The sequence below is a fragment of the Salvelinus namaycush genome, chromosome 5 (assembly GCF_016432855.1).
Source record: "Salvelinus namaycush isolate Seneca chromosome 5, SaNama_1.0, whole genome shotgun sequence".
Classification (NCBI taxonomy): Eukaryota; Metazoa; Chordata; class Actinopteri; order Salmoniformes; family Salmonidae; genus Salvelinus; species Salvelinus namaycush.
In genome coordinates, this window is record NC_052311.1 from 479,859 (window position 1) to 610,931 (window position 131,073).

Below are 131,073 nucleotides of genomic sequence, written 5' to 3' on the forward strand. Positions count from 1 at the left end.
AACAGCTGTACGTGAACCCAGCAAGAACTAACAGCTGTACCCGAACCCGAGAACTAACACTGTACCTGAACCCAGCAGAACTAACAGTCTGTAACGTGAACCCAGCAGAACTAACAGCTGTACATGAACCCAGCAGAACAACAGCTGTACCGAACCCAGCAGAACTAACAGCTGTACCCGAACCAGCAGAACTAAAGAGCTGTACCTGAACCCAGCGAACTAAACAGCTGTACCCGAACCGCAGAACTACAGCTGTACCCGAACCCAGCAGAACTACAGCTGTACCACCCGCAGAACGAACAGCTGTACCTGAACCCAGCAGACTAACAGCTTACCGAACCCAGCATAACTAACAGCTGTAGCGTGACCCAGCAGAACTAACATCTGTACCCGAACCAGCAGAAAATAACAGCGTACCCGACCCAGCAGAACTAACAGCTGTAGCCAGAACCACAGAACTAACAGCTTTACCGACCCAGCCGAACTAACAGCTTACCTGAACCCCAGCAGAACTAAGAGCTGTTACCTGAACCCAGCAAGAACTAACCAGCTGTACCTGAACCCAGCGACTAACAGCTGTAGCCTGAACCCACAGAACTAACAGCTTGTACCTGAACCCACAGAACTAACAGCTGTACCTGAACCCAGCAGAACTAACAGCTGTACCAGAACCCAGCAGAACTAAGAGCTGTACCTGACCCAGGCAGAAACTAACAGCTGGTACCAGAACCCATCAGATACTAAGAGCTTGTACCTGACCCAGGCAATACTAACGCGGCTGTACCTGAACCCAGCAGAACTAACAGCTGTACCTGAACCCCTCTCTCCTTCCAACTGATTCATCCATATATCCTTCCAACTGATTCATCCATATATCCTTCCAACTGATTCATCCATGTCTCCTTCCAACTGATTCATCCATCTCTCCTTCCAACTGATTCATCCATCTCTCCTTCCAACTGATTCATCCATCTCTCCTCTCCAACTGATTCATCCATCTATCCTTCCAACTGATTCATCCATCTCTCCTTCCAAATGATTCATCTATCTATCATCTCTCCTTCCAACTGATTCATCCATCTCTCCTTCCAACTGATTCATCCATCTCTCCTCTCCAACTGATTCATCCATCTCTCCTCTCCAACTGATTCATCCATCTTCTCCTTCCAACTGATTCATCCATCTTCTCCTTCCAACTGATTCATCCATCTCTCCTCTCTCCTCTCCAACTGATTCATCCATCTATCCTTCCAACTGATTCATCCATCTCTCCTTCCAAATGATTCATCTATCTATCATCTCCTCCTTCCCACGATTCATCCATCTCTCCTTCCCAACTGATTCATCATTCCTTCCTCTCCACTGATTCATACATCTCTCCTCTCCAACTGATCCTCCATCTTCTCCTTCCACTGTCTTCATCCACTTCTCTTCCAATGATTCATCCATCTCTCCTCTCCCACTGGGATTCATCGATCCTCTCCATCCACTGATTCATCCTCTCTCTTCCAACTGATTCATCCCAATCTCTCCTCTTCCAACTGATTTCATCACTCTCCTCTTCCAACTGATTCATCATCTCTCCTCTCCAACTGATTCATCCATCTTCCTCTCCAACTGATTCATCCATCTTCTCCTTCAACTGATTCATCCATCGTCTCTCTTCCAACTGATTCATCCATCTCTCCTCTCTCAACTGATTCTCCATCTCTCCTCCACTGGATTCATTCTCTCTCTTTCCACTGATTCATCATCTCTCCTCTCCAACTGATTCATCATCTCTCCTCTCCAACTGATTCAGCCATCTCTCCTCTCCAACTGATTCATCCATCTCTCCTCCTCAACTTATTCTCATCTCTCCTTCCAACTGATTCATCCATCTCTCCTCTCCAACTGATTCATCCATCTCTCCATCCAAGCTGATTCATTCCATCTCTCTTTCCAACTGATTCATCACATCTCTCCTCTACAACTGATTCATCCATCTCTCCTGTCCAACCTGATTCATCCTCTCTCCTCTCCACCTTGATTGCATCCATCTCTCTTCTCCAACTGATTCAATCCATCTCCCTTTCCTTTCCAACTTATTCATCCATCTCTCCCTCTCCTTTCCAACTGATTGATCCATCCTCTCATCTCCTTCCAACTGCTTGATCCATTCTCTCCTCTCCTTCCAACTGATTCATCCATTCTCTCCTCTCCTTCCACTGATTCATCATCTCTCCTCTCCAAACTGCTTCATCCATCTACTCCTCTCCAACTGTTCATCCATCTCTCCTCTCCAACTGATTCATCCATCCTCATCTCCAACTGATTCATCCATCTCTCCTTCCACTGTTCATCCATAATCTCCTCTCCAACTGAATCATCCATCTCTCCATCCAACTGATTCATTCATCTCTCTTCCACTGATTCATCATCTTCCTCTCCAACTGAGTCATCATCTCTCTTCCACTGATTCATCATCTCTCCTCTCCAACTGAATTCATCCCTCTCTCCTCTCCAACTGGATTCATCCATCTTCTCCTTCCAACTGATTCATCCATCTCTCCTCTCCAACTGTTCTCCATCTCTCCATCCCAACTTGATTCTTCATCTTCTCTTTCCAACTGATTCATCATCTCTCCTCTCCAACTATCGTTATCCATCTCTCCTCTCCAACTGATTCAATCCTCTCTCCTCTCCAACTGATTCATCCATCTCTCCTCTCTCCTTCAACTGATTTCTCCATCTCTCCCTCTCCTTCCAGATTGATCCATCTCTCCTCTCCTTCCAACTGATTGATCCATCTCTCCTCTCCTTCCAACTGATTGATCCATCTCTCCTCTCCTTCCAACTGATTGATCCATCTCTCCTCTCCTTCCAACTGATTCATCCATCTCTCCTCTCCTTCCAACTGATTCATCCATCTCTCCTCTCCTTCCAACTGATTTCAGCATCTCTCCTCTCCAACTGATTTCATCCATCTCTCCTCTCCAACTCATCATCCATCGCTCCTCTCCACGTGATTCATCCATCTCTCCTCCCAACTGATTCATCCATCTCTCCTCTCCAACTGAAATTCATCCATCTCTCCTCTCCAACTGATTCATCCATCTCTCCTCTCCAACTGATTCATCCTCTCTCCTCTCCAACTGATTCATCCATCTCTCCGCTGCCAACTGATTTCATCCATCTATCCTCTCCAACTGATTCCATCCTATCTCCTCTCCTCCAAATGATTCATCCATCTCTCCTCTCCAAATGATTCATCCATCTATCCTCTCCTCTCCAAATGATTCATCCATCTCTCCTCTCCAAATGATTCATCCATCTACTTGGTAAAAGGCAGTAAACAGAGTAATGACGGTGCAGCTGTGCTGTTAGATAGCCTCTCTAAGGCTGTGCTGAGATCATTAAACGGCATGGGGGGGGGGGGGGGGGGCTCAGGGGCCAAACAGCCTTTCACACAGCACCTGCAACCATTGGGAGGAAACAATGGACGAGAGAGAGAAGGAGCGGAGGGGGACGCAGGCCGGCACAGACCGAGGAGGGTAAACACACGGTTTTTTTATGACAGCTCCTACAGTTTCAAAGGCAGCTGCTGCACACTAACCTTTTATACACACACACCACACACACACACACACACACACACTAATGTTAGTCCAGCGTTCATATGCCACGGAGGGAGTCAGGTTAACAGAGAGCATCTTGCAATTTAAGTTATTGGTTCATCGTTGTGCAGTGAAGGATATTGGCGGTGTGTCTATATGAGAGGGTTTAAAACACAGTAACGATGGTTGACCGTTTCCTCTGCAGGGGCTCAGTGAGCAGGGGCCACTTGGCCCACATGTTCCCTCCTAGCGTCCAGGTCAGGTGCACACACAAAACCGCGATGTCTCCAAATAACCAGTGACATAATTGTTCCTCGTTAATAGTCACATCCCACATCGTCCTGGGACAGAAGTGACATACATCTATGTTACCTAGAGAGATTATACCCCCCCAGCCATCCCATCCAGCCTCGGTACCTTTGGCAGCATAGGAGTGGTCCTCTTGCTCTTCTTGCCAATTGGTATCTCCGAAGGTCGGTATCAAGGCGTAGAGCTCGTCCAGCTCATTCATGGTGAAATTCCTCTCGATTCTCTGTTGATCACCACTCGGAGGACAGAGACTGTTTTAGCCACCTGGCGGTCTAGATCGTCTCTTCCATATACCCTGAGAGGAGCAGAGGACAGGTTTATATCTATAGTACCGAGAGGAGAAGAGGACAGTTTCTATCTATAAGTACCCTGAGAGGAGAAGAGGACGAGGACGGTTTATATCTATAGTACCCTGAGAGGAGACGAGGTCAGGTTTATATCTATAGTACCCTGAGAGGAGAAGAGGACCAGAGGACAGGTGAATATCTTATAGTACCCCTGGTAGGAGAAGAGACAAGGACAGGGGTATATTTCTATAGTACCCTGAGAGGAAGAGGACAGAGGACAGGTTTATATCTATAGTACCCTGAGAGGAGAAGAGGACAGAGGACAGTTTACATCTATAGTACCGCTGAGGGAGAGAGGACAGAGGACAGTTTTAATGTCTATAGGTACCTGAGAGGAGAAGGGACAGAGGACAGGGTTTTATTTCCTATAGTACCCTGAAGAAGAGGACAGTCCAGAGGCCATGTTTATTCTATAGTACCCTGGAGCGGAGAAGAGGAACAGGTTTTACTTTTAAATTTCTATAGTACCCTGAGGGGGGAGAAGAGGACAGGTTTTATTTCTATAGTATCCCTGAGAGGAGACGAGACAGAGAAGGTTTATATCTATATACCCTGAAGGAGAGAGGTCAGGTTATATCTATAGTACCCTGAGAGGAGAAAGGACAGGTTTTAATCTATAGTACCTGAGAGGAGAAGAAACAGGTTTTATATCTATCGTCCCTGAAGGAAGAAGAGGTCAGGTTTATATCTATAGTACTCCAGCTGAGAGAGAAGAGGACAGGTTTATATCTATAGTACCCTGAGAGGAGAAGAGTACAGAGTACAGTTTATATCTATATACCCTGAGAGGGGGAAGAGTCAGGTTTATATCTCAGTAACCCTGAGAGAAGAGGTCGGTTTATAGTCTATAGTACCCTGAGTAGAGAATAGTACAGTTTATATCTATAGTACCCTGAGAGGAGAATAGGACAGGTTTATATCTAAGTACCCTGAGAGGAAGAAGAGGACAGAGGAAGGGTTTATATCTATAGTACCCTGAGAGAGAAAGGTCAGGTTTATATCTATAGTACCCTGCGAGAGAAGAGGACAGGTTTATATCTTAGTACCCCGAAGAGGATAAGAGGTCAGGTTTATATTATAGTACCCTGAGAGGAAGAGGACAGGTTTATATCTATAGTAAACCCTGAGAGAGAAAAGAGACGGGACAGGTTTATATCTATAGTTACCCTGAGAGGAAAGAGGACAGTTTATATCTATAGTACCCTGAGAGGAGTAAAGAGGACAGGTTTTAAAATCTAAGTACCCTGAGAGGAGAGAGGACAGAGGACAGTTTATATCTATAGTACCATGAGAGGGAAAGTCAGGTTTATATCTATAGTACCCCTGAGAGAAGAGGTCAGGTTTATATCTATAGTAACCCTGAGATGAGAATAGGGACAGGTTTATATCTATAGTACCTGAGAGGGGAAGAGGACAGGTTAATATCTATGAGTACCCTGAGAGGCGAAGAGGACAGGTTAATATCTAAGTACCTCTGAGAGTAGAAGGACGGTTTATATCTATAATACCCTGAGAGTGAAAGGACAGGTTTTTCTATCTATAGTACCCGGAGAAGGAGAAGAGGACAGGTTTTATATCTATAGTACCCTGAGAGAGAAGAGGACAGGTTATATCTATAGTACCCTGAGAGGAGAAATGGACAGGTTTCTACTATAGACCCTGAGAGAGAAGAGGTCAGGTTTTATCTATAGTACCCTGAGAGAGAAGAGGACAGAGGACAGGTTTATATCTATAATACCCTGAGAGGAGAAGAGGACGGTTTATATCTATAGTACCCTGAGAGGAGAAGAGGACAGAGGACAGGTTTTATCTATAGTACCCTGAGAGGAGAGAGGACAGGTTTTTATATCTATAGTACCCTGGAGGAGAGAGGACAGAGGACATTTTATATTCTATAGTACCCTGAGAGAGAAGAGGACAGGTTTATATCTATAGTACCCTGAAGGAGGAGATGACAGGTTTTATATATACTACCCCTGAGAGGAGAAGAGGACAGGTTTAATATCTATCGTACCCTGAAGGAGAAGAGGACAGAGTACAGTTATATCTATAGTACCCGGAGAGGAGAAAGAGGACAGGTTATATCTATATTACCCTGAGGGAGAGAACAGGTTTATATCTAAAGTACCCTAGAGGAGAAGACGTCAGGGTTTTATATCTATAGTACCCTTGAGAGAAGAGAGGACAGAGTACGTTTATATCTATATCCCTGAGAGGAGAAGAGCAGAGGACAGGTTTATATCTATAGTACCCTGAGGGGAGAGGTCAGGTTTATATCTATTAGTCCCCTGAGAGGAGAAGAGGACAGAGGAACAGGTTTTATATCTATAGTACCCTGAAGGGGAGAAGAGGACAGGTTTATATCTATGTACCCTGAGAGACAAGAGGACAGGTTTATATCTATAGTACCCTGAGAGGAGAAGAGACAGGTCAGAGGACAGGTTTATATCTAAGTAACCCTGAGAGGGTAAGAGGACAGGTTTTATATCTATGATATACCCTGAGAGGAAGAAGAGGACAGGTCGAGGACAGGTCAGCGGAAGGTTTTATATCCTATAGTACCCTGAGAGGATAAGAGGACAGGTTAACATCTATAGTAACCCTGAGAGAGAAGAGGTCCACGCCAGCCCCTGACATAGCCTCCCCATCACCGCAGAACAGTGATCGATTGAGTTGCTGACTGTTGCCTGACCTGGTTGCTGACTGACTGGTTGGCTGGCTGGCTAACTGACTGACTGACTGGCTGGCTAGCTAGCTGACTGACTGGCTGGCTGGCTGGCTAACTGACTGGCTAACTGACTGACTGGCTGGCTGGCTAACTGACTGGCTGGCTGGCTAACTGACTGACTGACTGGCTAACTGACTGACTGACTGACTGACTGGCTAACTGACTGACTGCCTGGCTAACTGACTGGCTAACTGAATTGATCACCTGGGCTGGTTACCTGAGCCAGGAATCGGTAGACGTAGCAGGTCTTGAGCTGCCCGAAGCGGTAGAGTCTGAAGATACTCTGGATGTCGTACGACGGGTTCCAGGACGCGTCTAAAAGATGATGACCCGTAGCTCCTATCAGGTTGATGCCCAGAGAACCAGCCCTGTCGATATCCGGAACACCGACCTCTACAAAGAGAGGGGGAGGAGAGGAGAGGAGGTGGAGAGGTAGAGGGAGGAGTAGAGAGGTAGGAGGAGAGGAGGAGAGGTATAGAGGGAGAGGTAGGAGAGGTAAGATGGAGGAGAGGTAGAGATGGAGGAGAGGTAGAGATGGAGGAGAGGTAGAGATGGAGGAGAGCGAGGAGGTAGAGATGGAGGAGAGGAGAGGTAGAGATGGAGGAGAGGAGAGGTAGAGATTGGAGGAGAGGATGTAGAGGATGGAGAGAGGAGAGTAGAGATGGAGGTGAGATGAGGAGAGGTGATATGGAGAGAGGAGAGGTAGAGATGGGAGGAGAGGAGAGGTGATAGATGGAGGAGAAAGTACGAGGGGGCATAGACCCGACTTCTCTCATGGAAGATGTCCTACTTACACTATCACTATGAAGGTACAGGACTATCAAAGTAACTTGTTTCTACTTACCATGGTATGGTGTCCTTTGTAGAGTATAGGGATATTGTTTATCCGACGTTTCCTCCTCACATTTGGGGGGGGATTGTTTTCCTCCTCATTTAGGGGGGGGGGGGGGAGTGTTTTCCTACTCACATTTAGGGGGGGGGGGAGGGTTTTCACTACTCACATTTAGGTGGGGGGGAGTGTTTCCTACCTCACATTAGGGGGGGGAGTGTTTTTTTCCGCCTCAACATTAGGGGGGGATTGGGTTTCCTCCTCACATTTAGGGGGGGATTGTTTCCTCTCTCACATTTCGGGGGGGGAGTGTTTCCTCCTCACATTTAGGGTGGGGAGTGTTTCTCCTCACATTTAGGGGGGGGAGTGTTTCCCCTCCTCACATTTAGGGTGGGAGTGTTTCCTCCTCACTTTAGGGGGGGGGAGTGTTTCCTCCTCACATTTAGGGGGGGGGGGGGGTGTTTTCCTCCTCACATTTTAGGGGGGTGGGGAGTGTTTTTCCTCTCACATTTAGGGGGGGGAGTGTTTCCTCCTCACATTTAGGGGGGAGTGTTCCTCCTCACATTTAGGGGGGGGGGGAGTGTTTCCTCTCACATTTAGGGGGGGGGGAGTGTTTCCTCCCTTCACATTTAGGGGGGGGAGTGTTTTCCTCCTCACATTTAGGGGGGAGTGTTTTCCTCCGCACATTTAGGGGGGGGCGTGTTTCCTCCTCGACATTTATGGGGGGGAGTGTTTCCTCTCACATTTAGGGGGGGGAGTGTTCTCGACTCACTTTAGGGGGGGGGAGTGTTTCCTCCTCAATTTAGGGGGGGAGTGTTTCCTCCCCACATTTAGGGGGGGAGATGTTTCCTCCTCCTCACATTTAGGGGGGTAGTGTTTCCTTCTCTCACATTAGGGGGGGAGTGTTGCCTCCTCACCATTTAGGGGGGTGGAGTGTTTTCCTATCCTCAACATTTAGGGAGAATGGAGTGTTTCCTCCTCACATTTAGGGGGGGGAGTGTTTCCTCCTCACATTTAGGGGGGGAGTGTTTCCCTCCTCACATTTAGGGGGGGAGTGTTTCCTCCTCACATTTAGGGGGGGGAGTGTTCCGCCCACATTTTAGGGGGGGAAGTGTTTCCTCCTCACAATTTAGGGGGGGGAGTGTTTGCCTCCTCACATTTAGGGGGGGAGTGTTTCTCCCTCACATTTAGGGGGGGGAGTGTTTCCTCCCTCACATTTAGGGGGGGGGGAGCTGTTTTTTTCCTCCCCACATTTAGTGGTAGTGTTTCCTCCCCACATCTAGGGGGGGGAGTGTTTCCCTCCCGCACATTTAGGGGGGGTGTTTCCTCCTGCACATTTAGGGGGGGAGTGTTTCCTCCTCACATTTAGGGGGGGAGTGGTTTCCTCCTCACTTTAGGGGGGGAGTGTTTTCCTCCTCACATTTTAGGGGGGGGAGTGTTTCCTCCCCACATTTAGGGGGGGGGGAGTGTTTCCTCACCCAACATTTTGGTGGGGAGTGTTTTTCCTCCCCACATTTAGGTGGGGGGGTGGAGTGTTTTTCCCTCCCCACATTTAGGGGGGGGGAGAAGTGGTTTTTCCCTCCCCACATTTAGGGGGGGAGGTTTCCTCCCACTTTAGGGGGGAGTGTTTCTCACATTTAGGGGGGGAGGGTTTCCTCACCACAACTTTAGGGGGGGGGGAGTGTTTCCTCCCCGCATTTAGGGGGGATGTTTCCTCCCCACATTATAGAGGGGGGGAATGTTTCCTCCCCAACATTTAGGGGGGGGGAGTTGTTCCTCCTCACAATTTAGGGGGGGGGGGTGTTTCCTCCTCACGTATTTAGGGGGGGAGTGTTTCCTCCTCACATTTAGGAGGGGGAGTGTTTTTCCTCCTCACATTTAGGGGGGTAGTGTTTCCTCTCCTCACATTTAGGGGGGGTGTTTTTCCTCCTCACATTTAGGGGGGAGTGTTTCCCCTCACATTAGGGGGGAGTGTTTCCTCTCACATTTAGGGGGGGTGATTGTTTTCCTCCTCACATTTAGGGGGGGAGTGTTATTTCCTCCATCACATTTATGGGTGGGAGTGTTTTCCATCTCCACATTTAGGGGAGGGAGTGTTTCCTCCCCATTTAGGGGGGAGTGTTTCCCTCCCACATTTAGGGGGGGATGTTTCCTCCTCACTTTAGGGGGGGGGGAGTGTTTCTCCCCACTTTTAGGGGGGGGGGGAGTGTTTCCTCCCCACATTTAGGGGGGGGGGGGAGTGTTATCTCCCCAACATTTAGGGGGGGGGGGAGTGTTTCCTCCCCACAAATGAAAGCAACCTCCATCCTCTCCCTCTGTGTGAGGTAATCAAACAGTCCTTGACCTCCACCCTAGTGTAGCCTACGTACTCTCTCAAGTCTGTTCGTTAGGTTATCCTCCCCTAAAACTCTGTAGTCTGTTCTAATTTCTGTTCGTTAGTTTATTCTCCCCTAAAACTCTGTAGTCTGTTCTAATTTCTGTTCGTTAGGTAAACCACCAGCACCTCAGAGTTCAGCAGCCTCCCCTCCCCAGTCTGTGTTTAACACAGTTACATCCACCACTACCAACTGACAGTCAAGTCCCTTCCCCCCGTCTCTCCACTGCAGCTGTGTAGTCAACGCAGCAGTCTGAGGCGATAGTGAACCTGCAGAACAGCAGAAGCAAGTGGTCTAGCTTCCCTTCCTTCCCCTCTACAAACACGTCATTTACCAGAGAAAGATACTATTTTTCTCTCCCCATCTGACTTTAAAAAAATTATGTTTACATGTATCACCAGAAAAGACATGCGAAAAATAAACAAGTAATATATTTAATAAATGAAAACAGATCGTAACAGAGTTGTAGTGCGATGATTAAACTCATTCTTAGTTATAATCTAAAAATTCTTATCGTGTTCACCATGGTTACGGAAGACACTTCCCTTTCTGAAGGTAATTCTATCGAAGACCGCGGTATTTCAACACACATTTCTACAGTCCGAAGTTACTAAATCGTTCCACTGTCCATTAAAATAAGCACAGTGGAAAGTCTGATGTGGTTCGTAAAATTGATTTATTAACGTTGCAGTGAAATTTTATTTAATTTTTAATACAAAACAGAAAATAATAAAACAGATAAGAGAAATAGAGAGTTGCAGAAAAATAGTTAAACCTTTTATACATACAGAGCGATTCTGTCTTTATCTTATCAGCCCCGGGGGACAATGTTGGGCAACAATAAAAAATACATGTTACTTCCTCTATTCCACGAATGCTCTGAGAAGCAAGGGCATCCCAAACATGTCAGTCTCACAGAGCCATGTATATCAAGCGGACCTGCTGGGTCAAAATCCTATCTCAAATACTATTTGACGTGCACTTGGAACAATCCTTTTGGGACAATCCCAATTTGTCCCCATTGTACCTGGCAAAACAAACCAGGCACAGCATTAAGTAGGTGACAGTATTTTGAGTATTCCGTGAAGTAAACTCAGAAGTCCATGGAGCTGTGTGCCAGGTAGTCTTTGCGTCCGATATTGGTGACCTGTTTGGTCTGCATGGCCTCCAGTTTGGGACAGTCTGTGATACGATGACCCAGACCACCACAGAACGTACAGCCTCTCTCTCCTGGGAAACAGTAACAAGAAAAACAACCGGTAGGTTAGAATGGGGGAGGAACCAGGCCAAGACATGGCAGACATCTGGGCTACTAAATCATAGTTACAGAAATAAACTATTTAAAAAAATAATAACTTCTGTGAATAGAAAAGGAGAAATGAGTGACAGAAAAGCAGCAGAAGCTGAGCGATAGGAATATATCAACAGAGACAGAGACATATATATCAACAGAGAAAGAGACATATATATCAACAGAGACAGAGACATATATATCAACAGAGACAGAGACATATATATCAACAGAGACAGAGACAGATATATCAACAGAGACATATATATCAACAGAGACAGAGACATATATATCAACAGAGAAAGAGACATATATATCAACAGAGACAGAGACATATATATCAACAGAGACAGAGACAGATATATCAACAGAGACATATATATCAACAGAGACAGAGACATATATATCAACAGAGAGAGAGACATATATATCAACAGAGAAAGAGACATATATATCAACAGAGACAGAGACATATATATCAACAGAGAAAGAGACATATATATCAACAGAGACAGAGACATATATATCAACAGAGACAGAGACAGATATATCAACAGAGACATATATATCAACAGAGACAGAGACATATATATCAACAGAGAAAGAGACATATATATCAACAGAGACAGAGACATATATATCAACAGAGAAAGAGACATATATATCAACAGAGACAGAGACATATATATCAACAGAGACAGAGACATATATATCAACAGAGAAAGAGACATATATATCAACAGAGACAGAGACATATATATCAACAGAGACAGAGACATATATATCAACAGAGAAAGAGACATATATATCAACAGAGACAGAGACATATATATCAACAGAGACAGAGACATATATATCAACAGAGACAGATATATCAACAGAGACATATATATCGACAGAGACATATATATCAACAGAGACAGATATATCAACAGAGACAGAGACATATATATCAACAGAGACATATATATCAACAGAGAGAGAGACATATATATCAACAGAGACATATATATCAACAGAGACAGAGACATATATATCAACAGAGACATATATATCAACAGAGACAGAGACATATATATCAACAGAGACAGAGAGATATATATCAACAGAGACAGAGACATATATATCAACAGAGACATATATATCAACAGAGACATATATATCAACAGAGACAGAGACATATATATCAACAGAGACATATATATCAACAGAGACATATATATCAACAGAGACAGAGACATATATATCAACAGAGACATATATATCAACAGAGACATATATATCAACAGAGACATATATATCAACAGAGACATATATATCAACAGAGACATATATATCAACAGAGACATATATATCAACAGAGCCAGAGAGATATATATCAACAGAGACAGAGACATATGTATCAACAGAGACATATGTATCAACAGAGACATATGTATCAACAGAGACATATATATCAACAGAGAGAGAGACATATATATCAACAGAGAGAGAGACATATATATCAACAGAGAGAGAGACATATATATCAACAGAGAGAGAGACATATATATCAACAGAGACAGAGACATATATATCAACAGAGACAGAGACATATATATCAACAGAGAGAGAGACATATATATCAACAGAGAGAGAGACATATATATCAACAGAGACAGAGACATATATATCAACAGAGACAGAGACATATATATCAACAGAGACATATATATCAACAGAGACATATATATCAACAGAGACATATATATCAACAGAGACAGAGACATATATATCAACAGAGACAGAGACATATATATCAACAGAGACAGAGACATATATATCAAGAGACAGAGACATATATATCAAGAGACAGAGACATATATATCAAGAGACAGAGACATATATATCAAGAGACAGAGACATATATATCAACAGAGACATATATATCAACAGAGACATATATATCAACAGAGACAGAGACATATATATCAACAGAGACATATATATCAACAGAGACAGAGACATATATATCAACAGAGAGAGAGACATATATATCAACAGAGACAGAGACATATATATCAACAGAGACAGAGACATATATATCAGAGACATATATATCAACAGAGACATATATATCAACAGAGACAGAGACATATATATCAACAGAGACAGAGACATATATATCAACAGAGACAGAGACATATATATCAACAGAGACAGAGACATATATATCAAGAGACAGAGACATATATATCAAGAGACAGAGACATATATATCAAGAGACAGAGACATATATATCAAGAGACAGAGACATATATATCAACAGAGACATATATATCAACAGAGACATATATATCAACAGAGACAGAGACATATATATCAACAGAGACATATATATCAACAGAGACATATATATCAACAGAGAGAGAGACATATATATCAACAGAGAGAGAGACATATATATCAACAGAGACAGAGACATATATATCAACAGAGACAGAGACATATATATCAACAGAGACATATATATCAACAGAGACAGAGACATATATATCAACAGAGACAGAGACATATATATCAACAGAGAGAGAGACATATATATCAACAGAGAAAGAGACATATATATCAACAGAGAAAGAGACATATATATCAACAGAGACAGAGACATATATATCAACAGAGACAGAGACATATATATCAACAGAGACAGATATATCAACAGAGACAGAGACATATATATCAACAGAGACATATATATCAACAGAGACATATATATCAACAGAGACATATATATCAACAGAGCCAGAGAGATATATATCAACAGAGACAGAGACAGATATATCAACAGAGACAGAGACATATATATCAACAGAGACAGAGACATATATATCAACAGAGACAGAGACATATATATCAACAGAGAGAGAGACATATATATCAACAGAGACAGAGACATATATATCAACAGAGACATATATATCAACAGAGACAGAGACATATATATCAACAGAGACATATATATCAACAGAGACAGAGACATATGTATCAACAGAGACAGAGACATATATATCAACAGAGACAGAGACATATATATCAACAGAGACATATATATCAACAGAGACATATATATCAACAGAGACATATATATCAACAGAGACATATATATCAACAGAGACAGAGACATATATATCAACAGAGACAGAGACATATATATCAACAGAGACATATATATCAACAGAGACAGAGACATATATATCAACAGAGACAGAGACATATATATCAACAGAGACATATATATCAACAGAGACAGAGACATATATATCAACAGAGACAGAGACATATATATCAACAGAAAGAGAGAGAAACACATACAGTTGAAGTAGGAAGTTTACACTTATGTTGGAGTCATTAAAACTCGTTTTTCAACCACTCCACAAATTTCTTGTTAACAAACTATAGTTTTGACAAGTCGGTTAGGACATCTACTTTGTGCATGACACAAGTCATTTGTCCAACAATAGTTTACAGATTATTTCACTTATAATACACTGTTTCACAATCCCAGTGGGTCAGAAGTTTACATGCATTAAGCTGACTGTGCCTTTAAACAGCTTGGAAAATTCCAGAAAATGATGTCATGTCTTTAGAAGCTTCTGATAGGCTAATTGACATCATGGGAAAATCAAAAGAAATTAGCCAAGACCTCAGAAAAAAATTGTTGACCTCCACAAGTCTGGTTCATCCTTGGGAGCAATTTCCAAACGCCTGAAGGTACCACGTTCATCTGTACAAACAATAGTACGCAAGTATAAACACCATGGGACAACGCAGCCGTCATACCGCTCAGGAAGGAGACGCGTTCTGTCTCCTAGAGATGAACATACTTTAATGCGAAAAGTGTAAATCAATCCCAGAACAGCAGCAAAGGACCTTGTGAAGATGCTGGAGGAAACAGGTCCAAACGTATCTGTATCCACAGTAAAACGAGTCCTATATCGACATAACCTGAAAGGCCGCTCAGCAAGGAAGAAGCCACTGCTCCAAAACCGCCATAAAAATAGCCAGACTACGGTTTGCAACTGCACATGGGGACAAAGATCGTACTTTTTGGAGAAATGTCCTCTGGTCTGATGAAACAAAAATAGAACTGTTTGGCCATAATGACCATCGTTATGTTTGGAGGAAAAAGGGGGAGGCTTGCAAGCCGAAGAACACCATCCCAACCGTGAAGCACGAGGGTGGCAGCATCATGTTGTGGGGGTGCTTTGCTGCAGGAGGGACTGGTGCACTTCACAAAATAGATGGCATCATGAAGGTGGAAAATTATGTGGGTATATTGAAGCAACATCTCCAGACATCAGTCAGGAAGTTAAAGCTTGGTCGCAAACAGGTCTTCCAAATGAACAATGACCCCAAGCATACTTCCAAAGTTGTGGCAATATGGCTTAAGGACAACAAAGTCAAGTTATTAGAGTGGCCATCACAAAGCCCTGACCTTTGCGAGCAAGGAGGCCTGCAGACCTGACTCAGTTACACCAGCTCTGTCAGGAGGATTGGGCCAAAATTCACCCAACTTATTGTAGGAAGCTTGTGGAAGGCTACCCGAAACGTTTGACCCAAGTTAAACAATTTCAAGGCAATGCTACCAAATAGTCATTGAGTGTATGTAAACTTCTGACCCACTGGGAATGTGATGAAAGAAATAAAAGCTGAAATAAATCATTCTCTCTACTATTATTCTGACATTTCACATTCTTAAAATAAAGTGGTAAGTCTAACTGGCCTAAAACAGGGAATTTTTACTAGGATTAAATGTCAGGAATTGTGAAAAACTGAGTCTAAATGTATTTGGCTAAGGTGTATGTAAACTTCTGACTTCAACTGTATATATATACCTATATATCAACAGAGAGAGACACATATTTATCAACAGAGAGAGCGTGAGAGAGAGAAAGGAAGGAGGGAGAGTAAGTAGCAGAAAGAGATTAGGATTAGTGTTACCTCCGATATCCAGCATGGTCTCGTCTCCTGTCTGTAGGACCTGAAGAACAGGAGGAACCTTCTGCTTGGCCTCTATCAGCAGGGCCTTCAGATCCATCAGCACGGACTCATCTATAGGAGGGAACATTTCAAGGGTCGTGTTCAAGAAGATCCAAAAGGAAGAACAGGACTGAAATAGCGAGGCGCTACCTGGACTTATCCAAGCGTCATTTTTATTTTCTGTTGCAAATTATTATTAGCATGTTTTTTTAAAAACATTTTCTGTTCATTAAGTACCCCAATTAAGTACCCCAATTAGGTACCCCAATTAAGTACCCCAATTAAGTACCCCAATTAAGTACCCTAATTAAGTACCCTAATTAAGAACCCTAATTAAGTACCAGGTGTTTTCTCTACAAATCTGTTTTAAGAGGCATCTGATACAACAGCCATGGATGCAGACTCCAGAACATGCAATGGAAACCAAGATGATGGATAAATGTAGAGAATCAAGTGACGGCTTGTTTCTTACCACAGCCTTTGTTGATGAAAGTGGTGGCGATCCCAGTCTTCCCTGATCGACCGGTTCTACCAATCCTGTGGACTGGAACACAAAACAACAGACTTTTGTTTTAGTCAGTCACAGTGGATGAGTCTGATTATAGAGAGGGAATACATGAGATTTAGGGGGAACAATAACGTGCACTTGAGGGGAGATATGAACAGAAATATGAGAAGAAATGGGGTAACATGTACTCTCTCTCTAGGCCAGGTTACGCTCTCTCTAGGCCAGGTTACGCTCTCTCTCTAGGCCAGGTTACGCTCTCTCTCTAGGCCAGGTTACGCTCTCTCTCTAGGCCAGGTTACGCTCTCTCTCTAGGCCAGGTTACGCTCTCTCTCTAGGCCAGGTTACGCTCTCTCTCTAGGCCAGGTTACGCTCTCTCTCTAGGCCAGGTTACGCTCTCTCTCTAGGCCAGGTTACGCTCTCTCTCTAGGCCAGGTTACGCTCTCTCTCTAGGCCAGGTTACGCTCTCTCTCTAGGCCAGGTTACGCTCTCTCTCTAGGCCAGGTTACGCTCTCTCTCTAGGCCAGGTTACTCTCTCTCTCTAGGCCAGGTTACTCTCTCTCTCTAGGCCAGGTTACTCTCTCTCTAGGCCAGGTTACTCTCTCTCTAGGCCAGGTTACTCTCTCTCTAGGCCAGGTTACTCTCTCTCTAGGCCAGGTTACTCTCTCTCTAGGCCAGGTTACTCTCTCTCTAGGCCAGGTTACTCTCTCTCTAGGCCAGGTTACTCTCTCTCTAGGCCAGGTTACTCTCGCACTGGGCCAGGTTACTCTCAGATTATTCTGTTAAATGACCAAAATGTAAAAAACGTTTTATTGATTGAGATGTGAAGTCTTACCATAGTTCTCTATCTCCTCTGGCATATCATAGTTGACCACGTGCTGTATAGCAGGGAAGTCCAGACCTTTAGACGCCACATCAGTAGCTACCAACACATCCTTCTTCCCTTCCTTAAAGGCCTCGATGGCCTTGGTACGCTCCTCCTGGTCTGGAAACACATAGCAGAGTGGGAATGAAATAGCACCCCTATTTAGGTAGTCACAGCAGGAGTTTGGGGTTTTAATCTTACCATTTCATCCACTCCTTTCAGCACTAGGGCACATGTTAAGGGCAGGGGACTAGTGGTTGAGGTAGGAAAACTAGGGGGGTTAGTGATCTTACCTTTTCCTCCGTGGATAGCCACAGCCTCCACTCCTTTTAGCAGGAGATATTCATGAATGGCGTCCACGTCTGCTTTCTTCTCAGCAAACATCAACACCTGGGAGACAGAACAACACTACCATCTTACCTTCTGAATAAACAACAACAACACTACCATCTTACCTTCTGATTAAACAACAACACCACTACCATCTTACCTTCTGATTAAACAACAACACCACTACCATCTTACCTTCTGATTAAACAACAACAACACTACCATCTTACCTTCTGATTAAACAACAACAACACTACCATCTAACCTTCTGATTAAACAACAACAACACTACCATCTAACCTTCTGATTAAACAACAACAACAACACTACCATCTTACCTTCTGATTAAACAACAACAACACTACCATCTTACCTTCTGATTAAACAACAACAACACTACCATCTTACCTTCTGATTAAACAACAACAACACTCCCATCTTACCTTCTGATTAAACAACAACAACACTCCCATCTTACCTTCTGATTAAACAACAACAACACTCCCATCTTACCTTCTGATTAAACAACAACAACACTACCATCTTACCTTCTGATTAAACAACAACAACACTACCATCTTACCTTCTGATTAAACAACAACAACACTACCATCTAACCTTCTGATTAAACAACAACAACACTACCATCTAACCTTCTGATTAAACAACAACAACACTACCATCTAACCTTCTGATTAAACAACAACACTACCATCTTACCTTCTGATTAAACAACAACAACACTACCATCTAACCTTCTGATTAAACAACACTACCATCTTACCTTCTGATTAAACAACAACAACACTACCATCTTACCTTCTGATTAAACAACACTACCATCTTACCTTCTGATTAAACAACAACACTACCATCTTACCTTCTGATTAAACAACAACAACACTACCATCTTACCTTCTGATTAAACAACAACAACACTACCATCTTACCTTCTGATTAAACAACAACAACACTACCATCTTACCTTCTGATTAGACAACAACAACACTACCATCTTACCTTCTGATTAAACAACAACAACACTACCATCTAACCTTCTGAATAACTTCTTATGGCTGCAGCCCGGTGTCGGTACACTTATGACAACAGCCAGCTCAAGTGCAGGGCGCGAAATTCAAAATATATATTTTTTAAAATATTTAACTTTCACACATTATCAAGTCCAATACAGCAAATGAAAGGTACACATCTTGTGAATCCAGCCAACATGTCCGATTTTTAAAATGTTTTAGAGCAAAAACAGCACGTATATTTATGTTAGCTCACCACCAAATACAAAAAAGGACAGACATTTTTCACAGCACAGGTAGCATGCACAAAGCCAACCTAACTAACCAAGAACCAACCAAACTAACCAACAAACAACTTCATCAGATGACAGTCTTATAACATGTTATTCAATAAATCTATGTTTTGTTCGAAAAATTTGCATATTTCAGGTATAAATCATAGTTTACATTGCAGCTACAATCAGAAATTGCACCGAAAGCAGACAGAATAATTACAGACACCAACGCCAAATAACTAAATACTCATCATAAAACATTTCTGAAAAATACATAGTGTACAGCAATTGAAAGACAGGCATCTTGTGATTCCAGACAATATTTCCGATTTATCAAGTGTTTTACAGCGAAAACACAATATAGCGTTATATTAGCTTACCACAAAAGCCAAAAACACAAGCAATTTCCCAGTAGCAAAAGTAAGTGATCGTAACAAACAAGCAAAAGATATATAATTTTTGACTAACCTTGATTTTCTTCCTCAGATGACAGTCCTATAACATCAGGTTATACATACACTTATGTTTTGTTCGAAAATGTGCATATTTAGAGCTGAAATCAATGGTTACACATTGTGCTAACTTAGCTACTTTTTCCCACTACGTCCGGATTTTTCCTGACACTTTTTCTGACACATATTCTGACCAAATAGCTATTCATAAACATAACTAAAAAATACATGTTGTATAGGAAATGATAGATCCATTAGTTCTTAATGAAATCGCAGTGTTAGAATTCTAAAAATAACTTCATTACGATATGCAGCTTCGGTATAGCTAGAGTACCCAAACGTTGGGCGCCCACGACTAGTTCACATGTACGACAGATATATGAAATAGCATCATAAAATGTTTCTTACTTTTGCTGATCTTTCATCAGAATGTTGGACAAGGTGTCCTTTGTCCAGAACAATCGTTGTTTGGATTTAGAACGGCAACTTTCCCTCTTCATTTAGCAAGCGCACTAGCCAAGTAGCACGGATCTCTCCATGTCAACAAACAAAGAGAACGGAACACGGCAAAACTCCCGAAAAAAATTCAATAATCTGATTAAACTATATTGAAAAAACATACTTTACGATGATATGGTCACATGTATCAAATAAAATCAAAGCCGGAGATAGTAGTCGTCCATAACGGCAGCTAAACAGAAGGCAATCCCACTGTCCACCTCGCGCTCCCCAGAGTACCGGAAATGAGGGACACGTCATACAAAGAGCTTGTATTCCACTTCAGACCAAGATAAACACTAAATTTCTTCTCTCACAGCCTCTTGACATCCAGGGGAAGGTCTATGAAGTGCACGTAGACTCTTACGTCTCATGCCCATTTATAGGCAGGAAGAAGAACAGAGCCTCGATTTCAGACTTTCCACTTCCCGGTCAGGAAGTTTGTGCCAAATGAGTTCTGTTTGACTCACAGATATAATTCAAACGGTTTTAGAAACTAGAGAGTGTTTTCTATCCAATAGTAATAATAATATGCATATTGTACGAGCAAGAATTGAGTACGAGGCAGTTTGAAATGGGCACCTTTAATCAGAGCTACTCAATACTGCCCCTGCAGCCATAAAAAGTTAAACAACAACAACACTACCATCTTACCTTCTGATTAAACAACAACACTACCATCTTACCTTCTGATTAAACAACAACAACACTACCATCTTACCTTCTGATTAAACAACAACAACACTACCATCTTACCTTCTGATTAAACAACATACTAACCGGAGGAGGGGTCGTTACTAACCGGAGGAGGGGTCGTTACTAACCGGAGGAGGGGCCGTTACTAAACCGGAGGAGGGGCCGTTACTAAACCGGAGGAGGGGCCGTTACTAAACCGGAGGAGGGGCCGTTACTAAACCGGAGGAGGGGCCGTTACTAAACCGGAGGAGGGGCCGTTACTAAACCGGAGGAGGGGTCGTTACTAACCGGAGGAGGGGTCGTTACTAACCGGAGGAGGGGCCGTTACTAACCGGAGGAGGGGCCGTTACTAACCGGAGGAGGGGCCGTTACTAACCGGAGGAGGGGCCGTTACTAACCGGAGGAGGGGCTGTTACTAACCGGAGGAGGGGCTGTTACTAACCGGAGGAGGGGCTGTTACTAACCGGAGGAGGGGCTGTTACTAACCGGAGGAGGGGCTGTTACTAACCGGAGGAGGGGCTGTTACTAACCGGAGGAGGGGCTGTTACTAACCGGAGGAGGGGCTGTTACTAACCGGAGGAGGGGCTGTTACTAACCGGAGGAGGGGTTGTTAGGGTTCGTTTCGTTCGTCCTTGTCAATCATCATTGGCTCATTGGTGAAATTAGCATTATGACAATATATGTAATTAAAGTTGACAGAAGTTGACAAACAGGAACATAGCACGCACGTTTCCGAGGAAGTTCTGCATCAAACAAAAGGTCTCAAGTTTTTTAATTAAACCGAAGTCCCGCCTTAGTGATGTCACTGACTACGTCATTACCTTTTTACTCCTGAGACCAAACCCCTGCATCCACAGCTATACAAACAGAGAGCTTCAGTGTTTATCTAAAAGCTAGGCAATAAACGTCCCCTCCCCAAAGTTGATTTATTGTAGAATGTCTGACTAGTCCTGTTATCTCCCACACTCCCCTGCAGAGTTCTGTCTCAGTCACACATTTATAAGAGGGGTCTTCTTTGTGTGTGTGTGAGTGAGTGAGTGAGTGAGTGAGTGTGCAAACAACTGTGGACCAATTCTAAAACTATATAATGAATATATATATTGTTAATCTGTAGTCTAGGACCCTATAAATGTAAAGAGGGAGGAGTCTTATAACCCCTCCCCTTCTATTAATAAAACATAAGCATAATCAATTATTCTAATACATCAAACATTTTGGTACAACCCTTTTCATGACCCCTAGGTGAACCCGACAGGTTGTTACTAACCGGAGGAGGGGTCTTCTGTAGACACTCCAGCAGGTAAACCATTTTAGCCTCTTCCTTCACATACTCCACTTCCTGTAAATTAAATACAATGTAAAAACAATCAATGTAAACATTTTAATAGTCATTATTATATCAAAAAGTCCATTTGCAAGTCAGTGGCAAAAGTACACAAACCTATTTAATTTACGATATTCCTGTGAATTTATTATTAAAGTTATTAGGTTGCTTCCCAAGTTGTACCCCATTCCCCAAATAGTGCACTACTTTTGACCAAGGCAGTGGACAAATTTTGACGAGGCAGTACACTATATAGGGAACAGGGTGCTACGGTATTGGGGACGGATCAATCATTTTTCCGCTGGTGTGTTGTACCTGAATGACGTCCAAGCTGGCAGCGCCGGCCCGGCCCACGTTGATGGTGATGGGTTTGACCAGGGCACTCTTGGCAAAGTTTTGGATCTTCTTGGGCATGGTGGCACTAAACAGAAGAGTTTGTCTCTGGCCCTGCAAATCAAATCAAATTTATCACATGCGCCGAATACAAACATGTATAGAGACCTTACAGTGTAAAAAATATATAAGTAAATAGAAAATAAAAGTAACAAATAATTAAAGAGCAGCAGTAAAATAACAATGTGGAGACTATATACAGGGGGTACCGGTACAGAGTCAATGTGGAGGCTATATACAGGGTGTTACGGTACAGAGTCAATGTGGAGGCTATATACAGGGTGTTACGGTACAGAGTCAATGTGGAGGCTATATACAGGGGGTACCGGTACAGAGTCAATGTGGAGGCTATATACAGGGTGTTACGGTACAGAGTCAATGTGGAGGCTATATACAGGGTGTTACGGTACAGAGTCAATGTGGAGGCTATATACAGGGGGTACCGGTACAGAGTCAATGTGGAGGCTATATACAGGGGGTACCGGTACAGAGTCAATGTGGAGGCTATATACAGGGTGTTACGGTACAGAGTCAATGTGGAGGCTATATACAGGGGGTACCGGTACAGAGTCAATGTGGAGACTATATACAGGGGGTACCGGTACAGAGTCAATGTGGAGGCTATATACAGGGTGTTACGGTACAGAGTCAATGTGGAGGCTATATACAGGGGGTACCGGTACAGAGTCAATGTGGAGGCTATATACAGGGTGTTACGGTACAGAGTCAATGTGGAGGCTATATACAGGGGGTACCGGTACAGAGTCAATGTGGAGGCTATATACAGGGGGTACCGGTACAGAGTCAATGTGGAGGCTATATACAGGGTGTTACGGTACAGAGTCAATGTGGAGGCTATATACAGGGGGTACCGGTACAGAGTCAATGTGGAGGCTATATACAGGGTGTTACGGTACAGAGTCAATGTGGAGGCTATATACAGGGGGTACCGGTACAGAGTCAATGTGGAGGCTATACACAGGGGGTACCGGTACAGAGTCAATGTGGAGGCTATATACAGAGGGTACCGGTACAGAGTCAATGTGGAGGCTATATACAGGTGGTACCGTACAGAGTCAATGTGGAGGCTATATACAGGGTGTTACGGTACAGAGTCAATGTGGAGGCTATATACAGAGGGTACCGGTACAGAGTCAATGTGGAGGCTATATACAGGTGGTACCGTACAGAGTCAATGTGGAGGCTATATACAGGGTGTTACGGTACAGAGTCAATGTGGAGTATATATATAGGGGGTACTGGTACAGAGTCAATGTGGAGGCTATATACAGGGGGTACTGGTACAGAGTCAATGTGGAGGCTATATACAGAGGGTACCGGTACAGAGTCAATGTGGAGGCTATATACAGGGGGTACCGGTACAGAGTCAATGTGGAGGCTATATACAGGGGGTACCGGTACAGAGTCAATGTGGAGGCGATATACAGGGGGTACCAGTACAGAGTCAATGTGGAGGCTATATACAGGGGGTACCAGTACAGAGTCAATGTGGAGGCTATATACAGGGGGTACCGGTACAGAGTCAATGTGGAGGCTATATACAGAGGGAACCGGTACAGAGTCAATGTGGAGGCTATATACAGGGGGTACCGGTACAGAGTCAATATGGAGGCTATATACAGGGGGTACCGGTACAATGTGGAGGCTATATACAGGGTGTTACGGTACAGAGTCAATGTGGAGGCTATATACATGGGGTACCGGTACAGAGTCAATGTGGAGGGCTATATACAGGGTGTTACGGTACAGAGTCAATGTGGAGGCTATATACAGGGTGTTACGGTACAGAGTCAAAGTGGAGGCTATATACAGGGGGTACCGGTACAGAGTCAATATGGAGGCTATATACAGGGGGTACCGGTACAATGTGGAGGCTATATACAGGGTGTTACGGTACAGAGTCAATGTGGAGGCTATATACATGGGGTACCGGTACAGAGTCAATGTGGAGGCTATATACAGGGTGTTACGGTACAGAGTCAATGTGGAGGCTATATACAGGGTGTTACGGTACAGAGTCAATGTGGAGGCTATATACAGGGTATTACGGTACAGAGTCAATGTGGAGGCTATATACAGGGGGTTACGGTACAGAGTCAATGTGGAGGCTATATACAGGGTGTTACGGTACAGAGTCAATGTGGAGGCTATATACAGGGTGTTATGGTACAGAGTCAATGTGGAGGCTATATACAGGGTGTTACGGTACAGAGTCAATGTGGAGGCTATATACAGGGTATTACGGTACAGAGTCAATGTGGAGGCTATATACAGGGGGTACCGGTACAGAGTCAATGTGGAGGCTATATACAGGGTGTTACGGTACAGAGTCAATGTGGAGGCTATATACAGGGTGTTACGGTACAGAGTCAATGTGGAGGCTATATACAGGGGGTACCGGTACAGAGTCAATGTGGAGGCTATATACAGGGGGTACCGGTACAGAGTCAATGTGGAGGCTATATACAGGGTGTTACGGTACAGAGTCAATGTGGAGGCTATATACAGGGGGTACCGGTACAGAGTCAATGTGGAGACTATATACAGGGGGTACCGGTACAGAGTCAATGTGGAGGCTATATACAGGGTGTTACGGTACAGAGTCAATGTGGAGGCTATATACAGGGGGTACCGGTACAGAGTCAATGTGGAGGCTATATACAGGGTGTTACGGTACAGAGTCAATGTGGAGGCTATATACAGGGGGTACCGGTACAGAGTCAATGTGGAGGCTATATACAGGGGGTACCGGTACAGAGTCAATGTGGAGGCTATATACAGGGTGTTACGGTACAGAGTCAATGTGGAGGCTATATACAGGGGGTACCGGTACAGAGTCAATGTGGAGGCTATATACAGGGTGTTACGGTACAGAGTCAATGTGGAGGCTATATACAGGGGGTACCGGTACAGAGTCAATGTGGAGGCTATACACAGGGGGTACCGGTACAGAGTCAATGTGGAGGCTATATACAGAGGGTACCGGTACAGAGTCAATGTGGAGGCTATATACAGGTGGTACCGTACAGAGTCAATGTGGAGGCTATATACAGGGTGTTACGGTACAGAGTCAATGTGGAGGCTATATACAGAGGGTACCGGTACAGAGTCAATGTGGAGGCTATATACAGGTGGTACCGTACAGAGTCAATGTGGAGGCTATATACAGGGTGTTACGGTACAGAGTCAATGTGGAGTATATATATAGGGGGTACTGGTACAGAGTCAATGTGGAGGCTATATACAGGGGGTACTGGTACAGAGTCAATGTGGAGGCTATATACAGAGGGTACCGGTACAGAGTCAATGTGGAGGCTATATACAGGGGGTACCGGTACAGAGTCAATGTGGAGGCTATATACAGGGGGTACCGGTACAGAGTCAATGTGGAGGCGATATACAGGGGGTACCAGTACAGAGTCAATGTGGAGGCTATATACAGGGGGTACCAGTACAGAGTCAATATGGAGGCTATATACAGGGGGTACCGGTACAATGTGGAGGCTATATACAGGGTGTTACGGTACAGAGTCAATGTGGAGGCTATATACATGGGGTACCGGTACAGAGTCAATGTGGAGGGCTATATACAGGGTGTTACGGTACAGAGTCAATGTGGAGGCTATATACAGGGTGTTACGGTACAGAGTCAAAGTGGAGGCTATATACAGGGGGTACCGGTACAGAGTCAATATGGAGGCTATATACAGGGGGTACCGGTACAATGTGGAGGCTATATACAGGGTGTTACGGTACAGAGTCAATGTGGAGGCTATATACATGGGGTACCGGTACAGAGTCAATGTGGAGGCTATATACAGGGTGTTACGGTACAGAGTCAATGTGGAGGCTATATACAGGGTGTTACGGTACAGAGTCAATGTGGAGGCTATATACAGGGTATTACGGTACAGAGTCAATGTGGAGGCTATATACAGGGGGTTACGGTACAGAGTCAATGTGGAGGCTATATACAGGGTGTTACGGTACAGAGTCAATGTGGAGGCTATATACAGGGTGTTATGGTACAGAGTCAATGTGGAGGCTATATACAGGGGGTACCGGTACAATGTGGAGGCTATATACAGGGGGTACCGGTACAGAGTCAATGTGGAGGCTATATACAGGGTGTTACGGTACAGAGTCAAAGTGGAGGCTATATACAGGGGGTACCGGTACAGAGTCAATGCGGAAGCTATATACAGGGTGTTACGGTACAGAGTCAATGTGGAGGCTATATACAGGGTGTTACGGTACAGAGTCAATGTGGAGGCTATATACAGGGTGTTACGGTACAGAGTCAATGTGGAGGCTATATACAGGGTGTTACGGTACAGAGTCAATGTGGAGGCTATATACAGGGGGTACCGGTACAATGTGGAGGCTATATACAGGGGGTACCGGTACAGAGTCAATGTGGAGGCTATATACAGGGGGTACCGGTACATAGTCAATGTGGAGGCTATATACAGGGTGTTACGGTACAGAGTCAATGTGGAGGCTATATACAGGGTGTTACGGTACAGAGTCAATGTGGAGGCTATATACAGGGTGTTACGGTACAGAGTCAATGTGGAGGCTATATACAGGGGGTACCGGTACATAGTCAATGTGGAGGCTATATACAGGGTGTTACGGTACAGAGTCAATGTGGAGGCTATATACAGGGTGTTACGGTACAGAGTCAATGTGGAGGCTATATACAGGGTGTTACGGTACAGAGTCAATGTGGAGGCTATATACAGGGGGTACCGGTTAGTTGAGGTATAAAGGGTGATGTTAAAAGCATTGCTGTTTGGTTCAGTTAGTCGTCACTACACAGAAACAGTTAAATGTTGTAATGTTTCAGGAGCGATCTGAGGTTAAAATGCCCCCTCGTGTCCAGAACTGGTTTAAACCAGTTTATATCCAACTGGTTTAATAAACCCAGTTTATATCCAACTGGTTTAATAAACCCAGTTTATATCCAACGGGTTTAATAAACCCAGTTTATATCCAACGGGTTTAATAAACCCAGTTTATATCCAACGGGTTTAATAAACCCAGTTTATATCCAACGGGTTTAATAAACCCAGTTTATATCCAACGGGTTTAATAAACCCAGTTTATATCCAACGGGTTTAATAAACCCAGTTTATATCCAACGGGTTTAATAAACCCAGTTTATATCCAACGGGTTTAATAAACCCAGTTTATATCCAACTGGTTTAATAAACCCAGTTTATATCCAACGGGTTTAATAAACCCAGTTTATATCCAACTGGTTTAATAAACCCAGTTTATATCCAACTGGTTTAATAAACCCAGTTTATATCCAACTGGTTTAATAAACCCAGTTTATATCCAACTGGTTTAATAAACCCAGTTTATATCCAACTGGTTTAATAAACCCAGTTTATACCCAACTGGTTTAATAAACCCAGTTTATACCCAACTGGTTTAATAAACCCAGTTTATACCCAACTGGTTTAATAAACCCAGTTTATACCCAACTGGTTTAATAAACCCAGTTTATATCCAACTGGTTTAATAAACCCAGTTTATATCCAACTGGTTTAATAAACCCAGTTTATATCCAACTGGTTTAATAAACCCAGTTTTATATCCAACTGGTTTAATAAACCCAGTTTATATCCAACTGGTTTAATAAAACCCAGTTTATATCCAACTGGTTTAATAAACCCAGTTTATAATCCAACTGGTTTAATAAACCCAGTTTATATCCAACTGGTTTAATAAACCCAGTTTATATCCAACTGGTTTAATAAACCCAGTTTATATCCAACTGGTTTAATAAACCCAGTTTATATCCAACTGGTTTAATAAACCCAGTTTATATCCAACTGGTTTAATAAACCCAGTTTATATCCAACTGGTTTAATAAACCCAGTTTATATCCAACTGGTTTAATAAACCCAGTTTATATCCAACTGGTTTAAACCCAGTTTATATCCAACTGGTTTAAACCCAGTTTATATCCAACTGGTTTAAACCCAGTTTATATCCAACTGGTTTAAACCCAGTTTATATCCAACTGGTTTAAACCCAGTTTATATCCAACTGGTTTAAACCCAGTTTATATCCAACAGGTTTAAACCCAGTTTATATCCAACTGGTTTAAACCCAGTTTATATCCAACTGGTTTAAACCCAGTTTATATCCAACTGGTTTAAACCCAGTTTATATCCAACTGGTTTAAACCAGTTTATATCCAACAGGTTTAAACCAGTTTATATCCAACAGGTTTAAACCAGTTTATATCCAACAGGTTTAAACCAGTTTATATCCAACAGGTTTAAACCCAGTTTATATCCAACTGGTTTAAACCCAGTTTATATCCAACTGGTTTAAACCCAGTTTATATCCAACTGGTTTAAACCCAGTTTATATCCAACTGGTTTAAACCCAGTTTATATCCAACTGGTTTAAACCAGTTTATATCCAACTGGTTTAAACCCAGTTTATATCCAACAGGTTTAAACCAGTTTATATCCAACTGGTTTAAACCAGTTTATATCCAACAGGTTTAAACCAGTTTATATCCATACCTTAAAGTAGGAGAAGATAGTTCTGATATCTTCTTCGAAGCCCATGTCTATCATTCTGTCAGCCTCGTCTAGAGCCAGATAACGACAGATATCCAAACTGATCATCTTCTTCTGCAACAGGTCCATCAGACGGCCGGGGGTCGCCACCATCATGTGGACACCACTATAAAACACCGGGTTCAACAGGGTCAGAGGTCAAACTGGCCCTCACAGCTGACTGACTGGCTGGCTATCTGACTGATTAGCTGACTGGCTGGTTGGCTGACTAGCTGACTGGCTAGTTGACTGGCTGGTTGACTGGCTAGTTGACTGACTAGCTGACTGGCTGACTGACTGGCTAACTGACTGGCTAGTTGACTGGCTAGTTGACTGGCTAGTTGGCTGGCTAGTTGGCTGGCTGACTGACTGGCTAACTGACTGACTGGCTAACTGACTGACTGGCTAACTGACTGGCTAGTTGACTGGCTGGTTGACTGGCTAGTTGGCTGGCTAGTTGGCTGGCTAGTTGACTGACTGACTGGCTGGCTGACTGGCTGGTTGACTGGCTAGTTGACTGGCTAGTTGGCTGGCTAGTTGGCTGGCTAGTTGGCTGGCTAGTTGACTGACTGACTGGCTGGCTGACTGGCTGGTTGACTAGCTGACTGGCTAGCTGACTGACTGGCTGACTAGTTGACTGGCTGACTAGTTGACTGACTAGCTGACTGACCAGTTGACTGACTAGTTGACTGACTAGTTGACTGGCTGACTGACTGGCTGACTGACTGACTAGTTGACTGACTGGTTCAGAGTACTTACTGTTTGACCACCTCCATCTGGTCTTTGACAGACATGCCTCCTATACAGAGGACTGATCTCATATGTGGAGCCCCTTCTTCCTCCAGCAGTTTACAGTAGTACTCGATGATGGTGTGGGTCTGTTTAGCCAACTCTCTCTGTAGGGAGAGGAGAGGGACATCAGACACATTACAGTAGTATTATATGATGGTGTGGGTCTGTTTAACCAACTCTCTCTGTAGGGAGAGGAGAGGGACATCAGACACATTACAGTAGTATTATATGATGGTGTGGGTCTGTTTAACCAACTCTCTCTGTAGGGAGAGGAGAGGGACATCAGACACATTACAGTAGTATTATATGATGGCGTGGGTCTGTTTAACCAACTCTCTCTGTAGGGAGAGGAGAGGGACATCAGACACATTACAGTAGTATTATATGATGGTGTGGGTCTGTTTAACCAACTCTCTCTGTAGGGAGAGGAGAGGGACATCAGACACATTACAGTAGTACTATATGATGGTGTGGGTCTGTTTAACCAACTCTCTCTGTAGGGAGAGGAGAGGGACATCAGACACATTACAGTAGTATTATATGATGGTGTGGGTCTGTTTAACCAACTCTCTCTGTAGGGAGAGGAGAGGGACATCAGACACATTATAGTAGTATTATATGATGGTGTGGGTCTGTTTAACCAACTCTCTCTGTAGGGAGAGGAGAGGGACATCAGACACATTACAGTAGTATTATATGATGGTGTGGGTCTGTTTAACCAACTCTCTCTGTAGGGAGAGGAGAGGGACATCAGACACATTACAGTAGTATTATATGATGGTGTGGGTCTGTTTAACCAACTCTCTCTGTAGGGAGAGGAGAGGGACATCAGACACATTACAGTAGTATTATATGATGGTGTGGGTCTGTTTAACCAACTCTCTCTGTAGGGAGAGGAGAGGGACATCAGACACATTACAGTAGTATTATATGATGGTGTGGGTCTGTTTAACCAACTCTCTCTGTAGGGAGAGGAGAGGGACATCAGACACATTACAGTAGTATTATATGATGGTGTGGGTCTGTTTAACCAACTCTCTCTGTAGGGAGAGGAGAGGGACATCAGACACATTACAGTAGTACTATATGAAGAGAAAGCAGTCAGGAGCTGATCAGGGTACAGGGTCCTTCACTCTTACAGAAGATCAGTCTCTAACCTCTAACATAACATTACAGTGTGAAGGACTTACTGAAGGACAGATGATGAGACCGTAGGGTCCTTCACTCTTACAGAAGATCAGTCTCTAACCTCTAACATAACATTACAGTGTGAAGGACTTACTGAAGGACAGATGATGAGACCGTAGGGTCCTTCACTCTTACAGAAGATCAGTCTCTAACCTCTAACATAACATTACAGTGTGAAGGACTTACTGAAGGACAGATGATGAGACCGTAGGGTCCTTCACTCTTACAGAAGATCAGTCTCTAACCTCTAACATAACATTACAGTGTGAAAGACTTACTGAAGGACAGATGATGAGACCGTAGGGTCCTTCACTCTTACAGAAGGGCAGTTTCTTCTCTTGCTCCAGAGAGAACATGATGATGGGGAGGGTGAACACCAGAGTTTTCCCTGACCCTGTGAAGGCGATACCGATCATATCCCGGCCTGAGAGACTGAACACACACAGAGATACAGAGGAAACCAATCAATCACATCGTGTTGATATAGCCAACCAATCACATCGTATTGATATAACCAACCAATCAATCACATCGTATTGATATAGCCAACCAACCAATCACATTGTGTTGATATAGCCAACCAACCAATCACATCGTATTGATATAGCCAACCAATCACATTGTATTGATATAACCAACCAATCAATCACATCGTATTAATATAACAACCAATGAAATCGTATTGATATAGCCAACCAACCAACCACATCGTATTGATATAGCCAACCAACCAATCACATTGTGTTGATATAGCCAACCAACCAATCACATCGTATTAATATAACAACCAATGAAATCGTATTGATATAGCCAACCAACCAACCACATCGTATTGATATAGCCAACCAACGAATCACATCGTATTGATATAGCCAACCAACGAATCACATCGTATTGATATAGCCAACCAATCACATCGTATTGATATAGCCAACCAACCAATCACATCGTATTGACATAGCCAACCACATCGTATTGATATAGCCAACCAACCAATCACATCGTATTGATATAGCCAACCAACCAATCACATCGTATTGACATAGCCAACCAACCAATCACATTGTATTGATATAGCCAACCAACCAATCACATTGTATTGATATAGCCAACCAACCAATCACATTGTATTGATATAGCCAACCAACCAATCACATCGTATTGATATAGCCAATTACATCGTATTGATATAGCCAACCAACCAATCACATCGTATTGACATAGCCAACCACATCGTATTGATATAGCCAACCAACCAATCACATCGTATTGATATAGCCAACCAACCAATCACATCGTATTGACATAGCCAACCACATCGTATTGATTTAGCCAACCAACCAATCACATCGTGTTGATATAGCCAACCAACCAATCACATCGTATTGACATAGCCAACCACATCGTATTGATATAGCCAACCAACCAATCACATCGTATTGACATAGCCAACCAACCAATCACATCGTATTGATATAGCCAACCAACCAATCACATCGTATTGATATAGCCAACCGACCAATCACATCGTGTTGATATAGCCAACCAACCAATCACATTGTATTGATATAGCCAACCAACCAATCACATTGTATTGATATAGCCAACCAACCAATCACATTGTATTGATATAGCCAACCAACCACATTGTATTGATATAGCCAACCAACCACATTGTATTGATATAGCCAACCAATCACATCGTATTGATATAGCCAACCAACCAATCACATCGTATTGATATAGCCAACCAACCAATCACATCGTGTTGATATAGCCAATCAACCAATCACATCGTATTGATATAGCCAATTACATCGTATTGATATAGCCAACCAACCAATCACATCGTATTGACATAGCCAATCACATCGTATTGATATAGCCAACCAACCAATCACATCGTATTGATATAGCCAACCAACCAATCACATCGTGTTGATATAGCCAACCAACCAATCACATCGTATTGATATAGCCAATCACATCGTATTGATATAGCCAACCAACCAATCACATCGTGTTGATATAGCCAACCAACGAATCACATCGTATTGATATCGCCCTTTTTACTAGAATTGTTTTAGAACTTTACAGTAACGGAGAAGCGAAGCGAAGACAACCAATGAGAAGCCAGTTAAACATCGTATATCTTGATGTTGACATCATAAGGACCTTGGGCCACACCGTCAGGGGTTTCCTCCTGGACTTACATGGTTGGAATTCCCTGGATTTGAATGGGTGTAGGGTGAACAATTCCCTTCTTCTTCAGACCTTTCAAGATTGCTGCAACACATGGTTAAAGAGGGTTGGGGAATGAATGACTAGTCAACCATCTGAACCACTACAAAAACATAGCAACACTTTACTACTAAAAAGGGTGCGAAACTAAAATGGAAAAATAAGGTTTTTAATGAAAGTTGAAAGTGTGTGTGTGTCTGGTTTCTCTCTCACCCTGTGGGAACTTAGTGTGTGTGTCTGGTTTCTCTCTCACCCTGTGGGAACTTAGTGTGTGTGTCTGGTGTGTCTCTCACCCTGTGGGAACTTAGTGTGTGTGTCTGGTTTCTCTCTCACCCTGTGGGAACTTAGTGTGTGTGTCTGGTTTCTCTCTCACGCTGTGGGGAACTTAGTGTGTGTGTCTGGTTTCTCTCTCACCCTGTGGGAACTTAGTGTGTGTGTCTGGTGTGTCTCTCACCCTGTGGGAACTTAGTGTGTGTGTCTGGTGTGTCTCTCACCCTGTGGGAACTTAGTGTGTGTGTCTGGTGTGTCTCTCACCCTGTGGGAACTTAGTGTGTGTGTCTGGTTTCTCTCACCCTGTGGGAACTTAGTGTGTGTGTCTGGTTTCTCTCTCACCCTGTGGGAACTTAGTGTGTGTGTCTGGTGTCTCTCACCCTGTGGGAACTTAGAGTGTGTGTTTGGTGTCTCTCACCCTGTGGGAACTTCATCTCCCTGAAGCTCTTGATCGGCGGAGGGATACCGTCACCGTCGACCAGGATGTGGTACTTCTTCCTGACGCGGTCGTGTCTTGCAGGGGGCATGTTCAGGATGTACCGTGGAGCCAACCAACTATAAACAATAACGTTATCTTTACTGTACATTTTACACTGAACAACAATATAAACGCAACATATAAAGTGTTGGTCCCATGTTTCATGAGCTGAAATAAAAGATCCCAGAAATGTTCCATACGCAGATAAATCTAATTTCTCTCAAATGTAGTGCACATATTAGTTCACGTCCCTGTTAGTGAGCATTTCTCCTTTGCCAAGAAAATCCATCCACCTGACAGATGTGGCATATCAAGAAGCTGATTAAACAGCATGATCATTACACAGGTGCACCTTGTGCTGGGGACAATAAAAGGCCACTCTAAAATGTGCAGTTTTGTCACACAACACAATGCCACAGATGTCTCAAGTAATGAAGGAGCGTGCAATTGGCATGCTGACTGCAGGAATGTCCAGCAGAGCTGCTTCCAGATAATTGAATGTTAATTGCTCTACCATTAGCCATCTTAAGCCGCCTCCAACATAATTTTTGAGAATTTGGCAGTACGTCCAACCGGCCTCACAGCCTCATACCACGTGTAACCACGCCAGCCCAGGACCTCCACATCCAGCTTCTTCACCTACGGGATCATCTGAGGAGGGGTGCTGAGATGTATTTCTGTCAGTAATAAATCCATTTTGTGCAGAAAAACTCATTCTGATTGGCTGGGCCTGGTTCCCCAGGGGGTGGACCTATACCCTCCCAGGTCCACCAATGGCTGCGCCCCTCTCCAGTCATTTGACATTCATAGATTAGGGCCTAATTTATTTATTTCAATTGACTGATTTCCTGATACGAAGTGTAACTCTGTGAAATCTTTTGAAATTGTAGCATGTTTCGTTTCTATTTTAGTTCAGTATAGAATGTATTGCTACTGGATGTAGCGCAGAGACAACCAACTGAACTACACATGTTAGGTTATGCTATATTACCTCAGCATGACATGAAACACATCAAATAACAAGCACAGAAACACATCACATTTAGCTTATTCTGGTGTGTGGTAGGAACTGTCAAAACGGTGTCATTTACCACAAAGTAAACCCCCCCCCCCCCCCCTTATCAGTCACTCTCTAGAATCTGGAGTCACACCTTGTTTTGATGGGGTCGTCATAGATGATTCCTTTGGCCATTTCCTTCACCGACATGAGAGCTGAAAGAGAAACAAACGATTAGAGCTGGGCTGGAATAAAAGCCTGCGACACAGACCATGTTGTCCACTCTTGAAGTGAATCTGGACAAGAACAACAGAGGCCCATTGACAGGGTCAGTATGTACAGTAACATCTCTTACCTCTTCCCTCTGCCACACTCTGCAGAATCTTCTGTTCTTCTTTCAGCTGCTTCTCCTTGGCTGACTCTTTACGAGCTATGGACATGAACATAGTTTAGCATTTAACAAAAAGACAACTCAAGATCATTGTACATTTTAGAATCCATAACTGGTTTGACCCTCTGTTTTCTACTACCCATGGACAAAACCCCCATAATTCACCACACTGAACAATGATCATTCCAATTCTAACTGTGAAATTTATTACATTTCAAACTGCCACTGTTACCTTCAGCCTTTTCCTTTAGGACCTGGTGTTGATCCAGCAGGGAGACGTTAGAGCGTGGTCCCAGACCCTCGTCCTCATCTCTCTGCTCTCCTCCACTATCCTTCTGCTCATCCTCTACCACCTTCCCTCGCAGACGCAGCATCTTCAGTTGCTGGGGGGCACAGAGTGAGGGGGTTGATTGTGGAGGGAGAGATGGAGGGAGGAAAGTTATGGGTCATTGTGTTTGGTGGATCTACAGCACAAATCATTCTGGCGCTGCCCAGTCATAGCTAATCCATGTCTGTCAGCTGCAGGCTCATATATACACACACACACACACAGGGGAGGAATAAGAACGGGAGAGTGTGACTGTGTGTTTACCATGTGATGCTTTCTGATTTTGACAGGTACGTATGGGACATAGTCATCCTCTTCAGAAGGATGATCTGATCCGGACTTCTCATCCCCACAGGGTCTCTGTGGAAACAAAGTACACCGACATTACAAAAGGGGAAAGTGAAGTGGTCTACTCAGCTACCGAACTAAACCATTTACTAGTTAGCAAACAAAATACAAAAGCTACATCACAGATGAAAAGGGTAAATTAGTAGCTATGTTATGTAGTCAAATATACTTCTAACGTTACAACTAGCTCAATAGTGGACTAAAGCATTTCGCTACACTCGCATTAACATCTGCTAACCATGTGTACGTGACAAATAAAATGTGATTTAAAAGGAGCCTGCTGTCTATGAATGGGTTAGTTACAACGGGATATATGCTAGCTAGCAAGCTAGATAGTGTACTAACAATGCTAGCTAGGTTTGTTTTCCATAAAATGGAACACCACCTACCTTTTTAGACCGGTGTTCTGTCTCCATTTTATTGTGTTATGTTATGGGTTGCTACTGTAGCCTGTTAAATGCTGTTTTGGCCAACTTTATTTCCCCAAATACATGAAAAATACCCCACGTTTGCGCTGTAAGAAAACACTAAAGACGCAGTCCGATTGTTTCTGTACGGCGAGCAGGGAATGACAAATCGAACCAGCGTGAAAGACGTTTTGTAAAATCTTCGCTTTGGGCAGTCTGGCTGCAGAGTTTCTAAATCCAGAGTCGCAACATCGCGAGACTTCATCTTGCGAAACAGACCAAACCGGGGTTTGACAAGTCAATGAGAGAAGTGAAAAACGATTCCTTAGTCGTTCATTTTCTCGAAACATAAAGGCACATCCTAGATTCGAGCATATGTCTTAAATAGGCGAACATGGTATTACTCAAACATTTTCAACAATTTTATATTGAAGGAGTGCCTTCGATTTGACGGACTGCACATCCGACAGAGGAAGAAAACTCGGCGGAAAATCTGTTTCCCTCCAGCATGTGTCGTTTTTTCGCCCACCAAACATGGAGTTTTTGTATGGAGGTCAATAAGAGTGTCGAATTTGGTCAACAACAAAACATTTAATGGCTTATTTGCTACGCAAGGTTTATTTGATCGAATAGAAGTTTCGTAATGCTTAAATTGTTACCAGTGTACTTATAAAAAAAATATGACACGTGACATTCTGGCAACTGTGAGAGAATAAAAGCGTTATGCATGTCATGAGGTTAGTGACGTAGCGTCTCTATATATTGAATATAGGCGGTGGACGTCACAGCCTTCATCGAATATTCAAAATAAGTTTAGAATAATGAGACGTATCCACCACTAGACTGCCCGCCGTGCCGCTTTGTGGACAACGACTCCCATTGTTAGGGCGAAGAGACATGTATCTTGTCAGTATATCTATAATCTTTGGACCCTGTTTTTCATTTAAAAAATGTATTTAACCTTTAACTATGAAGTTCGCAATGACATCACCTACAAGTGTGATCGTAAGCCAAAATCAATTTTCTCCCACTGCTGGCCACTGGGCTTCCTCTCATCGCCATATTTGGGGGTGAGTGGAGACGCCAACCGGATGCTTCAGATTTATACATCTGGTAAAACATCTGGCTCATTGTTCTATCTGTGGCATCCCTGTAGACCGTAGATCCTATTATGGTGTCTGAGAGTAGGTATTAACTCCGCCATGTTTCGTTGGACAAAGGCTATGAGGAAAATGAATGGCGTTTTTGGATAAACACGAAAAATAAGAATTGATGTAATAATAAAAAACACAAAGGCTTCATTATTTCATAAAGGTCATGTTAACTGACTGCTGAGGTAACTCATTTCATAAAGGTCATGTTAACTGATTGCATACGTAACTCATTTCTTAAAGGTCATGGGATCAACCAAAAAAGTTGGAAGTCCCACTCAGTGGACTACTTTAAAATGGTAGAAGCCCTCAAAAACAGCCGTATGGTCTCAAGAGGCCTCAATCATTCTATATGGCTGGAGTAAGAAGTTTGGGTAGCCACCCTCATGACTACACACTGTCAGGAAGACTTGGAGAGCTGGTGTCAGCCAGACCAAGTCTGGGCCTCCCGTGTCTGCCCTCCTCTGCTAGTCTGGACTTTAACATGATGACTTTGGTTGAAAATAACCTTTATCGATATTAGACAATTCTGAAACAAATGTATTTTTACATAATGCATCATATCATGAGACCTTAGCCTTCTGGCTAAAACCACTCAGAAAGCAAAAACACCACACTTTATTTAGTCAAAAGTGCCATGTTTTAATCTTTCTGAATGAAAAGGTTTTCACAGTATCAAAAGTGATTAATAAAAAATATAAAAAACAAAAAAGAAGCCAACTTGCCTTAGGCCTACTTTAATGGTTTAGTAAACATCTACATTCCACACATTTAAGATAATGTCTTCTAGTTGAATATAACCTGGATACAAAATTTCAGTTACAGATTTTCGGAAGAAAAAGAAAACCAACAATAGAACGTAAGACGGAAACCCTTTAAACATCGAAGCACCACTTCCTTCATAGCATCGTTTTGTGATCAGAAAGGGAACTGATCTAAGGTCAGGACAGCAGAATCAGATACGGAGTGACAGCAGACGTTCTTACTGAGGTGTATGACCCCAGAAGGTCAGAGTATTGTGCTTTTGTTTTTACCATGGTTGAAATCCTCACCCATCCCCAGAGAGACAGGTCATCATTATGGTGGAAATCCTCACCCATCCTCAGAGAGACAGGTCATCATTATGGTGGAAATCCTCAGAGAGACAGGTCATCATTATGGTGGAAATCCTCAGAGAGACAGGTAATCATTATGGTGGAAATCCTCACCCATCCCCAGAGAGACAGGTCATCATTATGGTGGAAATCCTCAGAGAGACAGGTCATCATTATGGTGGAAATCCTCACCCATCCTCAGAGAGACAGGTCATCATTATGGTGGAAATCCTCACCCATCCTCAGAGAGACAGGTCATCATTATGGTGGAAATCCTCACCCATCCTCAGAGAGACAGGTCATCATTATGGTGGAAATCCTCACCCATCCTCAGAGAGACAGGTCATCATTATGGTGGAAATCCTCACCCATCCTCAGAGAGACAGGTCATCATTATGGTGGAAATCCTCACCCATCCTCAGAGAGACAGGTCATCATTATGGTGGAAATCCTCACCCATCCTCAGAGAGACAGGTCATCATTATGGTGGAAATCCTCAGAGAGACAGGTCATCATTATGGTGGAAATCCTCACCCATCCTCAGAGAGACAGGTCATCATTATGGTGGAAATCCTCACCCATCCCCAGAGAGACAGGTCATTGTGGTGGAAATCATCAGAGAGACAGGTCATCATTATGGTGGAAATCCTCACCCATCCTCAGAGAGACAGGTCATCATTATGGTGGAAATCCTCACCCATCCTCAGAGAGACAGGTCATCATTATGGTGGAAATCCTCACCCATCCTCAGAGAGACAGGTCATCATTATGGTGGAAATCCTCACCCATCCTCAGAGAGACAGGTCATCATTATGGTGGAAATCCTCACCCATCCTCAGAGAGACAGGTCATCATTATGGTGGAAATCCTCACCCATCCTCAGAGAGACAGGTCATCATTATGGTGGAAATCCTCACCCATCCTCAGAGAGACAGGTCATCATTATGGTGGAAATCCTCACCCATCCTCAGAGAGACAGGTCATCATTATGGTGGAAATCCTCACCCATCCTCAGAGAGACAGGTCATCATTATGGTGGAAATCCTCACCCATCCTCAGAGAGACAGGTCATCATTATGGTGGAAATCCTCACCCATCCTCAGAGAGACAGGTCATCATTATGGTGGAAATCCTCACCCATCCTCAGAGAGACAGGTCATCATTATGGTGGAAATCCTCACCCATCCTCAGAGAGACAGGTCATCATTATGGTGGAAATCCTCACCCATCCTCAGAGAGACAGGTCAGCATTGTAGATCTGTTTAAAAGGCTCTACAATCACTTATTTTATGTACAAACATTGAGATCAGGTAATGATTGAGGACATTTTTCAACTGAAAACAAAACCAGTCGGTTATTATTGGACAAGTCCAAGTCGTCTGTTCCTGTTCTCTTCCGTTTGATACCTAATGAATACAATCCTGTATCAGCAGGAGGTGAGCGATCAAAACAACAGCATGAGGCAGCCATGGGCAACATCCCAAATGGCACCCTATTCCCCATATAGTGCCCTACCCAATGGGCCCCGGTCAAAAGTAGTGCACTATAAATCCGGAATAGGGTGCCATTTGAGACGCATCCAATGTTGAGAACATGGCCACAGTACAGAACTATATCACAGACCACCATGGTGGAAGATATCAGCTCTGATAGCAGCTAGATCGCCAACAACCAATGGGAGATATCATCTCTGATAGCCAACAACCAATGGGAGATATAATCTCTGATAGCAAAAGCATCGGCAACAACCAATGGGAGATATAATCTCTGATAGCAAAAGCATCGGCAACAACCAATGGGAGATATCATCTCTGATAGCAAAAACATCGCCAACAACCAATGGGAGATATCATCTCTGATAGCAAAAACATCGCCAACAACCAATGGGAGATGCACTAAATGGCCAAAGGTATGTGGACACGCCAACTGGATTCAGCTATTTCAGACACACCGTTGCTAGCTGTTGTATAAAATCGAGCACACAGCCAGCAATCTCCATAGACAAACATTGGCAGTAGAATGGCCCCTACTTTAGAGCTCAGTGACTTTCAATGTGGCACCGTCATAGGATGCCACCTTTCCAACAAGTCAGTTCGTCAAATTTCTGCCCTGATAGAGCTGAACCGATCAACTGTAAGTGCTGTTATTGTGAAGTGAAAAAGTCTAGGGGAAACAACGGCTTAGCCGCAAAGTGGTAGGCCACACAAGTTCACAGAACGGGATCGTCGAGTGCTGAAGTTCGTAGCTCGTAACAGTCATCTGTCCTCGGTCGCAACACTCACTACCGAGTTCCAAACTGCCTCTGGAAGCAAAGTCAGCACTGGAACTGTTCTTTGGGAGCTTCATGAAATGTGTTTCCGTGGCTGAGCAGCCACACACAAGCCTAAGATCACCATACGCAATGCAAAGCGTCGGCTGGAGTGGTGTAAAGCTCACCACCATTGGACTCTGGAGCAGTGGAAACGCGTTCTCTGGAGTGATGAATCACGCTTCACCATCTGGCAGTCCGACGGACAAATCTGGTTTCTGCGGATGCCAGGAGAACGCTACCTGCCCGGATGCATAGTGCCAACTATACAGTTTGTTGGAGGAATAATGGTCTGGGGCTGTTTTTCATGGTTCAGGCCCCTTAGTTCCAGTGAATGGAAATCTTAACACTACAGCATACAATGACATTCTAGATGATTCTGTGCTTCCAACTTTGTGGCAACAGTTTGGGGAAGGCTCTTTCCTGTTTCAGCATGACAATGCCCCCGTGCACAAAGCGAGGTCCATACAGAAATGGTTAGTCAAGATCGGTGTGGAAGAACTTGACTGGCATGCACAGAGCCCTGACCTCAACCCCATCAAACACCTTTGGGATGAATTGGAACGCCGACTGTGAGCCAGGACTAATCGCCCAACATTAGTGCCCGACCTCACTAATACTCGTGGCTGAATGGAAGCAAGTCCCCCACAGCAATGTTCCAACATCTAGAGGAAAGTCTACCCAGAAAAGTTGAGGCTGTTATAGCAGCAAAGGCGGAACAACTGCATTTTGGAATGAGATGTTCGACGAGCAGGTGTCCACATACACTACATGACCAAAAGTATCAACTCTGACAGCAGTTACATCACCAACAGCCAATGGGAGATATCAACTCTGATAGCAGTTACATCACCAACAGCCAATGGGAGATATCACCTCTGACAGTAGTTACATCACCTCTGACAGTAGTTACATCACCAACAACCAATGGGAGATATCACCTCTGACAGTAGTTACATCACCAACAACCAATGGGAGATATCAACTCTGACAGTAGGTACATCACCAACAACCAATGGGAGATATCAACTCTGATAGCAGTTACATCACCAACAGCTAATGGGAGATATCACCTCTGACAGTAGTTACATCACCAACAGCCAATGGGAGATATCACCTCTGACAGCAGATACATCACCAACAGCCAATGGGAGATATCGCCTCTGACAGCAGATACATCACCAACAGCCAATGGGAGATATCACCTCTGACAGTAGTTACATCACCAACAACCAATGGGAGATATCACCTCTGACAGCAGATACATCACCAACAGCCAATGGGAGATATCACCTCTGACAGCAGATACATCACCAACAGCCAATGGGAGATATCACCTCTGACAGTAGTTACATAAATGGGACATTTTACTTTGAAGCATAAAGAGAAATATGGAGAATGGCCCTGATATCAGAACAACATTGGGAGGCTGACCACTAAAGATAACCATGACTTATATAGATTACAGAGGAGAAATCAATCTGGTTTCATTTAAACACATCTTGTAAAGATGTAATGATTCTGAGTTTTAAAACACAGTAGTCAGATAAATATTGTTTTCTTTGTTTAAAAAAAAAATATATAATTTCATGTCATTTCATGGGGCTTCCATGTCATCAATAGCATTGTACAACGAGGGTATTTAATCCATTGATCCATGGGGCTTCCATGTCATCCACTGCTGTTGATTCCTACATAGTTTGAGGAACATTGATCAACTAACACCATAATGACTAACTCAACGGGACTCTTGGGATGCAACCCGAGAATAGGGCGCCATCTTGAACTACAAACCATTAATGAATGACCAGCGTTGGTTCAGCCTATGATGTGATATTGCGGGGAAAGGTTGGCACAATCAGAGCAGTACGATTGAGGTCATGAGAACACAATACCAGGGTGGATAACCAGCCCACACATGATGTCTATGTCAGTATAGATAACCAGCCCACACATGATGTCTATGACAGTATAGATAACCAACCCACACATGATGTCTATGACAGTATAGATAACCAACCCACACATGATGTCTATGACAGTATAGATAACCAACCCACACATGATGTCTATGACAGTATAGATAACCAACCCACACATGTCTTTGACAGTATAGTTAACCAGCCCACAAATGGTGTCTATGACAGTATAGATAACCAACCCACACATGGTGGTGGTGTCTATGACAGTATAGATAACCAGCCCACACATGGTGTCTGTCAGTATAGATAACCAGCCCAAACATGGTGTCTGTCAGTATAGATAACCAACCCACACATGGTGGTGGTGTCTATGACAGTATGGATAACCAACCCACACATGGTGTCTATGACAGTATGGATAACCAGCCCACACATGATGTCTATGTCAGTATAGATAACCAACCCACACATGATGTCTATGACAGTATAGATAACCAGCCCACAAATGGTGTCTATGACAGTATAGATAACCAACCCACACATGGTGGTGGTGTCTATGACAGTATAGATAACCAGCCCAAACATGGTGTGTATGACAGTATAGATAACCAACCCAAACATGGTGTCTATGACAGTATAGACAACCAGCCCACACATGGTGTCTATGACAGTATAGATAACCAACCCATAACAGCCCCCGTGATATGCAACTTTTCAGGGAAGTTAGGAAAGCATCTTTCACGGTAATGAGCATTTTTCTACTGCTGGCCATGCTTTCCACCTGGCTACCCCTCCCCACAGCAACTCGCCAAACCTCCCCCACTTCTCCTTTACCCAAATCCAGATAGCTGATGTTCTGAAAGAGATACAAAATCTGGACCCCTACAAATCAGCCGGGCTAGACAATCTGGACACTCTCTTTCTAAAATTATCTGCCGAAATTGTTGCAACCCCTATTACTAGCCTGTTCAACCTCTCTTCCGTATCGTCTGAGATTCCCAAATATTGGAAAGCTGCCGCGGTCATCCCCCTCTTCAAAGGGGGAGACACTCTAGACCCAAACTGCTACAGACCTATATCTATCCTACCCTGCCTTTCTAAGGTCTTCGAAAGCCAAGTCAACAAACAGATTACCGACCATTTCAAATCCCACCGTACCTTCTCCGCTATGCAATCTGGTTTCAGAGCTGGTCATGGGTGCACCTCAGCCACGCTCAAGGTCCTAAACGATATCATAACCGCCATCGATAAGAGACATTACTGTGCAGCCGTCTTCATCGACCTGGCTAAGGCTTTCGACTCTGTTAATCACAGCATTCTTATTGGCAGACTCAACAGCCTTGGTGTCTCAAATGACTGCCTCGCCTGGTTCACCAACTACTTCTCTGATAGAGTTCAGTGTCTGAAATCGGAGGGCCTGTTATCCGGACCTCTGGCAGTCTCTATGGGGGTGCCACAGGGTTCAATTCTCGGGCCGACTCTTTTCTCTGTTTACATCAATGATGTTGCTCTTGCTGCGGGTGATTCTCTGATCCACCTCTACGCAGACGACACCATTCTGTATACCTCTGGCCCTTCTTTGGACACTGTGTTAACTAACCTCCAGATGAGCTTCAATGCCATACAACTCTACTTCCGTGGCCTCCAACTGCTCTTAAATGCCAGTAAAACTAAATGCATGCTCTTCAACCGATCGCTGCCCGCACCTGCCCGCCCATCCAGAGTCACTACTCTGGACGGTTCTGACTTAGAATATGTGGACAACTACACATACCTAGGTGTCTGGTTAGACTGTAAACTCTCCTTCCAGACTAACATTAAACATCTCCAATCCAAAATTAAATCTAGAATCGGCTTCCTATTTCGCAACAAAGCATCGTTTACTCATGCTGCCAAACATACCCTCGTAAAACTGACCATCCGACCCATCTTCGACTTCGGCGATGTCATTTACAAAATAGCCTCCAACACTCTACTCAATAAATTGGATGCAGTCTATCACAGTGCCATCCGTTTTGTCACCAAAGCCCCATACACTACCCACCACTGCGACCTGTACGTTCTCGTTGGCTGGCCGTCGCTCCATACTCATCGCCAAACCCACTGGCTCCAGGTCATCTACAAGTCTCTGTTAGGTAAAGCTCCGCCTTATCTTAGCTCACTGGTCAACATAGCAGCACCCACTCGTAGCACGCGCTCCAGCAGGTATATTCACTGGTCACCCCCAAAGCCAATTCCTCCTTTGGCCGCCTCTCCTTCCAGTTCTCTGCTGCCAATGACTGGAACGAACTGCAAAAATCACTAAAGCTGGAGACTCATATCTCCCTCACTAGCTTTAAGCACCAGCTGTCAGAGCAGCTCACAGATCACTGCACCTGTACATAGCCCATCTGTAAATAGCCCATCCAATCTACCTCATCCCCATACTGTATTTATTTATCTTTATCTGCACCCCAGTATCTCTACTTGCACATTCATCTTCTGCACATTCTACCATTCCAGTATTTAGTTGCTATATTGTAATTACTTCGCCACCATGGGCAATTCATTGCCTTACCTCTCTTATCCTACCTCATTTGCACATGCTGTATATAGTTTTTCTACTGTATTATTGATTGTATGTTTTGTTTATTCCATGTGTAACTCTGTGTAGTTGTTTGTTTCGAACTGCTTTGCTTTATCTTGGCCAGGTCGCAGTTGTAAATGAGAACTTGTTCTCAACTAGTCTAGTTAACCAGGTCTACCTGGCTAGATAACCAACACACACATGGTGGTGGTGTCTATGACAGTATAGATAACCAGCCCACACATGGTGTCTGACAGTATAGATAGCCAACCCACACATGGTGTCTATGACATTATAGATAACCAGCCCACACATGGTGTCTGACAGTATAGATAACCAGCCCACACATGGTGTCTGACAGTATAGATAACCAACCCACACATGGTGTCAATGACATTATAGATAACCAACCCACATGGTGTCAATGACAGTATAGATAACCAACCCACACATGGTAGTGGTGTCTATGACATTATAGATAACCAGCCCACACATGGTGTCAATGACATTATAGATAACCAGCCCACACATGGTGTCTGACAGTATAGATAACCAACCCACACATGGTGTCAATGACATTATAGATAACCAACCCACATGGTGTCAATGACAGTATAGATAACCAGCCCACACATGGTGTCTGACAGTATAGATAGCCAACCCACACATGGTGTCTATGACATTATAGATAACCAGCCCACACATGGTGTCTGACAGTATAGATAACCAGCCCACACATGGTGTCTGACAGTATAGATAACCAACCCACACATGGTGTCAATGACATTATAGATAACCAACCCACATGGTGTCAATGACAGTATAGATAACCAACCCACATGGTGTCAATGACAGTATAGATAACCAGCCCACACATGGTGTCTGACAGTATAGATAACCAACCCACACATGGTGGTGGTGTCTATGACATTATAGATAACCAGCCCATACATGGTGTCAATGACAGTATAGATAACCAACCCATACATGGTAGTGGTGTCTATGACATTATAGATAACCAACCCACACATGGTGTCTGACAGTATAGATAACCAACCCACACATGGTGTCAATGACATTATAGATAACCAACCCACACATGGTGTCTGACAGTATAGATAACCAACCCATACATGGTAGTGGTGTCTATGACATTATAGATAACCAACCCACACATGGTGTCAATGACAGTATAGATAACCAACCCACACATGATGTCAATGACAGTATAGATAACCAACCAACACATGGGGTCTGACAGTATAGATAACCAGCCCACACATGGTGTCTGACAGTATAGATAGCCAACCCACACATGGTGTCTATGACATTATAGATAACCAGCCCACACATGGTGTCTGACAGTATAGATAACCAGCCCACACATGGTGTCTGACAGTATAGATAACCAACCCACACATGGTGTCAATGACATTATAGATAACCAACCCACATGGTGTCAATGACAGTATAGATAACCAACCCACACATGGTAGTGGTGTCTATGACATTATAGATAACCAGCCCACACATGGTGTCAATGACATTATAGATAACCAGCCCACACATGGTGTCTGACAGTATAGATAACCAACCCACACATGGTGTCAATGACATTATAGATAACCAACCCACATGGTGTCAATGACAGTATAGATAACCAGCCCACACATGGTGTCTGACAGTATAGATAGCCAACCCACACATGGTGTCTATGACATTATAGATAACCAGCCCACACATGGTGTCTGACAGTATAGATAACCAGCCCACACATGGTGTCTGACAGTATAGATAACCAACCCACACATGGTGTCAATGACATTATAGATAACCAACCCACATGGTGTCAATGACAGTATAGATAACCAACCCACATGGTGTCAATGACAGTATAGATAACCAGCCCACACATGGTGTCTGACAGTATAGATAACCAACCCACACATGGTGGTGGTGTCTATGACATTATAGATAACCAGCCCATACATGGTGTCAATGACAGTATAGATAACCAACCCATACATGGTAGTGGTGTCTATGACATTATAGATAACCAACCCACACATGGTGTCTGACAGTATAGATAACCAACCCACACATGGTGTCAATGACATTATAGATAACCAACCCACACATGGTGTCTGACAGTATAGATAACCAACCCATACATGGTAGTGGTGTCTATGACATTATAGATAACCAACCCACACATGGTGTCAATGACAGTATAGATAACCAACCCACACATGATGTCAATGACAGTATAGATAACCAACCAACACATGGGGTCTGACAGTATAGATAACCAGCCCACACATGGTGTCTATGACAGTATAGATAACCAGCCCACACATGGAGTCTGTCAGTATAGATAACCAGCCATATATGGTGTCTATGACAGTATAGATCACCAACCCACACATGGTGTCAATGACAGTATAGATAACCAGCCCACACATGGTGGTGGTGTCTATGACAGTATAGATTACCAACCCACACATGGATTCTATGACAGTGTGGATAACCAGCCCACGCATGGTGGTGGTGTCTATGACAGTATAGATAACCATCCCACACATGGTGTCGGTGTCTATGACAGTATGGATAACCAGCCCACACATAGTGGTGGTGTCTATGGCAGTATACATAACCAACCCACACATGCTGTCTATGACAGTATACATAACCAACCCACACATGGTGTTGGTGTCTATGACAGTATGCATAAGCAGCTCACACATTGTGGTGGTGTCTATGATAGTATGGATAACCAGCCCACACATGGTGTCTGTGTCTATGACAGTATAACCAGCCCACACATGGTGTCTTTGACAGTATAGATAACCAACACATACATGGTGTTGGTGTCTATGACAGTATAGATAACAAACCACACATGGTGTCTGTCAGTATAGATAACCAGCACATATATGGTGTCTATGACAGTATAGATAACCAGCCCACACATGGTGGTTGTGTATATGACAGTATAGATAACTAGCCCATACATGGAGTCTATGACAGTGTGGATAACCAGCCCACACATGGAGTCTATGACAGTGTGGATAACCAGCCCACACATGGAGTCTATGACAGTGTGGATAACCAGCCCACACATGGAGTCTATGACAGTGTGGATAACCAGCCCACACATGGAGTCTATGACAGGGTGGATAACCAGCCCACACATGGTGGTGGTGTCTATGACAGTATAGATAACCATCCCACACATGGTGTCGGTGTCTATGACAGTATGGATAACCAGCCCACACATAGTGGTGGTGTCTATGACAGTATACATAACCAACCCACACATGCTGTCTATGACAGTATACATAACCAACCCACACATGGTGTTGGTGTCTATGACAGTATGCATAAGCAGCTCACACATTGTGGTGGTGTCTATGATAGTATGGATAACCAGCCCACACATGGTGTCTGTGTCTATGACAGTATAACCAGCCCACACATGGTGTCTTTGACAGTATAGATAACCAACACATACATGGTGTTGGTGTCTATGACAGTATAGATAACCAACCCACACATGGTGTCTGTCAGTATAGATAACCAGCACATATATGGTGTCTATGACAGTATAGATAACCAACCCACACATGGTGTCAATGACAGTATAGATAACCAGCCCACACATGGTGGTGGTGTCTATGACAGTATAGATTACCAACCCACACATGGAGTCTATGACAGTGTGGATAACCAACCCACACATGGAGTCTATGACAGTGTGGATAACCAGCCCACGAATGGTGGTGGTGTCTATGACAGTATAGATAACCATCCCACACATGGTGTCGGTGTCTATGACAGTATGGATAACCAGCCCACACATAGTGGTGGTGTCTATGACAGTATACATAACCAACCCACACATGCTGTCTATGACAGTATACATAACCAACCCACACATGGTGTTGGTGTCTATGACAGTATGCATAAGCAGCTCACACATTGTGGTGGTGTCTATGATAGTATGGATAACCAGCCCACACATGGTGTCTGTGTCTATGACAGTATAACCAGCCCACACATGGTGTCTTTGACAGTATAGATAACCAACACATACATGGTGTTGGTGTCTATGACAGTATAGATAACCAACCCACACATGGTGTCTGTCAGTATAGATAACCAGCACATATATGGTGTCTATGACAGTATAGATAACCAACCCACACATGGTGTCTGACAGTATAGATAACCAGCACATATATGGTGTCTATGACAGTGTGGATAACCAGCCCACACATGGTAGTGGTGTCTATGACAGTATAGATAACCAACCCACACATGGTGGTGGTGTCTATGACAGTATAGATTACCAACCCACACATGGTGGTGGTGTCTATGACAGTATGGATAACCAGCCCACACATGGAGTCTATGACAGTGTGGATAACCAGCCCACACATGGTGGTGGTATCTATGACAATTTAGATAACCAACTCACGCATGGTGTTGGTGTCTATGACGGTATAGATAACTAGCCCACACATGGTGTCTATGACAGTATACATGACCAACCCACACATAATGTCTATGACAGTATAGATAACTAGCCCACACATGGTGTCAATGACAGTATGGATAACCAGCCCACACATGGTGTCTATTACAGTGTGGATAACCAGCCCACACATGGAGTCTATGACAGTGTGGATAACCAGCCCACACATGGAGTCTATGACAGTATAGATAACCAGCCCACACATGGTGTTTGTGTATATGACAATATAGATAACTAGCCCACACATGGTGTCAATGACAGTATGGATAACCAGCCCACACATGGAGTCTATGACAGTATAGATAACCATCCCACACATGGTGTCGGTGCCTATGACAGTATGGATAACCAGCCCACACATAGTGGTGGTGTCTATGACAGTATACATAACCAACCCACACATGGTGTTGGTGTCTATGACAGTATGCATAAGCAGCTCACACATTGTGGTGGTGTCTATGATAGTATGGATAACCAGCCCACACATGGTGTCTGTGTCTATGACAGTATAACCAGCCCACACATGGTGTCTTTGACAGTATAGATAACCAACACATACATGGTGTTGGTGTCTATGACAGTATAGATAACCAACCCACACATGGTGTCAATGACAGTATAGATAACCAGCCCACACATGGTGGTGGTGTCTATGACAGTATAGATTACCAACCCACACATGGTGTCTGACAGTATAGATAACCAGCACATATATGGTGTCTATGACAGTATAGATAACCAACCCACACATGGTGTCAATGACAGTATAGATAACCAGCCCACACATGGTGGTGGTGTCTATGACAGTATAGATTACCAACCCACACATGGTGTCTGACAGTATAGATAACCAGCACATATATGGTGTCTATGACAGTATAGATAACCAGCCCACACATGGTAGTGGTGTCTATGACAGTATAGATAACCAACCCACACATGGTGGTGGTGTCTATGACAGTATGGATAACCAGCCCACACATGTTGTCTATGACAGTGTGGATAACCAGCCCACACATGGTGGTGGTGTCTATGACAAGTTAGATAACCAACTCACGCATGGTGTCTATGACAGTATACATGACCAACCCACACATAATGTCTATGACAGTATAGATAACTAGCCCACACATGGTGTCAATGACAGTATGGATAACCAGCCCACACATGGTGTCTATGACAGTGTGGATAACCAGCCCACACATGGAGTCTATGACAGTGTGGATAACCAGCCCACACATGGAGTCTATGACAGTATAGATAACCAGCCCACACATGGTGTTTGTGTATATGACAGTATAGATAACTAGCCCACACATGGTGTCAATGACAGTATGGATAACCAGCCCACACATGGAGTCTATGACAGTATAGATAACCATCCCACACATGGTGTCGGTGCCTATGACAGTATGGATAACCAGCCCACACATAGTGGTGGTGTCTATGACAGTATACATAACCAACCCACACATGCTGTCTATGACAGTATACATAACCAACCCACACATGGTGTTGGTGTCTATGACAGTATGCATAAGCAGCTCACACATTGTGGTGGTGTCTATGATAGTATGGATAACCAGCCCACACATGGTGTCTGTGTCTATGACAGTATAACCAGCCCACACATGGTGTCTTTGACAGTATAGATAACCAACACATACATGGTGTTGGTGTCTATGACAGTATAGATTACCAACCCACACATGGTGTCTGTCAATATAGATAACCAGCACATACATGGTGTTGGTGTCTATGACAGTATAGATAACCAACCCACACATGGTGTATATGACAGTATAGATAACCAGCCCACACATGGTGCCTATGACAGTATAGATAACCAACCCACACATGGTAGTGGTGTCTATGGCAGTATAGATAACCAACCCACACATGGTGTCTATGACAGTATAGATAACCAGCCCACACGTGGTAGTGGTGTCTATGACAGTATAGATAACCAACCCACACATGGTGGTGGTGTCTATGACAGTATAGATTACCAACCCACACATGGTGGTGGTGTCTATGACAGTATAGATAACCAACTCACACATGGTGGTGGTGTCTATGACAGTATAACCAGCCCACACATGGTGGTGGTTTCTATGACAGTATGGATAACCAACACACACATGGTTGTGGTGTCGATTGGCAGTATAGATAACCAACCCACACATGGTTGTGGTGTCGATTGGCAGTATAGATAACCAACCCACACATGGTGTCTATGACAGTATGGATAACCAGCCCACACATGATGTCTATGACAGTATGGATAACCAGCCCACACATGGTGTCTATGACAGTATAAATAACCAGCCCACACATTGTGTCTATGACAGTATAGATAACCAACCCATACATGGTGGTGGTGTCTATGACAGTATAGATTACCAACCCACACATGGTGGTGGTGTCTATGACAGTATAGATTACCAACCCACACATGGTGGTGGTGTCTATGACAGTATAGATAACCAACCCACACATGGTGGTGGTGTCTATGACAGTATAGATTACCAACCCACACATGGTTGTGGTGTCGATTGACAGTATAGATTACAAACCCACACATGGTGGTGGTGTCTATGACAGTATAGATTACCAACCCATACATGGCGGTGGTGTCTATGACAGTATGGATAACCAACCCACACATGGTGTCTATGACAGTATGGATAACCAGCCCACACATGGTGTCTATGACAGTATAAATAACCAGCCCACACATTGTGTCTATGACAGTATAGATAACCAACCCACACATGGTGGTGGTGTCTATGACAGTGTAGATTACCAACCCACACATGGTGGTGGTGTCTATGACAGTATAGATAACCAGCCCACACATGGTAGTAGTGTCTATGACAGTATAGATAACCAACCCACACATGGTAGTGGTGTCTATGACAGTATAGATAACCACCCCACACATGGTGGTGGTTTCTATGACAGTATAGATAACAAACCCACACATGGTGGTGGTGTCTATGACAGTATGGATAACCAGCCCACACATGGTGTCTATGACAGTATGGATAACCAGCCCACACATGGTGTCTATGACAGTATAAATAACCAGCCCACACATTGTGTCTATGACAGTATAGATAACCAACCCACACATGGTGGTGGTGTCTATGACAGTATAGATTACCAACCCACACATGGTGGTGGTGTCTATGACAGTATGGATAACCAACCCACACATGGTGGTGGTGTCTATGACAGTATAGATTACAAACCCACACATGGTGGTGGTGTCTATGACAGTATAGATTACCAACCCATACATGGTGGTGGTGTCTATGACAGTATGGATAACCAACCCACACATGGTGTCTATGACATTATGGATAACCAGCCCACACATGGTGTCTATGACAGTATAAATAACCAGCCCACACATTGTGTCTATGACAGTATAGATAACCAACCCACACATGGTGGTGGTGTCTATGACAGTGTAGATTACCAACCCACACATGGTGGTGGTGTCTATGACAGTATAGATAACCAGCCCACACATGGTAGTGGTGTCTATGACAGTATAGATTACAAACCCACACATGGTGGTGGTGTCTATGACAGTATAGATTACCAACCCATACATGGTGGTGGTGTCTATGACAGTATGGATAACCAACCCACACATGGTGTCTATGACAGTATAAATAACCAGCCCACACATTGTGCCTATGACAGTATAGATAACCAACCCACACATGGTGGTGGTGTCTATGACAGTGTAGATTACCAACCCACACATGGTGGTGGTGTCTATGACAGTATAGATAACCAGCCCACACATGGTAGTAGTGTCTATGACAGTATAGATAACCAACCCACACATGGTAGTGGTGTCTATGACAGTATAGATAACCACCCCACACATGGTGGTGGTGTCTATGACAGTATAGATAACCAACCCACACATGGTGGTGGTGTCTATGACAGTATATATAACCAACCCACACATGGTGGTGGTCTATGACAGTATAGATAACCAACACACACACGGTGGTGGTGTCTATGACAGTATAGATAACCAACCCACACATGATGTCTATGACAGTATAGATAACCAACCCACACGATGTCTATGACAGTATAGATAACCAACCCACACATGGTGGTGGTGTCTATGACAGTATATATAACCAACTCACACATGGTGGTGTCTATGACAGTATAACCAGCCCACACATGGTGGTGGTTTCTATGACAGTATAGAAAACCAACCCACACATGGTGTCGGTGTCTATGACAGTATAGATAACCAACCCACACGATGTCTATGACAGTATAAATACCCAACCCACATGGTGTCTGACAGTATAGATAACCAACCCACACATGGTGTCAATGACAGTATAGATAACCAACCCACATGGTGTCTGACAGTATAGATAACCAGCATATATATATGGTGTCTATGACAGTATAGATAACCAGCCCACACATGGTGGTGGTGTCTATGACAGTATAGATAACCAGCCCACACATGGTGTCGGTGTCTATGACAGTATAGATAACCAACCCACACATGGTGTCTGACAGTATAGATAGCCAACCCACACATGGTAGTGGTGTCTATGACAGTATAGATAACCAGCCCACACATGGTGTCTATGACAGTATAGATAACCAGCCCACACATGGTGGTGGTGTCTATGACAGTATAGATAACCAGCCCACACATGGTGGTGGTGTCTATGACAGTATAGATAACCAGCCCACACATGGTGTCTATGACAGTATAGATAACCAGCCCACACATGGTGTCTATGACAGTATAGATAACCAGCCCACACATGGTGTCTATGACAGTATAGATAACCAGCCCACACATGGTGTCTATGACAGTATAGATAACCAACCCACACATGGTGTCTATGACAGTATAGATAACCAGCCCACACATGGTGGTGTATGACAGTATATTGTGTTTTAACAGTTTAAAAAAATGCCCGTGTCCTCCATACCATAACCTTCTTAAAAACAAAATAATTCAGAGGCGATTCATCATGTTAACAGTGCCTATACACAGAGATAGACAGATATCCAGAGGGTTGAGGGAGAGATACCCTAAGCTAAAGACACCTTAGGTCGTGGGTCGTAGGTCGTGGGTCAGTACCTTTGGAGAACAGAAGCACCAAATAAAACCAACCAATAACAATCCAAGTTTTCAACAATGTTAAAATGTGCCACAATTGCAATAAAAACACTTTTTTATTGTATAAGGTAACTGTTTTCCATACTACATAGTGAAGTACACAGTAGATCAGATCTGATAAACAGAAGGGTGTGAGTTCTCCATGTTTCAACCTGGATCTCATCTCCGTCGTTGCGAAACAGCAGAGTCTAGTCTCAGTCGCCCCTGTGTGTGAATGATCCCTGGCTGTCAGCCAATAGCAACGCAGTATCGCAGTCCTGCATGAGACAATGGTGTTGCACCAGGGTCCCTTGGCTTGGTGAGGAAAAAGAGGAGGAGGAGGAGGAATGAGAGAAGAGAAGGCCTCAGGCCGTCGCATGGACATAGTTATGTTGGGGGGGGGGGGGGGGGGGTTCAGCATTCTAGAACCCGTCAGTTACTGGGCTGCGTTGGAAGGAACCTTTTTGAGGGTAAAGTTGGACCAGTTTACTGCAACCTTCTGGCGGGTCTGTTTAGCAGAGTCAAGGCAAAACCTACAGAGAGACGAGAGAGATGGAGAGAGAGAGAAAGAGGAGAGAGATGGAGAGAGAGAGAAAGAAGAGAGAGATGGAGGGCGAGAGAAAGAAGAGAGAGATGGAGGGCGAGAGAAAGAAGAGAGAGATGGAGGGCGAGAGAAAGAAGAGAGAGATGGAGGGAGAGAGATGGAGAGAGAGAGAAAGAGGGAGAGAGATGGAGGGCGAGAGAAAGAGGAGAGAGATGGAGGGCGAGAGAAAGAGGAGAGAGATGGAGGGCGAGAGAAAGAAGAGAGAGATGGAGGGCGAGAGAAAGAAGAGAGAGATGGAGGGCGAGAGAAAGAAGAGAGAGATGGAGGGCGAGAGAAAGAAGAGAGAGATGGAGGGCGAGAGAAAGAAGAGAGAGATGGAGGGCGAGAGAAAGAGGAGAGAGATGGAGGGCGAGAGAAAGAGGAGAGAGATGGAGGGCGAGAGAGAGAGGAGAGAGATGGAGGGCGAGAGAGAGAGGAGAGAGATGGAGGGCGAGAGAGAGAGGAGAGAGATGGAGGGCGAGAGAGAGAGGAGAGAGATGGAGGGCGAGAGAGAGAAAGAGGAGAGAGATGGAGGGAGAGAGAGAGAAAGAGGAGAGAGATGGAGGGAGAGAGAGAGAAAGAGGAGAGAGATGGAGGGAGGGCGAGAGAAAGAGGAGAGAGATGGAGGGAGGGCGAGAGAAAGAGGAGAGAGATGGAGGGAGGGCGAGAGAAAGAGGAGAGAGATGGAGGGAGAGAGAGAGAAAGAGGAGAGAGATGGAGGGAGAGAGAGAGAAAGAGGAGAGAGATGGAGGGAGAGAGAGAGAAAGAGGAGAGAGATGGAGGGAGAGAGAGAGAAAGAGGAGAGAGATGGAGGGAGAGAGAGAGAAAGAGGAGAGAGATGGAGGGAGAGAGAGAGAAAGAGGAGAGAGATGGAGGGAGAGAGAGAGAAAGAGGAGAGAGATGGAGGGAGAGAGAGAGAAAGAGGAGAGAGATGGAGGGAGAGAGAGAGAAAGAGGAGAGAGATGGAGGGAGAGAGAGAGAAAGAGGAGAGAGATGGAGGGAGAGAGAGAGAAAGAGGAGAGAGATGGAGGGAGAGAGAGAGAAAGAGGAGAGAGATGGAGGGAGAGAGAGAGAAAGAGGAGAGAGATGGAGGGAGAGAGAGAGAAAGAGGAGAGAGATGGAGGGAGAGAGAGAGAAAGAGGAGAGAGATGGAGGGAGAGAGAGAGAAAGAGGAGAGAGATGGAGGGAGAGAGAGATAAAGAGGAGAGAGATGGAGGGAGAGAGAGAGAAAGAGGAGAGAGATGGAGGGAGAGAGAGAGAAAGAGGAGAGAGATGGAGGGAGGGCGAGAGAAAGAGGAGAGAGATGGAGGGAGGGCGAGAGAAAGAGGAGAGAGATGGAGGGAGGGCGAGAGAAAGAGGAGAGAGATGGAGGGAGGGCGAGAGAAAGAGGAGAGAGATGGAGGGAGGGCGAGAGAAAGAGGAGAGAGATGGAGGGAGGGCGAGAGAAAGAGGAGAGAGATGGAGGGAGGGCGAGAGAAAGAGGAGAGAGATGGAGGGAGGGCGAGAGAAAGAGGAGAGAGATGGAGGGAGAGCGAGAGAAAGAGGAGAGAGATGGAGGGAGAGAGAGAGGAGAGAGATGGAGGGAGAGAGAGAGGAGAGAGATGGAGGGAGAGAGAGAGGAGAGAGATGGAGGGAGAGAGAGAGGAGAGAGATGGAGGGAGAGAGAGAGGAGAGAGATGGAGGGAGAGAGAGAGGAGAGAGATGGAGGGAGAGAGAGAGGAGAGAGATGGAGGGAGAGAGAAAGAGGAGAGAGATGGAGGGAGAGAGAAAGAGGAGAGAGATGGAGGGAGAGAGAAAGAGGAGAGATGGAGGGAGAGAGAAAGAGGAGAGAGATGGAGGGAGAGAGAAAGAGGAGAGAGATGGAGGGAGAGAGAAAGAGGAGAGAGATGGAGGGAGAGAGAAAGAGGAGAGAGATGGAGGGAGAGAGAAATATCACAATCTGGTTCAATGAGCAGGAGGCTGGTGGCGGCAAAACAACAAACAACACAAGGGCCAGTTTCCCAGACGAAGACCAAGCTCAGTCTTAAGACTAAGAATCTCTTGTCTGTTTGGTAAAGCGGCCCTAAAATGTTTTGGATTGTCACAGAGGCCGAGCGTTACCGTTTGAAGTATTCCACCTCACGATCAATCTCATCCATTTCTTTTGGGTCTACGTCTTTAGGGAGAAACACATCCTCTGGGGAGGAAAGAAACAGGACAAACATCACAACCAACGAACGGTCATGCTGTCTGATCGCTTCATCATTCACACTGACGTCTCCCTTCCTACATGTATAACACTAGAGACAGTCCACTAGAGGGTTATCTAAACTAACACGTCTCCTCTCCTACATGTATAACACTAGAGACAGTCCACTAGAGGGTTATCTAAACTAACGTACCTGACACGTCTCCTCTCCTACATGTATAACACTAGAGACAGTCCACTAGAGGGTTATCTAAACTAACACGTCTCCTCTCCTACATGTATAACACTAGAGACAGTCCACTAGAGGGTTATCTAAACTAACAGGTCTCCCCTCCTACAACATGTATAACACTAGAGACAGTCCACTAGAGGGTTATCTAAACTAACACGTCTCCTCTCCTACAACATGTATAACACTAGAGACAGTCCACTAGAGGGTTATCTAAACTAACACGTCTCCTCTCCTACATGTATAACACTAGAGACAGTCCACTAGAGGGTTATCTAAACTAACACGTCTCCTCTCCTACATGTATAACACTAGAGACAGTCCACTAGAGGGTTATCTAAACTAACACGTCTCCTCTCCTACATGTATAACACTAGAGACAGCCCACTAGAGGGTTATCTAAACTAACACGTCTCCTCTCCTATAACATGTATAACACTAGAGACAGTCCACTAGAGGGTAACTAAACTAACACATCTCCTCTCCTACATGTATAACACTAGAGACAATCCACTAGAGGGTTATCTAAACTAACACGTCTCCCCTCCTACAACATGTATAACACTAGAGACAGCCCACTAGAGGGTTATCTAAACTAACACGTCTCCTCTCCTACATGTATAACACTAGAGACAGTCCACTAGAGGGTTATCTAAACTAACACGTCTCCCCTCCTACAACATGTATAACACTAGAGACAGCCCACTAGAGGGTTATCTAAACTAACACGTCTCCTCTCCTACATGTATAACACTAGAGACAGTCCACTAGAGGGTTATCTAAACTAACACGTCTCCTCTCCTACAACATGTATAACACTAGAGACAGTCCACTAGAGGGTAACTAAACTAACACATCTCCTCTCCTACATGTATAACACTAGAGACAATCCACTAGAGGGTTATCTAAACTAACACGTCTCCCCTCCTACAACATGTATAACACTAGAGACAGCCCACTAGAGGGTTATCTAAACTAACACGTCTCCTCTCCTACATGTATAACACTAGAGACAGCCCACTAGAGGGTTATCTAAACTAACACGTCTCCTCTCCTACATGTATAACACTAGAGACAGTCCACTAGAGGGTTATCTAAACTAACACGTCTCCTCTCCTACATGTATAACACTAGAGACAGCCCACTAGAGGGTTATCTAAACTAACACGTCTCCTCTCCTACATGTATAACACTAGAGACAGTCCACTAGAGGGTTATCTAAACTAACAGGTCTCCCCTCCTACATGTATAACACTAGAGACAGTCCACTAGAGGGTTATCTAAACTAACAGGTCTCCCCTCCTACATGTATAACACTAGAGACAGTCCACTAGAGGGTTATCTAAACTAACAGGTCTCCTCTCCTACATGTATAACACTAGAGACAGTCCACTAGAGGGTTATCTAAACTAACAGGTCTCCTCTCCTACATGTATAACACTAGAGACAGTCCACTAGAGGGTAACTAAACTAACACATCTCCTCTCCTACATGTATAACACTAGAGACAATCCACTAGAGGGTAACTAAACTAACACATCTCCTCTCCTACATGTATAACACTAGAGACAGTCCACTAGAGGGTTATCTAAACTAACATACCTGACACGTCTCCCCTCCTACAACATGTATAACACTAGAGACAGTCCACTAGAGGGTTATCTAAACTAACGCGTCTCCTCTCCTACATGTATAACACTAGAGACAGTCCACTAGAGGGTTATCTAAACTAACACGTCTCCTCTCCAACATGTATAACACTAGAGACAGTCCACTAGAGGGTTATCTAAACTAACACGTCTCCTCTCCTACATGTATAACACTAGAGACAGTCCACTAGAGGGTTATCTAAACTAACACGTCTCCTCTCCTACATGTATAACACTAGAGACAGTCCACTAGAGGGTTATCTAAACTAACACGTCTCCCCTCCTACATGTATAACACTAGAGACAGTCCACTAGAGGGTTATCTAAACTAACACGTCTCCTCTCCTACATGTATAACACTAGAGACAGTCCACTAGAGGGTTATCTAAACTAACACGTCTCCCCTCCTACATGTATAACACTAGAGACAGTCCACTAGAGGGTTATCTAAACTAACGTACCTGACACGTCTCCTCTCCTACAACATGTATAACACTAGAGACAGCCCACTAGAGGGTTATCTAAACTAACAGGTCTCCCCTCCTACAACATGTATAACACTAGAGACAGCCCACTAGAGGGTTATCTAAACTAACAGGTCTCCTCTCCTACATGTATAACACTAGAGACAGTCCACTAGAGGGTTATCTAAACTAACACGTCTCCCCTCCTACATGTATAACACTAGAGACAGTCCACTAGAGGGTTATCTAAACTAACACGTCTCCCCTCCTACATGTATAACACTAGAGACAGTCCACTAGAGGGTTATCTAAACTAACGTACCTGACACGTCTCCCCTCCTACAACATGTATAACACTAGAGACAGCCCACTAGAGGGTTATCTAAACTAACAGGTCTCCCCTCCTACAACATGTATAACACTAGAGACAGCCCACTAGAGGGTTATCTAAACTAACAGGTCTCCTCTCCTACATGTATAACACTAGAGACAGCCCACTAGAGGGTTATCTAAACTAACACGTCTCCTCTCCTACAACATGTATAACACTAGAGACAGCCCACTAGAGGGTTATCTAAACTAACAGGTCTCCTCTCCTACATGTATAACACTAGAGACAGTCCACTAGAGGGTTATCTAAACTAACAGGTCTCCTCTCCTACATGTATAACACTAGAGACAGCCCACTAGAGGGTTATCTAAACTAACACGTCTCCTCTCCTACATGTATAACACTAGAGACAGTCCACTAGAGGGTTATCTAAACTAACACGTCTCCCCTCCTACATGTATAACACTAGAGACAGCCCACTAGAGGGTTATCTAAACTAACACGTCTCCTCTCCTACATGTATAACACTAGAGACAGTCCACTAGAGGGTTATCTAAACTAACACGTCTCCTCTCCTACATGTATAACACTAGAGACAGTCCACTAGAGGGTTATCTAAACTAACGTACCTGACAGGTCTCCTCTCCTACAACATGTATAACACTAGAGACAGTCCACTAGAGGGTTATCTAAACTAACACGTCTCCTCTCCTACATGTATAACACTAGAGACAGTCCACTAGAGGGTTATCTAAACTAACAGGTCTCCTCTCCTACATGTATAACACTAGAGACAGCCCACTAGAGGGTTATCTAAACTAACACGTCTCCTCTCCTACAACATGTATAACACTAGAGACAGTCCACTAGAGGGTTATCTAAACTAACACGTCTCCTCTCCTACAACATGTATAACACTAGAGACAGTCCACTAGAGGGTTATCTAAACTAACACGTCTCCCCTCCTACATGTATAACACTAGAGACAGTCCACTAGAGGGTTATCTAAACTAACACATCTCCTCTCCTACATGTATAACACTAGAGACAATCCACTAGAGGGTAACTAAACTAACACATCTCCTCTCCTACATGTATAACACTAGAGACAGTCCACTAGAGGGTTATCTAAACTAACGTACCTGACACATCTCCTCTCCAACATGTATAACACTAGAGACAGTCCACTAGAGGGTTATCTAAACTAACACATCTCCTCTCCTACAACATGTATAACACTAGAGACAGTCCACTAGAGGGTTATCTAAACTAACACGTCTCCTCTCCTACATGTATAACACTAGAGACAGCCCACTAGAGGGTTATCTAAACTAACACGTCTCCTCTCCTACATGTATAACACTAGAGACAGTCCACTAGAGGGTTATCTAAACTAACACGTCTCCTCTCCTACATGTATAACACTAGAGACAGCCCACTAGAGGGTTATCTAAACTAACACGTCTCCTCTCCTACAACATGTATAACACTAGAGACAGCCCACTAGAGGGTAACTAAACTAACAGGTCTCCTCTCCTACATGTATAACACTAGAGACAGCCCACTAGAGGGTTATCTAAACTAACACGTCTCCTCTCCTACAACATGTATAACACTAGAGACAGCCCACTAGAGGGTAACTAAACTAACAGGTCTCCTCTCCTACATGTATAACACTAGAGACAGCCCACTAGAGGGTTATCTAAACTAACACGTCTCCTCTCCTACAACATGTATAACACTAGAGACAGTCCACTAGAGGGTTATCTAAACTAACATACCTGACATGTCTCCCCTCCTACAACATGTATAACACTAGAGACAGTCCACTAGAGGGTTATCTAAACTAACACGTCTCCTCTCCTACATGTATAACACTAGAGACAGTCCACTAGAGGGTTATCTAAACTAACACGTCTCCCCTCCTACAACATGTATAACACTAGAGACAGTCCACTAGAGGGTTATCTAAACTAACACGTCTCCTCTCCTATAACATGTATAACACTAGAGACAGTCCACTAGAGGGTTATCTAAACTAACAGGTCTCCTCTCCTACATGTATAACACTAGAGACAGTCAACTAGAGGGTTATCTAAACTAACACGTCTCCTCTCCTATAACATGTATAACACTAGAGACAGTCCACTAGAGGGTTATCTAAACTAACAGGTCTCCTCTCCTACATGTATAACACTAGAGACAGTCCACTAGAGGGTTATCTAAACTAACACGTCTCCTCTCCTACATGTATAACACTAGAGACAGTCCACTAGAGGGTTATCTAAACTAACACGTCTCCTCTCCTACATGTATAACACTAGAGACAGTCCACTAGAGGGTTATCTAAACTAACACGTCTCCTCTCCAACATGTATAACACTAGAGACAGTCCACTAGAGGGTTATCTAAACTAACAGGTCTCCTCTCCTACATGTATAACACTAGAGACAGCCCACTAGAGGGTTATCTAAACTAACACGTCTCCTCTCCTACATGTATAACACTAGAGACAGCCCACTAGAGGGTTATCTAAACTAACAGGTCTCCTCTCCTACATGTATAACACTAGAGACAGTCCACTAGAGGGTTATCTAAACTAACACGTCTCCTCTCCTACATGTATAACACTAGAGACAGCCCACTAGAGGGTTATCTAAACTAACACGTCTCCTCTCCTACATGTATAACACTAGAGACAGCCCACTAGAGGGTTATCTAAACTAACAGGTCTCCTCTCCTACATGTATAACACTAGAGACAGCCCACTAGAGGGTTATCTAAACTAACAGGTCTCCTCTCCTATAACATGTATAACACTAGAGACAGCCCACTAGAGGGTTATCTAAACTAACAGGTCTCCTCTCCTATAACATGTATAACACTAGAGACAGCCCACTAGAGGGTTATCTAAACTAACAGGTCTCCTCTCCTATAACATGTATAACACTAGAGACAGCCCACTAGAGGGTTATCTAAACTAACACGTCTCCTCTCCTACATGTATAACACTAGAGACAGTCCACTAGAGGGTTATCTAAACTAACACGTCTCCTCTCCTACATGTATAACACTAGAGACAGTCCACTAGAGGGTTATCTAAACTAACAGGTCTCCTCTCCTACATGTATAACACTAGAGACAGTCCACTAGAGGGTTATCTAAACTAACACGTCTCCTCTCCTACAACATGTATAACACTAGAGACAGTCCACTAGAGGGTTATCTAAACTAACACGTCTCCTCTCCTACATGTATAACACTAGAGACAGCCCACTAGAGGGTTATCTAAACTAACAGGTCTCCTCTCCTACATGTATAACACTAGAGACAGTCCACTAGAGGGTTATCTAAACTAACAGGTCTCCTCTCCTATAACATGTATAACACTAGAGACAGCCCACTAGAGGGTTATCTAAACTAACACGTCTCCTCTCCTACAACATGTATAACACTAGAGACAGCCCACTAGAGGGTTATCTAAACTAACACGTCTCCTCTCCTACATGTATAACACTAGAGACAGTCCACTAGAGGGTTATCTAAACTAACACGTCTCCTCTCCTACATGTATAACACTAGAGACAGTCCACTAGAGGGTTATCTAAACTAACAGGTCTCCTCTCCTACAACATGTATAACACTAGAGACAGCCCACTAGAGGGTTATCTAAACTAACACGTCTCCTCTCCTACAACATGTATAACACTAGAGACAGCCCACTAGAGGGTTATCTAAACTAACACGTCTCCTCTCCTACATGTATAACACTAGAGACAGTCCACTAGAGGGTTATCTAAACTAACACGTCTCCTCTCCTACATGTATAACACTAGAGACAGTCCACTAGAGGGTTATCTAAACTAACAGGTCTCCTCTCCTACATGTATAACACTAGAGACAGTCCACTAGAGGGTTATCTAAACTAACACGTCTCCTCTCCTACAACATGTATAACACTAGAGACAGTCCACTAGAGGGTTATCTAAACTAACACGTCTCCTCTCCTACATGTATAACACTAGAGACAGCCCACTAGAGGGTTATCTAAACTAACAGGTCTCCTCTCCTACATGTATAACACTAGAGACAGTCCACTAGAGGGTTATCTAAACTAACAGGTCTCCTCTCCTACAACATGTATAACACTAGAGACAGCCCACTAGAGGGTTATCTAAACTAACACGTCTCCTCTCCTATAACATGTATAACACTAGAGACAGCCCACTAGAGGGTTATCTAAACTAACACGTCTCCTCTCCTACAACATGTATAACACTAGAGACAGCCCACTAGAGGGTTATCTAAACTAACACGTCTCCTCTCCTACAACATGTATAACACTAGAGACAGCCCACTAGAGGGTTATCTAAACTAACATACCGATGTTGCGGCTGGTTTTCTCTCCCTTGTTCTTGTTCTTCTTATTCTTCCCCTTGGGCTGCTGCTGCTGGGCTTGGTTGTGATTGGTTGAGGTGACAGAGTGACCTTTGGCCTCTTGCTCCTCCCCCTTCCCTCTTTGGGTGCTGGTAGCACCCGAGCTACTCACTGTCCCGTTGGTGGCCTGCTGCCGGGTGGGCCTGGTCTCCTCTGCCCTCCTTGGCCCAGTTCTCTGGCTCTCAGCTGAGTGAGGTGGTGGTTTGGAACCAGAACCAGCCTTAGAACTCACAGCATCAGAACTGTTGGGACCAGTTTTCGGAGATTCTGCAGCTGCTTTGGATCCGGGTCTGGTCTGGTTCTGTTCTGGAGGCAGCTGGTCCTGCCGTTGCTGCTGCTGCTGCTGCTTCTTGCCCTTCTTCAGCTTGCCAGCCCCAGCATTAACCCCAGCCCCAGGAGTAGGGATAGTAATGCTCTTGGGCTCTGCTGGGGTCTCCTCTTTAGGCTTAGCCACCGTGGTGGAGGTCTGGGTTGAAGCAGGAGCCTGATGTTTATTCTCAGGCCTAGCAGAGCGGCACCTCTCTGGGGAACGCACCCGGATCAGTTTGGAGAGGCTGGGGGTGGTGTGGAGCCTCTGAACATCCTTCACCCCAGCCGCAGCCCATGGTCCCCCTACCCCAGGTACAGTAGCACAAGCCGGGGGTGAGATGGGGCCGATGGGGGAGTTGTCCCGGGGATGGGCCTCCTCCCAGCCGCTGACCAGGTCCAGATGGCTCTTGAAGGTACCCAGGGAGAGAGGGGCCAGGTCTAGGTCTATCTGCTGCAGGTCAGAGCAGGAGGAGCCGTTGAGGTGGGAGAGAAGATGGTTGCCCTCCAGAGTAGCAGCCTTTTTAGGGAAGTCATTCACATCCAGGTTGAGGTCGTACATGGAGAACGAGGCCCGGATAGAGTCCTGCAAGGTCAACGTTTTTATTTTAGAAAAGAGAAGAAAAGCGGCAATAAGTTTAATAAACCAACATTTAAAACGGCTAAACTGCCTTAAATCAGGGTTTCAACTGTTTCTCAGATTGCAGAGAGTATACACTCTCTGAAACACTGATATTAACAGATTAAGGACTGATATAATGGACAGATTAAGGACTGATATAATGGACAGATTAAGGACTGATATAATGGACAGATTAAGGACCGGTTTCATGGACAGATTAAGCCTAGTACTGAACTACATTTTGTTCCGATGTACAGTGGGGCAAAAAAGTATTTAGTCAGCCACCAATTGTGCAAGTTCTCCCACTTAAAAAGATGAGAGAGGCCTGTAATTTTCATCATAGGTACACTTCAACTATGACAGACAAAATGAGGGAAAAAAATTCCAGAAAATCACATTGTAGGATTTTTAATGAATTTATTTGCAAATTATGGTGGAAAATAAGTATTTGGTCACCTACAAACAAGCAAGATTTCTGGCTCTCACAGACCTGTAACTTCTTAATGGCACCTGTTTGAACTTGTTATCAGTATAAAAGACACCTGTCCACAACCTCAAACAGTCACACTCCAAACTCCACTATGGCCAAGACCAAAGAGCTGTCAAAGGACACCAGAAACAAAATTGTAGACCTGCACCAGGCTGGGAAGACTGAATCTGCAATAGGTAAGCAGCTTGGTTTGAAGAAATCAACTGTGGGAGCAATTATTAGGAAATGGAAGACATACAAGACCGCTGATAATCTCCCTCGATCTGGGGATCCACGCAAGATCTCACCCCGTGGGGTCAAAATGATCACAAGAACGGTGAGCAAAAATCCCAGAACCACACGGGGGGACCTAGTGAATGACCTGCAGAGAGCTGGGACCAAAGTAACAAAGCCTACCATCAGTAACACACTACACCGCCAGGGACTCAAATCCTGCAGTGCCAGACGTGTCCCCCTGCTTAAGCCAGTACATGTCCAGGCCCGTCTGAAGTTTGCTAGAGAGAATTTGGATGATCCAGAAGAAGATTGGGAGAATTTCATCTGACCATATGACACCAAAATAGAACTTTTTGGTAAAAACTCAACTCGTCGTGTTTGGAGGACAAAGAATGCTGAGTTGCATCCAAAGAACACCATACCTACTGTGAAGCATGGGGGTGGAAACATCATGCTTTGGGGCTGTTTTTCTGCAAAGGGACCAGGACGACTGATCCGTGTAAAGGAAATGAATGGGTCCATGTATCGTGAGATTTTGAGTGAAAACCTCCTTCCATCAGCAAGGGCATTGAAGATGAAACGTGGCTGGGTCTTTCAGCATGACAATGATCCCAAACACACCGCCCGGGCGGAGTGGCTTCGTAAGAAGAATTTCAAGGTCCTGGAGTGGCCTAGCCAGTCTCCAGATCTCAACCCCATAGAAAATCTTTGGAGGGAGTTGAAAGTCCGTGAAAGTCCGTGTCCCAGAAACTTTATGGGATCTTTTATTTCATCTCATGAAACACGGGACCAACACTTTACATGTTGCTTTTATATTTCTGTTCAGTGCAGTTGATTTCCTACTAAATTCAATCCAAAAAATGTTGTTGAACTCCTTCCGCCTTACGGATTTTATAGTGCCCTACATATGGACAATGATCATATGAGTCCCAGATGGCACCCTATTCCCTATATAGTGCATTAGTTTTGCCCATGGGCCCTGGTTAAAAGTAGCACACTATTTAGGGAATAGGGAGCCATTTGGGACGCAGTTATCCTTACCTTGATGGTGTTCTTGATCTCCTCTAGCCGAGAGGTCAGGAAGGAGCAGGTATCCTTACCTTGATGGTGTTTTTGATCTCCTCTAGCCGAGAGGTCAGGAAGGAGCAGGTATCCTTACCTTGATGGTGTTCTTGATCTCCTCTAGCCGAGAGGTCAGGAAGGAGCAGGTATCCTTACCTTGATGGTGTTCTTGATCTCCTCTAGCCGAGAGGTCAGGAAGGAGCAGGTATCCTTACCTTGATGGTGTTTTTGATCTCCTCTAGCCGAGAGGTCAGGAAGGAGCAGGTATCCTTACCTTGATGGTGTTTTTGATCTCCTCTAGCCGAGAGGTCAGGAAGGAGCAGGTATCCTTACCTTGATGGTGTTTTTGATCTCCTCTAGCCGAGAGGTCAGGAAGGAGCAGGTATCCTTACCTTGATGGTGTTTTTGATCTCCTCTAGCCGAGAGGTCAGGAAGGAGCAGGTATCCTTACCTTGATGGTGTTCTTGATCTCCTCTAGCCGAGAGGTCAGGAAGGAGTTGACCCTCTCTAGTTCCAGCTGGGGCCACTCCAGCAGTCGACTAGCCTCCGGGCCTTCACCGTACTCCCCGTCCACATCCTCCTCCTCCTCCTCCTCCTGACTGAGGTGGTCTGGGTCCTCACTGGGCTCCGGAGGGGTTGAGGGGGGGTCGCTACCAGCTCCCTCACCATCACCACTACCTGCCTGGGTTTGCTTCTCCTGAGGTGGGGAGAGACAGATAGATGGTTAGACAAGACGGTTAGACAGGAGGCTGTCACTGTAAATAAGAATTTGTTCTTAACTGACTTGCCTAGTTAAATCAATAAAATTTGACAGACAGTCTCACTACAGAAACAGGAGATAGACTAGTGTCCTGTCCAGGAGGTGTCCTGGTACATCAAACTGTCTCACTACAGAAACAGGAGATAGACTAGTGTCCTGTCCAGGAGGTGTCCTGGTACATCAAACTGTCTCACTACAGAAACAGGAGATAGACTAGTGTCCTGTCCAGGGGGTGTCCTGTACATCAAGCTGTCTCACTACAGAAACAGGAGATAGACTAGTGTCCTGTCCAGGTGGTGTCCTGGTACATCAAACTGTCTCACTACAGAAACAGGACATAGACTAGTGCCCTGTCCAGGAGGTGTCCTGTTCATCAAGCTGTCTCACTACAGAAACAGGAGATAGACTAGTGTCCTGTCCAGGGGGTGTCCTGTACATCAAGCTGTCTCACTACAGAAACAGGTGATTAGTACTAATATTACGTCCTACTTAAACAAATACATATATAGACGTTCTGAACAAACAACAAACACTTTAAGATGTATTAACTGATCTGTATTGATGAGTATTCCCACCATGTCATTTGACATCACCTTCTTCTTCTGTTTATGGCGTGCCCGCTTGGCAGCCTTAGCGCTGTTGGCTGGTTTGTGCTCTGAGGAGTTGATGAAGTCCAACAGCTCGTCCACGTCTCGGTTGTCGATGGAGGTGGACACGGCCGGGTCCGAGTCCCGTCTCTGGGGAAGACACTCCTCCTTACGACGCGTCAGACGGGATCGGAGCTTCTCACGGATCTCTGTGTAGTTACGGCTGGTCGGAGCGGCCGGGGGCTGGAGGGAGGAGAGGACACGATCAGAGGAGAGAGATTATCCTTCTTCAATAGGATGCGTTTAATTTATAATGACTTCCTTTGCCCTTGTTCACTCCCCTTAGGTGACAGTAACAGAAAACAGCCATTTCAGATTTAGGGGAAGGACGGCAGAATGGAGGGAGCATCTTTGTGGATTGAAACCCGGCCACAATCTGATTTTCCTTTTTGTTGTTGTATGTTTATTGGCTAGAGAGAGACCAAGATGAAAGGTAGTGCTGAAATAGCAGTGGGTCGGATTCCAACCCATGCTGGCAGCTGTATATCGTACATGTGCTCAACAGGCAGCAGCTAGACCACCCCAGGTCACCGGATTTCACATTTCATTATCCTTTATTTAACTAGTTAAGTCAGTTAAGAACAAATTCTTATTTACAATGAAGGCCTAGTAACAGTGGGTTATAACTGCCTTGTTCAGGGGCAGAACGACAGATTTTTAACCTTGTCAGCTCGGGGATTCGATCCAGCAACCTTTCGGTTATTGGCCCAACGCTCTAACCACTAGACTACCTGGCGCCCCGACCAAATGGGTTTACATTTCGCCCCAACGTGAACAATGTGGCAAAGGAAAAGTTCTCCATAAATGCTATTACAATTACAATTCCATTACTAAGAGACATACAACACTGTGTCAGAAGAATTCACAGTAGCAGCAGTCAAATTACTTTTGTCAATCAATATTTATACTGTTCATGCTTTTAATGCAATTTCAATCAATGACTAAGTGTGCCATATTATACATTAGGGGTGAGAAAAGCCAGGGACCTCACGATATCCTGATTGTATATGTATTGCGATTCGATACTGCGATTTTTATAGCGATTCGATGTTCCAAACGGGCCTACGAGACCCCTCCGGTGACTAATTATTGGGAAAAAGCCTAAATGTAAACGAAAATCTGTTTTTGTGGAAAATTTGCGCGCTAGCTTGTAATGTTGTAGTATAAAGTTGTCATTGACAATCAACAATGTACAAGAGGGTCGGATTTTAATTTTGGTCGACAAGTAACGTTAACCATAAGCGGAGAGGTAACGTTCATAAAAAGAGGCTCACGCTTTCTTCTGATATTTCTTGATCAGTGGGTACCTGGTCAAAATGAAAAGTGATCCCAAATACATTAACAGTATCGCAATAGTTCTGAATTATTTTAGATTTCAGGTAGCAAAGCAATCAAAATCCTATAACTGTCATTATCGGTCATTCTGAGCCGCGTCCCATTTCTTGCTAGCGCTGGCCACTTGCCCTCGCTCCCCTCCTAGATGGAAAAGGCAACATCAATATACTGCTTTTAGTCTCCGACGGGGGTGTGAACGAGTGCACGGATGAGAAGCGACTGATGTATTCTTAGTTAAGTCATCAATCACGTTGAAGCTGACTTCTCAGATAAATAGCCATGTTACTTGTTGTTTGATTTAGCTAGCTAACGTTAGTTGTCATTACTTTGAGCGATCGTCAGTCACCTCATCTCTCCATCCATGATGAGAGCGTCTTCAACGAGGAACAAGCAAGGTATGTTACGCTAGTTAAGTACACCGCATATACATGCTCAAATGCATCTGTCGAGGGTTGCTTATATTGGCCAAACTAGAGAAGCATTGAAACTTTGCATCGCAGAAGATATAAAAACCACAGACTATGCTATTGCGCACCACTGTCGATGCCAAACCACGGCTCACCTTCCTGCCTGCGCTTTGTAACCACAGAAGTGTGTCCACGTTTGACCAAGTAGAGGGAACATTGTAGTAAACTAAAACAGAGGGATTCTAGCGCTGCTTTTCTTTCTTTTCTACCTCGAATTAGTCCTTTTGGAAGTTTTTCTTGGTAAGCCCGTCACACAATGAATTAGTTCAACTAAATCAGGCCTTCACTACCTACCTGTACTTTGTGTTGTTCAAGGTAGGCTATAGCCCCTGTTGCTGGAATGACAGTACTATATTGAAGAGAAGTTTAAGGACAAGCTGCTATAGCTAACGTTAGCCTAAATGGTTCACTGCCTATTTCACCAGTCGTGGTATATTCTTCATCCCTGTATCCCACAAAACAAATGAGCTAGCTAACAAGTTCATGATAATTCATTGACGGGGAGAGAGACAGATGCGAAGAGGAAGTGAATCCCTTTGTGTGTGCGTGTGTAAAAACATTTTGGTCTCTGTGACAATTTACTTTATTGTAGAGCCAAATAAATAAGACTGATAAAGTGCTGAAACATGTTTTTCTCCCTCAGGGTTAGATGGTGAAGGGACTGGGCAGGCTCATGGATCTGGTGTCCAGCACTGGATCCAAGATGGCCGCCACCATGGAGCCCTCAGCTAAGGTAAGAGCCGACGACCTAGTAGTTTGTTAGTGATCTCTGTGTTCGTTTGTCAAAGAGTGTTAAATTCATTCATATCAATATGACTTAAATCCTTATTTCCCACTGCCAGCCGGGCCTTCAACAACACCAGGTCGCAGTCAACACACGACACTACCCAGTCGCTTTTGCACAATAGTACTGTACTATTTTAGACGCCTCTCTGTCACAGTTTAACTTTAGTCCGTCCCCTCGCCCCGACCAGGGCGCGAACCAGGGACCCTTTGAACACATCAACAACAGTCACCCACGAAGCATCGTTACCCATCGCTCCACAAAAGCCGCGGCCCTTGCAGAGCAAGGAGAACCACTACTTCAAGGTCTCAGAGCGAGTGACGTCACCGATTGAAAGGCTATTAGCGCGCACCACCGCTAACTAGCTAGCCATTTCACATCGGTTACATCTCTACAGTTATTTGTGTTTGTGATGCTTGACCAACTCATCTCTCATGCCATCCAGTGTTATATATATATATATATATATATCTATAGCAAAATCAAACAGATCATTCTTTAATGTTTTTCTTTAAGGATTTGTTGTTGGCGGTTCATAAATCGCACTGAAATGTATTATTTTGTCTCCAATTCAAATACAGTGCATTTCGGAAAGTATTCAGACCCCTTGACTTTTTCCACATTTTGCTACGTTACAGCCTTATTCTAAAATTGATTAAATAGTTGTTTTCCCTCATCAATCTACACACAATTACTCATAATGACAAAGCGAAAACAAGTTTGTAGAAATTTTTGCAAATAAATAAAACTTCCCTGAAATGTAACATTTACATAAATATTCCCTTTACTCAGTACTTTGTTGAAGCACCTTTGGCAGCGATTACAGCCTCAAGTCTTCTTGGGTATGATGCTACAAGCTTGGCACACCTGTATTTGGGGAGTTTCTCACATTCTTCTCTGCAGATCCTCTCAAGTTCTGTCAGGTTGGATGGGGAGCGTTGCTGCACAGCTATTTTCAGGTCTCGCCAGAGATGTTCGATCGGGTTCAAGTCCAGGCTCTGTCTGGGCCACTCAAGGACACAGTCCTTTAGGTGCCTTTTGGCAAACTCCAAGTGGGCTGTCATGTGCCTTTTACTGAGGAGTGGCTTCTGTCTGGCCAGTCTACCATAAAGGCCTGATTGGTGAAGTGCTGCAGAGATGGTTGTCCTTCTGGAAGGTTCTCCCATCTCCACAGAGGAACTCTGGAGCTCTGTCTGAGTGACCATTGGGTTCTTGGTCACCTCCCTCACCAAGGCCCTTCTCCCCCGATTGCTCAGTTTGTCCCGGCGGCCAGCTCTAGGAAGAGTCTTGGTGGTTCCAAACTTCTTCCATTTAAGAATGGTGGAGGCGACGGTGTTCTTGGGGACCTTCAATGCTGCAGACATGTTTTGGTGCCCTTCCCCAGATCTGTGCCTCGACACAATCCTGTCTTGGAGCTCTACATACAATTCCTTTGACCTCATGGCTTGGGTTTTTGCTCTGACATGCACTGTCAACTGTGGGACCTTATATAGACAGGTGTGTGCCTTTCCAAATCATGTCCAATCAATTGAATTTACCACAGGTGGACTCCAATCAAGTCGTAAAAACATCTCAAGGATGATCAATGGAAACAGGATGCACCTGAGCTCAATTTCGAGTCTCACAGACAAGGGTCTGAATATTAATGTAAATACGGAAGATTTTTTTTTTTTTATTATTATTATTTTTTTTTTTAAATACATTTGCAAAAAAAATCTAAAAACCTGTTTTCACTTCATCCTTGTGTAGATTGAAGGGGGGGAGAAACGATTTAATCCCTTTTAGAATAAGGTTGTAACCAAATGTGGAAAAAGTCAAGGGGTGTGAATTCTTTTCCGAATTCTCTGTATATGTACCTATTATTGTACAGTATAGTCATTTGTTCTAATAATGATTATTTAATACAAAACAATACCAGCAGTTGCGGTGCACGTATCTGCTGCAGAATAACGAGAGACATGATAAAGCAAGATTTGATCAGTCACGAAAAATAAAATAAAAAGGGCTGAAAACAAATTGGCTCTATCTAAAAGAAGATGGAGAAAAAGCAAAAAAAAATACTGAGGTTTTGGTGCACCAATGTGTAGCTGTATGATATGGAGCGACGTGTGGCTGTATGATATGGAGCGACGTGTGGCTGTATGAAATGGAGCGACGTGTGGCTGTATGATATGGAGCGACGTGTGGCTGTATGATATGGAGCGACGTGTGGCTGTATGATATGGAGCGACGTGTGGCTGTATGATATGGAGCGATGTGTGGCTGTATGATATGGAGCGATGTGTGGCTGTATGATATGGAGCGATGTGTGGCTGTATGATATGGAGCGATGTGTGGCTGTATGATATGGAGCGATGTGTAGCTGTATGATATGGAGCGATGTGTAGCTGTATGATATGGAGCGATGTGTGGCTGTATGATATGGAGCGATGTGTGGCTGTATATGGCGCGATGTGTGGCTGTATATGGCGCGATGTGTGGCTGTATATGGCGCGATGTGTGGCTGTATATGGAGCGATGTGTAGCTGTATGATATGGAGCGATGTGTAGCTGTATGATATGGAGCGATGTGTAGCTGTATGATATGGAGCGATGTGTAGCTGTATGATATGGAGCGATGTGTAGCTGTATGATATGGAGCGATGTGTGGCTGTATATGGAGCGATGTGTGGCTGTATATGGCGCGATGTGTGGCTGTATATGGCGCGATGTGTAGCTGTATGATATGGAGCGATGTGTGGCTGTATGATATGGAGCGATGTGTGGCTGTATATGGAGCGATGTGTGGCTGTATATGGAGCGATGTGTGGCTGTATATGGAGCGATGTGTGGCTGTATATGGAGCGATGTGTGGCTGTATATGGAGCGATGTGTGGCTGTATATGGAGCGATGTGTGGCTGTATATGGAGCGATGTGTGGCTGTATATGGAGCGATGTGTGGCTGTATGATATGGAGCGATGTGTGGCTGTATATGGAGCGATGTGTGGCTGTATATGGCGCGATGTGTGGCTGTATATGGAGCGATGTGTAGCTGTATGATATGGAGCGATGTATGGCTGTATGATATGGAGCGATGTGTGGCTGTATATGGCGCGATGTGTGGCTGTATATGGCGCGATGTGTGGCTGTATATGGCGCGATGTGTGGCTGTATATGGAGCGATGTGTGGCTGTATATGGAGCGATGTGTAGCTGTATGATATGGAGCGATGTATGGCTGTATGATATGGAGCGATGTATGGCTGTATGATATGGAGCGATGTGTGGCTGTATATGGAGCGATGTATGGCTGTATGATATGGAGCGATGTGTGGCTGTATATGGAGCGATGTGTGGCATGGAGCGATGTGTGGCTGTATATGGAGCGATGTGTGGCTGTATGATATGGAGCGATGTGTGGCTGTATGATATGGAGCGATGTGTGGCTGTATGATATGGAGCGATGTGTGGCTGTATATGGAGCGATGTGTGGCTGTATATGGAGCGATGTGTGGCTGTATATGGAGCGATGTGTGGCTGTATATGGAGCGATGTGTGGCTGTATATGGAGCGATGTGTGGCTGTATATGGAGCGATGTGTGGCTGTATGATATGGAGCGATGTGTGGCTGTATATGGAGCGATGTGTGGCTGTATATGGCGCGATGTGTGGCTGTATATGGAGCGATGTGTAGCTGTATGATATGGAGCGATGTATGGCTGTATGATATGGAGCGATGTGTGGCTGTATATGGCGCGATGTGTGGCTGTATATGGCGCGATGTGTGGCTGTATATGGCGCGATGTGTGGCTGTATATGGAGCGATGTGTGGCTGTATATGGAGCGATGTGTAGCTGTATGATATGGAGCGATGTATGGCTGTATGATATGGAGCGATGTATGGCTGTATGATATGGAGCGATGTGTGGCTGTATATGGAGCGATGTATGGCTGTATGATATGGAGCGATGTGTGGCTGTATATGGAGCGATGTGTGGCATGGAGCGATGTGTGGCTGTATATGGAGCGATGTGTGGCTGTATGATATGGAGCGATGTGTGGCTGTATGATATGGAGCGATGTGTGGCTGTATGATATGGAGCGATGTGTGGCTGTATGATATGGAGCGATGTGTGGCTGTATGATATGGAGCGATGTGTGGCTGTATGATATGGAGCGATGTGTGGCTGTATGATATGGAGCGATGTGTGGCTGTATGATATGGAGCGGTGTGGCTGTATGATATGGAGCGATGTGTGGCTGTATGATATGGAGCGATGTGTGGCTGTATGATATGGAGCGATGTGTGGCTGTATGATATGGAGCGATGTATGGCTGTATGATATGGAGCGATGTATGGCTGTATGATATGGAGCGATGTATGGCTGTATATGGAGCGATGTATGGCTGTATGATATGGAGCGATGTGTAGCTGTATGATATGGAGCGATGTGTGGCTGTATGATATGGAGCGATGTGTGGCTGTATGATATGGAGCGATGTGTGGCTGTATGATATGGAGCGATGTGTGGCTGTATGATATGGAGCGATGTGTGGCTGTATGATATGGAGCGATGTGTGGCTGTATATGGCGCGATGTGTGGCTGTATATGGCGCGATGTGTAGCTGTATGATATGGAGCGATGTGTAGCTGTATGATATGGAGCGATGTGTAGCTGTATGATATGGAGCGATGTGTAGCTGTATGATATGGAGCGATGTGTGGCTGTATATGGAGCGATGTGTGGCTGTATATGGAGCGATGTGTGGCTGTATATGGAGCGATGTGTGGCTGTATATGGAGCGATGTGTGGCTGTATATGGAGCGATGTGTGGCTGTATGATATGGAGCGATGTGTGGCTGTATATGGAGCGATGTGTGGCTGTATATGGCGCGATGTGTGGCTGTATATGGAGCGATGTGTAGCTGTATGATATGGAGCGATGTATGGCTGTATGATATGGAGCGATGTGTGGCTGTATATGGCGCGATGTGTGGCTGTATATGGCGCGATGTGTGGCTGTATATGGCGCGATGTGTGGCTGTATATGGAGCGATGTGTGGCTGTATATGGAGCGATGTGTAGCTGTATGATATGGAGCGATGTATGGCTGTATGATATGGAGCGATGTATGGCTGTATGATATGGAGCGATGTGTGGCTGTATATGGAGCGATGTATGGCTGTATGATATGGAGCGATGTGTGGCTGTATATGGAGCGATGTGTGGCATGGAGCGATGTGTGGCTGTATATGGAGCGATGTGTGGCTGTATGATATGGAGCGATGTGTGGCTGTATGATATGGAGCGATGTGTGGCTGTATGATATGGAGCGATGTGTGGCTGTATATGGAGCGATGTGTGGCTGTATATGGAGCGATGTGTGGCTGTATATGGAGCGATGTGTGGCTGTATATGGAGCGATGTGTGGCTGTATATGGAGCGATGTGTGGCTGTATATGGAGCGATGTGTGGCTGTATATGGAGCGATGTGTGGCTGTATGATATGGAGCGATGTGTGGCTGTATATGGAGCGATGTGTGGCTGTATATGGCGCGATGTGTGGCTGTATATGGAGCGATGTGTAGCTGTATGATATGGAGCGATGTATGGCTGTATGATATGGAGCGATGTGTGGCTGTATATGGCGCGATGTGTGGCTGTATATGGCGCGATGTGTGGCTGTATATGGCGCGATGTGTGGCTGTATATGGAGCGATGTGTGGCTGTATATGGAGCGATGTGTAGCTGTATGATATGGAGCGATGTGTAGCTGTATGATATGGAGCGATGTATGGCTGTATGATATGGAGCGATGTATGGCTGTATGATATGGAGCGATGTATGGCTGTATGATATGGAGCGATGTATGGCTGTATGATATGGAGCGATGTGTGGCATGGAGCGATGTGTGGCTGTATATGGAGCGATGTGTGGCTGTATGATATGGAGCGATGTGTGGCTGTATGATATGGAGCGATGTGTGGCTGTATGATATGGAGCGATGTGTGGCTGTATGATATGGAGCGATGTGTGGCTGTATGATATGGAGCGATGTGTGGCTGTATGATATGGAGCGATGTGTGGCTGTATGATATGGAGCGGTGTGGCTGTATGATATGGAGCGATGTGTGGCTGTATGATATGGAGCGATGTGTGGCTGTATGATATGGAGCGATGTGTGGCTGTATGATATGGAGCGATGTATGGCTGTATGATATGGAGCGATGTATGGCTGTATGATATGGAGCGATGTATGGCTGTATATGGAGCGATGTATGGCTGTATGATATGGAGCGATGTGTAGCTGTATGATATGGAGCGATGTGTGGCTGTATGATATGGAGCGATGTGTGGCTGTATGATATGGAGCGATGTGTGGCTGTATGATATGGAGCGATGTGTGGCTGTATGATATGGAGCGATGTGTGGCTGTATGATATGGAGCGATGTGTGGCTGTATATGGCGCGATGTGTGGCTGTATATGGCGCGATGTGTAGCTGTATGATATGGAGCGATGTGTAGCTGTATGATATGGAGCGATGTGTAGCTGTATGATATGGAGCGATGTGTAGCTGTATGATATGGAGCGATGTGTGGCTGTATATGGAGCGATGTGTGGCTGTATATGGCGCGATGTGTGGCTGTATATGGCGCGATGTGTGGCTGTATATGGAGCGATGTGTAGCTGTATGATATGGAGCGATGTATGGCTGTATGATATGGAGCGATGTGTGGCTGTATGATATGGAGCGATGTGTGGCTGTATGATATGGAGCGATGTGTGGCTGTATGATATGGAGCGATGTGTGGCTGTATATGGAGCGATGTGTGGCTGTATATGGAGCGATGTGTGGCTGTATATGGAGCGATGTGTGGCTGTATATGGAGCGATGTGTGGCTGTATATGGAGCGATGTGTGGCTGTATATGGAGCGATGTGTGGCTGTATATGGAGCGATGTGTGGCTGTATGATATGGAGCGATGTGTGGCTGTATGATATGGAGCGATGTATGGCTGTATGATATGGAGCGATGTGTGGCTGTATATGGAGCGATGTGTGGCTGTATATGGAGCGATGTGTGGCTGTATATGGAGCGATGTGTGGCTGTATGATATGGAGCGATGTATGGCTGTATGATATGGAGCGATGTATGGCTGTATGATATGGAGCGATGTGTGGCTGTATATGGAGCGATGTGTGGCTGTATATGGAGCGATGTGTGGCTGTATATGGAGCGATGTGTGGCTGTATGATATGGAGCGATGTGTGGCTGTATGATATGGAGCGATGTGTGGCTGTATGATATGGAGCGATGTGTGGCTGTATGATATGGAGCGATGTGTGGCTGTATGATATGGAGCGATGTGTGGCTGTATGATATGGAGCGATGTGTGGCTGTATGATATGGAGCGATGTATGGCTGTATGATATGGAGCGATGTGTGGCTGTATGATATGGAGCGATGTGTGGCTGTATGATATGGAGCGATGTGTGGCTGTATGATATGGAGCGATGTGTAGCTGTATGATATGGAGCGATGTGTGGCTGTATGATATGGAGCGATGTGTGGCTGTATATGGCGCGATGTGTGGCTGTATATGGCGCGATGTGTAGCTGTATGATATGGAGCGATGTGTAGCTGTATGATATGGAGCGATGTGTAGCTGTATGATATGGAGCGATGTGTGGCTGTATATGGAGCGATGTGTGGCTGTATATGGCGCGATGTGTGGCTGTATATGGCGCGATGTGTGGCTGTATATGGAGCGATGTGTAGCTGTATGATATGGAGCGATGTATGGCTGTATGATATGGAGCGATGTGTGGCTGTATGATATGGAGCGATGTGTGGCTGTATGATATGGAGCGATGTGTGGCTGTATATGGAGCGATGTGTGGCTGTATATGGAGCGATGTGTGGCTGTATATGGAGCGATGTGTGGCTGTATATGGAGCGATGTGTGGCTGTATATGGAGCGATGTGTGGCTGTATATGGAGCGATGTGTGGCTGTATATGGAGCGATGTGTGGCTGTATGATATGGAGCGATGTATGGCTGTATGATATGGAGCGATGTGTGGCTGTATATGGAGCGATGTGTGGCTGTATATGGCGCGATGTGTGGCTGTATATGGCGCGATGTGTGGCTGTATATGGCGCGATGTGTGGCTGTATATGGCGCGATGTGTGGCTGTATATGGAGCGATGTGTGGCTGTATATGGAGCGATGTATGGCTGTATGGTATGGCTGTATGATATGGAGCGATGTGTGGCTGTATATGGCGCGATGTGTGGCTGTATATGGCGCGATGTGTGGCTGTATATGGAGCGATGTGTAGCTGTATGATATGGAGCGATGTATGGCTGTATGATATGGAGCGATGTGTGGCTGTATATGGAGCGATGTGTGGCTGTATATGGAGCGATGTGTGGCTGTATGATATGGAGCGATGTGTGGCTGTATGATATGGAGCGATGTGTGGCTGTATGATATGGAGCGATGTGTGGCTGTATGATATGGAGCGATGTATGGCTGTATGATATGGAGCGATGTATGGCTGTATGATATGGAGCGATGTATGGCTGTATATGGAGCGATGTATGGCTGTATGATATGGAGCGATGTGTAGCTGTATGATATGGAGCGATGTGTGGCTGTATGATATGGAGCGATGTGTGGCTGTATGATATGGAGCGATGTGTGGCTGTATGATATGGAGCGATGTGTGGCTGTATGATATGGAGCGATGTGTGGCTGTATGATATGGAGCGATGTGTGGCTGTATGATATGGAGCGATGTGTGGCTGTATGATATGGAGCGATGTGTGGCTGTATGATATGGAGCGATGTGTGGCTGTATGATATGGAGCGATGTGTGGCTGTATGATATGGAGCGATGTGTGGCTGTATGATATGGAGCGATGTGTGGCTGTATGATATGGAGCGATGTGTGGCTGTATGATATGGAGCGATGTGTGGCTGTATGATATGGAGCGATGTGTGGCTGTATGATATGGAGCGATGTGTGGCTGTATGATATGGAGCGATGTGTGGCTGTATGATATGGAGCGATGTGTGGCTGTATGATATGTATTTTCCCCCCATCACTACTATACCTACCGCGTTGTGTCCGAAGAACTCACAGTAGCAGCAGTCACAGTACTTCCCATCCTTCTGGTTGTTTGAGGAGGAAGCACAGGAGCTCCTCTCCGAACTAGAGTCCTCGTCCTCTCCCTCCTCCAGCTCCGAAGGGGGGTGACACAACCCCCCCACCCCGTTAGACAGCTTATGTCCTTTACACGCCTGGTCCCTGGAGCATGGATACAGGATACAGAGACAGACAGACAGACCATGCTTAGTTAGGTGACATTCTTAATTCAGCAGTGATGACAGGTAGAACCACGACCATGTCTTATCACTAGATTCTAGAGCAGCGATGACAGGTAGAACCATGACCATGTCTTATCACTAGATTCTAGAGCAGCGATGACAGGTAGAACCACAACCATGTCTTATCACTAGATTCTAGAGCAGCGATGACAGGTAGAACCACGACCATGTCTTATCACTAGTCTAGAGCAGCGATGACAGGTAGAACCACGACCATGTCTTATCACTAGATTCTAGAGCAGTGATGACAGGTAGAACCACGACCATGTCTTATCACTAGAGTCTAGAGCAGCGATGACAGGTAGAACCACGACCATGTCTTATCACTAGATTCTAGAGCAGCAGCAGTGATGACAGGTAGAACCACGACCATGTCTTATCACTAGATTCTAGAGCAGCAGCAGTGATGACAGGTAGAACCACGACCATGTCTTATCACTAGATTCTAGAGCAGGGATGACAGGTAGAACCACAACCATGTCTTATCGCTTCTAGATTCCATCTGAAAGAATGTCTCTGTTCTAGTATCTCATGTAAATCATTTAAATCCTTGCATGTTTGCGTGAAATGGGGCTGAAATTTCCAACTGAATTTAAACAATGTCACAGCATTTGGCATAACCTGTTAAATAGTTTGAACATTTAGAGTGCTTGTATTAGATTATTAGCAATCGAATACAAACATTGAACCGAGTACTTACCCCATCCCTACTAGACTCTATAATAAACCTTTGTTTTCCTCCATCACACTCCCATGAAACCATCTTTACTCACTACTTACACTGAACAACAATATAAAACGCAACATGTAAAGTGTTGGTCCCATGTTTGATGAGCTGAATTCTACAAAAGCTATTTGGAATTGTTTTTAAAAAGGTCACATCAAGGATCATTTAGCTAGTTGATATGGAATTTTAAAGACCCCTTTTGAAGTATTAAAAAATATATATACATTTTTGGTCTTACTGCTATTAGCCCATACAAATGCATTGAATAACAGATTCACTATAGGGAACAACAGATAGTCCTAAAAAAACATCAAGATAAATAAAGATAAAGATAGATAAAGATCAGGATATTTAAACATGTATTTCACCCTTTATTTGTCATTAAACAGTCTCCATATACAGTATACTTCCATTCATTTTTTTCAAATGGTACCGGGGGACATTCAGGGGCACAGAAATCGACTCTAGGGGGTAAAACAGCATGATCATTACACAGGTGCACCTTGTGCTGGGAACAATACAAGGCCACTCTGAAATGTTCAGTTTTGTCTCAGAACGCCACAGATGTCTCATGTTTAGAGGGAGCGTGCAATTGGCATGCTGACTGCAGGATTGTCCACCAGAGCTGTTGCCAGAGAATTTAGGTTAATTTCTCTACCATAAAACGTTGTTTTAGAGAATTTGTCAAACCGGCCTCACAACCCGCAGACCACGTGTAACCACACCAGCCCAGGACCTCCACATCCAGCTTCTTCACCTGTGGGATCATCTGAGGAGTATTTCTGTCTGTAATAAAGCCCTTTTGTGGGGGAAAACTCATTCTGATTGCCTGGACCTGGATCCCCAGTGGGTGGGCCTATGCCCTCCCATGGCTATGCCCCTGCCCAGTCATGTGAAATCCATAAATTAGGGCCTAATGAATTTATTTCAGTTGACTGATTTACTTCAAACTGTAACCCAGTAAAATCTCTGAAATTGTTACTATTACTGCACATTCCACGAAAACATCAACCTACCAACGGAACACCACTACCGTAGAAACACCAACCTACCAACGGAACACCACTACCGTAGAAACACCAACCTACCAACGGAACACCACTACCGTAGAAACACCAACCTACCAACGGAACACCACTACCGTAGAAACACCAACCTACCAACGGAACACCACTACCGTAGAAACACCAACCTACCAACGGAACACCACTACCGTAGAAACACCAACCTACCAACGGAACACCACTACCGTAGAAACACCAACCTACCAACGGAACACCACTACCGTAGAACCACCAACCTACCAACGGAACACCAATACCGTAGAAACACCAACCTACCAACGGAACACCACTACCGTAGAAACACCAACCTACCAACGGAACACCACTACCGTAGAAACACCAACCTACCAACGGAACACCACTACCGTAGAAACACCAACCTACCAACGGAACACCACTACCGTAGAAACACCAACCTACCAACGGAACACCACTACCGTAGAAACACCAACCTACCAACGGAACACCACTACCGTAGAAACACCAACCTACCAACGGAACACCACTACCGTAGAAACACCAACCTACCAACGGAACACCACTACCGTAGAAACACCAACCTACCAACGGAACACCAATACCGTAGAAACACCAACCTACCAACGGAACACCACTACCGTAGAAACACCAACCTACCAACGGAACACCACTACCGTAGAACCACCAACCTACCAACGGAACACCACTACCGTAGAAACACCAACCTACCAACGGAACACCACTACCGTAGAAACACCAACCTACCAACGGAACACCACTACCGTAGAAACACCAACCTACCAACGGAACACCACTACCGTAGAAACACCAACCTACCAACGGAACACCACTACCGTAGAAACACCAACCTACCAACGGAACACCAATACCGTAGAAACACCAACCTACCAACGGAACACCACTACCGTAGAAACACCAACCTACCAACGGAACACCACTACCGTAGAAACACCAACCTACCAACGGAACACCACTACCGTAGAAACATCAACCTACCAACGGAACATCACTACCGTAGAAACACCAACCTACCAACGGAACACCACTACCGTAGAAACACCAACCTACCAACGGAACACCACTACCGTAGAAACACCAACCTACCAACGGAACACCACTACCGTAGAAACACCAACCTACCAACGGAACACCACTACCGTAGAAACACCAACCTACCAACGGAACACCACTACCGTAGAAACACCAACCTACCAACGGAACACCACTACCGTAGAAACACCAACCTACCAACGGAACACCACTACCGTAGAAACACCAACCTACCAACGGAACACCACTACCGTAGAAACACCAACCTACCAACGGAACACCACTACCGTAGAAACACCAACCTACCAACGGAACACCACTACCGTAGAAACACCAACCTACCAACGGAACACCACTACCGTAGAAACACCAACCTACCAACGGAACACCACTACCGTAGAAACACCAACCTACCAACGGAACACCACTACCGTAAAAACACCAACCTACCAACGGAACACCACTACCGTAGAAACATCAACCTACCAACGGAACACCACTACCGTAGAAACACCAACCTACCAACGGAACACCACTACCGTAGAAACACCAACCTACCAACGGAACACCACTACCGTAAAAACACCAACCTACCAACGGAACACCACTACCGTAGAAACACCAACCTACCAACGGAACACCACTACCGTAGAAACACCAACCTACCAACGGAACACCACTACCGTAGAAACACCAACCTACCAACGGAACACCACTACCGTAGAAACACCAACCTACCAACGGAACACCACTACCGTAGAAACATCAACCTACCAACGGAACACCACTACCGTAGAAACACCAACCTACCAACGGAACACCACTACCGTAGAAACACCAACCTACCAACGGAACACCACTACCGTAGAAACACCAACCTACCAAAGGAACATCACTACCGTAGAAACACCAACCTACCAACGGAACACCACTACCGTAGAAACACCAACCTACCAACGGAACACCACTACCGTAGAAACACCAACCTACCAACGGAACACCACTACCGTAGAAACACCAACCTACCAACGGAACACCACTACCGTAGAAACACCAACCTACCAACGGAACACCACTAAGTTCTGTCTTATCACTAGATAGATACTATCACTACATTTTATGAATTTACATTGTTCTTCTCCATCCATCCAAACTAACTACCAACCTGCATGCGCCAGCGGTCAGGTGTTGCCCAGCGGTCAGGTGTTGCCCAGCGGTCAGGTGTTGCCCAGCGGTCAGGTGTTGCCCAGCGGTCAGGTGTTGCCCAGCGGTCAGGTGTTGCCCAGCGGTCAGGTGTTGCCCAGCGGTCAGGTGTTCCACGTTGGAAGAGGGCAGTGCCCCTCCACTGTGGCCATTGCATGGGTGGTTACAGCCCATCAGGGTGGGGCCCAGTTTGCTGTGCTGACCGTTTACAGGAGGAATGTGTGAGTTCTTACATGCCAAGGGCTTATGGAGAGCCCCTGTTGGGCAGTCAGGGCCACCCAGGGCCCCCAGCTTGGCCCCTGCCGCGGGGACGTGGAGGTTTGGTACCAGCGGGGAGAAGGGAGCGTGAGCAGCTAGACCGGGAGAGGAGGAGGATGTGACATGGCCGTGCTGCTGCCCTCCGGAGCTCTGCTTGAGGGGCAGGGGAGAGGAATGCTGAGAGGAGGAGGAGGAGAGGCCAGTGGGGCTGTTGGGGGGGACAGACAGGTCTGAGTGTTGGTGGTGGTCGCTGGGGTGGAATGCTTCGCCTGGAGGAGAGACAAACGTGTTGAGTATATTGGACAAACATAGTTGTGATTCCCGGTGGTTACAGATGTCTGCTTCTGTCTAGAGGTGTAATCTATGGGCCATATCTCTACTTCTCTCTAGATTAATAATCTATGGGCCATATCTCTGCTTCTCTCTAGAGGTGTGATCTATGGGCCATATCTCTGCTTCTCTATAGAGGTGTAATCTATGGGCCATATCTCTGCTTCTCTCTAGATTAATAATCTATGGGCCATATCTCTGCTTCTCTCTAGATTAATAATCTATGGGCCATATCTCTGCTTCTCTCTAGGTTAATAATCTATGGGCCATATCTCTGCTTCTCTCTAGGTTAATAATCTATGGGCCATATCTCTGCTTCTCTCTAGATTAATAATCTATGGGCCATATCTCTGCTTCTTTCTAGATTAATAATCTATGGGCCATATCTCTGCTTCTTTCTAGATTAATAATCTATGGGCCATATCTCTGCTTCTCTCTAGATTAATAATCTATGGGCCATATCTCTGCTTCTCTCTAGATTAATAATCTATGGGCCATATCTCTGCTTCTCTCTAGATTAATAATCTATGGGCCATATCTTTGCTTCTCTCTAGATTAATAATCTATGGGCCATATCTCTGCTTCTCTCTAGATTAATAATCTATGGGCCATATCTTTGCTTCTCTCTAGATTAATAATCTATGGGCCATATCTCTGCTTCTCTCTAGATTAATAATCTATGGGCCATATCTTTGCTTCTCTCTAGATTAATAATCTATGGGCCATATCTCTGCTTTTCTCTCGGAGGTGTAATAAAAGAGAGATCTCACCAGGCGGAGTTGGTCGTCTGCACATGGTCTTGAAGTGCTTTGGGGTGGTTTTACAGAGGTCCCCGGAGGTAGAGAGCGGGTTCCCGGGGGACGAACCACTGGAATTCTGGGAAGGGTGACTGTAGGGGCACACCTTGGCCCCAGGTGTTTTAGCAGATTTCCCAGGAGCCTCATGAGAGCCTCGCTTCTCGTGACACGCTGGTCCCCCTGTTCCTATTGGACCGGAGGGAGGGATAGTGAAAAGGAGGAAGATGAACGTTTGAACATCTTGGCCATGTAACTATCTCCACCCGGCACAGCCAGAATAGGACTGGCCACCCCTCATAGCCTGGTTCCTCTCTAGGTTTCTTCCTAGGTTTTGGCCTTTCTAGGGAGTTTTTCCTAGCCGCCGTGCTTCTACACCTGCATTGCTTGCTGTTTGGGGTTTTAGGCTGGGTTTCTGTACAGCACTTTGTGACTGATGGCCGATTAATTAGGGTCGATTTCAAGTTTTCATAACAATCGGTAATCGGCATTTTTGGACACCGATTATGGCCACATTGCACTCCACGAGGAGCCTGCGTGGCAGGCCGCCCATCTGTTACTCCACGAGGAGCCTGCGTGGCAGGCCGCCCATCTGTTACTCCACGAGGAGCCTGCGTGGCAGGCCGCCCATCTGTTACTCCACGAGGAGCCTGCGTGGCAGGCCGCCCATCTGTTACTCCACGAGGAGCCTGCGTGGCAGGCCGCCCATCTGTTACTCCACGAGGAGCCTGCGTGGCAGGCCGCCCATCTGTTACTCCACGAGGAGCCTGCGTGGCAGGCCGCCCATCTGTTACTCCACGAGGAGCCTGCGTGGCAGGCCGCCCATCTGTTACTCCACGAGGAGCCTGCGTGGCAGGCCGCCCATCTGTTACTCCACGAGGAGCCTGCGTGGCAGGCCGCCCATCTGTTACTCCACGAGGAGACTGCGTGGCAGGCCGCCCATCTGTTACTCCACGAGGAGCCTGCGTGGCAGGCCGCCCATCTGTTACTCCACGAGGAGCCTGCGTGGCAGGCCGCCCATCTGTTACTCCACGAGGAGCCTGCGTGGCAGGCCGCCCATCTGTTACTCCACGAGGAGCCTGCGTGGCAGGCCGCCCATCTGTTACTCCACGAGGAGCCTGCGTGGCAGGCCGCCCATCTGTTACTCCACGAGGAGCCTGCGTGGCAGGCCGCCCATCTGTTACTCCACGAGGAGCCTGCGTGGCAGGCCGCCCATCTGTTACTCCACGAGGAGCCTGCGTGGCAGGCCGCCCATCTGTTACTCCACGAGGAGACTGCGTGGCAGGCCGCCCATCTGTTACTCCACGAGGAGCCTGCGTGGCAGGCCGCCCGTCTGTTACTCCACGAGGAGCCTGCGTGGCAGGCCGCCCATCTGTTACTCCACGAGGAGCCTGCGTGGCAGGCCGCCCATCTGTTACTCCACGAGGAGACTGCGTGGCAGGCCGCCCATCTGTTACTCCACGAGGAGACTGCGTGGCAGGCCGCCCATCTGTTACTCCACGAGGAGCCTGCGTGGCAGGCCGCCCATCTGTTACTCCACGAGGAGACTGCGTGGCAGGCAGACTACCTGTTACTCCACGAGGAGACTGCGTGGCAGGCCGCCCATCTGTTACTCCACGAGGAGCCTGCGTGGCAGGCCGCCCATCTGTTACTCCACGAGGAGCCTGCGTGGCAGGCCGCCCATCTGTTACTCCACGAGGAGCCTGCGTGGCAGGCCGCCCATCTGTTACTCCACGAGGAGACTGCGTGGCAGGCCGCCCGTCTGTTACTCCACGAGGAGCCTGCGTGGCAGGCCGCCCATCTGTTACTCCACGAGGAGCCTGCGTGGCAGGCCGCCCATCTGTTACTCCACGAGGAGCCTGCGTGGCAGGCCGCCCATCTGTTACTCCACGAGGAGCCTGCGTGGCAGGCCGCCCATCTGTTACTCCACGAGGAGCCTGCGTGGCAGGCCGCCCATCTGTTACTCCACGAGGAGACTGCGTGGCAGGCCGCCCATCTGTTACTCCACGAGGAGCCTGCGTGGCAGGCCGCCCATCTGTTACTCCACGAGGAGCCTGCGTGGCAGGCCGCCCATCTGTTACTCCACGAGGAGCCTGCGTGGCAGGCCGCCCATCTGTTACTCCACGAGGAGACTGCGTGGCAGGCCGCCCATCTGTTACTCCACGAGGAGCCTGCGTGGCAGGCCGCCCATCTGTTACTCCACGAGGAGCCTGCATGGCAGGCTGACTACCTGTTACTCCACGAGGAGCCTGCGTGGCAGGCTGACTACCTGTTACTCCACGAGGAGCCTGCGTGGCAGGCTGACTACCTGTTACGCGAGGGCAGCAAGAAGCCAAGGTAAGTTGCTAGCTAGCATTAAACTTATCTTATAAAAAACAATCAATCTTAACATAATCACAAGTTAACTACACATGGTTGATGATATTACTAGTTTATCTAGCTTGTCCTGCGTTGTATATAAATCGATGCGGTGCCTGTTGATTTATCCTCGAATCACAGCCTACTTCGCCAAACGGGTGATGATTTAACAAGCGCATTCGCGAAAAAAATCACTGTCGTTGCACCAGTGTACCTAACCATAAACATCAATGCCTTTCTTAAAATCAATACACAAGTATATATTTTTAAACCTGCATATTTAGTTAATATTGCTTGCTAACATGAATTTATTTTAACTAGGGAAATTGTGTCACTTCTCTTGCGTTCCGTGCAATCAGTCAGGGTATATGCAGCAGTTTGGGCCGCCTGGCTCGTTGCGAACTGTGTGAAGACCATTTATTCCTAACAAAGACCGTATTTAATTTGCTAGAATTGTACATAATTATGACATAACATTGAAGGTTGTGCAAAGTAACAGGAATATTTAGACTAATGGATGCCACCCGTTAGATAAAATACGGAACGGTTCCGTATTTCACTGAAAGAATAAACGTCTTGTTTTCGAGATGATAGCTTCCGGATTCGACCATATTAATGACCAAAGGCTCGTATTTCTGTGTTATTATGTTATAACTAAGTCTGATTTGATAGAGCAGTCTGACTGAGCGGTGGTGGGCACCAGCAGGCTCGTAAGCATTCATTCAAACAGCACTTTTGTGCGTTTTGCCAGCAGCTCTTCGCTGTGCTTCAAGCATTGAGCTGTTTATGAGCCTATCAACTCCCGAGATTAGGCTGGTGTAACCGATGTGAAATGGCTAGCTAGTTAGCGGGGTGCACGCTAATAGCGTTTCAATCAGTGACGTCACTCGCTCTGAGACCTTGAAGTAGTTGTTCCCCTTGCTCTGCAAGGGCCGCGGCTTTTGTGGAGCGATGGGTAACGATGCTTCGAGGGTGGCTGTTGTCGATGTGTTCCTGGTTCGAGCCCAGGTAGGGGCGAGGAGAGGGACGGAAGCTTCTTACCTGGGAATATTGAAGACTCATGTTAAAAGGAACCACCAGCTTTCATATGTTCTCATGTTCTGAGCAAGGAACTTAAACGTTAGCTTTCTTACATGGCACATATTGCACTTTTACTTTCTTCTCCAACACTTTGTTTTTGTATTATTTAAACCAAATTGAACATGTTTCATTATTTATTTGAGGCTTAATTGATTTTATTGATGTATTATATTATGTTAAAATAAGTGTTCATTCAGTATTGTTGTAATTGTCATTATTACAAATAAACAAATAAAATGTTTTTTAATTATATATATATATTTTTTTTATCGGTATCGGCTTTTTTGGTCCTCCAATAATCGGTATGGGTATCGGCATTGAAAAATCATAGTCGGTTGACCTCTAGTAAGAAGGGCTTTATAAATAAATCTGATTGATTGAAGAAAGTTTTACTCAGAGGAGTAACAGGGTGTGCTTCTGTTTCAAGCTAGCCAGTAGGTACACACCGGAGTACATTCCCCTCCATTTTGTCAGTGTAAATGTCTGCAAATGTTACAATTCTGTTACAGTAAATTAACTGAAAACATGCCAAATAATGAATGTCTACAGTAGTTTGCATCTGTGTATGACTTAACGTTGAGAGATCTGAGCAGAGAGAGAGAGGTGTGGGGTCAAGGTGTGTTTTACCTTGCTGTGCGTGCAAGGCAGTGCTGTGATTGCAGTGGATCCCTCCGTTGCTGTGAGCCGAGTTCCAGAGACCAGAAAGTTTGTGGGCTGAGAGGAAGGAAGATGGGTCCCAGTCTACGGAGCTCTGCTCTGGGTAACCATTCCCACAACTCTGAGCCTTACACGACGACGAGTGGGACAACGGAACCTGGGGGGAGGAGAGAGAGATGCTGCTAGTTCAGGACATGGTTGATTAGGTATAGCCTTTTTTCCCCCCCACTAACATTTGATGCTGTAGACAGAGCAGAAATGGAGGAAGACACAAAGCTATTCATTTATATTAACTGGAGCTGTCTGATTGGTACCTGGGACAGGAGACAGGAGAAACAAGATATGTTAGTTCAATTGCATTATTTATGTCTGTTTACACTACCGTTCATACGTTTGGGGTCACTCAGAAATGTCCTTGTTTTTTTTTAAAGAAAAGCACACACAAAAAGTCCACTAAAATAACATCAAATTGATCAGAAATACATTGTTAATGTTGTAAATGACCATTGTAGCTGGAAACGGCTGATTTTTAATGGAATATCTACATAGGTGTACAGAGGCCCAGTATCAGCAACCATCACTCCTGTGTTCCAATGGCACGTTGTGTTAGCTAATCCAAGTTTATAATTTTAAAAGGCTAATTGATCATTAGAAAACTCTTTTGCAATTATGTTAGCGCAGCTGAAAACTGTTGTTCTCATTAAAGAAGCAATAAAACTGCTTTAGACTAGTTGAGTATCTGGAGCATCAGCATTTGTGGGTTCGATTACAGGCTCAAAATGGCCAGAAACAAAGAACTTTCTTCTGAAACTCGTCAATCTATTCTTGTTCTGAGAAATTGCCAAGAAACTGAAGATCTCGTACAACGCTGTGTACTACTCCCTTCACAGAACAGTGCTAACTGGCTCTAACCAGAATAGAAAGAGAAGTGGGAGGCACCGGTGCACAACTGAGCAAGAGGACAAGTACATTAGAGTGTCTAGTTTAAGAAACAGACGCATCACAAGTCCTCAACTGGCAGCTTCATTAAATAGAACCCGTAAAACACTAGTCTCACGTCAACAGTGAAGAGGCGACTCCAGGATGCTAGCCTTCTAGGCAGAGTTGCAAAGAAAAAGCCATATCTCAGACTGGCCAATAAAAATTATAGATTAAGATGGAAAAAAGAACACAGACACTGGACAGAGGAACTCTGCCTAGAAGGCTAACATCCCGGAGTCACCTCTTCACTGTTGACGTTGAGACTGGACAGAGGAAATCTGCCTAGAAGGCCAGCATCCCGGAGTCACCTCTTCACTGTTGAGACTGGTGTTTTGCGGGTACTATTTAATGAAGCTGCACCACAGTTGATAACATTAATGAGCGCCACAGTTGATAACATTAATGAGCGCCACAGTTGATAACATTAATGAGCGCCACAGTTGATAACATTAATGAGCGCCACAGTTGATAACATTAATGAGCGCCACAGTTGATAACATTAATGAGCGCCACAGTTGATAACATTAATGAGCGCCACAGTTGATAACATTAATGAGCGCCACAGTTGATAACATTAATGAGCGCCACAGTTGATAACATTAATGAGCGCCACAGTTGATAACATTAATGAGCGCCACAGTTTACAGCATTAATGAGCGCCACAGTTTATAACATGAATGAGCGCCACAGTTTATACCATGAATGAGCGCCACAGTTTATAACATGAATGAGCGCCACAGTTTATAACATGAATGAGCGCCACAGTTGTTTTTTAATATAATCCTTTTAAACTAATACTACCACTGTGATGGTTGTAGTCATTCATTGTCCCATTAACAATCACCCATATTAGCAAACTTATTTCATTTTTAAAAAACTTGACATTTCTCTAGTATAGAGCTACTTATCATAACGATATCAGCTAAACGCCTCTGATAAGTGATCGGTCGGTGTCGATCGTTTAAGGTTCGTCACCCTCTACTCAAACCCTAATGGGCCGTTCTGTCTCTGACAACACTAGTTATTTACCTTAAGCACAGAGAAATCTCCTCGATTTGTATTCGCATTTAAATACGGACATTGTTTTTTAGATAAAAAACGCCTCTTCAGACGAAAAGTATATTTCCCCCACAGAATCCACATGAATAAGACTACCTCTGCTTGTGACGAGAGAAGGCCAAGTCTGACAGAGAACAAACAGCTTTAGAGGAGGCTAATCTTAAGTCAGGATGCTTAGATGTGGTATTCATTTAGTCCTGCAGAATGAAGCACTGTAACACCATAAAGAGTCACGGCATAACACTCCTAAAGCTGCCTGTCTCCATCACCACCAAATCCAGTGCCTTTCAGCTTGTTGGCGTATAAGGTGACCAAACATACACACTATTGTAATGTTTTTTTATTTTTATAAAGACCTTCAGAAAACAGCCATTTCCATAAACACAACCCATAGCTAGCAAGCTGTAACATGGGTATTGTAAAACGTAACTGTAGATAGTGCTAACACTAGGCTTGAGGTGCATGCACGGTCTTGTCATATACAGCAGTGCAGGCGTCTTCTCACTTCCCTTCTCTCCTCTCACTCGCCTAACTCTTCCACTCCCCTACTTTCCCCCCATCCTGCCAGCTCAGTCTCTTCGCCCCCCCCCCCATCATTCTCCTTCCGGTGCAGGTGTCTCCTAGACGCTCAGTCTCTCCTCATCTTCCACCCTCTCCCCATACCTCCTCCTCCCCCCCTACCTCCTCCTCTCCCCTTCTTACCGGTGCAGGCGTTTCCTGGGTGCTCTGTCTCTCCTCTTCCTCAACACTCTTCCGGCAGCTCTGGCAGATCCAGAGCGGCACCTCTCCCAGTAGAGACTGGCTCAGCGAAGGCACGGTGTCGGACAGCTTCTGGCCCGGCACCTCTCGGAGCAGGGCCTGGGACAGGGCTGGGACAGCGTCAGCTAGCTTCGCCCCGTGGCCCCCAGGCAGACCGTTGGCAGAGCTCGCCCCCCAGTCCTTAAACTCACGGTGACACAGGAGGCAGCAGGTGTGCCTCGGCTGGGGGAGAGCAACAGAGAGGTGAGCCGGTGACATTTGAAATGCAGCGGAGAGGAGAGACAGAGGTCAATCATCTAGGTGAAGGACAGGAGAGGAAGAGAGAAGGGGGGGGGAGAAGAGAAGGTTGGAGAGGAGGATGGGATCTGAGGAGAGGTGGATGCCAGTGAGATGGACATGGAGCATGATGAAGTTGTCCCCTGGACACTGATCTAAGGTCAGGTTAACAGACTAGAATTTCACAAGTAACATCTGACTATGTTGACAACGATCACAACATCTGTATTGCAAAGAGGAAGTAAAAGTTGGCCATGGAGGCAGCTTGGCACATGCACAGTGGCAAGTTTGTAGTGATGTAATGTGGCCCAGGTCCACACTAGCTCGTGGTCTGCTGGTAAAGTAAGCTTTGTTGACCACAAAACCCCATACACCTACAAGGGCGTCCATGTAATGTTTAGGTAACAACTTCGACGCATGCATATGACACTTCAGAGGAGAAACGTGCGCAGAGAAAGTGTACAAAAATACTACAGACGCTGATCTCGCATGCAAAGCGCAAACATAACAAAGCAAGCCATGCATGGTGCTAGCCAAACGTTAAAACCTTTTACAGCTAGCCAGATGAATACCCCTGGGATGTAGTGTGTTAGCCAACTAGCTAGAACATGTAGTTACAGCACCGGTGCACAGTATATTGTGTACTAGCTGCCAAGTGCGGTTAAATGTAAGCAAACTTGCAATACCACCGCGAGCTAGGAGCTAACAAGCTAAATACAAATTAGATAGCAACATTTTACGACTTGTCCGTGGCAGGCGCTTGTAACAATGTCAATCTTGCGGATGACACTAACTACTACCAGCAAATGCAGACTGGATGTCGTTAGTTACTGTAGCTAGCCTAGTTGGCTAAATGCAGACTGGATGTCGTTAGTTACTGTAGCTAGCCTAGTTGGCTAAATGCAGACTGGATGTCGTTAGTTACTGTAGCTAGCCTAGTTGGCTAAATGCAGACTGGATGTCGTTAGTTACTGTAGCTAGCCTAGTTGGCTAAATGCAGACTGGATGTCGTTAGTTACTGTAGCTAGCCTAGTTGGCTAAATGCAGACTGGATGTCGTTAGTTAATGTAGCTAGCCTAGTTGGCTAAATGCAGACTGGATGTCGTTAGTTACTGTAGCTAGCCTAGTTGGCTAAATGCAGACTGGATGTCGTTAGTTACTGTAGCTAGCCTAGTTGGCTAAATGCAGACTGGATGTCGTTAGTTACTGTAGCTAGCCTAGTTGGCTAAATGCAGACTGGATGTCGTTAGTTACTGTAGCTAGCCTAGTTGGCTAAATGCAGACTGGATGTCGTTAGTTACTGTAGCTAGCCTAGTTGGCTAAATGCAGACTGGATGTCGTTAGTTACTGTAGCTAGCCTAGTTGGCTAAATGCAGACTGAATGTCGTTAGTTACTGTAGCTAGCCTAGTTGGCTAAATGCAGACTGGATGTCGTTAGTTACTGTAGCTAGCCTAGTTGGCTAAATGCAGACTGGATGTCGTTAGTTACTGTAGCTAGCCTAGTTGGCTAAATGCAGACTGGATGTCGTTAGCTCCTGTAGTTAGCCTAGTTGGCTAAATGCAGACTGGATGTCGTTAGTTACTGTAGTTAGCCTAGTTGGCTAAATGCAGACTGGATGTCGTTAGTTACTGTAGCTAGCCTAGTTGGCTAAATGCAGACTGGATGTCGTTAGTTACTGTAGCTAGCCTAGTTGGCTAAATGCAGACTGGATGTCGTTAGTTACTGTAGCTAGCCTAGTTGGCTAAATGCAGACTGGATGTCGTTAGTTACTGTAGTTAGCCTAGTTGGCTAAATGCAGACTGGATGTCGTTAGTTACTGTAGCTAGCCTAGTTGGCTAAATGCAGACTGGATGTCGTTAGTTACTGTAGTTAGCCTAGTTGGCTAAATACAGACTGGATGTCGTTAGTTACTGTAGCTAGCCTAGTTGGCTAAATGCAGACTGGATGTCGTTAGTTACTGTAGTTGGTTAAAACTGATGCGAATGGGTCTTTATTGTCGGCTTGCTGGCTAAGTTTTATTAATGTATTATGCTAGTGGAGCTAGCTACTACTCCGCCCCGATCAGAAATAGTAAATGAACGAAAATACAAACCTGGAGCACTAGCTAGTTATGCAACTTAGCTAGAATCCCCAATCAACCATCCATAACCCCAAGAAATGAGCAGAAATACAGGATGGCTCTAACTGATTGGTAGGTTAGCTAACCTTTTAACAATCCCGCTAGTAGTTTTCGCTGCTTGCTAGGCTAGTTACCTGATTCGTCCTGGCCGCCAGTCTATCCAGCCCTGCATCTCCGCCACCACCGCCGCCAGCTGCATCTCCGGGAGAGACGGGGCTCTTCGATATGCTCTGTTGTCCGGGCACTAACTCCTTGCTCCCGACTCCTTGCTGTTTGCTCTTCTTCCTCGCCATCACGCAGGTGTCGGATATATCCTTTGGCCAAGGTTGCACCAGTTTAGAGATGTTTAAAAGCACGGTTTCGATTCTTCTAGGATCACAAATGTTCCCTATCTTCTTCAGTCAAGACAACAGTCAATATGGCGGAGCGCTACCACACTCTGTGGTTCATAGGTGAAAGATAGTGCTGGCAAAATGGCTTCACCGTGATGAAGCTAAGCAGTCGCCATGTTGAGTGAGGGCAACCGTTCCAGGTTAGTCACACAGTATAACATGTTGTACAACATCTCTGGTTACAGGCCACAAATTAGTGCATTTATTGGCATAATGAATCTATAAATGATTGGCTACCACATCATTCAACGTCATGTTATTACACACGTATTATATGTCTAAGATATCTAAATATATAATATATTTAATATATAAATGTAAACTAGAAAATAACAATTCAGATTGATGCAGCCGTACATTTGCATATGCGTTTCAATAGGCCAGTGTAATCTTGTGAAATGTCGCTCAAGTGTTCAAACCATAGAGTTGGGGCAATGCCTATGTTCCCTGGGCCTTATGTTCCCTGGGCCCTATGTTCCCTCAGACCTATATATGTTCTCTGTGGCTGAGGGAACATAGGGTGTACCTTACCTAAAGGTCATTCAATTTTGCATTTGGAGAACATTTTGTAGCAAGCTATTGATGTCAGTCTACAATGAAATACTTTGCATCTTCTTTGCAATAATGCTTCAGATTTGTTGGTCCTTTGGATGACCATGGTAGCCCTAGATGAGGGTTCCCCAACTCGCGGTTTTATTTGGACCCCAAAGTTTTTGGAGAAAAAAAAATATTTTCATTGTTGGACATAAAAGACTGTAAAACAGCCCCAAGTGATTTTCATTTAAGAAATCGGTTCCCAAGTATTCCCACGCATAATAGACAAGGGATGTATACAAATGTAAGCCAGGTTTGAAATGAATATGTTTTAGTCAAACATTATATCTGTTTGTGTTTCTTGCGGTCAATTTGCAGTGTAAAAATGATTTGTAATTATGTTCTGGCCCCCGACCTTCTGCTCAAGAAAAGAATCGTCCAGCAGCTGAAACTAGTTGATGATCCCTGCCCTAGACGTGTGGAACAATCATTGATATAAAAACACAATTCAAATCAGAAGACAAAACGACTGACTGGGCATAACAATTTCTCTCTTGAAGTTGTTTTCAGTTTCAATATGCATAAATACTGTAGGTAAAACGTCTCATTATAAAGAACAAAACATTGAAAACTGCTCTTTTTTTTGTTGTTGTTGATGTCAATACAACCATGTTCTGGATTTTAAAAAAAAGATGATCGTTCAAGGTCATATTTCGAGAATATTAGTCGATCAGTTCCTGTTCTATTAATAGGCGGTTCATAATTGAAAGTCAAAATCGCGCCCGCTCTGACGGAGGCCGCTGGAAAACAAGGGAGCGCTTGTCGAGGAGGACGGTGGGCGGGGGGGGAGGACGTCAATCACGTAGCCGAAGAAGGTGATTTCTCGCTGAAGTGCAGAAGACGTAGAACATACTCTTGCAGCACTCTGTCGTTTAGATACATCTTGCTTGGTATATTTACCTATATTTCAACCAGTGGTGATTTTAGCATGTAAATCTTGGTGGGGCAATTTTTTTTAGAAAAGTGGGATGCATGCCAGCAAAGTCACTACACAACACAACACTAAACAAAACATTAATTGCACTATAACGGTGACAAACGAAGCCCACAAACTGTTAGGGCCTACAGGACATAAAGCTGTCCCAACAACGGAGTCCCAACAGCAGTCCCAACACCCCCTACACCTGGCTATCAGCAGAGGCTTGTCTGACAGCGAAACAGTTCATTGAGCCTCATTTACTGCCTTTAAAAAAAACATAGCTGATATGGCTGACTTGCTTAAACAAATGTGGTTTCTACTGACAATTGAGATGTAGAAACTATGGCATAAGGGGATGACAAGTGTATATGAGGCCATCCGTAATTTCGATTAAGACATTAATGAGCGAGCCAGGACGGACATAGTCAATATAACTATTTGTTCAGCACTTTTGAAATGTACAGCGACAGAATTCAGAACATGGGCCGTTCTTACAGTGTTTTTCATGTACACCAAGTCAGAACCGTAGGATAAATAAAGGGGGCATATAAGCAGACAATGAAACTCTTACAATATTCAATGATCGCATTTCTCAAAAACAGATTATAGGCTACATGTGCACCACCGAGTCAGAACAGTAACGTCAGGTGAAATTAAGAGGTGAAAATAGACCAAGTTATTAGGGTGAGGCACGTGGGCTACTAACAGCTTACTACACAACATACACTTAGTATCACGATCTTAGCTACAGTATACATATCTCCTTGGCATATTACATAATTTATGCAGCAGCATACAAGACATTTTTGGACTCACCTTGTTGTGATGTGCTCACTTGAACAGGAAGGTGGCGCAAAGAAAGACAAAGAGGCCGGATTTACAATTCTAAGTTGGATTTGAAACGTATTTTCCCATTCTAAGCTCGTTTATTCCCGACTTCCCAGTTGCAATGCTTGCAGTTAGCCACCGTCGCCGATTCCTTACAAACCACTCACTGTTGAATTTGTCGATTTCCGACTTATTGTGTATTGTTTATGTCCAATGGCCGATAAGCACCGATACGTTTTATCTATAATTTATCTTCATTATTTCTCGTCATATGACAAGGATTAAAAAGGATTTGCCAGTAGATTGTCAAACTGTAGGCTAGTTGTCTAGTGATATTGGTGTCTAGCTGTAGGCTAGTTGTCTAGTGATATTGGTGTCTAGCTGTAGGCTAGTTGTCTAGTGATGTTGGTATCTAGCTGTAGGCTAGTTGTCTAGTGATGTTGGTATCTAGCTGTAGGCTAGTTGGCTAGTGATATTGGTGTCTAGCTGTAGGCTAGTTGGCTAGTGATATTGGTGTCTAGCTGTAGGCTAGTTGTCTAGTGATATTGGTGTCTAGCTGTAGACTAGTTGTCTAGTGATGTTGGTGTCTAGCTGTAGGCTAGCTGGCTACTGATGTTGGTGTCTAGCTGTAGGCTAGTTGTCTAGTGATATTGGTGTCTAGCTGTAGGCTAGTTGTCTAGTGATATTGGTGTCTAGTGATATTGGTGTCTAGCTGTAGGCTAGTTGTCTAGTGATGTTGGTGACCATCATCAGCTGATCCAGGAAATCAAACAAATATTGATTTAAATAATCAAGCTAAATAAATGGTCTACTACTTCTGGCCTTGGATGGCACGGAGCAGACCATTACCCACGGTGCACCTGAAAAAACAATGAGCGCTCTAAACAGCTGACTGACAAAAGCAAACAATGATACATTAACGGATACATCCTATGCATTGGAATAAAGGCAGAGGCTATTTTTATCAAGGACGCATGGCAAACAAATGATAAAAATTAGGAGTTTCAAACTGAAATATATACTTTTAAAGGAGCTCAGCAGAGGCCCAAATTCAGCACTACTGAGTGCAGTACCTTTTGTGGACAAGGAGACGGTTTGTGCAGCCACATAGAAATAAATGGTTTAAACTTTTACATTTTAGTCATTTCGCAGGCTCTCTTATCTAAAGTGATTTATAGGAGCAATTAGGGTTAAATGCCTTGCTAAACCATAACAGAGAGGTGGGCGTGTTAGTTTCATAGTTACATAAAACATATTTGCCACTGCATTTTAAATAAATAGGAGAATTGTTAAATGTTATTATTTAGAGACCATCCCCAAAGTAAGTTTTTGTTGGATTCAGGGGAAGAGAGCCCCCCCTGGCTGCCCCGCAATTCACACCCTGTTCTAAGAGCTTTCCACACCTGTATTAGAGGTCAACCGATTCTGATTTTTCAACGCAGATACCGATTATTGGAGGACCCAAAAAAGCCGATGCCGATTAATCGGACGATTTTTTAAAATGTATTTGTAATAATGACAATTACAACAATACTGAATGAACACTTATTTTAACTTAATATAATACATCAATCAAATCTATTTAGCCTCAAATAAATAATGAAACATGTTCAATTTGGTTTAAATAATACAAAAACAAAGTGTTGGAGAAGAAAGTAAAAGTGCAATATGTGCTATGTAAGAAAGCTAACATTTAAGTTCCTTGCTCAGAACATGAGAACATATGAAAGCTGGTGGTTCCTTTTAACATGAGTCTTCAATATTCCCAGGTAGGAAGTTTTAGGTTGTAGTTATTATAGGAATTATGGGACTATTTTCTCTATACGATTTGTATGCTTGAAGCATTGCGAAGAGCTGCTGGCAAAACGCACGAAAGGGCTGTTTGAATAAATGCTTACGAGCCTGCTGGTGCCCACCATCGTTCAGTCATACTGCTCTATCAAATCATAGACTTAATTATAACATAATAACACACAGAAATACGAGCCTTAGGTCATTAATATGGTCGAATCCGAAAACTATCATCTCGAAAACAAAACGTTTATTCTTTCAGTGAAATACGGAACCATTCTGTATTTTATCTAACGGGTGGCATCCATAAGTCTAAATATTCCTGTTACATTGCACAACCTTCAATGTTATGTCATAATTACATAAAATTCTGGCAAATTAGTTCGCAATGAGCCAGGCGGCCCCAACTGTTGCATATACACTGACTCTGCGTGGAATGAACGCAAGAGAAGTGACACAATTTCACCTGTTTAATATTGCCTGCTAACCTGGATTTCTTATAGCTAAATATGCAGGTTTAAAAATATATACTTCTGTGTATTGATTTTAAGAAAGGCATTGATGTTTATGGTTAGGTACACGTTGGAGCAACGAGTCTTTTTTCGCGAATGCGCACTGCATCGATTATATGCAACGCAGGACACGCTAGATAAACTAGTAATATCATCAACCATGTGTAGTTATAACTAGTGATTATGATTGATTGATTGTTTTTTATAAGATAAGTTTAATGCTAGCTCGCAACTTACCTTGGCTTCTTACTGCATTCGCGTAACAGGCAGGCTCCTCGTGAGGCAGGTGGTTAGAGCGTTGGACTAGATAAGGTTGGACTAGATTGGACGTTGGACTAGATTAGAGCGTTGGACTAGATTGGACGTTGGACTAGATTAGAGCGTTGGACTAGATTCCCTGAGCTGACAAGGTAAAAATCTGTCGTTCTGCCCCTGAACAAGGCAGTTAACCCACCGTTCCTAGGCCGTCATTGAAAATAGGAATGTGTTCTTTAACTGACTTGCCTAGTTAAATAAAGGTGTAGGAGCGGTAGAGATACTCTTAATGATCGGCTATGAAAAGCCAACTGACATTTACTCCTGATTATTATTTGACCATGCTGGTCATTTATGAACATTTGAACATCTTGGCCATGTTCTGTTATAATCTCCACCCGGCACAGCCAGAAGAGGACTGGCCACCCCTCATAGCCTGGTTCCTCTCTAGGTTTCTTCCTAGGTTTTGGCCTTTCTAGGGAGTTTTTCCTAGCCGCCGTGCTTCTACACATGCATTGCTTGCTGTTTGGGGTTTTAGGCTGGGTTTCTGTACAGCACTTCGAGATATTAGCTGATGTACGAAGGGCTATATAAAATAAACTTGATTTGATTTGATTTGTAAAAAATGAAATTAAAATAAAAATCGGCAAAATCGCTGTCCAAAATTACCGATTTCCGATTGTTATGAAAACTTGAAATCGGCCCTAATGAATCAGCCATTCCGATTAATCGGTCGACCTCTAACCTGGATTGTGCAACATTTGCCCATTATTCTTATCAATATTCTTCAAGCTCTCTCAAATTGGTTGTTGATCATTGCTAGACAACCATTTTCAGGTCTTGCCATAGATTTTCAAGAAGACAGTGTTGTATTGGATTGCGTTGCCATATTTTTTGATGTATATATTTAGTGCCTTCTGTATAGGCTTCCTTCTTTTCACTCTGTCAATTAGGTTAGTATTGTGGAGTAACTACAATTGTAAGGGGTGCGTAACTGGTGGCAGGGAAGTCAGACGCAGGAGAGCAGAACTAGGTAATAGCCGGAGCAGTTTAATTGTAAAACCAACGGCATAACAAAATAAACAAACATGGGTACAAAACCCAACGCGCACCAGTAACATGTGCACAAGCACTTACAATAAACAATTCCGCACAAAGACATGGGGGGGAACAGAGGGTTAAATACACAACATTAAATGAGGGAAATTGAAACCAGGTGTGTAGGAAAACAAGACAAAACAAATGGAAAATAGAAGACTGGTGACGCCGACCGCCGAACTTCGCCCGAACAATGAGAGGAAACAACTTCGGTGGAAGTCGTGACAACAATGTTGTTGATCCATCCTCAGTTTTCTCCTATCGCAGCCAATAAACTCTGTACCTGTTTTAAAGGCATCATTGGCTTTGTAATTAATTCATGGTGAAATCCCTGAGCGTTTTCCTTCCTCTCTGGTAACAGAGTTAGGAAGGACTCCTGTATCTTTGTAGTGACTGGGTGTATTGATACACCATCCAAAGTGTAATTAATAACTTCACCATGATCAAAGCCAAAGGGATATTCAGTGTCTGCTTTTAATTGTTTTTACCCATCTACAATAGGTCCCCTTCTTTGCGAAGCATTGGAAAACTTTTCTGGTCTTTGTGGTTGAATCTGTGTTTGAAATTCACTGCTCGACCGAGGGACCTTGCAGATAATTATATGTGTGGGGTACAGAGATGAGGTAGTCATTAAAAAATCATATTAAACACTATTACTGCACACAGAGTGAGTCCATGCAACTTATTATGTGACTTGTTACTCCTGAACTTATTTAGGCTCCTTACCATAACAAAAGAGGCTGAATACTTATTGACTGAAGACATTTCAGATTTTAATTTTTTATTAATTTGTAAAAATGTCTAAAAACATACATCCGCTTTGACATTATGGCATATTGTGTTTACGCCAGTGACCCAAAAATCTACATTTAATCCATTTTAAATTCAGGCTGTAACACAACAAGATGTGGACAACGTCTAGGGTGTGAATACTTTCTGAAGACTCTGTGAGTGTCAATTAAAACTTGTCCTTTCGTTCTTTTCTATCCAGAGGCAGAACATGCCTATGCAACAGTCAAACGCCTAACATTAAACTTCGTGTTTACAGTCACATCGATTTGTTCATTTTGGCTGTCATTGATTTCCCAAGGCAATAGTCTGTGAAAACATAAGTTTAACTGCAACCCAAAGTAAGGACTTTATGTCACAACGTCGCATTGAAACAATTCTCTCCTCTCTCTCTCTCTCCAGAGGCAGAGCATGGCAATGCATCAGTGTTGCCCTTCTACAGTCCAGGGGACTCTGATAAGAAGAGGAAGCAGAAGAACAAGAAGCTGCAGGCTGCCGGTAGTAACAGGTGATTATATAACTCTCTAACTGACTAGTCTGTCTGACAGCTAGCTAGGGACGGAGTGTGACTCTCTAACTGACTAGTCTGTCTGACAGCTAGCTAGGGACGGGATGTGACTCTCTGAAACTACTAGTCTGTCTGACAGCTAGCTAGGGACGGGATGTGACTCTCTGAAACTACTAGTCTGTCTGACAGCTAGCTAGGGACGGGATGTGACTCTCTGAAACTACTAGTCTGTCTGACAGCTAGCTAGGGACGGGATGTGACTCTCTGAAACTACTAGTCTGTCTGTCTGACAGCTAGCTAGGGACGCGGTGTGACTCTCTGAAACTACTAGTCTGTTTGTCTGACAGCTAGCTAGGGACGGAGTGTGACTCTCTAACTGACTAGTCTGTCTGACAGCTAGCTAGGGACGGGATGTGACTCTCTGAAACTACTAGTCTGTCTGACAGCTAGCTAGGGACGGAGTGTGACTCTCTAACTGACTAGTCTGTCTGACAGCTAGCTAGGGACGGGGATGTGACTCTCTGAAACTACTAGTCTGTCTGACAGCTAGCTAGGGACGGAGTGTGACTCTCTAACTGACTAGTCTGTCTGACAGCTAGCTAGGGACGGGATGTGACTCTCTGAAACTACTAGTCTGTCCGACAGCTAGCTAGGGACGGAGTGTGACTCTCTAACTGACTAGTCTGTCTGACAGCTAGCTAGGGACGGGATGTGACTCTCTGAAACTACTAGTCTGTCCGACAGCTAGCTAGGGACGGGGTGTGACTCTCTAACTGACTAGTCTGTCTGACAGCTAGCTAGGGACGGGATGTGACTCTCTGAAACTACTAGTCTGTCTGACAGCTAGCTAGGGACGGGGTGTGACTCTCTGAAACTACTAGTCTGTCTGTCTGACAGCTAGCTAGGGACGGGATGTGACTCTCTGAAACTACTAGTCTGTCTGACAGCTAGCTAGGGACGGGATGTGACTCTCTGAAACTACTAGTCTGTCTGACAGCTAGCTAGGGACGGGATGTGACTCTCTGAAACTACTAGTCTGTCTGTCTGACAGCTAGCTAGGGACGGGGTCTGGCTGGTCATCATTTGGTCGCACTAAAGAATGTGTGATTAGTCTACGTTTTATTGTTAAAATTATATATTATGAATTTGAAATACTGTGTCACACGTACGTGTGTTAGACTTGTTTTTAATCTGTAATAACATGGTAATGACTTTATGCTTTAGTGCTTTATAAACTCACGAATAATTAATTGTGCTTTCTACGTTCACAGGACAGTCCATCATGAGTTGGAGAAGCACAGGTAAAGAGCCATTCTATCAGTCCTGTGACATTCTACCTTTTACAACCACTGTGTAGATTTCCATTAGTACATTTCTAATTGTAATAGTAACAACACAGGCATACAACTAAAGATACCTGTTAAAAGAGCCACTGAACACGCTGATTGGCAGCATTGTTTTTCTGCTGCTCATCAGAAAAACCAGTGTTGCATACCAACCACTTAAAAGACACACCCTCTCCCATCAGCCCTCAAATTAAGTGGACACTTCTGATGACGTCTGACGAGTTGACACTTGCAGGGCGAGGGAAGAATGGACCGCTCTTGGTCGGAAATGTGTCACTCGTTCATCCCACGGTTGTGTTGTCAGTCATCCTGGAACTGTTGTGTGTGTGTGTGTGTGCCTTTTAAATGCTCTACAGTCAATTATGATTGCATTTCATATCTTGGCTAGAAGACAACGCATCTGCAGACATCAAATGTTAGCCATCCTACTATATCAGGTAAATGGAAAATGACAATGTATAAGAGTAATGTCAGGGAAAGTTATCGTTTCCAAAAGCTTACCAAACAAAAACTTCCATTACTTTTAAGAGACGTGTTTGAGCCTTCATGTGCATTAGTAGCAACATTTATAACTTATTTATATTTGGTTTTACTTACACTTGTATTCTCCAAATTAATGTTGGTTTTAATTTTTGGCTGACTTTTCTTAGCGGATGTACAATCATTGTGCATTGAATTATGGGGCGTTTCAGGCCCCGAAGTGATATAATTGTACACTCGCAAACTCGATCAAAAACGAGGACTGAGGGGCTTACGTTGCCAACTTCCCTTGCTTGGCTAATCATTTGGACCAACGACAAATATGGCAGCTGGGATTCCCCGAAGGCGAGGTTAAGTAGAGGAGGGTGTGTCTTTTATGACTTTGAAACGCAGCCCAGATTTCAGTCCTGGAGGTGTGTTTTCTGACAGATTCTGCTTTTAGTTATTGATGATTGTCCCCCATGAGCCACTGTAGACGTGATAGCCTATTTCACTTCCTCAAAATTTCCCCAGAATGAATCTAAGACACCGCAAGAAATGTATAAATAATTTTTGACGTTTTTTTTTGTGCAAAGGATGTTTTATTTGCGCAATTTTACATCTAACTAAGTTGTTTTGGTGCAGTATTTCTCAAGTAAAAAAAATGTGCAAAGTGTTGTCTTCTGTAAACAAAGTCGGAGCTGCTGGGCAGGTCTGTCTCACTGTCTATGCTATTGGATAGAGAGTAATCACTGCAGCTGTTCACCCCATGTTTAGTGAGCAAACGGACATCGTCAAATCAAAACCCAACTGTCATTTACCCGTTGTGACGCACGGCTGTTCCAAACTCAGTTTTAGACAGACTGACTTTATCCTATTTACACTTTGTAGTCAAGGTTGACCCTAAAACAATTGTTTGTGAATCATATCGATGCCACAGCCTGTTGTCAAAGGGATTTGTTGCTTTTTAAAGGCCGTCGCTTTTTAAGGTCTTAATTAATTTTATCTCTAATTGCAACTGGGCTTTTGTTTTATTTAGTGAAGTAATTAGCCTTGTCCGAGCCAGAACGGCCCATAGGGCAGGAGTCCATCTCCTGTTTCTGTAGTGAGAACCAGAACGGCCCATAGGGCAGGAGTCCATCTCCTGTTTCTGTAGAGTGAACCAGAACGGCCCATAGGGCAGGAGTCCATCTCCTGTTTCTGTAGCGTGAACCAGAACGGCCCATAGGGCAGGAGTCCATCTCCTGTTTCTGTAGTGAGAACCAGAACGGTCCATAGGGCAGGAGTCCATCTCCTGTTTCTGTAGAGTGAACCAGAACGGCCCATAGGGCAGGAGTCCATCTCCTGTTTCTGTAGAGTGAACCAGAACGGCCCATAGGGCAGGAGTCCATCTCCTGTTTCTGTAGAGTGAACCAGACGGCCCGCAGGGCAGGAGTCCGTCTCCTGTTTCTGTAGAGAGAACCAGAACGGCCCATAGGGCAGGAGTCCATCTCCTGTTTCTGTAGAGTGAACCAGAACGGCCCATAGGGCAGGAGTCCATCTCCTGTTTCTGTAGTGAGAACCAGAACGGCCCGTAGGGCAGGAGTCCATCTCCTGTTTCTGTAGAGTGAACCAGAACGGCCCATAGGGCAGGAGTCCATCTCCTGTTTCTGTAGAGTGAACCAGAACGGCCCATAGGGCAGGAGTCCATCTCCTGTTTCTGTAGAGTGAACCAGAACGGCCCGTAGGGCAGGAGTCCATCTCCTGTTTCTGTAGAGTGAACCAGAACGGCCCGTAGGGCAGGAGTCCATCTCCTGTTTCTGTAGAGTGAACCAGAACGGCCCGTAGGGCAGGAGTCCATCTCCTGTTTCTTTAGCGTGAACCAGAACGGCCCGTAGGGCAGGAGTCCATCTCCTGTTTCTGTAGAGTGAACCAGAACGGCCCAATGGGCAGGAGTCCATCTCCTGTTTCTGTAGAGTGAACCAGAACGGCCCATAGGGCAGGAGTCCATCTCCTGTTTCTGTAGAGTGAACCAGAACGGCCCATAGGGCAGGAGTCCATCTCCTGTTTCTGTAGAGTGAACCAGACGGCCCATAGGGCAGGAGTCCATCTCCTGTTTCTGGAGAGTGAACCAGAACGGCCCATAGGGCAGGAGTCCATCTCCTGTTTCTGTAGAGTGAAGCAGAACGGCCCATAGGGCAGGAGTCCATCTCCTGTTTCTGTAGAGTGAACCAGAACGGCCCATAGGGCAGGAGTCCATCTCCTGTTTCTGTAGAGTGAACCAGAACGGCCCATAGGGCAGGAGTCCATCTCCTGTTTCTGTAGAGTGAACCAGAACGGCCCATAGGGCAGGAGTCTATCTCCTGTGTTGTAGTGTTGTATTGTGTTATTGTGTTGTTGTGTTGTGTTGTTGTATTGTTGTTTTGTGTTATTGTGTTGTTGTATTGTGTTGTTGTGTTGTTGTATTGTGTTATTGTGTTGTTGTATTGTGTTGTTGTGTTGTTGTATTGTGTTGTTGTAACAGACTTGCTCAGTTGAGGGAAGAGAGAGAACACATGTTATAACAGTTTCACACCAACCTTGATCAGAATGAGATTGGGGCAAGGTTAGCCCAAACTACAATCTAATGTCTCTCCTCACATTGTAGGGGCACAGCTCTGTCTCTACAAGCCTCACCTTTCCAAATCATAATTAGAACTATTGATAAATTATCTAAACCAAATGTAGAATACACTTGGTTTAGATAATTTATCAATAGTTAAAACCAACGTGAAGCACTATAACTTTAATTTAAGACCCTAACTTTTCTCATCACCTGTGGTAATGACAGATTGGCATCTTAGTCTAAATTACTATGCATTTCGTAGTGTGCAGACCTCCACGATCAACCTGATATCCCAAATAAACCATTTTGGATAAGCCTAAATCAATTACGGGCACGGTTGACCCCCCCTCCTTTCACAGCACTCATTCTTCCTTTCCTTGTGTTTCCTCATGTTCTTCATCAGATAGTCCTTTTTAATGGCACGTGTTCAAAGTGGATGGCCCTTGATAATGTCTCTCATCTGAGCCGCCGCTGTCCTTTACAGTCCATTATGTCTCCGCTGTCCTTTACAGTCCATTATGTCTCCGCTGTCCTTTACAGTCCATTATGTCTCCGCTGTCCTTTACAGTCCATTATGTCTCCGCTGTCCTTTACAGTCCATTATGTCTCCGCTGTCCTTTACAGTCCATTGTCTCCGCTGTCCTTTACAGTCCATTATGTCTCCGCTGTCCTTTACAGTCCATTATGTCTCCGCTGTCCTTTACAGTCCATTATGTCTCTGCTGTCCTTTACAGTCCATTATGTCTCCGCTGTACTTTACAGTCCATTATGTCTCCGCTGTCCTTTACAGTCCATTATGTCTTTGTCCATTTTCCTACCAGTACACCAGCATGAGAGTAGTTTGGACTGGGTCTCTCTCCATGCTCACTCCACATGGACTCATGTCACACTCCTGAGAGAAAAGCAGTTGATAGCTTCTGGATGCTGTGTACAGGTTGTCGGCTCGGACTCTGGTCTCACGGGAGAAGTGGTGAAGGCCCATACAGAACCCCATTTTCAGCCGGTTAGAGGGGGTGTTGAGGTTCACACTGTTCTCAGCCCAAATTATCTTCCATGCATCTAGATACCATCTGTGGTCACCTTTGTGTGCGAGTGAGTGTGTAAGTGAGTGAGTGAGTGAGAGAGAGTCAGAGAGAGAGAGAATGATGACAGAGAGAGAGAGAGAGAATGATGACAGAGAGAGAGAGAGAGAGAGAGAGAGAGAGAGAGAGAGAGAGAGAGAGAGAGAGAGAGAGAGAGAGAGAGAGAGAGAGAGAGAGGATGATGACAGAGAGAGAGAGAGAGAGAGAGAGAGAGAGAGAGAGAGAGAGAGAGAGAGAGAGGATGATGACAGAGAGAGAGAGAGAGAGAGAGAGAGAGAGAGAGAGAGAGAGATGACAGAGAGAGAGACAACAGTTTAGTTTATGGGGATGGTTTTGTGAGTGTTGAAACCCCCCCCCCCCCCCCCCCCCAGACTGGCTTATACCACCCTATCATCTTGGCGATCTCACTGCAGAGTTACAGGTCAGGGAGTCAGAGGGCTAATCCTGAGGGAGAAATCCCCACCATCCAGCAGACCCAATCTGGTGAGATTTGTTATTGAAGCAGGACAAAAACAAACGAAACAGGAATACACATCTATCACTCGAGGTGGGAGAAAACTACCAATCCATTTGGAGTAACTGTCAAGCATTACTAACATCTCTTTATATATCTGTAACGTGTGTGCTAGGACTCGGGAAGCAAGTTCAGCGAGTGCATCATTTATTAAACAGATGAACAAAACAGGAAACACGTACAGACAGGAAACAGAAACAACGACGCCTGGGAAAGCAACCAAAGGGAGTGACAGATATAGGGAAGGTAATCAGGGAAGTGATGGAGTCCAGGTGAGTCTGATGACGCGCAGGTGCGCGTAACGATGGTGACAGGTGTGCGCCATAACGAGCAGCCTGGTGACCTAGAGGACGGAGAGGGAGCACACGTGACAGTACCGCAGAAACCTGACGAAGCGGCTGAGGCGTGAGAGCCGGCTGAGACCTCCCCAGTTGCCCCGGTCGAGGCACGGGAAACCTGTTCACCAGCTGAGGCATGGCAGCCTGTCGAGCCATAGGAGCCTGTCGAGCCAGCTGAGGCAGGGGAACCTGACAAACCGGCTGAGGCCTCCCAGGTAGCTCCGGTTCGGACACCCGGACTCATCATCACCTCCAACACAAAAAATTAAAAACCACCCCTGATGCTTCCCTTTGGTGAGGTGTTATTCTGTAACGTGTGGACTGGGAATCCTGATGCTTCCCTTTGGTGAGGTGTTATTCTGTAACGTGTGGACTGGGAATCCTGATGCTTCCCTTTGGTGAGGTGTTATTCTGTAACGTGTGGACTGGGAATCCTGATGCTTCCCTTTGGTGAGGTGTTATTCTGTAACGTGTGGACTGGGAATCCTGATGCTTCCCTTTGGTGAGGTGTTATTCTGTAACGTGTGGACTGGGAATCGGGAAGCAAGTTCAGGGAGTGAATAATTTATTAAACAAATGAACAAAACAAGAAACACGAACAACGCACAGACAGGAAACTGGAACAGAAACAATGACGCCTGGGGAAGGAACCAAAGGGAGTGACGTATATAGGGAAGGTAATCAGGAAGGTGATGGAGTCCAGGTGAGTCTGATGACGCGCAGGTGCGCGTAACGATGGTGACAGGTGTGCGCCATAACGAGCAGCCTGGTGACCTAGAGGCCAGAGAGGGAGCACATGCATCCAAAAAAAACATCAACACTGTCTGTTAAAAATAAACAAATTAGAATAAATCGAATTATCTCCTGATAACTCCATAAGGAAATAATTGTATCCCATCAGGTAATGGGCTCCCGAGTGGCACAGAGTATCCCATAAGGTAATGGGCTCCCGAGTGGCACAGAGTATCCCATCAGGTAATGAGTGGCACAGAGTATCCCATAAGGTAATGGGCTCCCGAGTGGCACAGAGTATCCCATCAGGTAATGAGTGGCACAGAGTATCCCATAAGGTAATAGGCTCCCGAGTGGCACAGAGTATCCCATAAGGTAATGGGCTCCCGAGTGGCACAGAGTATCCCATAAGGTAATGGGCTCCCGAGTGGCACAGAGTATCCCATAAGGTAATGGGCTCCCGAGTGGCACAGAGTATCCCATAAGGTAATGGGCTCCCGAGTGGCACAGAGTATCCCATAAGGTAATGGGCTCCCGAGTGGCACAGAGTATCCCATCAGGTAATGAGTGGCACAGAGTATCCCATAAGGTAATGGGCTCCCGAGTGGCACAGAGTATCCCATAAGGTAATGGGCTCCCGAGTGGCACAGAGTATCCCATAAGGTAATGGGCTCCCGAGTGGCACAGAGTATCCCATAAGGTAATGGGCTCCCGAGTGGCACACAGTATCCCATAAGGTAATGGGCTCCCGAGTGGCACAGAGTATCCCATAAGGTAATGGGCTCCCGAGTGGCACAGAGTATCCCATAAGGTAATGGGCTCCCGAGTGGCACAGAGTATCCCATAAGGTAATGGGCTCCCGAGTGGCACAGAGTATCCCATAAGGTAATGGGCTCCCGAGTGGCACAGAGTATCCCATAAGGTAATGGGCTCCCGAGTGGCACAGAGTATCCCATAAGGTAATGGGCTTCCGAGTGGCACAGAGGTCTAAGGCACTGCATCTCCATGCAAAATGCGTCACTACAGTCCCTGGTTTGAATCCAGGCAGTATCACATCCGGCTGTGATTGGGAGTCCCATAGGGCTCCGCACAATTGTCCCAGCGTCGTCCGGGTTTGGCAGGGGTAGGCCGTCGTTGTAAATAAGAACAAATTCTTAACTGACTTGCCTAGTTAAATAAAGGTTAAATAAAATTAAATATAAATTAAATGGTTAAATAGACTAGAGACAGCTCTCTCTGTCCTTCTCGTGGTCTGAATCACACACAGGACTATTGATAAATTATCAAATAGAAAACATATAATAATAATATAAATATAAAACCATGTCTGCTGTCTTTCTAGTGAGGGTGATCAGCCCTATTAATGTCAGTCAGCCCTAGTAAGGTCAGTCAGCCCTAGTAAGGTCAGTCAGCCCTATTAAGGTCAGTCAGCCCTAGTAAGATCAGTCAGCCCTAGTAAGGTCAGTCAGCCCTATTAAGGTCAGTCAGCCCTAGTAAGGTCAGTCAGCCCTATTAAGGTCAGTCAGACCTATTAAGGTCAGGTCAGTCAGCCCTAGTAAGGTCAGGTCAGTCAGCCCTAGTAAGGTCAGTCAGCCCTAGTAAGGTCAGTCAGCCCTATTAAGGTCAGTCAGCCCTATTAAGGTCAGTCAGCCCTAGTAAGGTCAGTCAGCCCTAGTAAGGTCAGTCAGCCCTATTAAGGTCAGTCAGACCTAGTAAGGTCAGTCAGCCCTAGTAAGGTCAGTCAGCCATATTAAGGTCAGTCAGCCCTATTAAGGTCAGGTCAGTCAGCCCTATTAAGGTCAGTCAGACCTAGTAAGGTCAGTCAGCCCTAGTAAGGTCAGTCAGACCTAGTAAGGTCAGTCAGCCCTAGTAAGGTCAGTCAGCCCTATTAAGGTCAGTCAGCCCTATTAATGTCAGTCAGCCCTAGTAAGGTCAGTCAGCCCTATTAAGGTCAGTCAGACCTAGTAAGGTCAGTCAGCCCTAGTAAGGTCAGTCAGCCCTATTAAGGTCAGTCAGACCTATTAAGGTCAGTCAGCCCTATTAAGTGAGTGTTTGTTTTCCTGTACCTCAGACATTATTTAAAGATATTTCAAACATTTTGTGTATCAGGTTTACATTGGGTTTTTCAGTACATTTCTTCTAATCAAGAGAATTTGCATGTGCGCAACCAAAACTCTGACAATACAAGCTTTCATTTGTGTACAACATCCTTTCTAACCCGTGAAGAACCCACTAAAACCAAATGAAAAGACCCCACACTTCTAAATCAAACAGTATTAACCACTAAAAAATATGAATTAATAGGTGAGTTGTGTGTGGATGCTTGTGTGTATGTAGCAAAACTCATAGGGTAAACACATACAAAATGGCCAGGCCTTGCTTAATTTGGGAGCTCCCTAAACAGCTGGATCCAGGCACTTTTAACTGCTTTCCTAAGGCACCTGCCTCAGGAAGCCTTTCAAAGGGAGAGATAAAGAATTATTGATAAACATGGAATAAAACCTGGGACCGGACATTCCATCAGTCCTGTAAAATAGAAAATAAACATGTCATTAGATTTCACTATGCTACATTTTTAATCAGACCCCAAAATTCTTAATCATTGATCGAGTTTACTGCATCTTGGGCAGGAAGTCTCAATAAACCCATACGTGTACAGAATTATACTTCAGACACATTTACAGTTGAAGTCGGAAGTTTAAATACACTTTAGCCAAATACATTTAAATTCAGTTTTTCACAATTCCTGAAATTTTATCCCAGTAAAAATTCCCTGTCTTAGGTCAGTTAGGATCACTGCTTTATTTTAAGAATGTGAAATGTCAGAATAATAGTAGAGAGAATGATTTATTTCAGGTTTTATTTCTTTCATCACATTCCCAGTGGGTCAGAAGTTTACATATACTCAATTAGTATTTGGTAGCATTGCCTTTAAATTGTTTAACTTAGGTCAAATGTTTCGGGTAGCCTTCCATAAGCATCCCACAATAAGTTGGGTGAATTTTGGCCCATTCCTCCTGACAGAGCTGATGTACCTGAGTCAGGTTTGCAGGCCTCCTTGCTCGCACACGCTTTTTCAGTTCTGCCCACACATTTTCTATAGGATTGAGTCGGGGCTTTGTGATGGCCACTCCAATACCTTGACTTTGTTGTCCTTAAGCCATTTTGCCACAACTTTGGAAGTATGCTTGGGGTCGTTGTCCATTTGGAAGACCCATTTGCGACCAAGCTTTAACTTCCTGACTGATGTCTTGAGATGTTGTTTCAATATATCCACATAATTTTACAAATATTATGTTACTTTACCTCTAGTAACCCATTATACAAATATTATGTTACTTTACCTCTAGTAACCCATTATACAAATATTATGTTACTTTACCCCTAGAAACCCATTATACAAATATTATGTTACTTTACCCCTAGTAACCCATTATACAAATATTATGTTACTTCTAGATTTTAGTTATATAATCTATGGTTCCAATAGCATCTGTAGTTATATCATCTATAGTCCCTCAGCAACTATAGTCCCTATAGTTATATCATCTATAGTCCCTATAGTTATATCATCTATAGTCCCTATAGTTATATAATCTATAGTCCCTATAGTTATATAATCTATAGTCCTTATAGTTATATCATCTATAGTCCCTATAGTTATACCATCTATAGTCCCTCAGCATCCATAGTCCCCATAGTTATATCATCTATAGTCCCTATAGTTATATCATCTATAGTCCCTACAGCATCTATAGTCCCTATAGTTATATAATATATAGTCCCTATAGTTATATAATCTATAGTCCCTATAGTTATATCATCTATAGTCCCTATAGTTATATCATCTATACTCCCTATAGTTATATCATCTATAGTCCCTATAGTTATATCATCTATAGTCCCTATAGTTATATCATCTATAGTCCCTATAGTTATATCATCTATAGTCCCTATAGTTATATCATCTATAGTCCCTATAGTTATATCATCTATAGTCCCTATAGTTATATCATCTATAGTCCCTATAGTTATATCATCTATAGTCCCTATAGTTATATCATCTATAGTCCCTATAGTTATATCATCTATAGTCCCTATAGTTATATCATCTATAGTCCCTATAGTTATATCATCTATAGTCCCTACAGCATCTATAGTCCCTATAGTTATATAATCTATAGTCCCTACAGCATCTATAGTCCCTATAGTTATATAATCTATAGTCCCTATAGTTATATCATCTATAGTCCCTATAGTTATATCATCTATAGTCCCTATAGTTATATCATCTATAGTCCCTCTAGTTATATCATCTATAGACCCTATAGTTATATCATCTATAGTCCCTATAGTTATATCATCTATAGTCCCTATAGTTATATCATCTATAGTCCCTACAGCATCTATAGTCCCTATAGTTATATAATCTATAGTCCCTACAGCATCTATAGTCCCTATAGTTATATAATCTATAGTCCCTATAGTTATATCATCTATAGTCCCTATAGTTATATCATCTATAGTCCCTCAGCATCTATAGTCCCTATAGTTATATCATCTATAGACCCTATAGTTATATCATCTATAGTCCCTACAGCATCTATAGTCCCTATAGTTATATAATCTATAGTCCCTATAGTTATATCATCTATAGTCCCTCAGCATCCATAGTCCCCATAGTTATATCATCTATAGTCCCTATAGTTATATCATCTATAGTTCCTATAGTTATATCATCTATAGTCCCTCAGCATCTATAGTCTCTATAGTTATATCATCTATAGTCCCTATAGTTATATCATCTATAGTCCCTATAGTTATATCATCTATAGTCCCTCTAGTTATATCATCTATAGACCCTATAGTTATATCATCTATAGTCCCTACAGCATCTATAGTCCCTATAGTTATATCATCTATAGTCCCTCTAGTTATATCATCTATAGACCCTATAGTTATATCATCTATAGTCCCTCAGCATCTATAGTCCCTATAGTTATATCATCTATAGTCCCTCAGCATCTATACTCCCTATAGTTATATCATCTATAGTCCCTATAGTTATATCATCTATAGTCCCTATAGTTATATCATCTATAGTCCCTATAGTTATATCATCTATAGTCCCTATAGTTATATCATCTATAGTCCCCATAGTTATATCATCTATAGTCCCTATAGTTATATCATCTATAGTCCCTCTAGTTATATCATCTATAGACCCTATAGTTATATCATCTATAGTCCCTACAGCATCTATAGTCCCTATAGTTATATCATCTATAGTCCCTCTAGTTATATCATCTATAGACCCTATAGTTATATCATCTATAGTCCCTCAGCATCTATAGTCCCTATAGTTATATCATCTATAGTCCCTCAGCATCTATACTCCCTATAGTTATATCATCTATAGTCCCTATAGTTATATCATCTATAGTCCCTATAGTTATATCATCTATAGTCCCTATAGTTATATCATCTATAGTCCCTATAGTTATATCATCTATAGTCCCCATAGTTATATCATCTATAGTCCCTATAGTTATATCATCTATAGTCCCTATATATAACTATAGGGACTAGTCTTAACTGACTTGCCTAGTTAAAGGTTAAATAAAGAAAAATACATCTTGATTATACATGCAACAGATGCCACCATGTTAGGAAAGTAGTTGACATGTTTGGGCAAAAAGCATTATTTTGATATGTAATACAGTACCTGCAGTTTACATGTATGTATCTGTAGCCTTGGATGCCAGGCTTAGTCAATGAACCAGATGTGGAAGGATGGCTCCGCGAGACGAATGCAACGGTCTTACAAGTACCTGTATACTAAACTAAACTCACTGTGGATTTGATCCTGTTAGGTGACTGACTGCCTACAGGATGTTACCCGCTGAGGTGTGCTGGCTGCCTGGTTCAGGATGTTACCCACTGAGGTGTGCTGGCTGCCTGGTTCAGGATGTTACCCACTGAGGTGTACTGACTGACTGACTTCAGGATGTTACCCACTGAGGTGTGCTGACTGACTTCAGGATGTTACCCACTGAGGTGTGCTGACTGACTTCAGGATGTTACCCACTGAGGTGTGCTGGCTGCCTGGTTCAGGATGTTACCCACTGAGGTGTGCTGGCTGCCTGGTTCAGGATGTTACCCACTGAGGTGTACTGACTGACTGACTTCAGGATGTTACCCACTGAGGTGTGCTGACTGCCTGGTTCAGGATGTTACCCACTGAGGTGTGCTGACTGCCTTCAGGATGTTACTCACTGAGGTGTGCTGACTGCCTGGTTCAGGATGTTACCCACTGAGGTGTGCTGACTGCCTTCAGGATGTTACCCACTGAGGTGTGCTGACTGCCTGGTTCAGGATGTTACCCGCTGAGGTGTGCTGACTGACTGCCTGGTTCAGGATGTTACCCACTGAGGTGTCCTGACTGACTGGTTCAGGATGTTACCCACTGAGGTGTGCTGACTGACTGCCTTCAGGATGTTACCCACTGAGGTGTGCTGACTGTCTGGTTCAGGATGTTACCCACTGAGGTGTACTGACTGACTGGTTCAGGATGTTACCCACTGAGGTGTGCTGACTGACTGGTTCAGGATGTTACCCACTGAGGTGTGCTGACTGCCTGGTTCAGGATGTTACCCACTGAGGTGTGCTGACTGACTGCCTTCAGGATGTTACCCACTGAGGTGTGCTGACTGCCTTCAGGATGTTACCCACTGAGGTGTGCTGACTGCCTGGTTCAGGATGTTACCCACTGAGGTGTGCTGACTGACTTCAGGATGTTACCCACTGAGGTGTGCTGACTGACTTCAGGATGTTACCCACTGAGGTGTGCTGACTGACTGCCTGGTTCAGGATGTTACCCACTGAGGTGTGCTGACTGCCTTCAGGATGTTACCCACTGAGGTGTGCTGACTGCCTTCAGGATGTTACCCACTGAGGTGTGCTGACTGCCTTCAGGATGTTACCCACTGAGGTGTGCTGACTGCCTTCAGGATGTTACCCACTGAGGTGTGCTGACTGCCTTCAGGATGTTACCCACTGAGGTGTACTGACTGCCTGGTTCAGGATGTTACCCACTGAGGTGTGCTGACTGCCTTCAGGATGTTACCCACTGAGGTGTGCTGACTGCCTGGTTCAGGATGTTACCCACTGAGGTGTGCTGACTGACTGCCTGGTTCAGGATGTTATCCACTGAGGTGTGCTGCCTGCCTTCAGGATGTTACCCACTGAGGTGTGCTGCCTGCCTTCAGGATGTTACCCACTGAGGTGTGCTGACTGACTGCCTGGTTCAGGATGTTACCCACTGAGGTGACTGACTGCCTTCAGGATGTTACCCACTGAGGTGTACTGACTGACTGGTTCAGGATGTTACCCACTGAGGTGTACTGACTGACTGGTTCAGGATGTTACCCACTGAGGTGTGCTGACTGACTGGTTCATGATGTTACCCACTGAGGTGTGCTGACTGACTGGTTCAGGATGTTACCACTGAGGTGTGCTGACTGACTGGTTCAGGATGTTACCACTGAGGTGTGCTGACTGCCTGCCTTCAGGATGTTACCCACTGAGGTGTGCTGACTGACTGGTTCATGATGTTACCCACTGAGGTGTGCTGACTGACTGCCTTCAGGATGTTACCCACTGAGGTGTGCTGACTGCCTGGTTCAGGATGTTACCCACTGAGGTGTGCTGACTGCCTGGTTCAGGATGTTACCCACTGAGGTGTGCTGACTGCCTGGTTCAGGATGTTACCCACTGAGGTGTGCTGACTGCCTGGTTCAGGATGTTACCCACTGAGGTGTGCACTGAGGTGTGCTGACTGACTGGTTCAGGATGTTACCCAATGAGGTGACTGACTGGTTCAGGATGTTACCCACTGAGGTGTGCTGACTGACTGCTTTCGGGATGTTACCCACTGAGGTGTGCTGACTGACTGCCTTCAGGATGTTACCCACTGAGGTGTGCTGACTGCCTTCAGGATGTTACCCGCTGAGGTGTGCTGACTGCCTGGTTCAGGATGTTACCCACTGAGGTGTGCTGACTGACTGGTTCAGGATGTTACCCACTGAGGTGTGCTGACTGACTGGTTCATGATGTTACCCACTGAGGTGTGCTGACTGACTGGTTCAGGATGTTACCACTGAGGTGTGCTGACTGACTGGTTCAGGATGTTACCACTGAGGTGTGCTGACTGCCTGGTTCAGGATGTTACCCACTGAGGTGTGCTGACTGACTGGTTCAGGATGTTACCCACTGAGGTGTGCTGACTGCCTGGTTCAGGATGTTACCCACTGAGGTGTGCTGACTGCCTGGTTCAGGATGTTACCCACTGAGGTGTGCTGACTGCCTGGTTCAGGATGTTACCCACTGAGGTGTGCTGACTGCCTGGTTCATGATGTTACCCACTGAGGTGTGCTGACTGCCTGGTTCAGGTTGTTACCCACTGAGGTGTGCACTGAGGTGTGCTGACTGACTGGTTCAGGATGTTACCCACTGAGGTGACTGACTGGTTCAGGATGTTACCCACTGAGGTGTGCTGACTGACTGCCTTCAGGATGTTACCCACTGAGGTGCACTGACTGACTGGTTCAGGATGTTACCCACTGAGGTGTACTGACTGACTGGTTCAGGATGTTACCCACTGAGGTGTGCTGACTGACTGATTCATGATGTTACCCACTGAGGTGTGCTGACTGACTGGTTCAGGATGTTACCACTGAGGTGTGCTGACTGACTGGTTCAGGATGTTACCACTGAGGTGTGCTGACTGCCTGGTTCAGGATGTTACCACTGAGGTGTGCTGACTGCCTGCCTTCAGGATGTTACACACTGAGGTGTGCTGACTGACTGGTTCATGATGTTACCCACTGAGGTGTGCTGACTGACTGCCTTCAGGATGTTACCCACTGAGGTGTGCTGACTGCCTGGTTCAGGATGTTACCCACTGAGGTGTGCTGACTGCCTGGTTCAGGATGTTACCCACTGAGGTGTGCTGACTGCCTGGTTCAGGATGTTACCCACTGAGGTGTGCTGACTGACTGCCTGGTTCAGGATGTTACCCACTGAGGTGTGCTGACTGACTGCCTGGTTCAGGATGTTACCCACTGAGGTGTGCTGACTGCCTGGTTCAGGATGTTACCCACTGAGGTGTGCACTGAGGTGTGCTGACTGACTGGTTCAGGATGTTACCCACTGAGGTGTGCTGACTGACTGCCTTCAGGATGTTACCCACTGAGGTGTGCTGACTGACTGCCTTCAGGATGTTACCCGCTGAGGTGTGCTGACTGCCTGGTTCAGGATGTTACCCACTGAGGTGTGCTGACTGACTTCAGGATGTTACCCACTGAGGTGTGCTGACTGACTGGTTCAGGATGTTACCCACTGAGGTGTGCTGACTGACTTCAGGATGTTACCCACTGAGGTGTGCTGACTGCCTGGTTCAGGATGTTACCCACTGAGGTGTGCTGACTGACTGCCTTCAGGATGTTACCCACTGAGGTGTGCTGACTGCCTTCAGGATGTTACCCACTGAGGTGTGCTGACTGACTGGTTCAGGATGTTACCCACTGAGGTGTACTGACTGCCTGGTTCAGGATGTTACCCACTGAGGTGTGCTGACTGCCTTCAGGATGTTACCCACTGAGGTGTACTGACTGCCTGGTTCAGGATGTTACCTACTGAGGTGTGCTGACTGCCTTCAGGATGTTACCCACTGAGGTGTGCTGACTGCCTGGTTCAGGATGTTACCCACTGAGGTGTGCTGACTGACTGCCTGGTTCAGGATGTTACCCACTGAGGTGTGCTGACTGCCTGGTTCAGGATGTTACCCACTGAGGTGTGCTGACTGCCTGGTTCAGGATGTTACCCACTGAGGTGTGCTGACTGCCTGGTTCAGGATGTTACCCACTGAGGTGTGCACTGAGGTGTGCTGACTGACTGGTTCAGGATGTTACCCACTGAGGTGACTGACTGGTTCAGGATGTTACCCACTGAGGTGTGCTGACTGACTGCTTTCAGGATGTTACCCACTGAGGTGTGCTGACTGCCTTCAGGATGTTACCCGCTGAGGTGTGCTGACTGCCTGGTTCAGGATGTTACCCACTGAGGTGTGCTGACTGCCTGGTTCAGGATGTTACCCACTGAGGTGTGCTGACTGCCTGGTTCAGGATGTTACCCACTGAGGTGTGCTGACTGCCTGGTTCAGGATGTTACCCACTGAGGTGTGCACTGAGGTGTGCTGACTGACTGGTTCAGGATGTTACCCACTGAGGTGACTGACTGGTTCAGGATGTTACCCACTGAGGTGTGCTGACTGACTGCTTTCAGGATGTTACCCACTGAGGTGTGCTGACTGCCTTCAGGATGTTACCCGCTGAGGTGTGCTGACTGCCTGGTTCAGGATGTTACCCACTGAGGTGTGCTGACTGACTGGTTCAGGATGTTACCCACTGAGGTGTGCTGACTGACTGGTTCATGATGTTACCCACTGAGGTGTGCTGACTGGCTGGTTCAGGATGTTACCACTGAGGTGTGCTGACTGACTGGTTCAGGATGTTACCACTGAGGTGTGCTGACTGCCTGGTTCAGGATGTTACCCACTGAGGTGTGCTGACTGACTGGTTCAGGATGTTACCACTGAGGTGTGCTGACTGCCTGGTTCAGGATGTTACCCACTGAGGTGTGCTGACTGACTGGTTCAGGATGTTACCCACTGAGGTGTGCTGACTGCCTGGTTCAGGATGTTACCCACTGAGGTGTGCTGACTGACTGCCTTCAGGATGTTACCCACTGAGGTGTGCTGACTGACTGCCTGGTTCAGGATGTTACCCACTGAGGTGTGCTGACTGACTGGTTCAGGATGTTACCCACTGAGGTGTGCACTGAGGTGTGCTGACTGACTGGTTCAGGATGTTACCCACTGAGGTGACTGACTGGTTCAGGATGTTACCCACTGAGGTGTGCTGACTGACTGCCTTCAGGATGTTACCCACTGAGGTGTGCTGACTGCCTTCAGGATGTTACCCACTGAGGTGTACTGACTGCCTGGTTCAGGATGTTACCCGCTGAGGTGTGCTGACTGCCTGGTTCAGGATGTTACCCACTGAGGTGTGCTGACTGACTGCCTGTTACCCACTGAGGTGTGCTGACTGCCTGGTTCAGGATGTTACCCACTGAGGTGTGCTGACTGCCTGGTTCAGGATGTTACCCACTGAGGTGTGCTGACTGACTGGTTCAGGATGTTACCCACTGAGGTGACTGACTGGTTCAGGATGTTACCCACTGAGGTGTGCTGACTGACTGCTTTCAGGATGTTACCCACTGAGGTGTGCTGACTGCCTTCAGGATGTTACCCGCTGAGGTGTGCTGACTGCCTGGTTCAGGATGTTACCCACTGAGGTGTGCTGACTGCCTGGTTCAGGATGTTACCCACTGAGGTGTGCTGACTGCCTGGTTCAGGATGTTACCCACTGAGGTGTGCTGACTGCCTGGTTCAGGATGTTACCCACTGAGGTGTGCTGACTGCCTGGTTCAGGATGTTACCCACTGAGGTGTGCACTGAGGTGTGCTGACTGACTGGTTCAGGATGTTACCCACTGAGGTGACTGACTGGTTCAGGATGTTACCCACTGAGGTGTGCTGACTGACTGCTTTCAGGATGTTACCCACTGAGGTGTGCTGACTGCCTTCAGGATGTTACCCGCTGAGGTGTGCTGACTGCCTGGTTCAGGATGTTACCCACTGAGGTGTGCTGACTGACTGGTTCAGGATGTTACCCACTGAGGTGTGCTGACTGACTGGTTCATGATGTTACCCACTGAGGTGTGCTGACTGGCTGGTTCAGGATGTTACCACTGAGGTGTGCTGACTGACTGGTTCAGGATGTTACCACTGAGGTGTGCTGACTGCCTGGTTCAGGATGTTACCCACTGAGGTGTGCTGACTGACTGGTTCAGGATGTTACCACTGAGGTGTGCTGACTGACTGGTTCAGGATGTTACCCACTGAGGTGTGCTGACTGCCTGGTTCAGGATGTTACCCACTGAGGTGTGCTGACTGCCTGGTTCAGGATGTTACCCACTGAGGTGTGCTGACTGACTGCCTTCAGGATGTTACCCACTGAGGTGTGCTGACTGACTGCCTGGTTCAGGATGTTACCCACTGAGGTGTGCTGACTGACTGGTTCAGGATGTTACCCACTGAGGTGTGCACTGAGGTGTGCTGACTGACTGGTTCAGGATGTTACCCACTGAGGTGACTGACTGGTTCAGGATGTTACCCACTGAGGTGTGCTGACTGACTGCCTTCAGGATGTTACCCACTGAGGTGTGCTGACTGCCTTCAGGATGTTACCCACTGAGGTGTACTGACTGCCTGGTTCAGGATGTTACCCGCTGAGGTGTGCTGACTGCCTGGTTCAGGATGTTACCCACTGAGGTGTGCTGACTGCCTGGTTCAGGATGTTACCCACTGAGGTGTGCTGACTGCCTGCCTGTTACCCACTGAGGTGTGCTGACTGACTGCCTGTTACCCACTGAGGTGTGCTGACTGACTGCCTGTTACCCACTGAGGTGTGCTGACTGACTGCCTGTTACCCACTGAGGTGTGCTGACTGACTGCCTGTTACCCACTGAGGTGCGCTGACTGCCTGTTACCCACTGAGGTGTGCTGACTGACTGCCTGTTACCCACTGAGGTGTGCTGACTGACTGCCTGTTACCCACTGAGGTGTGCTGACTGACTGCCTGTTACCCACTGAGGTGTGCTGACTGACTGCCTGTTACCCACTGAGGTGTGCTGACTGACTGTCTGTTACCCACTGAGGTGTGCTGACTGACTGCCTGTTACCCACTGAGGTGTGCTGACTGACTGCCTGTTACCCACTGAGGTGTGCTGACTGACTGCCTGTTACCCACTGAGGTGTGCTGACTGACTGCCTGTTACCCACTGAGGTGTGCTGACTGACTGCCTGTTACCCACTGAGGTGTGCTGACTGACTGCCTGTTACCCACTGAGGTGTGCTGACTGACTGCCTGTTACCCACTGAGGTGTGCTGACTGACTGCCTGTTACCCACTGAGGTGTGCTGACTGACTGCCTGTTACCCACTGAGGTGTGCTGACTGACTGCCTGTTACCCACTGAGGTGTGCTGACTGACTGCCTGTTACCCACTGAGGTGTGCTGACTGACTGCCTGTTACCCACTGAGGTGTGCTGACTGACTGGTTCAGGATGTTACCCACTGAGGTGTGCTGACTGCCTGGTTCAGGATGTTACCCACTGAGGTGTGCTGACTGCCTGGTTCAGGATGTTACCCACTGAGGTGTGCTGCCTGCCTTCAGGATGTTACCCACTGAGGTGTGCTGACTGACTGCCTTCAGGATGTTACCCACTGAGGTGTGCTGACTGACTGCCTGTTACCCACTGAGGTGTGCTGACTGACTGCCTGGTTCAGGATGTTATCCACTGAGGTGTGCTGCCTGCCTTCAGGATGTTACCCACTGAGGTGTGCTGACTGACTGCCTTCAGGATGTTACCCACTGAGGTGTGCTGACTGACTGCCTGTTACCCACTGAGGTGTGCTGACTGACTGCCTGGTTCAGGATGTTATCCACTGAGGTGTGCTGCCTGCCTTCAGGATGTTACCCACTGAGGTGTGCTGACTGACTGCCTTCAGGATGTTACCCACTGAGGTGTGCTGCCTGACTGCCTGTTACCCACTGAGTTGTGCTGACTGCCTGCCTTCAGGATGTTACCCACTGAGGTGTGCTGACTGACTGCCTGTTACCCACTGAGGTGTGCTGACTGCCTGCCTTCAGGATGTTACCCACTGAGGTGTGCTGACTGACTGCCTGGTTCAGGATGTTACCTACTGAGGTGTGCTGACTGCCTTCAGGATGTTACCCACTGAGGTGTGCTGACTGCCTGGTTCAGGATGTTACCCACTGAGGTGTGCTGACTGACTGCCTGGTTCAGGATGTTACCCACTGAGGTGTGCTGACTGCCTGGTTCAGGATGTTACCCACTGAGGTGTGCTGACTGCCTGGTTCAGGATGTTACCCACTGAGGTGTGCACTGAGGTGTGCTGACTGACTGGTTCAGGATGTTACCCACTGAGGTGACTGACTGGTTCAGGATGTTACCCACTGAGGTGTGCTGACTGACTGCTTTCAGGATGTTACCCACTGAGGTGTGCTGACTGCCTTCAGGATGTTACCCGCTGAGGTGTGCTGACTGCCTGGTTCAGGATGTTACCCACTGAGGTGTGCTGACTGACTGGTTCAGGATGTTACCCACTGAGGTATGCTGACTGCCTGGTTCAGGATGTTACCCACTGAGGTGTGCTGACTGACTGGTTCAGGATGTTACCCACTGAGGTGTGCTGACTGCCTGGTTCAGGATGTTACCCACTGAGGTGTGCTGAATGACTGGTTCATGATGTTACCCACTGAGGTGTGCTGACTGACTGGTTCAGGATGTTACCACTGAGGTGTGCTGACTGACTGGTTCAGGATGTTACCACTGAGGTGTGCTGACTGCCTGGTTCAGGATGTTACCCACTGAGGTGTGCTGACTGACTGGTTCAGGATGTTACCACTGAGGTGTGCTGACTGACTGGTTCATGATGTTACCCACTGAGGTGTGCTGACTGACTGCCTTCAGGATGTTACCCACTGAGGTGTGCTGACTGCCTGGTTCAGGATGTTACCCACTGAGGTGTGCTGACTGCCTGGTTCAGGATGTTACCCACTGAGGTGTGCTGACTGCCTGGTTCAGGATGTTACCCACTGAGGTGTGCTGACTGCCTGGTTCAGGATGTTACCCACTGAGGTGTGCACTGAGGTGTGCTGACTGACTGGTTCAGGATGTTACCCACTGAGGTGACTGACTGGTTCAGGATGTTACCCACTGAGGTGTGCTGACTGACTGCTTTCAGGATGTTACCCACTGAGGTGTGCTGACTGCCTTCAGGATGTTACCCGCTGAGGTGTGCTGACTGCCTGGTTCAGGATGTTACCCACTGAGGTGTGCTGACTGACTGGTTCAGGATGTTACCCACTGAGGTGTGCTGACTGACTGGTTCATGATGTTACCCACTGAGGTGTGCTGACTGGCTGGTTCAGGATGTTACCACTGAGGTGTGCTGACTGACTGGTTCAGGATGTTACCACTGAGGTGTGCTGACTGCCTGGTTCAGGATGTTACCCACTGAGGTGTGCTGACTGACTGGTTCAGGATGTTACCCACTGAGGTGTGCTGACTGACTGGTTCAGGATGTTACCACTGAGGTGTGCTGACTGCCTGGTTCAGGATGTTACCCACTGAGGTGTGCTGACTGCCTGGTTCAGGATGTTACCCACTGAGGTGTGCTGACTGACTGCCTTCAGGATGTTACCCACTGAGGTGTGCTGACTGACTGCCTGGTTCAGGATGTTACCCACTGAGGTGTGCTGACTGACTGGTTCAGGATGTTACCCACTGAGGTGTGCACTGAGGTGTGCTGACTGACTGGTTCAGGATGTTACCCACTGAGGTGACTGACTGGTTCAGGATGTTACCCACTGAGGTGTGCTGACTGCCTTCAGGATGTTACCCACTGAGGTGTACTGACTGCCTGGTTCAGGATGTTACCCGCTGAGGTGTGCTGACTGCCTGGTTCAGGATGTTACCCACTGAGGTGTGCTGACTGCCTGCCTGTTACCCACTGAGGTGTGCTGACTGCCTGCCTGTTACCCACTGAGGTGTGCTGACTGACTGCCTGTTACCCACTGAGGTGTGCTGACTGACTGCCTGTTACCCACTGAGGTGTGCTGACTGACTGCCTGTTACCCACTGAGGTGTGCTGACTGACTGCCTGTTACCCACTGAGGTGTGCTGACTGACTGCCTGTTACCCACTGAGGTGCGCTGACTGCCTGTTACCCACTGAGGTGTGCTGACTGACTGCCTGTTACCCACTGAGGTGTGCTGACTGACTGCCTGTTACCCACTGAGGTGTGCTGACTGACTGCCTGTTACCTACTGAGGTGTGCTGACTGACTGCCTGTTACCCACTGAGGTGTGCTGACTGACTGCCTGTTACCCACTGAGGTGTGCTGACTGACTGCCTGTTACCCACTGAGGTGTGCTGACTGACTGCCTGTTACCCACTGAGGTGTGCTGACTGACTGCCTGTTACCCACTGAGGTGTGCTGCCTGCCTGCCTGTTACCCACTGAGGTGTGCTGACTGACTGCCTGTTACCCACTGAGGTGTGCTGACTGACTGCCTGTTACCCACTGAGGTGTGCTGACTGACTGCCTGTTACCCACTGAGGTGCGCTGACTGCCTGTTACCCACTGAGGTGTGCTGACTGACTGGTTCAGGATGTTACCCACTGAGGTGTGCTGACTGCCTGGTTCAGGATGTTACCCACTGAGGTGTGCTGACTGCCTGGTTCAGGATGTTACCCACTGAGGTGTGCTGACTGCCTGGTTCAGGATGTTACCCACTGAGGTGTGCTGACTGCCTGGTTCAGGATGTTACCCACTGAGGTGTGCTGACTGCCTGGTTCAGGATGTTACCCACTGAGGTGTGCTGACTGCCTGGTTCAGGATGTTACCCACTGAGGTGTGCTGCCTGCCTTCAGGATGTTACCCACTGAGGTGTGCTGACTGACTGCCTTCAGGATGTTACCCACTGAGGTGTGCTGACTGACTGCCTGGTTCAGGATGTTATCCACTGAGGTGTGCTGCCTGCCTTCAGGATGTTACCCACTGAGGTGTGCTGCCTGACTGCCTGTTACCCACTGAGGTGTGCTGACTGCCTGCCTTCAGGATGTTACCCACTGAGGTGTGCTGACTGACTGCCTGTTACCCACTGAGGTGTGCTGACTGCCTGCCTTCAGGATGTTACCCACTGAGGTGTGCTGACTGACTGCCTGTTACCCACTGAGGTGTGCTGACTGACTGCCTGTTACCCACTGAGGTGTGCTGCCTGCCTTCAGGATGTTTATACCCCAACAAGATGCCTTGTGACCTTGTCATTGCAACAATAGAATATCTATCTGAAGGCACTCACCCGTCTTCCTCTGTTCCAGTACTATTATGTACGAATACATATTTAATACTAATCACTTCCTTGTTATTCAAGGTACTATGCAATTATTTGAGGAAAACAAATGACAAAAGGATCCAGTAACATAAAATATGTATTGGTATTCATCAATAAGCCGATACTGTTGCTCAAACATAGCACATTCATCAGTTGTATGCATTCATTTAAAAATAAAAAATTAAATTAAATTCTCTTCAAAATTTAATTCTCCAGTACTTTTGTATACTTCTCAGCCAGTGGTTCACAAGCCAAAAGTGGTCCCCGAATATTGTGTACTACATCACATATGTGCACCACGTCATTGCTCCCTCTCTCGCTCTGCATCTTGCTGTCACTCAAAATGTCAAGGGGCTGAAGCTGACCGACTAGAACTATTTGCTTGAGGGCTGGCCCATGTGGCGGAAAAAGGGTTAGAAACTAGGGATTTCATGGCTAATTGAGGTAAGACAGTAATTCTGCTCATAGAGATTATGCATGTTTATAAACTGGGTGGTTCAAGCCCTGAATGCTGATTGGCTGACAGCCGTGGTACCACGGACCGTATACCATGGATATGACAAAAACATTTATTTTTTCACTGCTCTAATTACATTGGTAACCAGTTTATAATAGCAATAAGGCACCTCTGGATTTGTGGTATATTGCCAATCCACATTGGGTTGTGGCTTAAGAACAGCCCTTAGCTGTGGTGTATATAGGCCACGTGCCAACATCCCCTCGAGCCTTATTGATTAAACTACACAGACACATCCAGCCCAAAGCGGGAGGTAAAAAACAAACAAACACACCCAGGATGTCTTTAAGTGTCATTTACAACTTGAGCAATTTGACTCACTTTCTGGAGCCAATTTCTTCAAGCATACATCATACAGACATTGATATCCACAGCAATCCTGTCTTTTCACAATGTCAAGAGCGAGGTTCACTTTCAAGCAACGACTACAAATAACGTGGACCCCCCTCATCACACTAGTACCACGTTTAATTTGAAGCAATGAAATATCATTCTGAATCAGTAAAAATTAAATGAAAAACGCCATAACTGAAATCAATGAATATACAGCGAAGAGAGATGAATCAAAAGATTTATTTTGAGATTTGCTTTTTTTAGCTAGCAGAAATAAAATATTTGATTTTGAAATGAAAAACAAATATTTATAATCGTAAGGCTAAATGAAGATATGTAGTCGGTCTCATCTAGTGTGAGAAACAAAACTATATGAAGGTAAAGGAATTAAAACAGAGAGAAATGCTTCCTGTAACAGAGAAGACAGAAGAGCACAAGAGGTTAAAGAGCTGAAGACAAGAGAGCACTGAGGCTGGCTCAGTGCCAAAATGGCACCCTATTCCCTATTTAGGGCACTACTTTAGATCAGGGTCTATATGTCTCTGGCACACTACTTTAGATCAGGGTCTATATGTCTCTGGGACACTACTTTAGATCAGGGTCTACATGTCTCTGGGACACTACTTTAGATCAGGGTCTACATGTCTCTGGGACACTACTTTAGATCAGGGTCTACATGTCTCTGGGACACTACTTTAGATCAGGGTCTACATGTCTCTGGGACACTACTTTAGATCAGGGTCTATATGTCTCTGGGACACTACTTTAGATCAGGGTCTACATGTCTCTGGGACACTACTTTAGATCAGGGTCTACATGTCTCTGGGACACTACTTTAGATCAGGGTCTACATGTCTCTGGGACACTACTTTAGATCAGGGTCTACATGTCTCTGGGACACTACTTTAGATCAGGGTCTATATGTCTCTGGGACACTACTTTAGATCAGGGTCTACATGTCTCTGGGACACTACTTTAGATCAGGGTCTACATGTCTCTGGGACACTACTTTAGATCAGGGTCTACATGTCTCTGGGACACTACTTTAGATCAGGGTCTACATGTCTCTGGGACACTACTTTAGATCAGGGTCTATATGTCTCTGGGACACTACTTTAGATCAGGGTCTACATGTCTCTGGGACACTACTTTAGATCAGGGTCTACATGTCTCTGGGACACTACTTTATATCAGGGTCTATATGTCTCTGGGACACTACTTTAGATCAGGGTCTACATGTCTCTGGGACACTACTTTATATCAGGGTCTACATGTCTCTGGGACACTACTTTAGATCAGGGTCTATATGTCTCTGGGACACTACTTTAGATCAGGGTCTACATGTCTCTGGGACACTACTTTAGATCAGGGTCTACATGTCTCTGGGACACTACTTTAGATCAGGGTCTATATGTCTCTGGGACACTACTTTATATCAGGGTCTACATGTCTCTGGGACACTACTTTAGATCAGGGTCTACATGTCTCTGGGACACTACTTTAGATCAGGGTCTACATGTCTCTGGGACACTACTTTAGATCAGGGTCTACATGTCTCTGGGACACTACTTTAGATCAGGGTCTACATGTCTCTGGGACACTACTTTAGATCAGGGTCTATATGTCTCTGGGACACTAATTTAGATCAGGGTCTACATGTCTCTGGGACACTACTTTAGATCAGGGTCTACATGTCTCTGGGACACTACTTTAGATCAGGGTCTACATGTCTCTGGGACACTACTTTAGATCAGGGTCTACATGTCTCTGGGACACTACTTTAGATCAGGGTCTATATGTCTCTGGGACACTAATTTAGATCAGGGTCTACATGTCTCTGGGACACTACTTTAGATCAGGGTCTACATGTCTCTGGGACACTACTTTAGATCAGGGTCTACATGTCTCTGGGACACTACTTTAGATCAGGGTCTATATGTCTCTGGGACACTACTTTATATCAGGGTCTACATGTCTCTGGGACACTACTTTAGATCAGGGTCTACATGTCTCTGGGACACTACTTTAGATCAGGGTCTATATGTCTCTGGTTTAAAACTCTT

At 45.2% G+C, this 131,073-nt stretch overlaps 2 protein-coding genes across 3 annotated transcripts; both read right to left on the reverse strand.

Moving 5' to 3' along the window:
* Positions 1 to 10,841: 10,841 nt before the first annotated feature.
* On the reverse strand, positions 10,842 to 37,510 carry LOC120047833 (probable ATP-dependent RNA helicase DDX41). Its single transcript, XM_038993377.1, has 17 exons — positions 36,894 to 37,510; positions 36,421 to 36,516; positions 36,061 to 36,211; positions 35,793 to 35,867; positions 35,592 to 35,652; positions 34,381 to 34,517; positions 33,665 to 33,737; positions 31,730 to 31,883; positions 30,231 to 30,367; positions 29,436 to 29,598; positions 22,789 to 22,920; positions 22,417 to 22,488; positions 18,161 to 18,257; positions 17,838 to 17,987; positions 16,970 to 17,041; positions 16,459 to 16,569; positions 10,842 to 11,414 (listed from the first exon to the last, which is right to left on the reverse strand). Exons 1-17 carry the CDS (start codon positions 36,918 to 36,920, stop codon positions 11,278 to 11,280), a joined length of 1,845 nt encoding a protein of 614 aa, XP_038849305.1. The 5' UTR covers positions 36,921 to 37,510; the 3' UTR covers positions 10,842 to 11,277.
* Positions 37,511 to 55,692: 18,182 nt separating this feature from the next.
* On the reverse strand, positions 55,693 to 96,746 carry fam193b (family with sequence similarity 193 member B). Of its 2 annotated transcripts, none has more exons than XM_038993379.1 (11): positions 96,449 to 96,746; positions 93,862 to 94,140; positions 91,090 to 91,276; positions 87,001 to 87,213; positions 85,605 to 86,169; positions 81,329 to 81,518; positions 69,581 to 69,817; positions 68,679 to 68,924; positions 65,478 to 66,423; positions 58,334 to 58,409; positions 55,693 to 56,183 (listed from the first exon to the last, which is right to left on the reverse strand). In XM_038993379.1, the coding sequence occupies exons 1-11, from the start codon at positions 96,605 to 96,607 to the stop codon at positions 56,087 to 56,089; spliced, it is 3,195 nt and encodes a 1,064-aa protein (XP_038849307.1). In that variant the 5' UTR covers positions 96,608 to 96,746; the 3' UTR covers positions 55,693 to 56,086. The 2 variants fall into 2 exon arrangements, with proteins under 2 accessions (XP_038849307.1, XP_038849306.1); XM_038993378.1 differs by having other exon boundaries at positions 69,563 to 69,817.
* Between the last annotated feature and the right edge of the window lie 34,327 nt (positions 96,747 to 131,073).

Excerpts from the sequence above, each read along its gene's own strand:
- LOC120047833 (XM_038993377.1), bottom strand. The coding sequence starts at position 36,920 with ATGGAGACAGAACACCGGTCTAAAAAG. Across the intron at positions 36,517-36,893 it reads CAGAACACCGGTCTAAAAAG|AGACCCTGTGGGGATGAGAA; the intron begins GTAGGTGGTGTT and ends TTGTTTCCACAG. Across the intron at positions 22,921-29,435 it reads CTATCTTCTCCTACTTTAAG|GGCCAGAGACAAACTCTTCT; the intron begins GTATGGATATAA and ends TTTGATTTGCAG.
- fam193b (XM_038993378.1), bottom strand. The coding sequence starts at position 96,607 with ATGGCGAGGAAGAAGAGCAAACAGCAAGGAGTCGGGAGCAAGGAGTTA. Across the intron at positions 91,277-93,861 it reads CCCAGGAAACGCCTGCACCG|GTTCCGTTGTCCCACTCGTC; the intron begins GTAAGAAGGGGA and ends TCCTCCCCCCAG. Across the intron at positions 87,214-91,089 it reads TGCCTTGCACGCACAGCAAG|GAACAGGGGGACCAGCGTGT; the intron begins GTAAAACACACC and ends CCGGTCCAATAG.